General features: G+C 43.0%; 1 protein-coding gene across 2 annotated transcripts; it reads left to right on the top strand.

The window, feature by feature from the left end:
• The first annotated feature begins 59,725 nt into the window (after window positions 1-59,725).
• On the top strand, window positions 59,726-123,902 carry BLNK (B cell linker). Of its 2 annotated transcripts, XM_066601009.1 has the most exons (22): window positions 59,726-59,945; window positions 75,040-75,105; window positions 79,239-79,295; window positions 90,266-90,318; window positions 90,416-90,456; window positions 92,461-92,605; window positions 93,423-93,640; window positions 95,354-95,417; window positions 98,282-98,368; window positions 100,263-100,288; window positions 100,399-100,421; window positions 103,669-103,705; window positions 104,981-105,011; window positions 107,101-107,158; window positions 107,279-107,315; window positions 109,933-109,978; window positions 112,308-112,377; window positions 113,208-113,251; window positions 117,977-118,041; window positions 119,128-119,211; window positions 119,292-119,447; window positions 123,567-123,902. In XM_066601009.1, exons 1-22 carry the CDS (start codon window positions 59,899-59,901, stop codon window positions 123,684-123,686), a joined length of 1,575 nt encoding a protein of 524 aa, XP_066457106.1. In that variant the 5' UTR covers window positions 59,726-59,898; the 3' UTR covers window positions 123,687-123,902. The 2 variants fall into 2 exon arrangements, with proteins under 2 accessions (XP_066457106.1, XP_066457107.1); XM_066601010.1 differs by lacking the exon at window positions 79,239-79,295 and having other exon boundaries at window positions 59,727-59,945.
• The last annotated feature ends 20,277 nt before the right edge of the window (window positions 123,903-144,179 follow it).

Raw genomic sequence — 144,179 nt, 5'->3', positions numbered from 1 at the left:
AGATAGTCCCGGTAATATGGCCGCCGATGCTGCACTAGGCCAAGGAGACATATCTGAAGGTCTGAACTGGACATAGTAGAAAGACAGGCTTGAGTTAGGGCTGAAAGCACATGTGCATAAACAAGGTCCAGGCTGTAGGTCAGGGCAGGCAATAGCAAAGTCCAGACTATAGAGCCAAGGTCAAGGAACCCAGAAGTCAGAATGGTCAATAATCAGGCAAGAGTCAGAACCAGGAATACACACAAACTGAGGCTTTGCCACAATGGCTAATGAGACCAATTGCTTAAAGGGGTTGTCCCGCGGCAGCAAGTGGGTCTATACACTTCTGTATGGCCATATTAATGCACTTTGTAATGTACATTGTGCATTAATTATGAGCCATACAGAAGTTATCAGAAGTTTTTCACTTACCTGCTCCGTTGCTAGCGTCCTCGTTTCCATGGAGCCGTCTAATTTTCAGCGTCTAATCGCCAAATTAGACGCGCTTGCGCAGTCCGGTCTTCTTGTTTTCTGAATGGGGCCGCTCGTGCCTGAGACCTTCTCCTGGTAGCTCCGCCCCGTGCCGATTCCAGCCAATCAGGAGGCTGGAATCGGCAATGGACCGCACAGAAGCCCTGCGGTCCACCGAGGGAGAAGATCCCGGTGGCCATCTTCAGCGGGTAAGTAAGAAGTCACCGGAGCGCGGGGATACAGGTAAGCGCTGTGCGGTGTTCTTTTTTAACCCCTGCATCGGGGTTGTCTCGCGCCGAACGGGGGGGGGGTTGAAAAAAAAAACCCGTCTCGGCGCGGGACAACCCCTTTAAGGACCTACCCTTGGGTGTGGCTGTCTAATGTAGGCCATGCATGAACAGGATTAGAGGGGGACAGGTTTAGGGAGAGCACTCTTGCCTTATGGGCAGAGCCCTAGGAGTGAGCAGAGGTATGAGTGGTGTGCAAAACGTCAATGATAGCGATGCAGACTGTAGCCCCAGCAGCAGGTGAGTGGGGTGGGCAGTGGCAGTGTGCTATGACAAAAACAGTAACAAATGACCAAACATGTTAAAAAAATTTGATATACTGTATTTAACCTTTTAAATCAGGCATGAATCCTACATCACAGATCTGCATGTTGCCTTATTGATTATTATTGTCCGGCCCCCCATGAGCATAGTATCTCTTGGCTGACAGCTGCATTTCACCACTATGGCCAACAGTTTGCTGCAGCAGTCACATTGCTGGACCACTTAAAAGAGTACCATATACTACAGACAACATCTTTCCCATTAACAGATCATTTCGCCAGGAAAAGCCGCGGCCAGCCAGACATTACCGCTGCAGCGATAACCTAGTCCGTAAGAATAATCTGACCCACAGAGGGGGCTTCAAGTGGGGCAGTCCTCTCTCTAATGTCCATATGTCCTAATATATATGACCAGAAATTGCTCAATAAGAAGGGTCAGTGCTTGCAGTACAAGAGGTTTCTGGTTCAAGTCCTGACACCATGCTCTTGTTCACTTCAAGGGGAACTTGGCCTGCAATACCAAACCTGGCCACTGCAGTGAAAACTGAGCTGTCTGCTTCCTTCAAAATCAGCTCAGTGCACAAGTGCATTGGGCCAGAGAACAGCTGATCAGTGGGGATCTCTGGCAACGGACTCCCATCAATCTACTATTGATGACCTGTCCAAAGGATAGGCCATCAATAGGTTACAACTGGACAAGTTCTTTAAGTGTCCCTTTACATATGGAGATAGATTTCTAAAAACCAGCACCGATGGAAGAAATAGTGAGTTTTAACATTTAAAGACATGCAAGGCTGGATTCACATGGGCGTATATCGGCTGAGTTTTCACGCTCGGCCGATATACGCTGCCCCTCTGATGCACTGGTTTATAATGCATCAGTGCACATGGGCATATTTCTGCAACGTAAAAGCGCCCAGGTGGCCAAGATAGACCAATTTGGCTGGGCACTTTTACAGCGGCGGCGGCTGCATAGACTTCTATGGGAGCCTATGACAGCTGCCGGAGAAGGGAGGTGGGAGGGAGTTTAGCAGCGTGACTGCTAAACTCCCCCCCCCCTCCCCTGCTCCTCTCCACCCCTTGCCGGTTGTTTGCAATGAGAGGGGGTGGGGCTAACCTCTGCCCCTGCCCCGCCTCCTCCCATTGCTGGCTGTGACAAGGGGGAGAGAGGGAGGAGCTTAGCACACTAGTTCCCGCCCCATCCCACCGCCTCCCCTTGCAGAGAGCCGGCGAAGGGAAGGAAAGGGGGAGAACAGTATATGTGGTCGGCGTATATGTGCCCGGCTCGGGCCGTCTGAATGGGTACAGACGTTACCTTTTTACGGCGCTGGCGGACACACGTAAAAACGCCAATGGCCGTGTGAATAAGCCCTAACAATAATTTTTTTTTCTGACTTTCCATCATTTTTGCGATTACTTGTCTTTCCTCCTTTCCTCTTCTCAGATGCCTTTTTGCATGAAAAGCTTTAACACTAACAAATTATAATTTTTAGCTCAACCTAAAAGATTTGATCAATGACAAAAAATGCGAATTCTCACTGAGCAACAACTGGGGGACATTCACTCAATATAACATTTTTTTACCTAACAATCACTGTATAAAAGGCCGTTAGAGACGGTTGAGCAGAGACACGTTTATGATTACAAAGTAGCTTTGTTTGATTAATCATTAACAGACCAATATGAGGAAGTATAGAGCAAAGCTGACTGTTTCTGGTTATAAATTGATCAGAAGGATCAGGTAAGTCGTCACTTGTTTGTGACAGCGGAGAGGATCATAGTGCAGCCGCTCGACAACAGCGAATATTATTCATGAATGCCGAGGAACATAGAGATAATGTATAGAAGTGACGCCAAAGACAAGGCTTCGTGGTAAGTCTCACAGATCTTCTTGAAGTTGATGTATTTTTCAAAATACCCTTTTTATCGCTGACATAGTACATAAATGTTACATTAACAATGAGCGACATATGGAGGGTCGTCCTCATTTCACGTACATTTATTCTAGAGCAACTTATACCAGGGAAAGGAGGCGGAACCATTGTAACAGGCAAAGTTGCATGATGGTACATACTTCAAAAAGAGGTAGTAGTATGTACAACTCACAGAAAAAAACGGTATAATAGGAAGCTATGTCTGATGAAAGACTCTCATTGCTCGGTGTTTCTAGCTTGTGGCTCTCCGGTGTTGCAAAACTACAACTCTCAGCATGCTCAGAGCTGGAGCGCCTCAGTTTGGACACCAGAACTTATGTTGGATGCAGTCATGTTGTTTTGATGCAGCTTTTGGTGCCGTTTTAGGACTTAGTCTTATGAGCGTATCTGTGAGAAATGGACCAGTTTTACCATCTGTATATGTCCGTGTTGTATTGTGTGCTTCCATTTTTTACATCCTTAGGGCTTAGTCACACGGGCGCATCAGCTCCCGTGTTACTGCAGGTAGAAGGCAGCCGCACTTCAGGACGGACGTCTCTCTGCAGCGCCGGAAGAAAGAACGTGTGACCAGCTTCATTGCCGCTCATGTGTTCTTTCTTCGGCGCTGCGGGGAGTCATCTGTCCTGAAGTGCGGCCGTCTTCTTCCTGCAGTAAGGGCTCAGTCACACGGGCGCCGATGCCCTTATGCCATCCTTTATTTTTGCTGCAAGCAAAAAAAAAATGGAAGATGGCTCAATTTTTTTTTTTAACACTACTTAGTAATGATCAGTAAAAAAGAGATTGCACAGGGATGTCCTCCATGCGTGCTCCATATTTGGGGGGGGGGGGGGGTTCTGCACTCATTGACTTGAATGGGTGGCTGTCATTCAAGATGCCGGACCAGAAGAGACAATGCTGTGATTTTTTTTACAGTTTATGTCGAAAAAAAACATGTCTGCATAGCTCCATTGACTACTATGGGTCAGTATGCTGTTCATGTGCAGTCAGCTGCAAATATTGACAGCACACAGACATGAGAATCATTTGTGTGAATAAGGCCTTACATGCAGTTTTTAATGTTTTTTGTCATAAAAGATGGTAACAGTCTGCTGCATAGTTCCCACACGGGGTTTAAAACAAGTTTACCTGTCAACCGAGTCCATATTTGGCTTGTCCTGAAGTGTGTGACAGCAGTGGCCATACCTTGCACACCACTACTCCATTTACTTCCGTGGGACTGCTGGAGATAGTCAACTGTGGCTACACCCTTCAGCACGGGCCATGGCTGAACTCACTGGATGGCAAGTAACACTTGTTGTGACGCAACCCCTATATTGAAAAGCTTGGTGGTCCAACAGTTCTTCATTATGATGTTGATCTGCTGAGAAATATAACTCATCTTTTGTTGTATGACCTTAGTACATGGAATGACGGGACTAGAATACCCAGAGAGGCATCAAAATTGGGACTATTTACTCTAGAAAAAAGAAGGTTAAGGGGCGACCAAATAACCATGTATAAGTACATGAGGGGACAACACAAGGATCTCTCCCAGGATCTGTTTATACCCAGGACTACGACGGTAACAAGAGGACATCCTCTACGCTTAGAAGAATGCAGGTTTCATCACCAACATAGAAAAGGGTTCTTTACTGTTAGAGCAGTTAGACTGTGGAACTCTCTGCCTGAGGACGTAGTGATGGCAAAATCCATAGAGGAGTTTAAAAGGGGACTTGATGTCTTTCTGGAGCGGAAGGATATTATAGGTTATAAATCTTAGGTTAATAGTTAATCCGGGTACACAGGCAGGTAGGAACTATTAGGGGTTGATCCAGGGAACAGTCTGATTGCCATTAGGGAGTCGGGAAGGAATTTTTTCCCCAAAAGGGCTAATTGGCTTCTGCTCTTGTTTTTTTTTGCCTTCCTCTGGATCAACAACACAGGAGGATAAACAGGCTGGACTAGATGGACATGGCTTTCATTCAGCCTTACGAACTATGTTACTATGTTACATTATCAAAAACTTTGGAGAGAACAAGTTTTCAAATTTGATGAACTTCTCAAAAACATTTGGAAAAGAAGGGCTGATTACATGTAGACCCAAAGAGGTTATCAAAACAGGCAGGATGACTTGTGGCTCCATTGCTTCTGGCCTGTCTGAGGCTACTCATGCAGTCTTATTGAGCAAATTACAGTATTTTAAGTGTTGTACGGCCATAAATTGCTTTGTGCTGGGTCTTAAATGGGATGTCTCATAATGAAGTGCCCTGTCTATTTGCCCTTTGAGGACATAAAAATGCCATACAGAGCAGACCACCGCTCCATGAGCCAGAAGGCTCTGTCAAATCCAGCACATCTATGCGTTACATGGACGGCCATTCATTTCTATGGTTCGCTTGTCATATTACATGACTCCGCATGGAAAATATATAGCTAGATGAGTTGCTGCCATCAGGGCTGTACACCATTCATGTTATATAATAAGATGTAAATGTATGGAATGAATGTTGATCCAGTCTGATCATCACATGGGGTCGAAAATCATTTATTTTGAATTATTGAATTATGCATTATGCTTTTTTCCCTCCGTTTCAATAAGATCTGGGCAGAAAAATTGTAAATAAGTTTTAAAGGCTATGTACAGCTTTACATTTTTTTTCTTTTAATCAATGTATTTTTAGAATTGAGGCCTTTTTTTTTTATACTTATATTGTTTTCCAAGACTCTGCAGACTGGAAGACTGAGATTTTAGCAAAATTTATCAGTCAGAGTAAACTGATAAATTTTCGTGCAAAAGCCAAAACTGCAACTTCTCAGGCATATATGCTGCTTCCAGACATTTTTTCAAAAAGCGGGCAGTGTCTGGTTTGGGTTATGAGATTATAGTAAAAATCTCCTCCAGTTCCTATCTGGAGTAGATGTTCATCTGGTGCATGGAAGTGCCACAAGATGACACACAATTAATAAGAGGCACACCAAATGTGTGTCTCTTAACACATTTGGTGCTCATAGCCGGGCTCCAGTGTTATTCTGCTTTACAAATCACTAGTCCCATTACACATGGAGAATAGTGACACACTTACTAATGCTATCTAATAGACTCTTAAAATGCCCTAGATTTATCCCAGTACTTCTGCTGGATGATAACTCTGGTGTATCTTTAGACTGTCTAGTCTACGTTTATACCAGTACTAGCTCATATACTCGGCTTCGCTGGAGTTAATTTGATACAAATGTTTGCCTGTTGTCCGCACAGAAAATTTTATGAAGTCGTGGTTACTTGAGAAGAGCCAAGGAATAAAATGTGTATACATATAAAGGAGCGTTAGATTCTCCTCAGGCTGCATGTACCGATGTCCCTCTGCAGAATGTGCCACCCCTCCCACTCTCACTTTTTACCATTAAAAGGTAATACCCCTTTTATTCAAATTTACCCCCAGACTGGGGGTTGCAGCCTCTTTTTATACTTAAAGGCATGCTCCATCCCTGGAGTCCATAGTCACTTCCTTATGTATTTTACAGCCTTTCACTATAAGCACACAGGGGTCAGTTAGGTTCTCCTCAGTATATACATAGAGAGGTGAGGTAAATTCTCCTCAGTATTTACACATAAAGGTGATGTGGATTCTCTCAGTATATACACATAGAGTTAAAGTTGATTGTCCTCAGTATATACACATAGAGGTGAGGTAGATTCTCCTCAGTATATACATATAGAGGTAAAGTAGATTGTCCTTAGTATATACACATAGAGGTGAGGTGGATTCTCCTCAGTATATACACATAGAGGTGAGGTAGATTCTCATCACAAATCTTCCATACAAATAATTTCTCTAGACTTTATGGTTTCTGAGAAAAGAACCATGTCACGTAGTTAGAATTTTCGCACCGTTTTTCATGCTTAAAATGGAATATTAAAGTTGCAACCCCTTTACATTTCCTATTTATAATCTAAAAAATGGTTGTGGCAAATTTCAAGTTCGTGTGGTACAGATGTGTGTTATTAGTTACGTTACATAGGGGGTCACTTACTTTTGTGCTTAGAATTGAATTATGAAGTTGCAGCCCCTTTACCTTTCCTATTTATGACCTAAAGAATGGTCATGCCAAATTTCAGGTTTATATGACACCATGAAGATACAGAATTAGATTAAGTACATTATATAAGGTTGCATTTACTTTTGCACTTAGAATTGAATAATCAAGTTGTGACCCCTTTGCATTTCCTATTAAAGACCTATAGAATGGTTGTGCCAAATTTCAAGTTTGTACGACACTGGGATGTTATAGAATTAGATTAGGTACATTACATAAGGGGTCACTTACTTTTGCACTTAGCATTGAATAGTAAGGTTGTGATCCCTTTACTTTACTATTTAGGGCCTAAAGACTGTTCCTGCCAAATTTCACATTTGTACGATGCTGGGAAGTTAGAGAATTAGTGGCGTGTCAGTGAGTCAGTGAGTCAGTCAGTTAGTGAGGGTTTTTGCCTTTATATATATATAGATTAGTTAGCTTGGTTTTTCAACAGATTTTGTGCCAAAATTTTAGCACATTCTGGTGGTAAAATGCACCTTTAGGCCATGTCCCCTTTCCCACAAAGCAATACTATTTTGGATTTGTCAAAACAAGTGTCTAGAAGAGTCTAAAAACATGATAAATGTGGTGCAGAGTATGTAAGATAGATTTCTAGTGCAATTTGCACAAGAAAACTAATGCATTTTCAATAGCAAATCTGTCAGATTATATACAGCTTTGGGCACCAATGTTCAAGAAAATCCTATTAGAGCTTGAGACGGGCAAACTAAAGTAATAAATGGAATTGGTGGACTACAATACCCAGAGAGGTTACTAAAATTAGGGTTAGGGTTGACCTAATAACCATGTATAAATATATCAGGAGACAGTACAGAGATCTCTCCCATCATCTACTTATACCCAGGACTGTAACAAGGGGGCGTCCTCTATATCTAGAGGAAAGAAGGTTTCTACACCAACATAGAAGTAGGTTCTTTACTGTTAGAGCAGTGAGACTATAGAGCTCTCTGCCTGAGGACGGGGTGATGGCGAATTCACTAAAAGAGTACAAGAGGGGCCTGGACACCTTTCTTGAGCGTCACAATATTACATGTTATAACTATAACATGAAATATTGTTATACTCTAGAAAGGCGTCCAGGGGGGAGTTATTCTGATTGCCAGATTCAAAGTTCAGAAGGAATTTATTTCCTAAAATGAGGAAAATTGACTTCTACCTCATGGTCCTTGTTGCTTTGCTCTGGATAAACTTTGCTGGATAACATTCTGAACTGCATGGACATACAGTATGCCCTTTATAGAACCTTACAAAACTATGTTACTAATAGGAGACAATTGAGTTGTAAGATTTATTTTCCCCTCTTTCCTTCCATCCATTCATGTCCTCTCACCTCTCCCATTTAAGGCTAATGGGCATATGTCTTTCCTCAGACTATAGACTACTACTCAACTACTCTTACTATGGAAGATATGATGCCATTCAGTTAGGTCCAGTCTATATTCACAACTCAGTACAGTGGAGGACACTCATACCCATTTATGTTTTAGGGCTCTTTCACACGAGCGTATATCGGCCACCGTTTTCACGGCCGACTGATATATATGCTATCTGAGGAGTGAAACTCACGTTTGTGCGCCTGTTCAGATGGCATGGGCCCCGGCGCATATACGCTGAGGCCATCATGCCGTTGCCCCTTCCTTCCCCCTCTCCGGAGCACCTCCTCTCTCATCCTTCCCTCTGGCTGTTTGCAATGGGAGGTGGCGGGATGGGGGCAGAGCTAAGCCTGCCCCCTTTCCGCAGCCAGGAATGGGAGGAGGCAGAATGGGGCGGTGCTTAGTCCCGCCTGTCCCACCTCCTCCCATTGCAATCAGCCAGAGGGGAGGAGAGAAGGGGGTGGGCGTTTAGCAGTCATGCTGCTAAACTCCCTCCCACCTCCCGTCACCGGCCACTATCATTAGCTTCTATAGGAGCCCATGCAGTGGCCGACATATTCTGGCCCGAAAGATAGTTGCAGGACTATCTTTTGGGCCCGACGTAAAAGCGCCCGGCACTATATTGGCCGTCCGAGCGCTTTTACGCCATGATGCCTATATACGTTCGTCTGAATCCAGCCTTAGTTATATCCATTGGCAGAAATAATTCAGGTGCAACCTGTTCCCAATAGTAGATTAACTTGATTACAAGTGGGTTAATATAGAAAAGACCAATTTGAAATCCCTGTTTGATATGCAATTGCGCTCTTATTTCCCATTAATTTTATTTATTTGGGAACTATTATGTTGTCATCCTGCCATCAAACAGCTTTTGCTCATAAAAGCAAGCGAAAGGGTAGAAATACATTTACGGAATTAAACATAAAATGATTGCTCCTGCAAGCTGTAATTTAAACCAATTACTCTGCCCCTTCATCTTCTCCTGAGATGTAGATGAGGTCATGGGAATAAATTCAGAGCCATCATTTCATTTAACAGGTTTTTTTTTTATTAAACAGTTTTCATGTGGTCTCTGGTCATGTTTTAGCTGAAGCAGCTGAGCGCATACACCGCTTTTCTGTTATCAACAAATCAGAGAAAATCCGTGGCTGCAATTAAAGTGCCGCCGCTCTGTACTTAAGTCTTCATCTGACAGATTCCAACGGCAAAGTCCACACTTGCGTTGGAGGTAAGAATAGCGCTGTCAAAGCAGCGGAACTCCAACAGAACCCTACTAGACGTCGACAGGGGCTGTCAGCCGCCACTAGGATCCACCATGTGATGGATAAGCAATGGGAACAGAGCCTCGTTGCTATACAAAGTTCCTCACTTTACGTCTTGAAAAGACATGATAAATCCTGCCTTTCCCAACACAGAGATCTTCTTGGAAGGAGAAATGTATTGTTAGAACTTAAAGGGGTTTTCTGTGCAAAAAGTATTGATTAGCTATCCTCCCAATAGGGCATCTATAGTTAACCGCCAGAGATCCGCTGCTTGGGATCCTTGGCTATGAGCTGATTGACCAGCATCATAGAGGTCAAGACGGGAAGTGACCTAGCTGGTTTCACTTCCATTGAAACCATTAAGACCTGAAGCCAGCTATTACACCAGGGTCAGATACAGATGTCTAATAGCCACTTCAACTCCCATTGATTTCCATGGGAGTGAATCCAGCTAGGACACTTCCCATCCTGACCCCTATGATGCATGTCCAGCCTGCTGCATCTAGAATGGGCCAGGTGATCAAGACATCCCCAGTGATTACCTATCCTGAGAATAGGTCATCATTTTTAGCCCAGAAAATCCCTTTAAATTGTCTTAAAAAATAAGACTCTTGATGTAAAGGGATGGTGTAGTTTAGAAAAACCATTTTCATTCACCCTGTTATAGAATTATGAGTTAATAGGGGGAAGTTTCCTATGCAGGTAACAAGGAAACCCAGCTGGGGGCATTTCAGACAGGATTGGTTGTCGAACTGTCACTTTCAGAGAGACTGTGGTTCTAGCTATCAAGGCATGGCAAGGACCCACGTCCACCATGTGTTGTCGAGGAAATGCTCAGCCGCATGCTCGGCCAAAGCTATGGTCTCGGTTCATCGGATCATTACTGGCAGACAACCTTAGTGTAGCAAATGGAACAAAATTTTTATTGAGGAACACTATGGCTTTGGTTCAGTTTTCTCCCAGGTGCCTTCCTTGGCCTTCAGAAGATGCAGTCGGGGTGAGCAGATACCATCGGTACTCCACCAAACCTCTCTCTGCCTCTGCGACCACTTTCAGACCTGTGGCCTATGAGCATTGCCAGGTCTCAACAGCTCCAACCCATGGAGTAATCTTACTCCTATCCATGCAAGCTCAACTCTTGATTGTGTAAACCACACCCTGGAACACTGTTCCACCTTTTTTTACCACTTTCTGTCGACAAGCAACACCTAGGCCTTCCTCTGCCCCACGCGGATTCCGCAATTCTATTATGCCCGTGGACATGAGGCCTCATATTATTCTACGGTGCAACACACACTACCAAGTTTTTTCATATAGACACAGACTTTGTGAAAAAAAAGCATATCATATTCTGATCCTTTTTGTGGACGATACTCACCCATTCAGGTCAATGGGGAAAGAAAAAAGCAGCTAGCACACGGATGCCATCTGTGTGCTGCCTTGTTGGTTTTTTCTTTTTAAAGATGCAGAAAAAAAATGGGCTCGTGTAAAGGATTTTTTTGGACGTGGCATACAAGAGAAAAAACCTGACAAACAGATCAAATACGGAGGCCACGCGGCGCCGTAGACATTTTTCTGTTTTCCATTTGCTTCCATCTCAGGTTTCGGTTCTTTAAGCGGAATAAACAGTGCTGCAGGCTGCGTCATTTATTCCCTTCCAAAAATGGAGACCTAATGGAATAAAAGCAAACTAAAAGCTTTCCGCTCGCCTTCCGTTTTTAAGAACCCCATTGAAATAAATAGTCTCACTTCCAAGAGTTGAATAGGGAGACTAAAAGCCAAAACAGAGATGTTCAATCCACCCTTACTGGGAACAATATATAGATTGATGCCAATGACAAGGAGAGAAAAGCATATACTCACTTCGTAAGGGAGAAGCCAACGGATGGAATAAAGATGGCTAACCCCCTCCGATCCACAGAGGCACTGAATAAATCAATTGGCAATCCACAGACCCACTGGAGGAATCGGAAACTGGCAGGTCTGTGATATCCAGAAGGCTTATTAGTAGATAGACACATATACAGGAATATTATTATCTTTACCTTTGGCTCTTCATGGATTACAGTGTAGCATCATCTGATGCCACCCACATAGTGAGTTCCTACTTGATTTACTTTTCTCTCCTATTTAGTGGGAACTTTTGACATTGGTTTGGTGCCATGGAGAAGTTTTCTAATTTCCTGTTTCTTTATTGGGAACAATAATATTTTGTTCTACTGGCTTTAACTCTGCCAAACTTTTTGTTTTCTTGAAACTACCCTAAAATATATATCCACTTATGTCATCATTTCCAGTTACATAGGAAGTTAAAGGGGCATTCTGGGACTTTTAAATTTTTTTCTATTGATGACCAGTGGGATCCCCACCGATTCACTGCGGTCAGCACAAGAAGTAGCATGCGCTGACCAAAGAGCAGTGGCCCAGGTTGGTATTGCAGCGCAGCTCTCATTGCATTCAGGAATCATTCATGGAAACATTTTTAAAAGTCCCAAAATACCCCTTTGCACTCTTTTGTCGGCCTGTGGCATCGGGGTATGTATGGAGGGGGATTGCACGGTGATCTACCTCCATACAACGCGAGTGCCGGCTGTTTCTTACAGCCGACATCCAGTGACAACAGCTCTGATAAGCCGGGCAGCTCATCGGAAATGTTAACCCTTTAAATGCCGCTGTCAATTCTGACAGCGGCATTTAAATCCCAGGGAGATTGCAGGGAGCCATGTGGGGTGTCGTGGCAGCTATGGGCCTTCTGAAAGGCCCCAGGGCTATCTTGGCAGAATGCCTATCAAGCCATGACTCTGGGGTGGCTTGATAGAATGACTGCCCAATCGCAAGATAATGTAATGCTATGGCATTACATCATACTGTAGGAGCGATCAAAACATCGCATGTTGTGGTCCCCTCTGGGGACCACAACACAAGATCAATAAAGTTTTACTAATTATTAAAAAAAAGTAATAAAACTTGAAACAACCCCTCTTTTGCCATATTTATAATAAAATAATATAAATTATATTATATAAGCAAAAATACATGTTTGGTATTGCTGGGTCTGTAAAAGTCTGATCTATAGAATTAACGCATTATTTACCCCGCATGATGAACGTCGTCAGAAAAAAAAGTAAAGAATGTCAATGGAAAAATAAAAAATCTATTGCGCACAGAAGATGGCGGCAGAAAATTATTTTTTAAAAATTAAATATCTTTGAAAAAAATACAAGTAGTACAGCAAAAAAAAAAAAACTATATAAGTTTGGTAGTAATCGTACTAACCCATAGAATAAAGTTATCATGTCATTTTTGTTGCAGTTTGTGTGCCGTAGAAACAAGACGCACCGAAACATGGTGGAATGTCATTTTTTTTCCATTTCTCTCCACTTACAATTTTTGAAAAGTTTTTCAGTACATTATATGGTACATTAAATAGCACCATTGAAAAATACAACTCGTCCCGCAAAAAACAAGCCCTCATACAGCGACATCGATGGATAAATAAAGAAGTTAAGATTTTTTTTTTAAAGGGGGGAGGAAAAAACAAAAATGGAAAAAGTAAAAAAAAATTTGTTCATTAAAGGGTTAAAGGGGTTGTCCCGCGAAACAAAGTGGGTCTATACACTTCTGTATGGCCATATTAATGCACTTTGTAATGTACATTGTGCATTAATTATGAGCCATACAGAAGTTATAAGAAATTTTTCACTTACCTGTTCCGTTGCTGGCGTCCTCGTTTCCATGGAGCCCGTCTAATTTTCAGCGTCTAATCGCCAAATTAGACGCGCTTGCGCAGTCCGGGTCTTCTTCTTTTCTCAATGGGGCTCCGTGTAGCTCCGCCCCGTCACGTGCCGATTCCAGCCAATCAGGAGGCTGGAATCGGTAATGGACCGCACAGAAGCCCTGCGGTCCACCGAGGGAGAAGATCCCGGCGGCCATCTTCAGCAGGTAAGTAAGAAGTCACCGGAGCGCGGGGATTCAGGTAAGCGCTGTCCGGTGTTCTTGTTTAACCCCTGCATCGGGGTTGTCTCGCGCCGAACGGGGGGGCTGTTGAAAAAAAAAACCTGTTTCGGCGCGGGACAACCCCTTTAAGTCTCTTTGTAACTATATAAGGGGGTACTCACTTCCTCTGGTAGTCAGGGTATTACAAGTACAGGCTTCTGTTGCCAGGTGAATGTCTGCTGACCCTTCTGAAGTGGTATCCCAGCTGATATTGTTGAGAAAGGTTGTGTTCGACTCCAGGGATTTGTTTTCTACATGTTATTCGGTTTTTCACTTATTTTGTGATAGCTGAGTTATACGAACAACATGCGAATGATGCTGATTTGTGATGTGAGGGGATCGTGTGCTCACAATTTATAACACAGGGGGGCAAATAGTCAACTAAAGTTTTTATTTGAAAGTTTTGAAAAGGTTGAGTCACAATGTCCGGAGAAAATATCCCGATTTTGTGGTGAACAGGTGACTGGTTCTTCCATCATGACAACATACCGGCCCACACAGCGCTGAGTGTTAAGCTATTTTTGATGAAAAACAGCATGAGACCCTTTCCTCACCCCCCCCCCCCCCCCCGTATTCACCCGATCTCGCGCTGTGCGACTTCTTAAAACTTTCCTCAAGTTAGAAGAAACCTCAAAGGAAAACATTTTTCTGATGTTGAAGAGGTGAAACAAAACCGGCACAAATACTAAAAGACATCAATAATGACGAGCTTTAAAAAATGCCTTGAGCGGTGGAAAAAGGTTCGGACAATGTATTGCTGCAAATGGAAATGAATGAAGGAGGACGAAGCTTCAAAATACAGATAAAGAGATTATTTTTAATACATGAATTCCGGTTTCTTTAGGGTTCCCCTTGTATTGCATTACGTATCTTTTTTTGGACCCGAGTTACAACCTGTATTATATTTTACAGGCTTCAGAGCTGAACTCAAACCAGTATTCTTTACTGGATTAGACTCCGTGCAGAGCGTGCTCTACTAATCTGCACCAGGCGCTATACAGTAATGTTATGTTGTAAATGCTGGCATGCTTTATTACAGCTCAGCTAAACTGGTAGACTATGTTCCATATCAACAAGCAGAATTTTAAATGCAGCTCTAGGCTACAATACAGGGTGTAACTTGGAAGTTCCAGTGCAAGATAAATAATCAGTACATAATAACTCAGGCGATGTTTACTTAAAAAGTTACTTTCTATGTAGATTATTATTATCTTTAGCCTTTGGCTGCCTCCCAATTTAATTGGAAACTACCATATAAAAGTGTTTGACTAGTGACAATGGTCATATTATATCTAGACAAAGCCAATGACTTCCCTGACCTCCTCCTGCCTGCGGTCACAGTCCCGCATGCACCAAACCCTGCATCTCTTTTCATCCTGGTTCTCCTGCTGCTGGTATTCTAATGGTGCATATGTGCTGTATATTACTTAAAGGGCCAGCGCACCCAGCTTTTCAACGTTCTGGTTGTTATTTCTGTTCTTTGACTGGTTATCATTGCTCAGGCACCCTGCCCAACTAGCAGGTGCCGGAGCAATTAGTCTCCTATTGTGAAAAGGTGTTAGGGTGCTTTCATAGAATCATAGAATGGTAGAGTTGGAAGGGACCTCCAGGGTCATCGGGTCAACCCCCTGCTCAGTGCAAGATTTACTAAATCATCCCAGACAGATATTTGTCCAGCCTTTGTTTGAACACTTCCATTGAAGGAGAACTCACCACCTCCCATGGTAACCTGTTCCACTCATTGATCACCCTCACTGTCAGAAAGTTTTTTCTAATATCTAATTTGTGTCTCCTCCCTTTTAGTTTCATCCCATTGCTTCTAGTCTTTCCTTGTGCAAATAAGAATAGGGCTGATCCCTCTGCACTGTAATGGCCCTTTAGATATTTGTAGACAGCTATTAAGTCTCCTCTCAGCCTTTTTTTTTTGCAAACTAAACATTCCCAGATCCTTTAACCGTTCCTCATAGGACATGATCTGCAGACCGCTCACCATCTTGGTAACTCTTGTCTGAACTTGCTCCAGTTTGTCTATGTCTTTTTTAAAGTGGGGTGCCCAGAACTGGACACAGTATTCCAGATGAGGCCTGACTAAGGCCTTAGTCAGACGGGCGTTTTTTCGCGCGATTTGCGGATCGCATGACGGATGCGCATCCGCAAATCGCGTGACCGGTGCGCGCAAGTCGCCCGCAAATCGCCCGAAAATCTGCTCCTAGCCGCGTTTCATTAGAAACGGGCCGGAGCTGTCCAGCGCATTGCATTCAATGGAGACGGCAATACAGCCGTCTCCATTGAAAGCAATGCGCTGCGGGCGAGCCCGGGATGAATTGTCGGTAAGGGCTTAAATATATAAGCCCTTACCTGCAATGCATCCTAAAATGTGTAAAAATAAAAAATATATATGTACTTACCTTCTCCCGGCAGCTGGAGCTCCGAGCGGCCGTCCTGCAGTGGGTGTGAAGGGGGTGTGAGTCAGACCTGCCCCCTGATTGGCTCAGCGCTGAGCCAATCAGAGGCATGCCTCACTCACACCCATTCATGAATTCATGAATGGATGTGAGTCAGACCTGCCCCTGATTGGCTCAGCGCTGAGAGGCAGCAGTCACTCACCCATTCATGAATTCATGAATGGGTGTGTGAGTGAAACTGGCCTCTGATTGGTCAGGCTGTGACCAATCAGAGGCAGATCATTCAGCAGGCGGGGATTTTAAAGCCCCGCCGGCTGAATAGTGCCGAGAAGCAGTTCAGGAGAACTGACAGCGGCCGCGGCTGGACTCTGGCTGCAGCGGAAAGGTGAGTATACAATTTTTTTTTTATTTTAACACATTTTAGGATGAATTGCAGGGAAGGGTTTATATATTTAACCCCTTCCCGACAATTCACCCCGCGCACGCCGGCAGCCCATTGCTTTCAATGGAGCGGCTGTATTGCCGCTCCATTGAATTCAATGGGCAAACATCGTTCTTCTCTGCCACAGCTGTTACAGCTGTGGCAGAGAAGAATGATTTGTCTTCTATATGTTCTCAATGGGGTCGGCGCTGCTGCCGCCGGCCTCATTGAGCGCATATACAGAAGAGAACAGGAATCGCAGATCGCAGATAGGTGCGATCTGCGATTTTTTGTTCTATAATTTATCGGACGAGCGCATAAAACGCGCTCATGTGTCCGATACCATTGCAAAGCAATGGTTTTAAAAAATCGCCGGACGCATGCGCATGCGCAAATCGCGCGAAAAAACGCCCGTCTGACTGAGCCCTAAGGAAGAGTAGAGGGGGATAATGACCTCACGTGATCTAGACTCTATGCTTCTCTTAATATATCCCAGAATTGTGTTTGCCTTTTTGGCTGCTGCATCACATTGTTGACTCATGTTCAGTCTATGATCTATTAGTATACCCAAGTCTTTTTCACATGTGCTGCTGCTTAGCTGAATTCTACCCTTTCTGTATGTGCTTTTTTCATTTTTCTTGCCCAGATGTAGGACTTTGCATTTCTCCTTGTTAAATACCATTATGCTAGTCGCTGCCCCTTGTGCAAGCTTTTCTAGATCTTTTGAATACTCTCTCCGCTAGCATTAGCTATCTCTCCTAGCTTTGTGTCGTCAGCAAATTTGATCAGTTTCCCATCAATTCCCTCCTCCAGATCATTTATAAAAATGTTGAACAACACTGGGCCTAGGACAGAGCCTTGTATAACCTCACTTGATACATTCTTTCACTTGGATGTGCAGCCATTTATGACCACTCTTTGAGTACGATCACTCAGCCAGTTGTGAATCCACCTAACAGTTGCCTTGTCAATCCCATATTTGGTCATTTTTTTCAATAAGTATGGTATGAGATACTTTGTCAAATGCTTTACTAAAGTCAAGATAAACTATATCCACCGCATTTCCCTGATAAACCAAGTCAGTGATTCTGTCATAGAAGGAAATTAGATTAGTCTGGCATGACTTGTTTGTGACAAACCCATGCTGGCTCTGGTTAATTACTTAATTTTCATCCAAGTAATTGCATACATGCTATTTAATAATTAGTTCAAAGATCTTTCCCGGTATAGAAGTCAGGCTCACAGGCCTGTAGTTTCCTGGATCCACCTTCTTCCTTTTTTTAAAGATAGGGACAACATTTGTCCTTTTCCAATCTTCTGGGACTTCTCCTGTTCTCCAGGAATTTTCAAAGATTATGGCGAGTGGTTCAGCAATTACCTTCGCGGCTTCCTTTAGTATCCCAGAATGTAATTCATCTGCACCTTGAGACTTAAAATCATTTAAGTTAGCTAAGTGTTCCCTCACCATCTCTCTGCTTACATATAGCGTGAATTATTTTATTCCCCAAATACACAGGGAAGATCAGTTGATGTTCCATCTACTTTCTGAGAGAAAACAGATGCAAAATAGGAATTTAAAAGTTCGGCCTTCTCAACATCATTCTTAACCAATTCACCATTTTCATCTTGTAAGCATCCAATAGCATCTTTAACTTATTTTTAGCTTTTGACATATCCCCAAAATCCTTTTTTTATTGCTTTTGGCCTCTCTTGCAAGCCTCAATTCATTATTAGCTTTAGCTTTTCTGACACTTGCCTTACAGTTTCTGCAGACCGCATTATATTCTTCTTTAGATATCCCCCCCTCTTTTCATTTGATAAAGATATGGAACTCAATTATTCGGCATTCCACACCCAAATCCACAGCTTATTCTGTCACTGCAAATTCCTCATCAAAACCTGCAAGTTTTATTGCCGATTTTGATTCGGAATTGCAGGCTGACTTAGACTATTTCAATAACAGTGACCCCTGAAATAAGAGTTACCCCCATTGTGGCTCCAATAGTGATAGGGTCTCCCATAGTGGTCCCAGTAGATAAAATGAGGTGGCAGGCCAGATTTGACTCGCGGGCCTTGTGTCTACGACCTCCATCCTTGTGCCAGCTCTTTTCTTTGACCGTGTCACTCTCTACACCCTCCAGTTACTCATTACGGTAGTGTCAGCAGCTACATAACCAAAAATATTTTTGGGGTAACAGTCTGGGGTTCACCAAAACGGAGACCAGATCCAGATTGCTGGGTTAAAGAGTGAAAACCGGGGAACCCCAGTTGCAATCCTCAACTCTATCCCTAAGCCAAAATGATTTTATAGCATAGCAGATCCACATCCGCCACCATGACAAATTGTTGTGTAATTTTCTTCTATGGCGGTGGTTTCATAATTAGTGTATAACACTGCATTTTTTAAGATTATTTTTGTCGTTTTTTTATTTGGCAAAAAAACATGCTATGGCCAAATGTAGCTGAAGGTCAATAGGGAGTTATGAACCACACTGCAAACAGTACTGCTTTTTCCGATGTCTTTTCTCCCTTTTGGGTGAAAGACATTTTTTTCAAAATGCAGCACGCTCTAGATTTGGCGTTTTTTCTTGTGGAGGCAAAAAAAAGCACAAATGTGTGACCAAAAAACTGCCATCAAAAAATGCTTGTAAAAACAACATTGATTTCATGACATTTTTTATAAACCAAAAGAAAGTGTGTGAAGGAAGCGTTAAATTGGTTCTAGGAACTGGCCAGCAACCGTCTGAACTGATAACATCTGCTTCAAACAACCATATGTCAAAATGACTTTCTAACATATTGGAGAATCATAGTGACAGACTTCTGCTACTTTGGTAGTTTTCTATCATGAAATAGTACATTACAGTCAGTGATCACTGACAGCCCCAGCTGATCTTCAAGCCAAAAATAAGAAATTAAACAAATAGGAAAGTCTAAGGTTTAATACTTATCAGCATAGACTTTGCTTTCAAAATGATTACACGTCAACTAGGAAATATAACTGTAAATTCCCAGTTATTAATTATAGAGAAGGTCCAACAATGCATCTAAAAAAAGAAATAAGTCCTGATTAAATATTTCCTGCTTTTTTTTAAGTATACACCTCCTATGTAGAGATCTGTGTCTCCATGGTAATAGACTGCAAACAAACTCGGTGTAGTCTGCAGTCACACTCCCTTTTCATGAGTCCCCTGCTTCTTTTTTACTTACTAAACATATGTGTACATGCTGTTTAATAATTATTTCAAAGATCTTTCCCGTTATAGAAGTCAGGCTCACAGGCCTGTAGTTTCCTGGATCCACCTTCTTCCCTTTTTGAAGATAGGGACAACATTTGCCCTTTTCCAATCTTCTGGGACTTCCCCTGTTCTCCGGGAATTTTCAAAGATTATGGCGAGTGGTTCAGCAATTACCTTTGCTACTTCCTTTAGTATCCTAGAATGTAATTCATCTGGACCTTGAGACTTGAATTCATTTAAGTTAGCTAAGTGTTCCCTCACCATCTCTCTGCTTACAGATAGCATGAACTCTTTTATTCCCCCAATACACAGGGAAGATCAATTGCTGTTCCATCTACTTTCTGAGAGAAAACAGATGCAAAATAGGAATTTAAAAGTTCGGCCTTCTCAACATCATTCTTAACCAATTCACCATTTTCATCTTGTAAGCATCCAATAGCATCTTTGACTTTTTTTTAGCTTTCGATATACCCCCCAAATCCTTATTGCTTTTGGCCTCTGTTGCAAGCCTCAATTCATTATTACCGTATTTTTCGCTCTATAAGACGCACCTGCTGATAAGACGCACCTAGATTTTAGAGGAGGAAAATAGAAAAAAAAATATTTTGAGCCAAAAAGTGGGCTAAAATATTTATTACAATAACAGAACTATTGTGGGGGCTGGCTACTGTATGGGACACTAATATAGGGGCTGGTTACTATATGAGACACTTGTGGGGGGCTGGCTACTGTATGAGACACTAATATGGGGGCTGGCTACTGTATAGGACACTATTGGGGGGGGGCTGGTTACTGTATAGGACACTATTGGGGGACTGGATACTGTATGGGACACGAATATGGGGGGGGGGGGGCTGGTTGCTGTATGGGACACTACATGTACATGTATGTGGGGTTGCCCTAAAGTTGCACAGCCCCACATACATGTACATGAATGTGTTAAACTGTCACTGAGTGATTCTGTGTAGTGACAGTTCAGACAATTCATGTTGTGTTTTACCTTTTTTTTCTTTTTTTTACACTTTACTGTTCACTCTCTTCTCTCTTCATCCACATGTACCGGTATACAAGGTGCAAAACTACAATTCCCGTCATGCCTGCACAGAAAAAAGCTGGTCAGGCATGATGGGAAGTGTAGTTGGACTACAAGCGCCGTACTGCGCATGCGCCGGCGCCATACGTGACACGGCGCTTGCGTCACATCCCCCCGTCCTCTCCATCCAGTCCGCCCTCCGCCGCCGCAACGGACCAGAGAAGAGGAGAGGCGGCGACAGAGGCGGCTGTCTCCAGATGAAGACCTCCCCTGGACGGCGAAGCGAGACAGAGGCTGTCCGGGACACTTTTGGTGAGTATATCGCCGCCCCCCCTCTGCTCCAGCGTCTCCCCCCCCCCTCCCTGCCTGCATCTTCGCTCCATAAGACGCGGCTGATTTTTCATCCTACTTTGGGAGGAAAAAAACTGCGTCTTATGGAGCGAAAAATACGGTAGCTTGTCTGACACTTGCCCTATAGTTTCTGCAGACCGCATTATATTCTTTTTTAGATATTCGCCCCTCTTTCCGTATGTGGTTACTTTTTTTTAATAATGTTTGGATCCATAAAAGACCAATTTCTTCAAGTATTTCAATACGCTAACAATCTTTCAGTTAAAATTCCAACAATATAATATAATAATGCAGGAACCTCAAATAACACCATAAAAAGCAAGATATCATTTAGACAGATATATATGGTTTGTCAAAAAAAAACAATCATCTAGAAGGGGCTGTCATTTTGCTGCAAAACTTAGCATGCAGTTACATCTCAGACAGATATGGAAATGATCAGAGTTGTGGTGTGGTTAGATGAACGGTCTTGTCACCTGAGGCCCTAAAAGTGGTTCCGCTCTTGCCCTATAAAAAGGCTCTCTGAGGCTCCTTATGTGCAGTGACCTCTTTTTCCCCTTGTGTAGAGCTTGTTGTTCACGAGACACCTCTACGACATAGAGAAGAGATTTCACCCCATTACCAGAGTCTGAGAGGAGCGCATTATTGGGATGTGAGAACTGGATGGTCGTATCGACAAATTACCCACTATCTGGGCCATTCTGACTAGACTGTTAGGTGTTGGGACTAATGGATGCATATGGGCACACACAAAAGGTGGCCAGGCTCAGGACGCCCTCAACAGACCACCAGTAGAGAGGATCATATGATCCTCTAACAAGCAAGCACAAGTGGCTCCAACTGTTTTGTTGTCCGCCATCCATAGACAGATGGCACCACCATTACACCCATCTATCTGTCGAAACCATTTCCAGGCACTTTGCTGAAGGACATTTGGTCTCATGGCACCTATTACATGTATTGGCTTTGACACCCAACATCACCTCCAATTGCAGTGGTGTGGTGAACGACGAAACTAGACTGCTAGGAGTGGAACCAGGTATTCTTCAGCAACAAATTTAGGTTTAGTTTGGGCACTAAGAACAGCTGTGTTCTTGTCTACAGACCTTGGGGTAAGCACCTCAATCCTGTCTTTGCTGTCGAATGGCACACTGCCTCCTGCTGGTGTGATGGTCTGGGGGAGCCATCGCCTATGACAGTCACTCACCCCTAGTAGTGCTACGAGGGATAACGATAGCTCAGCGATATGTTCAGGACATCCTGCAGCCACATGTGTTCCTCTCAAGAGGCATTTTCCAGCAGGATAATGCCTGGCTGCACACACAGGGGGGTCACAGGAATGTCTCCACAACATTGTCACACTTCCGTAGTCTGCCCGGTCACCAGATTTAATGGCAATAGAACATGTGTGCCTCCATGCCCGTATCACATCTTATACCCAAGCTAGGGGCAGTACAATAGTGTACTTGAGCCTCCATGCCTGCCCATGTAACATCTTGTATCCAAGCTAGAGGTGGTACAACAGGGTACTAGAGCCTCCATGCCTACTAATATCACATCTTGTATCCAAGCTAGAGGCAGTACAACAGGGTACTAGAGCCTCCATGCCTGCCAATATCACATCTTGTAACCAAGCTAGAGGCAGTACAACAGGGTACTAGAGCCTCCATGCCTGCCAATATCACATCTTGTAACCAAGCTAGAGGACGTACAACAGGGTACTAGAGCCTCCCTTCAGTTTTCCGCAATAAATTATCCTTATGCTCTGATATTGTAATTACTAACTTATATCAATCTCACAATCACAGAGAGAAAGTGTCATTTGATTCTGACAACTCCTTCTAGGTGCTGGATTTTATTTGACAATGAGTGTAATATAGTAAAATTAAAGCAATACTAAAGACAGAAAATTCACAAAAAATATTTTAAAACAATATCCCAGGACTTTTTACGTCAAACTACAATTACAACTTATAAATATATAAAGAACTCTTCTCTATAAGTCCCAGGAGATGAGCCATGCCCCCTTCTTAGGCCCCCTATCCACGACCGAGAATTCACCGGCGGTAAATCGCCGGCAAATCACGCAGGCTGAAGCTTTCCATAGCGTCCCCTGTCCATGAGTGGAGAATCATTGCGATTCTCCGCTCGCGGACGGCAATTCGCAGCATGCTGCGAATTGCACCGATTCTTCGCGGTCGGCCTATCTGTCAGATAGGCTGACCTGTGGAGAACCATGTGCCAGCTCCTGTTTCTGGATACCACAACGCCCGTGGACAGGGGGCCTTAGTAGCCTGTGTCTGGCTGTAAGAGAACTGACTGCAGCTGGAGCCTCTCCCCTCTACCTTTTCCGCAGTGGAACACAGAGATGGTTAAGCTTTGCCCAGGCAAAAATTGAGAAATGCATCAGGAAGAAATGAACCCCTGTGTTCTCTGCAGGATTTCTACAAGACTTCTTTCAGAGCACAGTGGAACAGGTTTATGTGAGGTTTACTTTTTTCATTCTTTTTTTGGTTTAGTGTTCCTTTAAATAGGTTTTCCAAGAATGAAAATAAGAAAATCAGATCACTATTCCTTACTATCCCCTTGTGTTCCCCGTTTCATCTGTGTTTACATACAGTCACAATAGTGTCTTGTCCATAGAGATAACACTTCATGTAAGTGGGCCGGCCAGTCACAGTCTGCTGTAGTGACGTCGCTATGGTCAATGCAATCACAGCAGTGACCAAAGACTGCCTGATGATCATCATAGAAGAATGTGATCACATGCAACAGATCTAATCAGTGGCAGTGAAGGAACCATGAAGAAAGGGTCAGTAAATTTGCAAGTTTATATATTTATTTTAAAATTTTTAACAAACTTATTTTTTTTAATCCTCTTAAAGAGAACCTGTCATGTCCTGGGGTCAGTGTGGCCAGCTGCATAAATTTGCAAATTTTGCCCCGGTTACTCCAATATTGACTTACTTCTGTTTATAGTTACCACTGTACCCCCCTACAGACTCTTCTAAGTTTCAGCACTTGATGCTGTAAATGTGTCAAGTGGGTGGTCCCCATCACTCATTGTCAATGAAGTCTGACATCATCCACAGAAAATAAGCAGTGGGGACCGCCCAATTGACACATTTGTAATGTCAGGAGCCAAATCTAAGAACACCCCATACAGGGGAATAGGGAAGATTTTAAACAAAAGAAAGGTTGCAATAGAGACTGCGGGGTCATAGCTGGAAAGCTATGTATAGAAATGAGAACATAACAGGTCTTCTTTACATGGGTTGTCTGGGAAATGGTCACTGTCAGTGTAGCCTGTAGAAACCTGTTCTAGGATGGGAGAATTCATATGCAGACCATAGGGGTGGAGCCATGGACAGGGGTGGAGCTTAACAGTACACTGACAGAAGAATTCATGTGCAGCTCTGAGGGGTAGGGGAAGGGGTGGAGCCTAATGTTATACTGGTCAATAAAGGGTAGCATTAGGCTCTGCCCCTCATCTGTGGCTCCATCCCCTTCCCCCTCTGGGATGCACATGAATTCATTAAATGTCTGATCGGATGAAAGTGCTGTTCCAATGTGTCATCCAAATAAAGGATTCTTTCAACCCCTTTTTTTTTTTAATAATTGTATTTTTATTAGCAATATTTTTATACAGAAAAGAAGAATACAAAAATAAATTAAGAGAAAAATAAAGAAATAAAGTAATATTTTAACAAACAAACTAACTGAGGTACATTTCCACTATTAGGTTTATCACTATTTTGTACAAGTTGCTTACATATCGGATCTTACAGTAGAGAACAGAAGAAGATAATTGTGTCATGTCAGAAATTGTGGACCTGGGGGAAAGGAGGAGGGGGCAGTGGGCAACTTTCTCGCTGGGTTGTTTGGAAGTGGGGAGGGCTTCGCTGGGCCCGGACTGGCTCCTCCATCTGCCTTTCCTCCACCACATATCCTCAACCTCCACTCGTCCCAATCACAAGGGGTTCATTGCCGTGTAATCCAACCAAGCCGCCCAAAAAGACATTTGTGTGGACTTGGTGGCAAATCTGCGAGCGTAAGCTTCCTCTAAGTGAAAAGTGTGATTCACTGAGTTTTTCACTTCAAGAATAGAGGGAGTCTCTTTTGATCTCCAGTGCCTAGCGATTGTCAAACGTGACGCGAGGATGATGTGTGAGGTGGTGCTCAAAAAACAGAGGGCCAGCGCTGAATCCGGGGATACATACTGGTGTGTCACAGTATAAATAAAATCACATACTATGTTCCAGAAGGGTTGTACAACCGGGCACGACCACCATGAAAGTAAGTGCCCTTCGCACCGCATTCTCTCCAGCATGTCTCCGAGATTTTTTCATTCATCTTAGATAGCTTTGCTGGGGTCAGGTACCAGCGGAGGAATAACTTCTGGGAGGATTCCCAGTGGGTGATACCATGTGATATCTTTTTAGTCCATGCGAGGGCCCGATTCCATTCTTTCAGGCTGAAATGTTGTTAGAGATCGAGCTCCCAAAGCATCATGTTAGCTGACTTAGATTGTGCTATCTGAGAGAATGAATTCTCATAGAAGGTTGATATACCCCCAGGAGTACCTGCTGGGAGTGAGAAGAAAATGAGGGCTGTCTTAAGAAACAAAGGTTTATGAATGTCAAAGGATTGTAATGCGTATCTTAGTCAGAGGTGTGAAAAGCCCATTTTACTATGGAGATTGAATATCCTGTTTAATGTGGGGAAATCCATTATAGCCTCCTCCTTGCAAAGGTCTCCTATTTTTCTAATGCTGAGTGCCTCCCATTTTCCAAACTCGAAATTTGGGAGAATAGAGGAGAGAAATCTTAGGGGAAGGGCCGTAGCTGCAACCTTTTCTGAAGCTGAAGAGGCCAGTTGGTTCCATATCTGGACCGATACCTGGAGACTTGGTAGCGCGTGTGTCGGTTCTTTTAACCCCTTTTGGCAGCGCCATGGGCCTCCTCTTTTCCCTCTTCTTCTCTCTGCCTATTAGAAGGTAGCATTGATACAAGTTAATGTCTAACCTTTTAGCAGGCCATATAGCATGACTGGGAATATAAATGAAATCTAGAGTCTTCTCAAAAAGGTAAAGAAAACCATCTAGAGATAGACTGTTATGGGGTTTAAAATGTAAAAAAATGTAAAAGGACTGTCCAAACTACAGGCCAAATGTTATAGAGCCGGAGGAGCTGAGCAGATGGATATATAGCTTTATGGGGAAAGATTAAGCAGAACTTGCATTTCATTCACTTAGATCTCTAGTCCCTCTGCTCTTAGAAGTCTAGTGGGCGGTCCTACCAGTGATTGACAGCTACTTCTTTATGCACAGTCATACCCAGATAGCTGTCAATCACTGATAGGACCGCCCACCGGACCTCTAAGCGCAGAGTGACCAGAAATTTAAACATATCACATCTATATATCAATCCTTAACTATATGTACTTGCAAGCTCACCCAACCATAGCATGGCCGTATCAAAAGGAATGAGGAAAAAGGACTAATCTGTATACTGCGAAGCAAAAATACAAATTAATGAACAAAATCCCCAACTCTTAACAGCCTGGTAAAGTCACATTTCAGAACACAGTCGTGGATTTTGTACAACGCATATAGCTCTATCTTGTGGTAGAAAAAGGAAGTTCATCTTGTAGTCTAAAAAAATGCATATAGTATATTTTTTGCCACTTTTTGAAGTACAAGAGTGGTGGAAAATGTTGATAAAAACTTGAATAACATTCAAATGTGTCAAAGCAAATGGCGTAGTTGCTACATAAATATGGCGTAAAACCCGGATGTCATATTATCCAATGTATTTACAGTTTAAAATGACTCTGATGTGTCTGTTAGCGTAGCGGTCGACTACAACAAGGCAAAAAAATAGTTCAAAGATCCTTGGTATAGGATAGACTCAACTTTTAGCACGAACCATTTAAAGGGACATGAGCCTAATTATACTTCTTACATCAACATTTTGTCCTTGGTTACATCTCAGCCACTTCAGCCGTGATTCTCAAAGCATTTCTAGGTCATAGGAAGACACACTTTCATCTAACGGCCTCAGCAGTTTCACAATGGGCAAGTCAGATCCTGCATCTTCAACAAATGTTCTTTCACTTCAAGTCTGTCTTCAATTATCATCTAAGAAAGCCTATTTGAAGAGAAGGAAGTTGTTCAAGTCATTGGACTTTCAACAGTTTCTCTTGACTTTAAAGTAAAGATGAAACATCAAATTCCCAAATCTGTTCTGCTTTGAACAATGGCCCCAGTATATTGAGCCTCAGTGCAGGAAGATCTAGACGGAGACTTCAGTAATAGAAAGCATCAGATTATTGCTAGACTTTGTTTTATTATTATAGTTTATAATGATAATTGTGCCTTCTAAGCAACAAAGTCTCGGATAAATGAGAGTCAGAGATTCTGCTTGGCTGTCAGCTTCAGTAGTGAGCAGATCCCAGCAACTAAAGGGAGAACTGTTACAATGATGCATACAGTGGTATTATACTGACTCTATGTATGCCGTATTTTATAGATGCTATATGGAAGTATTATTTAGGCCCTATACAAGGGGCATTGAAGAGTATACCCTAAGGGTAATTTATGGAAGTATTTTAAAGGGACTACATCGTATTGGGAACTCTGTCAGGTATTATTTAAATAGGCACTATCATTTTGACTAACTTTGGATAAATTAATAGTACAAGCAGAGATAAGAAATGGTGGAATGTATCCTATTACAGAAAAATGTCTCTTCTCCCCTTATCCACCACATCTCTCCCCCTCTTGCACTGATTATTCACTTTCAATTTGCTGCTAATATCTATCTTGATAGACTAGATGGATCAGCTTGCTGAGAAATCAGGTTACCGATCTTGCTATAGGAGTCTATGGAAAGGAGAGGGGAGGAAGAGCTGCAAAAGAGGTAGAAAGAGACACAAAGGGCTGCAGCTTAAAGCAAGTGTTCCATAGACTGCTTGCTATAGGAGTCTATGTAAAGGAGAGGGAAGGAGGAGCTGCAAAAGAGGCAGAAAGAGGCACAAAGGGCTGCAGCTTCAAGCAAGTGTTTTATCTCACCTCAGCGTTGGATTTACATCTACATTGCTCAGTACCGCTGTATAATGTCCTCCATGCTGCTGTTTATGAGGTTGTAAGAGCTGGAGGAGCAATATCTTCTCATCTTCTCCTCTTCTCTAAGATGTGTGGGCATTATATGGGAGACCACATAGAAGCTAGTCACCACCCAATAGCGTAGGAAAGCAATCAGAAATAGAGCCTGTAGAGGGAAAGCTGGTAATAAATATCATATAATGTCCAGACATAGTGTTGTTCCTCGTGCATATTTTTCAGCATATTCTGAAAAATCATCTGAAACAACAGGAATGACTTCAGGTTAGAGATGAGCGAACGTACTCAGTAAGGGCGATTTTGCAATCGAGCACCGCAATTTTTGAGTACTTCACTACTCGGGTGAAAAGTACTCGGGTGCGCTGTGGGGCGGGGGGTTGCAGAGGGGAGGTACTCTTCAGGTACTTTTGGTGGTATTATTTTGTCTATACAGCTGTTTAACTTACAAGAAAAATTATCTACAATAGTAAAGTGGGGTGGGGGTTTACCATTTTCTATAAAATCAGCCCTGCAAGTTTTCCATACATCACTTGGAGTTCAAAAGAGGTGTCTCAGTGCGCCATTCTAAACTGTGCACTCTGTACAAGAGAGAGTTAAATTGGTATTCCCATCCCAGTCAGTCATGGATGAGATGAGAATACTTTTCTGTATGTCGTGTGATAGGTGGACGAGATTATGGAAACAACCGAGCTGGTTGTGCTACTCCTTTTCCTTAACTCCTATTCCCTTCTATGGAAGTTACGGAAACAGCACAGCTAACTCTGGCTGTGGTATACGGATGGGTATTCTCACCTCAGTAATGATTACTTGAGGTGGGAATACCCCTTTAAAGTGTACTCTGATAATAACAACCTTTCAGAAATTAGCAGTACAGGTGAATATAAAAAAAAGTTTAATTAGAGAGAAAAATGCCTCTTTCTCCACCTACCACCATCCCCTCCCAGTCCCATCCCCACCTGCCTCCTTAACGCTTCTCTCACTCTGAATTCATTGATGAACTCTGTCTCCAAATAGAAAACAGATTTTCACTTTCACTGAAGATCAGATTACACCTGCTGCCAATAGAAGTCTATGTAGAAAGGAGTGGACGTAAGAGCAGAAGACCAGCTGCTATGTCCTCTCCTGTACACAGCACACAGAATAAAAAAAATCCTGCTCCTCTGCAGCACTCCCTCAAAATTAGCAACAGCATAGAGGGCATTATACAGCAGTACTGAGCAGTGTAGCTGTGAATCCAGCACCGGGGTGAAACAGAAAATATACCACGGTCAGCAGTAAAAACTCTGTGTCTCTACTTTTTTTAAATTCTGCAGCTGCTACCAAATCCCTGTTTTGTCTCCACAGATTTCTATGAGCAGCTTGTAACCTGATCTCTCAGTGAAGTTGACCCATCTCCTCTCTGCTGTATGAATATCAGATAAATCAGAGTAGGAGATCAGTGCAGAGGGGGAGGAAAGGAGCCTGAAAGTGGAGAAAGAGGCATTTGTCTCTAATAAGATATGTGACAAAGTTTCTTATCTTTGCTTGCATTGTTGATTTATTGTAAGTTTTTTTTTTTAAATCAGAGATCGACTATTAAGCAACATACTAAGGAGCTCAACAAGTCCAATAACAGCTATACCTGTTTGCAGGCATGGAATTATTAACTGTATCATTTCCAGAGCACACAGCTTAGAGGAAACACTGACATGTCTGGAATTGTAATCTTCAAGGTAAGGACAAAAGTATGCAGATCATATAAACCACCTATGCATCTGCTAAAGGGTCAGAGAGAGGAGTGGCCTCAGCTCAGGTATCCACTTTCCCCTACCCCATGAGCAGTATGCACTTGTACAGAGTCCCCTATATTCCAGACTTTTAGGCATCAAACCTGGACAAGCTCTTCTGCTGATCATAGCATTGTCTTGGCTCCTGATCTAGTTCCTGCCTCCCTGTCCTGACACTGCCCTGCTTTTAATTAGCACTTCCTATATAAGCCTGGCCTTTCCACCCACTCCTTGCGTGATTATTATGCTCCACAGCCTTGATCTACATCCTCTCCTCCTTCTCCACGTGACTTGAAGACTTCCTGATAACGACTCCTGGCTTCCCTCCTGACAATGCTACCTGTCTCCTCCTTCTGTACTACATACTGAAACCATGCATTGCTGACTTCTGGCTTTCCATCGAACTACGTTACCTGGCTCATCCTTCTATACTGCATGCCAAGCCACCACCCCCCCCCCCCCCCCTTTGCTGACTTCTGGCTTTCCATCAAACTACATTAGCTGCTTCATCCTTCTGTACTGCATACCGGGACCACCTGTTGCTGACTCCTTGCTGATTTCCAATTACCTCCCCAGATCTGCAGGGCTACTACATCCGTGGCTCCTACCCAGCACTGGTAAGACGCTACACAGACTCTTTGAAGATTGACATTAGAAGATTGCCTCACTTCTTTGTGGCGCCTACAAGAGAAGAAATTTTCATGTAGATTGTCCAGCATAACCAGAGGTGAACAAATAATAGCAATAGGATGATGAAACACCATAGACAGATAAAAAGCATCGGAGGAAGCCAAACACACTACATCTAAACTAAAGAATCAGCATGAACAAAATGGATCGGGAAGGAGTGAATTTATCAAAGATCTCAGTGAGCATTGGGTCCTGTACTAATATTTCACTATGGGGCCCTATGCGCACACCCTTGAAACAAAACCTTTAAAACTGGTACAAATATTTCTTCCACCTTAGCCACATTTAGGGTTAAAGTACGAGTGGATCTTATAGAAGTGAAAATTGGTTACTGCTCTTAAAAGCTGAATTAAGGATGAGGGACAGAAGTAAATATGGAATGAATATGCATTGATCTGCTGATGCCTCATTAGCATTTCATTTGCATCTGATTATCTCCTTCATCTGCACCATCAATCTTACTGAAATGTTAGAATTTCTAATGGTTTTTAAATGTCATAAAGTGGCAAAACTTTATATGAAAGCCCAGAAATTCTGACAGCTTCTTCACCTCTCCCCATTACTTCACTACTAATAAAGTCCTAGAGTTCCTTCACACAGGACATACTGCGGAATCAGCTGTGGAGAATTCGCAGCTCTTAGTGTCTGTTTAAACAGCGGAATTAATCACAGAATTTTGCGCATGAATTCCATCTCTAAAAACCACGTCAAATCTGCAGCAATCTGCTACGGTTGGCGGCACAGATCCACGCATGGGTTTAGTCCTGTCAACGGGCAAAATCCACATGCAGAATTCCAAGGTGGAAAAACGTGTTTCTGCGAGTTTCTGTGTCATTGTGGTGCCATGCAGGAAAACATCGCTCATGTGTATGACCCGATTCAAAAGAATGGGGTTCATATTTGCATATCTCCCAATGTGCAAATGTTTTCATGCGGCGGTGTGCGGGGACCCGTGGTTGGGGCGCGTTCCCCCAGCTTGTTGTCCTGCTGCCAGGGACGCGGGTGCCTGGCCGGCGTGGTGCTGGGGGTGCGCCGTGCCTAGCGTGCGCACCTGTGAGTGCAGCTGCCGTGCGCAAGCTCCTTTTTGTCGTGTTCTGTTGGGAGTTGTCTGTCTCTCTCTCTCCGCCCCTGGGTGGAGGCTTTTGCTTAACCCCTTCATGACATGGCCTATTTTGGCGTTGAGGACCAAGCGATTTTTTGGTATTTTTCCATCTCCATTTTTCAAAAGCCATAACTTTTTTATTTTTCCGTGGACGCGGCCGTATAAGGGCTTGTTTTTTGCGTGGCGAACTGTAGTTTTTATCGATGCCAATTTTGGGTACATAGACTATATTGTAAAATTTTTATTTTTTTTTTAATGATAGCAGAGAGAGAAAACGCATCAATTCTGCCATAGATTTTTTTTTTTTTTTTTTACACCGTATATCATGCAGCATAAATGAGACTTTCCATTTTTTCTGCAGACCGGTACGGTTACAACGATACCAAAATTCTAACATTTTTTTTAGGTTTTCCCACTTTTCTGCAATAAAAACCCTTTTTTTTGGAAATCTTTTTTCTATTCTAAATTGCTGCATTCAAAGTCACGTAACTTTTTTATTTTTTGATGTACAGAGCTCTATGATGGCTTATTTTTTGCGAGACGAGTTGTAGATTTTATTGGTACCATTTTGGCGAACATACGACTTTTTTGATCACTTTTATTGCGTTTTTAGTGAGGCAAAATGCTAAAAATGAGCATTTTGCCTCAGTTTTTTAGCTTTTTTTTTAGCGTTTTTTTCGGTGCACAGTCAAAAGCATGTGCAACTTATTGTACGTATCGTTACGGACGCGACAATACCAAATATGTGGGGTTTTATTTTTTTTTTACCTTTTTTTATGCTAATCTGAGAAAAAGCATAAAAAATGGTTTTTTTACTTTTTTTTTTTACATTTTTTTTAATTCATTTTTAAATCTTTCTTTTTTTTACACTGTTTGTGTCCCTCTGAGGGACTTTAATCACTGCCCTGATGATCGCTGTCATAAGGCATGGCAGAGTTACTGCTCTCCCATGCCTTATCGCTCATACAGCGATCTCAGGCATAGGCAATACAGGACGCCAGTGTCTGGCGTCCTGTTGCCATGGTGACAGGCCGGGCTCTCGCGATGACATCGTGAGTTCCGGCCGGAGACACAGAGGGAGCCGCGCTCCCGCTGTGAACTCTTTCCCTGCCGCGATCTACTTAGATCGCGGCAGGGAAGGGGTTAACAGTGGCGGGCGCATCTCTGATGTCCCCCCGCTGCTGCAGCGAGACGCCGGCTGTGACTGACAGCCGGCTCCCGCTGCGGGATAGCACTGGATCACATATGATCCAGCGCTATCTCCAGGACGTAAGTTTACGCCCTGTTGCGGGAAGTACCCCGCTCCCAGGACGTAAACTTACGCCCTGCAGCGGGAATGGGTTAAAGGTCGGGCAGAGACTTGTAATCACTGCCAGTTATTGGTTTCCCTCAGTGTGCTAGCTAGTCTGCATCGCTTGGTCTCCTGCTTCTGTCATCTTGTCTGCCATACCTTGCTATTATCCACCAGGTTTTTCCATCTGCCTCAGTTCTGCTTAGTATTGTTTGTGTTGGTTATTTACATCTGCCTTTTCTGTCAGTATTCTACCCTTTCCTTCCAGGTACGCCAGCGTCTCTTTTTCGGTCCCTAGTGAAAGTAGGGACCACTGCCCAGTTGCCCGCCTAGGGTTAGCCAGGAGTGGAGGCAAGTAGGCAGGGACAGGAGTTGTGGGTGAGATCTAGGGCACCCGGGCTGGCGTACCAAGGGTAGTATACCGTTACAGCAAATGTCACAGGATTTTCTCGCCCGTGTGAAGGCAGCCATAGGCCACTCTCACACAGGCCGTTTTTTAGAGCGTTTAGCACAGTGTTTTAAATGCCGCACTAAACGCTGTAAAACGCCTCCATTGATTTTAATGGGGCTTTTCAGACGAGAGTTGGAACACAGCGCTTCTAACGTTGCGCTTTTCGAACTCTATCTGCTCTATTTTACTGTGCTTGAGCAATTTTAACGCACCACATCACCCACTGAAATGATGGGGTGTATTAAAATAACGCTAGGGAACGCGTTTGAAAACTGCGCTCAAAAACACTGTAAATGCTGCGTTTTTACAGACGCCAGTGGAGAAGCGGCCTTAGGCTGGGTTCACACAGAGCAGATTTCTGTGCAGACCCTCCGCTTGGAAAATCTGCGGCATTTACAGTAGCTTATAGCTTAAAGGCGGCTTCCCACAGGCGTATGCGCAAAAACGCTCGCAATAGCATGCCTTTTTGCGCTGCGAAGGCTGCGCTGTCACTCGCCTTTTAGCGCATGTCATTGTATTTTTTGCGCTGCCTGGACCGTTCACAATGGCGCATTTTTGAATCCCCCACAAACTGCACACTCTAATGGTGCCTTGGGTGCACAAATGCACATAATAATAGAGCAGGTCACATTTTCTTTTTTGCGCACTATTTTTTCCCCTAGTGCGAGGTTCACACGAAAGTGTTCGCGCACGTCTTGCATGCACAAAATCTGCATGCGTATTGCGCAGAAAATAAAACCCATTGTTTTCACTGTTCTTTTTGTGTGCGCAAAACTCTTAATGTGGCTAAGGTGGAAGAAATATTTTAAGCACCTTTAAAGGGTTTGTTCCAAGGGCGTACACATAGGGTCGCATAGTGAAATATTAGTACAGCACCCAACCTTCACGGCCAAAAAATGTGACAAAGCGTAACAAATGATTTCAATGGTTTTGTTTCAACTAGCGTGATTTTTGCACATTAACCCTTTCCGATCCACTGTCTGACGTCTGAAGACATTCTGATTGAAGGCTGTACAGCTCCTATGTCGGAAGACGTCCAGCAGGGTATTCTTACTGTAGATTACTGGCCACTCTGTTGCTGGGGGCCTCTCCAGCATGTCCCATACCGCAGTAATGGCTCTAGACAGCAGATGGCGCCATTGTATAATGGCAGAAAGAAAAAGCCCCCTAGGAAACCCTGAATCCAAAATTGGATTGCAAAGGGTTAATACTACGTGCAAACATTTTGCTACTTTTTTATGCCAGAAATGACTAGGAAACCCCTTTAGTAAATTACAATATCAAAGAGCAAGGCTCTGACTTTGGCCCAGGAACCTGCTGACATACCAGCTCATAGCCAGTGTTTGCAAGTGGTTTGTCCAGGACTACAAAAAAGGTCTGCTGTGTTTTCCTGAAGCAGCGCCATATATGTCCATGGACTATGTCTGGTATTCCATATCATCCCCACCCCGCCCTCCAACCAATGATTGGCAGTGCTCTATGCACAGTAATAAGCAGAGAGCTGTCAATCACTGGCTGCAGGGCGGGGTAGGTGAAGCTAGCCTGCAGCTTATGAATATCCAGGACTACTTTAAGTAATCCTCTATACATTTGCTAGCATTGATAAAAGGCAAATTTCTACAAAATTACTGCACAGATCCACACAGCAGACATATCACTGTAATCAGTTTGATAGAGAGAGGTGCAAAAAAAATGGTGACAGAATCTCTTTAAGCATAGTTACAAGTAGAATTAGCAATACATAGCTTGGATGAAATGTTATCTTGTGTCTTAAAGGGGCACTAACTTTTCAAACAACTTCTGCTCACTTCTAGCTTGTGTTAGTCTCATCTTTTCTGTAATACATTTGCATTAACAATGTTGTTGTTTTACCACTGTAAATTACGTCTTCCTTCGTAACAAGGACACAGGGACATCTCCATAGCAAATGTGGGCGGGGTTAATTTCACAGGCAGCTCTCATGCACTCAGAGGCTGCAGGCCAACTGATATGCAGACACTGGGATAACGTTCTCCACAGTCTTTGCCTCTCCTGCTGAAACAGCACATTGGTGTGTGTCTGTGCACATATTATACACACACACATAGTGGTTCTACTAACCTTTTGACCTGAATGTCTCTAAATGCCTGAATCCTCCTATGAAAGCAGAGGGATGGGCATTCAGATACTGCCTCCCTACTGATTGGACCAGAGACAATGCAATGCAGCATGGGAAGGAAGGGCAAAGAAGTGCAGGACAGTGAACTACTTTAGAATGCTACGCTTGTTACACACCACCTGCATGAAAGGGGATTGTAAACAGCAGAGCAACAGAAAAATAGTGAAGACCGCCTGAAAATCAGAACTTACAGACATGAAACAGAGTGCAAACAGCAGCAAATTAGTGAGCAAGGAGAATCTGGTGGTTTTTAGAAAACTTATTGAAAACCCAGGTACACTTTAAGATTTATAATAAAAAAAAAAAATCTGCGAGATGTCCCCCTTTCTGTGTAATCCCAGTTTCCCAATAATAGCGGCATTAATACTAGAAATGGAGGTCCATAGCAAAAACCTAGATGGGTCCATTATGGTGTTTGGTTTTGTCAGGACAAGGGAACCTGGTGTTTGTTTCACATTCCATGACCTTTAACATGACCCTTTGGCCAATTCTCTACCCATTTTCAAACACTGCAATTCCTCCTGGGTAGAAACTCCTCCGTACGTTCTCACTGCTCACGGATGGTGCAATCAGAGCTTGGGCCCCCTCTCTCCCAATCACATGTTCTGCCTCTGTGTTATGTACGCCCTTGTCTAGTAGTCATTTCTACAACTGTTAGTCAGCAAAGTCAAAGAGCAGAGAACTAATGTAATTAACCCTTTCCCATCACACATATGTCTATATACATTCTAACTGCATATGTCCCATGCAGTCAGGATGTCTATAACCATCTATAGCATATGCTGTGTGTGCAGCGGGCTCGGAAGTCACCCTGTGTTATACAGGGCAGGTATTTGCTATATATGACAGTTGATTCCAGCCTTCAACAACCAAAATTGGAGGGTACTCTAATTGCAGCTGTTAACCCTTTAAATGCATATAAATGTCCCAATCAATTAGGATGCAAATGTCCCCAGCAACCCTGCCACAATAATATTGCGGCAGTGCGCCGCCTGGTATCATGGCATCTTTGGGCCTTCTAAAGGCCCCAAGGGCTGCTATGGTCATTTGCCTATTAAGATGCTCCTGTGGCACATCTTTAATAGGAAACATTTTGAAACATGCTATAATGTAATGCAATAGTATTGTATTATACTGTGTAAGCGATCAAATGACTGCAAGTTCAAATCCATTATGGGGTTAATTAAAAAAGAGTTAAATAGAGAGTTTAAAATTATTATATAAATAAAAACTATTAAATGTTTAACCATTCCCCCCTTTTCCCAGTCATGGGGCAAAAAAAAAACTAAAAATTGGTGTTACTGCTTTCGCAAAGGTCCAGTTTATTAAAATATCACATCATTAAACTCACTTTGGTAACTCTGTCAGAAAAATAAATACTTAATGTCAGAACTGCGCTTTTTTTGTCACTTCATCTTCAAAAAATATTGAATAAAAAGCCATAAAAGATCGTATGTTCCCCAAAATGGTCCCAAGGCAAATTACAGGTTACCCCGCACAAATGTGCCCTCACACAGCCCCATAGAATGCAAAACAAAAAGATTAAAAAGTTTTCCAGTACATTATACGATACATTAAACGGTACCATGGAAAAATACAACAAAAAAAAAGACCTCCTGTGTCACTGAAGAATTTTAAAAAGTTATGATTTTTAAAAGGGAGTATACCAGAAGTGCAGAATATAATCCAGAACAGGCGCATCAATGGCCCTTGGTTATAAAAGGGTTAAGAATAACTTGCCAGTTGCCTCTTTGCCCATGCTTACATATACACCATGGATTATTTCTACTCAATTCCAATTTACGTTCTTAACTAAAGTACATTACGCAATTGTCCTTCAGAGACCCGCGTCAGGGTCGAATCACATTTCAGTGAAAGCTGCAAGGAGATGGCGTTTCTGCCTATGTGCCTGTCCTTGCTTCTGGTAGAGCAATGCAAACATATGCCAGACAATGCAGAGGGAAATTCCAGAAGGCGGCACTGTGCAAGCAGGAGCAGAGAAATCTAACAATGGAAGGGACGCTCCGGGACGTGCAGAACCAAAAACAGTTGTGAGGGGTGCATGGGCAATCTTAGTGGGGGAAAAAACAAAAGTTGGCACAATATAAACTTTCCTTTCACCATGGGCCCCACAGCAAAGGTAGGTACATGCATGCTGGGGGCCCTCATTTGCAGAGGAGAAAACTAATTTTATGCATGCATGATGACAGCTTGATTGATTCATAGGGCCGGGTTCACACGAGAGCTGATTTGCGAAGGAATGTCCGCAGCGGGCATTCTTCTCATTGAGTAGAGGTGAATTCCACAATGGCAGCGGTGATAAAATTGACGTGCTGCGGAATCGTATTCCGCACCGCACGGCAATTTCCGCACAGGTTTTTTGCAGGTTATTTCCACAGCTTGTGGACAAGATATTCAAAATCTCATCCACTTCGCTGCTACTGTAAATGCCACAAAAATTCCAAAGCAAATCCGCCCTGTCTGGACCCTTCACCCCACCCCCACCCTATATGTGCCCGCTGGGACTCATTGATAAAAAAAACAATGTGGGCAAAGTATGGCGTAGGTGGTAGTGCACTAAGGAATGGACATTCTGGATGCCATTATTTCAGAGGGGATCTTGTCTATCACTGTTAGTGCCCATTCACACAGTTGTATATTCAGGCCATGTGCTGTGTGCCCTAAAGACTGAACTCTTCAAAGAGGCATGCCAACTCTCCCAATTTAGTCCCCTGCCCTTAAATTATGCCCATCATGTACATTTCCTGCCCTCAAACCTACTGTACCACACCACCCCATCCTGACTGAGCTCCCTCATGCATTGAAAGCGCTGCGGAATAAGTTGGCGTTATACAAATAAAGATTACTATTCCACAGATAGCTCACAGCCATATTATAGTTTATAAGGCTATTCAGATCAACAGTTTTTCACATGGACTGCTGTCTTCTGGGGGCGCTATATAGAGCTAGTCTGGTTATTGTTAAAGGGCCACTCAAGTGAAGTTTTTAATTTATTCATTATGCAGCTATCCCCCCAGTATGTATAAGTCACTAGTGTTACATTGGTTAGTTATTTTCTTTGCCCGAAACTCCTGGCCTCTCTTTCTTCAGATAGTCATGTGATCACAATTTTGACCAACCCCGATCTGCGTGGGGTTATGATGTCTGAAACTAGTCCGTTTCTCAGTCTGTGTGATGCTATTACATGAATCCTACAACAGAAACTGCCTAGAGGGGATACAGGCACTCCTATCACAGATACTGATAATGATCACACAGCTCCTGTCACACAGTTATAATAGAGGAGATCACAGCTCATCCCTCCAACTGTATACTTATGGTCTGTACAGGGGAAATATGTTTTTAACAACATTTCCCTTTGTGTTTTTTGTCTTGCTTTTTAGAAAACACTGCAGTCAGATATTATTTGGAGGTCAATATGGAAATATTAAACATACTACAAACTGCGGTTTTTGTGGCATTTTTTTTGTTTTACTTGTCATACGTTCTTTGAGTCGGTTGCATTTTTTTTGCAATCGCAGCAGGCTATCAATTGGCATTGTTGAGGGGGCATTTTTTCATAGGCTTCTCAATTTGACATGAAAAATGCTAGAAAAACAGCATGTTAAAAATGTGCAAATAAAACCAATATCACCAAAAAAAGAAAAAAATGCATGTACCTTTTTTTAAAAAATGCTGGCTTTTTATTGTGGGGGGGGGTGAAGACCACTAAAATAGTGCGTGTGAAGGAAGCCTGAAACGCAGATTCCATGTGCCACTTGGAACTGCTGACTTCAGCATTCATGTGCCAGATGATCCCTGGCTGCTTCCTTACACCCTGTTCTGCTTTTTCTCTCTTCTGCCATCAGCTGGTTCAGATGGGAGTTCATGTATTCTCTTTATATTTGAAAAAGTTTTGCACTTTTAAAAAACTTTTGGCATGTCAAAACTTTTGATCAGTGCAGATCTGAGTGCTGAGACTCCCGCTGATCGCTGATATGAACGGGCTCCAACACTCACCCAAGCACTGTGCCCCTTTGGCTGCCACAGTTGCCTGTCATTTCCTCTTGGCTGCTAAAGTGGATATATAGATGTCTGTAGAAGTCTATGTGTCTGTCTTCAGCCGCCGAGAATAGCTGACAGGGAATGATGACAGTCGAAGGGACACAGCACTCGCATTAGCACTGCAGCCCCTTCAGTTTAGCGATCAGTAGGGGTTTCAGCACCCCTCTCCCCACTGATCAAAACTTTTGACATGTTGTTCTGCAAAGTTAAAAGTTTTTAAAAGTGCAGTAACTCTTTAAGAACAGTAGCAAGATTTCCTGTCAGTGATGTCACGTTCACCTATGACTATATATTCTGGCTCAACTCACCATGCAGTTGCCTGAGGAATATGGTCCCTAATAGAGATAAGCGAGCATACTCGCTAAGGGAAATTGCTCGATCGAGCATTGTCCTTAGCGAGTACCTGCCCGCTCAAGAGAAAAGGTTCGGCTGCCGACGCGGGTGACAGGTGAGTTGCGGCAGTGAGCAGGGAGAGCGGAGGGGGGGGAGGAGGGAGAGAGAGATATCCCCTCCGTTCCTCCCCACTCTCCCCCGCCGCTCCCTGCCCGCCGCCAGCAGCCGAACCTTTTGTCTCGAGTGGGCAGGTACTCGCTAAGAGCAATGCTCGCTCGAGCAATCGTCCTTAGCGAGTATGCTCGCTCATCTCTAGTCCCTAACTTTCTGTTATCAGCTTTGGTGTATGAATCCTCCATTGCTGTTCTCCGCTCCTGATCTGTTATCTTGCTTGTGAATGCTTGAGAGTTCACGATAAAAGTTCAGGTTAATAGAATCAATGGTATAGTAAGTTCTAGAATAGGTCATCAATAGCTGATCAGCTGGGGTCTGCTATTTCAAGACCCGGACTGGTCAGCTGTTTGGACACCGCTATCACCACACAGGGTGTGGAGCAGAATCAGATAGATCCGCCCCCTGCGTAGTGGCTGGTGCTGGTCATTGCAGGCGCAGTTCTTGTTGATTTTAATGAGACCCCAGCCTGCAATGACCAACGCCGCCACTACACAGACTGAGCTATCTGCTTTCACACTGCACCCTGTGTGTTTTATCAATGACAGCAGCTAATCAGTTGGGGTCACAAGCGAAGGACCCCAGGCGATCAGCCATTGATGTATTGATGAACTATCCTGAGGATAGGACAGCAATAAAAATTTCCTGGAAAAACCTTGTAAGGTTGAATTTTCCCCCAAAAGCTAAACTGGAATTTTAAAAGGGTTTTCTAAGACTTAAATACTGGTGACCTACTTGTTAATATATCAACGGGGGTCTGACTCCCTAAAACCCCTGTCAATAACTTTTTGAAAGGACAGGTGAGTGCTTTGTCCTGTAACATCATGTCCATCGGTCACACAGCCTTTCTGTAGCTCAGTTCCTTTCCAGTGAATGGGATTGAGCTGCAGTACCAGACACCACCAATATGCGATGTACAGCGCTGTGCCTGGTATACAATGGAGGGCTGCAGTTCTTGGCCAAGCACGGCAACCCTTCCAAATCAGCAGGGGTGCTGAATATCGGACCCCTACGAATCTATCCTAATATCTCAGTTCTGGATAACCTGTTTAACAATAATGGAACTTGAGGTTTCCATAAATATATCATATATATTTTCCCCTGACAGAACACATGTCATACATGTATGAAACACAAGACAGTTACCTGAAATTTCCATCATATCACATAGTGACTCTTGCACCCACTCTCAAGCCATCTCATGCGGTATGAAGGCAAGCAGCGCAGTCCCAGGGATTATTTCTGTTCTTACAATGCGGTTATGGTTTCACTTTTTTTTCCCCATGTAAGGAAAGTAGTTTGCACTTATGTTAATGAAACAGGGCCATGTAGATAAGATGAACTAGTGGGTGCAATTACACAAATCCCCTAAAGGGCTAATTATATTCATGCGTAGGGGGGTGGAAAAAATAGCATGCCTTATATTAGCACATGCAAGTACTCAGACGGCACGCCTCGCTGCCTCCGAGATACTTTCTAGAGTAACTCCAGTCATAGAGGCGATAGATGTCAGGATAGAAATGTGACATGTGATCTCCCTCCAAGCGGGTGCCAAGAGGTCTAAATCCCATTAGGCTGCATTCACACTAGGTGACAGGAAGGCTGGGCTCACAGATTCCGCGGACGGATATCCGCAGTGGAAGAGCTGCGAATGATTGCGGAATGAATTGCGTATTCTCTCTCTCTCCCTCTCAGTCTCCTCTGGTTTCCTTGCAACGTGCGTACAAATCCATGCCCATAATGTTAATTGTGTAAGCGCTGTGGGCTCAAACGCACCCATAGAGATCAATGGAGCTAATACGCATGGAATCTGCTGTAACATAGAGCATGCTCGCTGCTACGGAGCAAATCCAAAGTTGTCTTCTTTTTTTAGTTCAAACTCCGCACTTTTGCGCACGCGGGAAGCACACTTGTGAGTACGAAACCATCGAAAGCAATGGCATTGCTTCGTCACATTTTGCAGGTGTGATTTTCATGCCCGCAAAACGCTCAGCAAACGTCTGTTTAAGCCCTACACTGATCTCCATTGCGGAATTTAAATCCACAGTATACCGATTCACGCTATCGATTTTCACCACAAATTTCACGTCTTTGTTCCTGCGATTTTTGAGCAGCTTTTTATTGAGAATAATCTCGCATCGCTGCCGCCTGCGGTAAAATCGTGCGACTTTCTTTTCGCGAAAGTCTATAGGACTTTTTAATGTTATAAACGCATCGCACGAAAATCGCTAATCCGTGCATGGCGATGCGATAAAAAGGAGCCTCCATAGGGAAACATGGGAGATAAAGTATTGCAAATCGCAGAGAGATAGAGCAAGCCGCCATTTTTTTTCACTCCACATCGCATCAGTGAAAACATCGCTAATGGGAAGGAAACCATTGAAAATCATTGGTTCAATAGTAATAATAATAATCTTTATTTGCATAACACAAGCTTTATCCGCAGCGCTTTGAAAACCATTGGTTTCATAATTCTGCTTTTTTACTCATTCTCGCATCGCGCTAAAATCGCTTAATTTTATTGCCCGTGTGAAGGAAGCCTAGGGCCAACTGCCCCGGGATTTAACCCTTGTAGAGTATTATAAAAATTGAATTTGCGTAATCCAGGGCTGCCGGCTGCCCCCAGATTCCGCAGCAAATACTGGCTATAGCCTCCCATGGAGAACCGCTGCTTCCTGCACACGAGCAGAAATCAACTGCGATTTCAGCTCGTGGCAGAAAAATCGCAGCATGCTCCATTTCCGTGCAGTTTCAGCCTGGATGGCTGTCATTGAAGTCAATGGAAGCCGTCCGTTCTGCAGCCCTTCCACAATCATCATTGCGGAAAGGTTGCGGGATCCGTGTCAACGCCAAGCGACGGCACGGCATAATCTGTACTGTTCATGCGTGATGGCCGACGCTTCCGCTGTACAAATAAAGAAGAATACGGACAGGTAAGCCGGGTCACCGGCCGGGCGAAGGGTCGGATCCCACCCGGTCGTGTGCTGGAGGCCTTATGGGTCTTTCACACGGAACAGAATTGTCCGCAGGATGCAGCACAGTTGTGGATTTTGTCAATGAGTGCAGATTTCGTTGTGTTTTTACCTGCAGAACTTCTTGCATTTTATTCCACAGGCTTTAATCACAATATTACATCTCTTGTATGTTAGAAATCCGCAACAACAATTTTGTACGCAAAGCTTTTCCGCTGCGGAACTTAATATTACACTTTTGGAATAAAGACGTGCGGATTTTAAGAGGTGCGGAATTCAAGCTTCATAGGGATAACATTGGGATGCAGAAATGTCCATCCTATGTAAAAGGTCCCTAAAGCCAGTTTCACAAGAGTGTACTGTAACGCGTCCATAATACAGATTCATACAAGCATGGAACAGATGAGAGCTCGGTCAGACGAGCGGAGATTCACGCGGTTTTCTGCGCTGAAAAAAACGCAATGCATGTGCGGGAAAAAATCTGCATGACCACGTCTATTGCCACCCATATGGCCCCCTGCACAGGATTGCCTGCAGAATTTCTGCCCCTGCCCACCTGCATAGGATTACATTACAATACGCAATCCTATGCAGACGGACGCGATCTGTCCCCATGAAAATACACGCAGAAAACAAACCGCGGCATGCTCTATTTCTGTGCAGGTCTCACAGAGGCCCGCACAGGAATGTCACTCCGGGCCGCCGGCTCCGCTCTGCGCATGCTCAAAGAGTGAGAGCCGCAGGAGAGGTGAGCGCCGCGCTGGTTCCTGCAGTCCAAAAAGAGATTATACCAGCGGCACGATCGATATACACCCAGTTCAGGGGAGGCAAATACTGCACAGCCAATTCTGGAAAATGAACTCCACTGTTCCAATTTCTATCAACCTCCAAATCAAATACGAATGGCAGCAGGATGGCTTCAGTGCACAAAACAGGCATTTATTCCATCATTTAGGGTGCCCACCCACTGGCGATTTGCGTTTCTCTGCGTTTTGCGTTTTTTCTGCAGAGCAATTAGAATGGAATGTACTCCTGTCCACTGGCGTTTTTTTTGCGTTGCGTTGCGTTTTTTAACATAGGAACTGTCAGTTGCATATGTGTCCCTATTTTTCTCCTAATGCACCCATGAAAGTCAATGGAAATTAATGGAAAAGCCGCGAAAACGCCGCGAAAAACGCAAACGCCAGTGGGTGGGCGCCCTCAAAATGGTACAGGAAACGTTTCGACCATTCAATGGTCTTTATCAAGCATGTACAACCACCAAGACAACCCCCTTAAATAATAAAACATATGTGCTCTTGGCTAATCATTTGCTCTGATGTTACTCCTCCCCCTTAATAATTATGCTTACAGCTGTGCCACGTATCTACCCGCCAATACCTTTACATAGTAGGGGTGGTTCGCCTCGTCCGGTTCCCAGGTATCAGAAGCGTCATTCATGACATCCATTCATATCCTCGGCGTCCATATTCCTCAATGTGCGTGTGCCCGCAGACTCACCGTGCGTCATCACGCCATCACGCTGACTCACAGCCCAATGTACAGGAAGACTATACTGTGCATGCTCATTCCGTACGCGCCATTGTGCATGCGCCAGCTACCGCTTCTACGTCAGGACTTCTACGCGCAACCTCCCATATTAAACCTGCGCTCTTTTAATGTCAAATCTCCAGAGTTAATGCGCATGCGCCCGCGACCCTAACAACCTATGCAACACTATTAAGTGTATGCATCCATCGTAACCTATGAACAAAACTGCACTGGTCCCTGCGAGGATCCGACCCGGGCCGTCTGCAGGCGGCCTATGTTCTGTCTTTTGTAGGTGCAGATTTTTTCCCGCACATTCATTGCATTTTTTTCCATGCGGAAAAAGGCGCTAATCTCCGCTCGTCTGACCGAGCCCTGACATTACAACCCTATGTAATCAGTATTTAATTGCCCCCTAGAAAATAAGACCAACGTATGCAGTGTTAGCCGACATTCACAGGGGCGGGCACCATGATACTCAGCCCAATAATCGCTAGTGTGAATGAATCCATTCAAGTGAATGGATTTCATATTCTTGCGAGTTTCGTGTGTATCACATCACACAAAACCTCAGTGAGAATATCGTCCATGTGAATGCGCCCTCGGTCTGTGATCCAAGCCGTAAACCAGCAGGGGTGATTAATTACCAGACTGACTGATACATGAATTAGTTTGAAAACTATTATTGCTGCAGTGAAACTGTTCTACTCCTCTGCTTTCTTCAGGTAACGCTCGTGAGACACGGTTCTGGACAAGTTTTGCATCAACTGTTTCCCTTCCGCTATAGAAGAACTCAGCTTTGCACCTGGGAGTAGACAGGATGAGCAAAATAGTGTTCAGTTTTTGTGATCACTGAGCCATGAAGTTAGAAAGAACTGCAAAAATATCAGATCAGGCTTCAGACCAGCTATAATTGGGCATCACTGATAAGAAAGCGTAAGCCTGGGAGTCGTTATTGCAAGACATTCCCAAGAAAAGGGATTTACAAAAATGACTAAACATTTGAATATACGGTAATACCCTGTTTCCCTGAAAATAAGACATACCCTGAAAATAAGACATAGCATCATTTTCCAGAATTTTTGAGGATGCAAAATGACTTTTCAGGCTTTTTGAGGATGCTTGAAATATAAGCCCTACTCCAAAATTAAGCCCTGCTAACAGTTAATTTAAAAAGTCAATTTAAATAGTGTCCAGACAGCTATACATGTAAAAAAAAGTTAAACCTTTTTGAACAAAAATTAATATGACACTGTCTTATTTTCGGGGAAACACGGTAAGTTACCACTGACATGCAATAATGAAGATGATGGTCCTAAAGGGGACTGTTATGGGATAAAATCAGGGGGTCTATAGCCGCGGCCCCTCTGACTCAATTTTTGGGGGGGGTTTCATCCTGATCTGTTTGCCCAGAGGGCTCTTCTTAGTTCCAGTTCCCTGCGCTGTCATTGTGTCATTTGGGCAGACTAAGCTGAAACTAAAAGCCCATCTGGGAGGTATGAAAAAAATTGCGGATAAAGTTATTGGGTCTGCAGAGCCGTACTACCAGCCCACTGACTTTATCCAATGACAAGTCCTTTTTAAAGAGTTTTCTGGATCACATGCATGATGGCGATTCTGTTGAATATGCCATAAATGTATATAGCTTATGGGGGTCCAACTATCAGCATCCTCAGCTATCCTGACACCTCATATGTCTAGTTCTTGGTTTACCGAGGACTGGCGGACGCAAATCGAGGTACAGTCATTGTCTTGATAAGGGAATGTTAGGGAATGCTTCTGCACTCCCATGAAGGAACCTCTTATTTCTATGCAATAAAAAGTTTGCAAAACTAGAAAGAGAGAATATTTTGAGTCCTTCAAGGCTTTTTTAGCTTCCCCGAGGGATCAGACTCCCTAATAGAGGGTATTAGTAATACAATTAAAGACGTTTTTTGAGTGCATAAAATCCTCTAAAAATAACGTTAGCCATACACGTTACATAGCTGTGGGTCGACAGCCGCTCCCCCAACTGCCCCCCATACAATTGGAATGGGTGAGTGTACATGTTGATGAGTGTATGGCCGTGTATAAGGATCTGTCTAGTGCCAGATACGCTTTAACATGGGTTGTTGTCATAGTAGTTCTAGTTGTGCAGTAAAATGTGTCCTAATGTGCAGTTTTAGTGAACTAATGAGGCATCGCATTAGTGACAACATTGTTTTAGGACAGTTTTAGAGTAGGTCTAGGGTAATAAATGAACATGGTGTCACTACAATATAAAATGACCCAAAAGTATTAATCTTTCCTCCAACATTACTAGTGTTCAAATAATACTAGAGTAAGGTGTTAAGACAAAAAGTATAACGCCTAAAGGACAGTACCATACAATCCTCAAATTGTATCATTGTACAGTAATACAAAAGCAGTGCCATACAGTGCCCAAATTATGCCAGAGTACAGGACTTAAATTATTAGTTCCTTATTGTACCCAGATAATACCGCTCTGCAAGCTCCAAATGCCATTACCATACATTGCTCCAATAATACCAAGGTACAGTGCCCAAAATAATGGTGCCAAGCAGTGGTCAAGTGACAACTTTCGATGTGGTTCGTCTGACAGGTCTAAAGGCCTAAAGGGAATAAAGTCGTGTGCAGTCTTTACACAAAGTGATTTTTTAGCCCCAGCACTGTTAAGAAAATTGTATCAATGTATCAGTTAATTGCTTTTGCTATTAGATTGTAGACTAGAAAGATATGGCATGCTGCTAGTATAAGTAGTGAAGGGGTTAAATGAAACCATTTCTATATACCAGTGAGTGGTACTGGGTAAGACAGAGATAAGATAGTCCTCCAAACCCCCTTCCCTTGCATTCCTTACCACTGAAATCATAACGGTTTCATTGTATATTATAGTTACACCTTAACAGCTGTGAACTTATGTTAATTATTTTAGTTGTAGCCTATCATGTATTCTAATTAATTTTGGAGGTATGTACTTTTCCTGTGATGTCATTTATGATATATAAACCACATGCAACTTTGAATAAATTAGAAATCACTCGATACCGCAACAGGCTGGTGTGATTTGTATTTCTCCTAAGGGCCCATACTTCTACACGAGATCTGATTGTCTTCTCCTTGGTAAACAAATCAAGTTCTCCTTACAATCACCCCATGAACCACAAATAGAAACGCGTCCATCTGAAAGCAGTTCTGTCACGAAGACAACCTTTTGAAAATGAAGCCAAAGTAACACGAATCCGATTGCTGTGAATCCGGCTTCTCTCTATATATTTGCCAATTTCAAATTGATGGCTGTCCATACAATGCATGGACGCGTTAAGCCCATCAGAGCGAAGCTGCTTTAAAAGGGGTTATCCCACTATAGCAACTTATCCCCTATCCACAGTATAGTAAAGGAAAATAAAAAGGCTTATGCTCAATTGGCAAATGAAGACAGCTCAGACAGAGGAAACATACATATATATGTATGTTACATATACTGTATATGTGTATAGAATTTAAAAGTAACACTTACTGATTTAGGGGGATCTCTCCATGAGTGCCCCTGCAGCATGATTGTGGCTGAAAGAAGTTGTCCTTTGGACCCAAGCGTACTTCAGTATTTAGCTTTATTCAGTAAGAACGAGGAAAATAAAAGGCAACGCGTTTTGGCTCTACATGGTCCTTTTTTTTCAAGATCCAAAACGCGTTGCCTTTTATTTTTCTTGTTTTTATTGAATTAATCTAAATACCGAAGTACCCTTGGGTCCAAAGCACAACTTTTTCAGCAACAATCATGCTGCAGGGGGCATTCCTGGAGAGATCCCCCTTACATCAGTAAGTGCTACTTTTTAAATTATATACACATATATATGTAAAATACATATATATGTATGTTTCCTCTGTCTGAGCTGTCTCCATTCTCCAATTGAGCATAAGCCTTTTTTCTTTTCCTTTACTCTGCACTTGCTACCCCTGAATTGCTGTACATGCCTTCCAGTGTCCAGGCTGTTTGCTCTCCATCTTGTTGTGAATAAAGGACTTTTGGATCAGCTCACCACCTACAACCAACTGTTGGAGCGCCGTCCCCCATATATTTGTTTGACTATCCACAGTATAGGTGATGGGTGTTTGATCGCTCATACTCCCATCAATCATAAGAATGACGTCTCCGTCAGCCCCATAGATGGTAAACGACGTGTTAGTGTGACCATGCTCCATTCACACGAGGGACTCGGGATCCTTGCTCCGGTGATCACTGAGGGTCCCAAATGTGAAATCCTCAGCGATGAAACACTTGTCACCTAATCGGTGGATAGGTGATAAGTTGCTATGATGCGTTATTTCAAAGGAGTTGTCCTGGACTCTTACTATTGATGGCCTATGCTGAGGATAGCTCATCAATAGTTGATCAACTGCTTTCACTACTCAGGATCCACACTGACCTAGGCCCTCTGTCAGTATGGAGATCACTAGAAGCTGATAGCACCGTCTGTATTGCAGGCACAGTTCCCATTGAATTCAGTGGGAACTGTGCCTGTAGTACCAAACCAGGCCACTTCAATGTTGACAGTGCTATTTGCCTCCAGCACTGTCTATACTCACAACATGCCCTGGGATCAGTTGATTGGTGGGAATCATGAGCAGCGGAGCCAGCCAATCAGCTAATGATGGTTTATCAAAAGGATAGGTCATCAATAATAAAAATTTGTAAAAGTTTCAGACAACCCCTTTAAGATAGGGAACCTCCACTCTATGATGTCCATCCTGAGTAACAAGGAATGGGGAGTCCGGCGTATAGTGTTGCATACTCACCGAACGCCCTAAGTTCCAGCACTCTGTCCCAGTGAAGTTGGTGCATCCACATCTTTTTGCATGTGCTCTCCCATATGGATGAATGGGATAGCACGCACACAGAGTGGCCTGAAAAGAGACGTGCTTTGTGCAAGTGCCAACTTTACGGGGACACAGCGCTGGAACGGATCACCCGGTGAGTATGAAACACCAATCCCCAGAATCTCCGTCCCCTAACCCTTGAGCCCCAGTTTATGGAGCTCATGACAGTTTCCCTTTAAGGTTTGCACCAGTGCTGCGAACCTTGAGCAGACAAGGCATAAGACTGCCTTACATGTACAGTAGCTTAGCCTTTATATGGTAAAACTATTTGTTTCATTGATGTGGGCTAAAGAATATGAGTGCAATCGTTATATTAAGACCTTACATTAAGTCATTGTATTAAGACCTTACATTAAGTCATTGTATTAAGACCTTCCATTAAGTCATTGTATTAAGACCTTCCATTAACAATTCCCATTTCTAAGCATATATACGCTTTAATACAGCCACTATTGAGGTTATGAAACAGAGCAAATGCATAAAGAGTATTACAGTTGTACTGTATCGTTTATAATTCCAAAAGATAGAAGAAATGATAGTGTCGGAAGAGTATTCCTCGGTGTAAGATCCGAAAATAAAGTCATGTTTAATACAACAAGAGGGATTTTAATAGACGGAAGAGCTCCATGTTTATACTGGCTATGAAAACAGCATTGCTCATAGGGACGGACAATAAAGCTCTGTGTGGGACATGCAAAGTGGAATACAGTACTGTAACTTTCCTAATACAGCTAATTCCCTGAAATCCAGCCAGGACATGGTTACTGCAACTTTTAGGATCCAATGCAAAACCAATCTAACAATGAAGCATTATTATTGCCTGTCACTTCTGAAAGTCATCAGCATTACAAATAAGATGAATTTTATAGGTCTTTCTTAAAGAAATTTACATCAGAAACCAATATTTTTGTTTTGACGGTTTCAGGACATTTCGTCCAATGTCGTCTAATCCATAGATTTTGTCCATTGCTTCCCCGGTCCACTAGGACATTCCGTTCAATTTCTTTCACCCAATCACATTTCATCCAATTACTTTCCATGTCCAGTAAGACGTTTGACATTTCGCCATTGATAGTTTCCCTTTAAATGTTTCTTAAAGAGAATAATGCCACCAATTTCCGTATCTTATCATATGTTGTTCTATGTTATAGCTATATAACATGTAGGGAATATTACAATTAATATTGCTCTTTACAGTTGACCTAAAGTTGAAGTCATGATTAGAGTTGAGCGAACGTTCTCTGCCGAGCTTGATGCTCGTTTGAGTATTAGCGTACTCGATGGTGCTCGTTACTCGAATGAACATCGCGCCGTGTTCAACCCCGCCCCAGTTTTTGGCCCGTCCCTGCTGTGACGTGCCTGTTTTGGCCCCTCCCCGCCGCGACTCAGCGTGCGTGTCAATGGCAAATTTTTTGGCTGGCAGGCAGGGGGAGAGACAGAGAGAGAGAGAGAGAGAACATGAACCAAGAAAAAAAAAAAGCTCAGGACCCAGCGTCCCACATACAAAAATGCTCGAGTCTCCCATTGTAGTCAATTGTGTTTGTTACTCGAGTAGAGCTCTCGAATTTTCCAAAAAGCTCGGCTCGAATAACGCGGACCCGAGCATTTGGGTGCTCGCTCATCTCTAGTCATGATGTGATAATGGGCAAATGATATTTTGCTAACATATCTGGATGTAATACTGCTTCAGAGTTGGGAAATATTCTAGAATTCCGTACAACTTTAGAGGAACACTTTCGAAAATGGCTCCTTACCATTTTCATCATGTCTTGTGTTCTTACTGAAAAATAAGTCCTATATTTGACCATAAGGCCAGTCTCACACAAACGTAGTACGGCTGCATTTATGCGTCCGTAATGCGGACAAGTGTCCTGGTGTGACGATGCGTTTTCTACAGTAGAACAGGATGGATAGCACACAATTGGAGGAATGTTCTTACAATAAAGAAGGTGATTTATTTATGGGAAAGGACTTGGGGATTTTAGTTAACTGTAAACTTAACTGGAGCAACCAATGTCAGGCAGCTGCTGCCAAGGAAATAGGATTATGTGGTGCATCAGAAGAGGGGGCAAATGACCAGAACATTGTTCTTCCTCTTTACAAGTCACTAGTCAGACCGCACACGGAATATTGTGGAGAGTTTTGGCATCAGTACTCAGGAAGGACATATCAGAGCTTGAGTGGTTCAAATGGGGGCAACTAAAGTAATAAATGGAATGGGCGGACTACAATACCCAGAGAGGTCATCAAAATTGGGATTATTTAATTTAGGAAGAATACGTTTGATGGGTGACCTAATAACTATGTATAAGTATATCTGGGGACAATACAGAGATCTCTCCCATCATCTATTTATACCCAGGACTGTGACTGTAACAAGGGGGCGCCCTCTACACCTAGAGGAAAGAAGGTTTCTACACCGACACAGAAGGGGCTCTTTACTGTAAGAGCAGTGAGACTATGGAACTCTCTGCCTGAGAACGTGATGATAGCAAACTCACTAATAGGATTCAAGAGGGGCCTGGGTGTTACAATATTACATCCCTGATTACTTCAGAAGGGATTATTATTACAATTGCTAGATTGGAGTTGAGAAGGAATTTTTACCCTTAAGTGGGGAAAATTGGTTTCTACCTCATTGGGTTTTTTTTGCCTTAGGCCGCCTGCACACGAGCGGTAATTCTGCGGCGGGATTTCCCGCGGAATTTCCGCTGCTTGAAGCCTGCATAGGATTGCGTTAACAAACGCAATCCTATGCAGACGGCCGCGATTTGGCCGCACGAAATATCGCGCGGCAAACAAATCGCGGCATGCTCTATTTCTGTGCGGGGCTCTGCGAGCCCCGCACAGAAATGTCACTCACCCGCCGCCGGCTCCGGTCTGAGCATGCGCCAGCTGCCCGGCAAGACGGCACATCAAACAGCCGGAGCCGGCGGGCACGGGTGAATACATGCTGGTCCCTGCAGGCGCTCGGGTCGGGTCTCGCGGCGAGAAGTCTCGCCGCTGGATCCGACCCGTCCATCTGCAGGCGGCCTTACTTTGGATCAGTATTGGATGGATGGGAGGGGGGGTAATAAGCTGAACTGGATGGACATATGTCTTTTTCGGCCTTACGTACTGTGTTACTAAGCTACTAGAACAAACTCATGAAGCCAACAAAGTAGCAACATTTCAGGCAAGAGAGGCGACTCCAGTCCCCATTCATTACATGCATTTTTGGTTTCACAATTGCGGTTGATCGACCAAGAACTCCTGCCTTTTTGACCACCTGAATATGTTAATTGCGTATACTTGTTCATATATATTTTGATAAAGGGCTTTGCCTACAGCTTTGCTAATTTACTGGCTTCAGGACTTTGAGCTAATAAAGCACCTTTCTTATTGCAAGAAAATTCCTTGCATGAACGTTGCCCATACTGCTCTAGGTATCCGGCTCGACCAAGTTTTATATGCAGTCTAGGACAGATGTGACATGTGTTCTCTCCATTCTGTTCTACTGTTGGATTACTTATGCCACTGATGGTGGGGCTTTGGAATCAGCACCGTGCAAATTGAACACGTGGAAATGGTACCGCTGGATCTTTGATCCTGATTTGAACTCAGGGCATCACAGGAATGCCAACACATTCAGCTGAGTCTGAGCAATGGGGGCCATAACAAGAGATATGTGAAGGCCCCAGAGGTGTGACTCGCATCTTTTTTTTTTTTAATTATAATTTTATTGCAAAACATATTACAACTCTTGAACAGCAAGATATCATTTTACCAGTAAAGCATACAAAACTATATTAGGAGTTGACTATGCATAAAATAATTTGAAACACAATCTGATCCTGAAGGACAAAGAAGAGCACATGTGAGACATGGAGAGTCCAGAAACTGCTATACCACAAAAAAAAGATGAACACCCTTAGTCCACAACATGGTGAGATGACAAGGTATTATAATGATCAACAACTTGTAGATCTGTTACCTGATAAGGTTGAGATATAGAGAAAGAAGACGTACAGAAAGAGTAGGAAGAAGAAAGGGGAAAAAAAGGGACGGAGGTGGAACCAAGAAGGGGTGGAAAAGTAGACAAACCGAAATGGAGAAATCACCAATTAGTGGCCAAGAAGCCAAAACACAGGACAAAGCATGCCATGGTATGAGGGGCAGATAGTCCAGAGAGTCTTCAAAGCACAGCCAATAGTGGCAAGAGTTTAGGGATTTGTCATGACATCTCTGAAAAGAAGCCATCAAGTCCTCCATTAGTTTCATCTCTTGGATTTTCATAAACCAGAGGTGTATGAAGAGTGGAGTCACTTGTCCCCATAGTACAGGTTTGTACAAACAAGCACATTGACCAGATGGCAAATGTTCAATCTTATAAGTGGCCACAGGCATGTTGCTCAGATGGAAAAGGCAAAAAACAGAAGCTTCTAGAATCCTGCTAGATATTGAGGATTGATGAGACATTGCTTATAGTCGCTTACATTGGTCTTGAGAGAATTGGGATGTGCATCTATCAAACTTTGGATATATCATGAAAGCCTCAAGTGGGAATAACCCTTTAAGCTGTAGCCTACTTACTGGGTGGAGACCAAGGCGTCAGTTGTACATGGTGCGGAGACTGAATCGAGTAGGCATGAGATGCATTGACTCCTGCCCACTATAATTAGACTTTTGTCTTGCTCTTTAGTATTGCCTATGGGTTAATTTTCTTGCATCCTATCTCCATGCTAGCATGTCTGTTTTGGTTCAGGAGGACTTTGGTTTTAAGACCGTGACAAAGGTTATTGATAAGAATTGACAGAAGTTATACAATTGTAGTCAAACCTCATCTTCCTTAACTTCATCATAACTCATACTGTATGAGTCCTCAGTATAGGGACAGAATGTTAGTGGTATAAGGTGACATGATGCTGTAGACGGACCTTCTGACAAACTGTACCTACAGAGTTCATCCTCTTTGTACAAGCTCCGTCATGTCAACAGTGCCTAATAGACTGGAAGTAGGAAGGGCAAAGATCCACAAAAGATGATATAAGACTTTGCATTAAGCTATTCTCTGTGGATCTTTCAATGTGGCAATGCTAATTCTATTATTACCTGTATTCATGAGCAAATGAGACCTGAATCAACATGTAATCCTGTCTCTGGTTGGGCTCCAGAAATTGGTGAATGACATTTGAATCGAGATGTCAATATTGTTAGTCCCTTATCTTTGAACAAACAATGATGTCCTTGAACTGTTTAAGTTATAGGGACAATAAACAAATACCTCAGGGTCGAAATAGTGTTAAAATAGAGACACATAAATATACACATAAGAGTAGGAGAGCGCCAAAAATTCTCCGTAAATGGGTACACCGTTCCAGGAGTCATGGGCAATGCAATTTATAGACCTGTAGACATTGCGTCTCAGTATATATACAGTATGGCTAAGACTAGAGATGAGCGGGTATACTCGCTAAGGCACATTACTCGAGCCAGTAGTGCCTTAGCCGAGTATCTCCCCGCTCATCTCTAAAGATTCGGGGGCCGACGCGGGTGACAGGTGAGTTGCAGCGGGGAGCGGGGGGGGGGGGGGAGAGGGAGAGAGAGATCTACCTCCGTTCCTCCCCGCTCTCCCCCTCTGCTTCCCGGCCCCCGAATCTTTAGAGACGAGCGGGGAGATATTCGGCTAAGGCACTACTCGCTCGAGTAATGTGCCTTAGCGAGTATACTCGCTCATCTCTAGCTAAGACCTTTCTAAGTGGGGATCATGGCCAAACTTTTTAAATATATTATTGCAGTTATTATGATCATTTATATGTAATAATTAAAGCAGTTCTCTAGTAGACAACCCCTGTCCACATGCCCTTTTTTGAGCATATGAACATCATAGAAGTGGGTCCCTGCTACTGACCTCCTCTATGAGCCACAATGAAGACCTGCTATGTATGAGTGCCTCCTGTTCTGATGGACCTGAGCTGCTCTTTAATTACATGGGCATTCATCTAAATGTACACCATATAATATTACATTTGGTAGTTTGCCCGGATTGGGCTTACTCAAGCACAATCGACTATATACAAAGGTTGCCAGGAGTGGAACCTAGGGTGATCAGCTCATTATCCTGAGGGACGTATTTTGAAAGGGATTGTCTAGTTGCAAACCTAATTATGGCCCATCCACAAGATAGGTCATCAATAGTAGATTGTCAGGGATCTGCCACAAATACCCTAACCATTCAGCTGCTTTCCTGGTCATTGTGCATGTGCATTTAGCTGATTTCTGCAGGAAGCAGGCAGAAATCAGCTACAGTGGCCAGACATGGTATTACAAGCAAAGTTTCCATCAAAGCGAATGGGAACTTTGCCTATAATACCAAGGTGGGCCATTGCAGTGAGAATGGAGTTAAGATCAGCGCATGGGCACACTGGCCCAGCAGACAGCTGATCAGCAGGGGTATCGGCCATCAGTTGTTACAACTCGATGACCCCTAATTCACACGGAAATATTGATGATCTACAGAAGTCATATGCGGAATATATTGTAATGGAAATTATTTGATTGTAAGGTATTATAATAATTATATGAATTTAAAAATGCGCAATGAGAGACGCCATTGAAATATACCAGGAGAAGTTACTTCACAAACTAGGGACATATGTCTGGATGAGATAAGAATATCAAGAAGCTTCCACATGTTAGCTGAAGGGGCCCTAGGAATATCAAGATACTAAGGGAGGGGTTGACGCCTCACACTAGACTAGAGAATAAAGTAGTTCATGAGCTGGATATATGTGAGTATATATATATATATATATATATATATATATATATATATACTGTATATATATATATGTATATATGTATATGTATATGTAGGTGTACATGTATGTGTGTATGCCTGTATATATACGTAAATGTGGGTATATAAGTAATATTTAATATTACGCCACAGAGTCATATGAAAAGGACTACACAAAATGGCCGACCACATGCTTAGCTAAAGTACGAGCTAACACATATGGTGAGATAAGATAAGGACTTCGAGTTACTTGGGCCTCTCAGCACTCCGTCAAGAGTTATTCACTGCTGACTTGGAAGTTTCTGGAAGGTATGCAAATAAAGAATCAGAATGTATCCAGTGAATGCCATGTAATGTCTGAGAAGTAACCAATCAGAGGTCAGATTGAGAACTGTGCAAAGAACTATGATATTTCTTGGAGTAATGAGGTGTAACCAATGGACACGAAGAAGGGTTGAGTTGACCTATGAGAAATGTTGGATTGGAAACTAACCAATAAACTGCAAAGTTAATTGTCCAATGATGTTGCGACACCCCATTGTAAGGGGACTATAAATAAAGAAGCCCGACATCGATTTGTTGGGAATTCTTTGATGAATCCATAACTGTGTGGGCTCTGTCATTTAATTCCTCCGTCATATGACGTACTGAACTCTAGGTGTGAGCAGCCCTACTGCACGGGTCACCTGGACTTCGGTCGCAGGGTACACTCTGCTATCCCTCATAGCATGGGTCATATGACGTACTGAACTCTAGGTGTGAGCAGCCCTACTGCACGGGTCACCTGGACTTCGGTCGCAGGGTACACTCTGCTGTCCCTCATCAGGCTATCGCCGTAGCATGGGTCATATGACGTCATTCACAAGGTACACTCTGCTTTCCCTAGACGGCCATATATTTTTGCCGCGACAATATGTAGTACCCATAAAAGTCTGTGGGTCTATACTGTACCTCTGTATACCTCCAATATTAAATATGAATCAGACAGAACAATATGACATGCTCCACTAGATGCCTTATTACAAAATTGTTTCTAGCTGTGAATATTCTTATAATACGTTGTACCGAAGCAACATATGGCGGCATGTAGAGGGCCAACGGCTCCATACTATGGTGCCACAGAGACTCCTTGTCCCACTATACATGTTTCATGCACACATCTCCTCTATATGCAAGATGGCTTACACAAGAATCTGCGTGCGTTGCTCTGGGTGATAACTCAACCCTAGTTCTGAAATATAGAGAAATTGAGAATTTACTTCATTGGGAGAGAATAAGATCATGCTTTTTAAGGACTTCCACAGATGAGTGTGTGCAAATATGTTCACTGCATTGGAGCGTATTTGTGCATGAAGAAGGTTTGGAGATGGTCCTAAACAGGCTGATATGTACGGTGCAGCGCATAATAATAATGCGCTCGAAACGCCAGTTCACACGCGTACGTCATACTCCCTTTCCGTGGAATAAAATGGCTATTTAAAGCCCAATAAGGGCTAGCTGTCTTCTCTTCCTTGCGTTGTCCACTGGGTCACACTCTTCCTCTTGCTTTTTTTTTTCTTGCCAGAGGCTACTTTCTGCATAAAACTCAGGAAGATAAGGCAAGTCATATCTTTCTCATACGTAGGATTGGCGCATAAGAAACACGCTTGTGAGAACGAACCTATTGAAATCAACACCTTCATCATGTTTTAGGGGCGTGAGTTTCACATGCGCAAAAACCTGCGCGAACAAGCTTGTCTGTTTAAGCCCTAAGGGCGCATTCAGATGACCGTATATCGGCTAGGTTTTCAGCCTGGCCGATATACGGCATCCCTCTCTGCAGAGGGAGGAGGCTGGAAGAGCCGGGAACAGTGCACTGGGCACCCGCCTCCTGTCCGCCCCTCACCACTATTTGCAATGGGAGAGGCGGGGCGGGGCTGGGCTAAGTTCCGGGGGGGAGCGTAGCTCTGCCTCCGCCCCTCTCATTGCAAATAGTGCAGAGGGGGCGGGAGCTCAGTGCACTGCTTCGGGCTCTAACAGCCTCCTCCCTCTGCAGAGAGAGACGCCCTATATCGGCTGGGCGTGAATACCCAGCCAATATACAGTAGTCTGAATGCGCCCTAAAGATAATGAATTATATCAGCATTAGAGATGAGCGAGCGTACTCGGTTCGTGTGTTTTTGCACTCGAGGACCGTTTTTTCCGAGTAACTGACTACTCGGACGAAAAGATTCGGGGGGCACTGGGGGTGAGCGGGGGGTTGCAGAGGGGATTGGGGGGGGAGAGAGAGCTCCCCCCTGTTCCCCCCTGCTACCCCCGCTCCACCACGCCGCCCCCCGAATCTTTTCATCCGAGTAGTCAGTTACTCGGAAAAAGTGGTGCTCGAGTGCAAAAACACCCGAACCGAGTACGCTCGCTCATCTCTAATCAGCATCTAAGTGTTTTCAATGTCACCCCTCAGGTCGTGTTCACATAGCCAGTTTGGTGCAGTTTTTGCATGAATTTTACAGCTGATGCTTGATATAATAGAAGGCTTATTCTTCTCTTAAAGATCAGGTTCCACGTAAAAGTTACAACAACCCAGTCCTCACTTATGTAACACCCAAATTGTTCTATAAATCCATTCATTGACTGCAGAGCAAGAATAACAAGTAAAATCAGTAACAATTCGCCCGGAATAACCTCAAGGTCAGCTTCAGATGATATTTTCCACATACATAGCACGGACGTGTTACAGATGACATCACAAGCGGATGACATCAGTATGTGATTTGTATGTTTTCTGTCATTGATTTTATTCTCTACTCAGCAATTTTGTTATTCTGTATTTCCTTTCTGACGACCATGTGAGATAAATAATCTGTTACTTGGTTTTAGTCCAAATTTTTTTGTCCAATCCATAGATTTTGTCCATTTCTGTGATGACGTCAATTATGTAGAGATCAACAGACAAAAACAAGACCCCACTGCCAAAGTGTGTCGTCCCCGCAATCGAAATACACATGCCAAATTATAGAACTGTGAATGAACCTTTTGACATCAATGGGTTCTATCCTCTTAGTATTGCGCAAGCAAACACGTCCGTGTTAAGCCGGCCTTATATAGAATATGTCCGCGTGTTTCTTACACTTTTTTTTTACTGTTGCACTGCCCAATAAATTCACTATTCGGATTGAATTATGTTAAGGCGATTGCAAACACTGGAAACTGTAAGGAGAAACCGTAATCATGTACCAGCAGGAAAAGGGTTACACACCCACATAGGTAAAAGCTTAAATGTTTGTCTAGGATTATTCATGAGCTCGATGGGCTGGGAAAAAAGTCATGTTACAAAATAGAAACTTATTGCCTTGACTATGTGAACGAGCAAGTTTTACTTCTCCTATGAAATGTGTCTACTAAACGCCGCGGAGTGGAGAGCACACAGTCGCACATGGGAAGTCCAACAGGGCACAAGAGCTTGCAGTCCATTGTAGGATTCTAGCTGACGTATGCTTCCTACAGCTCACTGGTAATAAATATGGAGAAACTGAACAGGATCACTGCTCCAGCTGGGGATAAGCTCAGGTGAGGGGACTTGGATTTTATTAGGAGATCACTATGCTGCATAGGAGCAAACAGAATTGCTACATTGTAACAACTCTAAATGTATCAACTGGGACATCTGCAGGATAAATTGATTCCATGGTTAGAAACAAGTTGATATTATATAAATAAGTTGGTATAAGCAAAATATGTGATGTTTTGTGATTAAAAAAAGAACCTCTGTGTAGTGTCAGGAGGGTTGGTGAAAGGCCATGTTAGTTTGTAATAGTTTTTTTAGATGAATTTGGGGGATATGGTTTTTTTTTAATCTTCCTTGTACTTGAAATGTTGCAGTTTTCAAGTTCAGCTGTCATGATCTGCTGACAAATGCTGTTTTATAGAGGTCACTCTTTCAGCGGCATGCCTTGCACTAGACAGCGGTGTGGATGTGACTAATATAATATATATATATATATATATATATATATATATATATATATATATATATATATATATAATTTGTTTTTCTTAGCTTTCTAGTATGTTACATGATGACTCTGCCCAATACAAGGCATGTCATTATGTTCTATAAGGCTCTGGGCGCTGTACATACAAAATTGGGATTAAATACATAACATATATAAAATGACAGGAACAGTAACCATCTAGTGAATGAAGAAGAAATTGATACGGAAGGAGAGAGGACGCTTTGCGGCGATGGCCTAGGGCTCATTAACATGAATGTATTTGCACTGCATATTAAACATGCAAGATTTGCATATGCAGTAAATACTGACCATTAATTTCAAAGGGTTCGCTCACATGAGCGTATTTCATTAGCGCAAAAAAATAAATGTAGCATGTTCGTGTTGTGCATGAAAATAGCTCATATTAAACTTAATTGGCCATTGATGTCAATAGGAGCATGTCTGCGTGTTTTTTTGGGGGTTTTTTTTGGCGCGTGCAAATACACAGAGCATGAGCGCGCAAAAAATACAGTAAAATATGCACGCAACAACACAACGCCCATTGCGCAAATACGCAGTGCAAATGCGCTTATGCACGTGTGAAGCCAGCCTTATGGCGCCTTCACACAAGTGGTATTGTTGCACGGGTTTTGTGCGATGTGTACAAAACCCACACGAATATCAAATCAGTTCTTTTTGAATGGACTCCTTCACACGAGCGTTGCTGCGAGAAAAAAAATCTCAGCACGTTCTATCTTTGATTGTTCCCTCGGAACGCCTCACCCAATGGGACCTTGAAAGACATTGCATGGCACTTGGATGCTATGCGATCTGCAGTACGTTGTTATCCATAGAGATCAATGGAAACACTTGGGATCATCACACGCTTGTGAGGATCGCAATTTCACGGAAGAATTACGATTTTTAATCAAAAACACATCGCACGTTGGCGATCGCGATATCAGGATGAGTTTCTCGGCCTGATATGGAACTCGCCCGTGTGAAGGTGGTCAGAGGAAGTGTTAAAAGCTTTGATCAGTGGGGGTCCGGGTGCTGAAATAAAGGAGCTGCAGCACTCATCTGAGCGCCATGCCACTTCGGCTGGCATTGTTACTCGTTGGCTCTTCTCGGCAGCTGAAGACGGACACAAACTGTTAGGCTGCTTTCAGACAGGCACTTTTGCTCTGTTTTAGCTCCATGTTGAGGGGTTCATAATGCAGAACTAATGTAAATCTATAAGGATAGTCACATCTTTTACAGGCATTTTTCCAAAAAAACGCAGCACGCTCTATATTTTACGTATTTGCCTTCATATTTGTATTCCTTTCTATTGGGCAAATACAGATCAGTAATTTGCCCAATAGAAATGAATAAAAATCAACAGGCAAACATGGATGAAACTGATGACCTATGGATGTAACGTCTTATGAAACATAGCGGTAATACAGATCTGGACCTGGTTTTATATGCTCATCTGAAACTAGCCTTATAGGCTTTTATGCACTGATCTTCAAAGACTGGTAACAAGGACAGCTAAAGGGGCCCTCCGTTTCAGCAATCAACGGAGGTCTCAGCAGTGGGACCCTTAGTGATCAAATTTTTGAACATGTTGCTCTGACCTGTCAAAAGTTTTCAAAAAATGCAGTTACTCTTTCAAGTCTGCAAGAGAGAGGGAAGTAGATCCTAGGTGGGGGTATTAGGTGCTCATGTTATGGTGGCAACAAGCTTCCTGTAGGCCGTAGGCTTGTCTAAAGAGGTGGGTTTTGAGAGTACTTTTGAAGCTTTCCAAGATGGCGGAGAGTCTGATGCATTGGGGTAGCGCGTTCCAGAGTATAGGTGAGACACGGGAGAAACAGTGAAGATGATTGTGTGAGGAGAAGAAAAGGAGGTCTTGGGAGGACCAGAGATGAAGTGTGAGGAAGTATTGGGAAAGTAAGTCAGAGATGTGAGGGGCGGCCTTGTATTTCACTGATAATATCTTGAATTGGACTCTCTGGCAATGGGCAGCCGGTGAAGGGATTGGCAAAGAGGAGCGCCAGGGGAGTAAATGGCGGTGAGGTGGATTAGCTGGGCAGCAGAGTAAAGGATGGGTTGGAAGGGTGCAAGAGCATAAAATAGGAGGCTGCAGAGAAGGCTGTTGCAGTAGTCTAGACAGGAGATGATGAGGGCATGCACTAGCATTTTTGTTGACTCTGGGTTGAGGAAAGATCTTATAAAAGAGATTTTACAGCTCGAATCGCAGTGGGATGTCACTATTACTACAGGGGCTGCTGTGGGATGTCACTATTACTACAGGGGCTGCTGTGGGATGTCACTATTACTACTAGGGGCCATCGTGGAATGTCACTATTACCACTGGGACTACCGTGGGATGTCACTATTATCGCTAGGGCCGCCATGGGATGTCACTATTACCACTGGGGCCACCATGGGATGTCACTATTATCACTAGGGCCGGAATGGGATGGAGGCAGCAGAAAACGCTGAGGACTTGTATATACGGTTTGAAGGACAGGGCTGAATCAAATGTTAGACTTAGGTTGGCTTCACACAAGCATAAGCATTTGTGGGAACCTCAGCGCAACGTATCTACACACTGAACAAGGCTTATTTGGGCACATAGTGAAATTTAGTGTGCTTTCTCTGCATTTGATTAGCTGGCAAAGAAACGCACTACTTGAAATTGCTCATTAGTTCCAGGTATGTTCTTTTTCCGGTGGAATTATGCATTGTGTCACGCATCTCCTCGTATATTGCGTGTGCATTTATGCACCCTCCATTGACTTGTATGGGGACCTTTTGCAATTACGCTGAAAAATAGAACTTTTTTTTTTCTTTGGACAACCGAAATGCATTAGGAATGGGCATGGCTTTGCAAAAATTGCAGCTTTTCGATGCAGTTTTGTAGAAATCTCAGCATAAGGGCTCTTTCACACCGGCGCAACAATTTTCGGCCAGCTGTGTCACGGCCACAGCATGGCCGCAAATCGCGTGAACGAGAGGCAGCCGTGACAGTCACGCAGTAGGCATCGTGCATTCAGTGGAGCTTTGCACAGGGGACTGTACAGGGCCACAAGCATGTGTGTGCCATAAGTATTGCGCTTAATGCACCACCGTGTTATGGAGTTTTTTCCCTTAAAAATTGGAGAATACATTACACTGCATCTGATGAAGCACTTTCACATAATGCAAAAAGAGAAAGAAGAAAAGGAAACCGCAAGTCAGATGTTACAAAAACGCTGAATTTTGATTCACTCATTGCGTTATTTTTTTTAAAAACCATGCCCCCAAAAAATATGCATAAAAAGGTTGATTTTCCTTTTTAAGGCATGTTTTTTAATATATATACTGTATATACTCGAGTATAAGCCTAGTTTTTCAGTACACTTTTTTTGTGCTGCAAAAGCCCACCTCGGCTTATACTCGAGTCAAGGAAGGCTAAAAAAAAACCCTCCATACTCCCCTCCCAGCCGGCGTCTGTGTCTCCGGCGGCGATGCGGTAGGCTGCTTGAATTCTCTCCGCTGTCATCCCCCGCCATTCTCTTTGCTCAGCTCTGTCATCCGCCTCCATTAGCGCTGTGTAAGTAACACCTGTGATTGGATCAAGCGTCAGCCAATCACAGCCAGTGATTGATCATTCACAGCCAATCAAGCTGCTTTATAATTCTCTCCGCTGTCCTCTCCCTGCTCGGCTTTCAAATCCCCTGCCGTCAGTGCTGTGTAAGTAAGCGCTGTGATTGGATTGAACGCCAGCTGTGATTGGCTGGCGCTCAATCCAATCACAGCGCTTACTTACACAGCACTGACAGAGCCAAGCAGAGAGGACAGCGGGGGATGACAGCGGGGAGAATTAAAGCTCGTCACACAGATGCCGGCTGGGAGGTGAGTATGGAGGTTTTTTTAACCTAGTATATACTGGAGTATAGCTCAGCTTATACTCGGGTCAATAAGTTCTCCCAGTTTTTAGTGGTGAAACTTATTGTCTCGGCTTATACTCGGGTCGGCTAATACTCGAGTATATATGGTGTGTGTGTGTGTATATATATATATATATAATTATGCCATATAAATTAAGCAGGGAGAAGAAAGGAAACCCCACAACACACAAATATGCCAAAGAGAACAAGTATTACATTCTACAAAGTATATTTGAACTTAAAAACCTGCCACCACTTTCCAGGAACATGGCTGCCATGACCGATCCCAATTAATCCTGACAAATCCCATTGACATATAATTATGTACCAAGTAGGGTTTCTATTTTGAGTTTTTAAGTCTTAGTTCTTAGGCCTCTTTCACATGATCGATGTCTTTTCACGCAGGTCGCATCACGTCAAAAAACCACGGCAATGCTGCTTTGCCGCGATCTAATTCCAAAAGGAATTAGCGTTTATGGTCTATTCACATGGCCGCATCGCGTGAGAGGGACGCTGCAGTGGCAGTTGGCAGAGTAGCTCTATTTAGCTGTCTTCTGTATGAGCACCAGAGCAGGTAAACTTCCTCCTCCCTGTTTTTTTTTTTTTTTAGCTCCAATAGGAATCTATAGGATCCTCTTGCGATGTTCGTCAAGAGATAGGCCATAACCTATCTTTTGACGCTGCAGGGAAAAATTGCGGCTGAAAATTGCTGGCGATTTGGCGATCTTTCAATCGCAATTTTTTTTCTCACTGCTAAAAATCATTCATGTAAATGAATGTATTGGAATCCAATGCTTTATATGGTCGCTATTTTCCGGCGATGTTTTCTCGCGTCTGATAGCTGCGAGAAAACGCTTACCTAAATGAAGCGTAATGGAAAGACTAAAGCGGCAGATCACATTTTTACAGCCTGTTTAGATGTCAATTTTTTTCTAAAAAACCCATTAAATGGAACATCTGTTTAATCTCTAGTTGAGACCTCCAACCAATCCCCTCCTGTGTACTGATAAAGGACAAGAGCCCCGAAACAGTTTGTCTACAGGTGGTCGTACCTCCTTTAGGAGAAGTCTATGGTTTGAATGGTGTGAGCTAATTTGCAAACTTTTTCTGACATTGCTTAAAAGTAAGTCTCCATACACCCCCTGAGTCTCTTCAGAGAACCAGTGTTCCCCTGTGAGATACTTGGCAGTCAGACTAAGGCCACCTAAACTCGGGCCGATATCACTCTCAGCAACATTGCGGTGCGTGGAAACATCGCTCATGTATATGACTCCAAAAGAATGGGGCTCATATTCGAGCAAGATTTGTACATCTGGCAACGTACAAAACTAGCGTGAGTTTTTCGGCCGTGTGAAAGCGGCTTTAGGGAGCGTTCCCATAGTGTTTTCTTTACGCTGTGGAATTCCATCAGAGGGGTTCCATCACAGCTGCCAAAAACGGCATTGTGACGGAAACGCCAAACGTAAACTAATGCAACCATTCACTTGGCATTTGTCAAATGGACACCACTTTGGTGTCTATTTTATAAGGATTCTGTTAGTTGCTATTATATTTGGGGTATACAATAGCGTTACTCAATACTCCAAATATAATGGCGATGAATGGAACCCCTGAAAAGGGACACCAGAATGCTAACTGCTTTATGAATAACAGTGAATGGTTCCATTCATTTCCATTTTGGGGTTCCGTCACAGTGTGGTTTTCAGTAGCTGAGATGTAACGCCCAGATGGAATCCCCCAGTCTAGTAGTAACAATCATTGGGGTTATGATCCCTAAGCTACAACACTAGACACTGCGGGGGGATGAGTGGGGCTGTTTCTGGATGGGAAGTGGACGTTTTACTTCCTCTCATACAACACTTATAAACCCATGAGTTGGTCGCAGAGTATAGCATATACAAGATTCTATAGAATAGGGGTATATGTCAGTAAGGTTTTGTCAACATCTATGCTTGTCATTAGAGCCTTGTGTGGCCCAGAGTGTTAAGGTAGCAGAATGCAGTCCTACGCTCTTGCTCACAACTTGAAGGTTGCGGGTTCAATCCTCGCAGGCTCAAGGTTGACTCAACCTTCCATCCTTCCGAGGTCGGTAAATGAGTACCCAGCTTGCTGGGGAGGTAATAAAAACAAATTACCGTAAAGCAATACCAGACACAGCCTGTGGACAAGAGTGGCACTGTTTCTGGAGGACAAAAAACAGATTTATTTTTTTTTATCCCAAGAAACCATTTTTATTTAGTTCTGTATGTAGTTTGGGTCCCATCTTCAGACTATAAGCTGCAGAAAATGGTGTCATTGATCTTAAGACTAGAATGAGGAAATCCTATTTTAGCTGGATAGTACTGCTTAAAGCAAGCCTATTGTCTTGGGGCATAATTCTTTCCCAAGACCGGAGCGGTTGAGGCTATAACACGTACAGTTGGTCTTCTATGCTTTCCCACCAATCCATTGGTTTCTGGCCCAGTTTTTGGCATCAAACACGGCTGCTGCAATTTTTTAACTACCTAATACATACTGTGCACTACTCTGTGATTGGATAATGCTGATCACATGAGCAGCTCTGGCCAATCAGAGCAGGCATAATATATTGGTAGTCAAATACTACCAATGCACTGTGGGGAGAAGGTCGTCTGAAGACTGTGTTGGCCGTCTGGCAGAGCTGAAAAGGAGATCCAGAACTGTTTCCTTAAGGCCTCATGTCCACGGGCAAAATCATAATTAAAATCCGCAGCGGATCACCCGAACGCGGATCCGCATCCCATAGGGATGCATTGACCACCCGCGGGTAGATAAATACCCGCGGATGGTCAATAAAAGTGAATTTAAAAAATCTGGAGAATGAAAAAAAATGGACCATGCTCCATTTAGGTGCGGGTCTCCCGCGGGGACGGCTCCCGCAGGCTTCTATTGAAGCCTATGGAAGCCGTCCGTATCCGCAGGAGATCTAAAATCAGAATATACTCACCTGCTCCGGATCTTCCCTTCTTCGCGACTTGATCTTCTCTCCGTCGCGGCCGAATCTTCTTTCTTCGGGCCGGTGGATGTGCCCGCTGCATGCGCGCAGCACGCAACCGACGTGCCGAGCACATCCGCCGGGCCGAAGAAAGAAGATCCGGCCGCGACGGAAAGAAGATCAAGCCGCGAAGAAGGGAAGACTCGGAGCGTGCGGAGAGGTGAGTAATTGTTATTTTCAGCCCGCTGCGGATTGTCCATGGAGAATCCGTAGCGGGCCTAATTTTCCCCGTGGACATGAGGCCTAAAAGCCCAGCAAAGAAGAACAACTGCATGTACTATACCCCAGAATTTTGTCCTGAAACTGGAGGATTACTTTAAAGGTGTCATATGACATAAGAAAAAAGGTCTTTGACCAGAAACAGCACCACTCTTGACCATAGACTGGGTTTGGTATTGCAGCCAAACCAACTGAAGTGAGTTGGACTGAGCTATACTAGACACAGACCATGGCCAAAAGTGGCTTCGTTTTTTGAAAAAAAAAAAAAGAGGGGGTTACTTCTTTTCTTAAACCTCGCACAACTTTGTTTTCACTGTAGTAACAAAAAAATAAAGTTTCCAATATTCTCATTTATGAACCTAAACCAGCTGCATTGTGTTATTTTGGTGATATTAGTAATAAGTGTAAGAATTTCACAGCTGTGTTTCTCAATAAAGAGTGGCGGGGGAATTCTATACTAATTAAGGCTACACTTTTTTTTTTTCTTTTTTTTTTTCCCTGTGTAGCAGCCAGACTTTCTTCTATATAATTACAAATCCGCTGGCATGGAGTAAAAAAAAAAAAAATCTGAAAAATTACAAAGTAGCAATCTCTGCATTGTCCGGGGAGCGGGGGATTATGTAATAATAACACTGAAGTTCATTTTAAACAATTTAAGCCGGAAAAATTACAACGACAAATGTGATTATTTTTAATGAGCACCTGCGAATTAGCGAAATGTCAGCAAAACGGGTGTCTGGATCTAAGCTCCAGACTCCTATAAATAGAAGCAGTTCTTGCATACGTACAGAATCCAAAGCTTGCTTTCATTTTACATTGTACATGATGATGATTTGCTTCTCAGAGTTTAGACCTGGTGAGATTACCAGGAAACATTGAAGCAATGGTGGAACAAGGTGCACATTAAGTAGATAGCCAACTGATGGGGGGTCTAGGTCAAGATTTGTGGCTAAGATATAAAATACATATATACATGGTGCTATCCTTGCAAAGGTGCTGCAGTATACCTATGTGGTAGGGTAACCACTTGGCCCAAAATTGAGAACTGTGTTATACAGCTATGCTATCCTATATGAAGACAAGCCGCTGTATCTAAGCCTGTTGTGTTATAAAAGTTCTTTTACTGATATAATGTCTTGGAGAATTAACCCTTTGCAATCCAATTTTGGATTCAGGGTTTCCTAAGGGGCTTTCTCTTTCTGCCATTATACAATGGCGACATCTGCTGGCTAAAGCCAGTACTGCGGTATGGGACATGCTGGAGAGGCCCCAGACAACAGAGCGGCCAGTAATATACAGTAAGAATACCCTGCTGGACGTCTTTTGACATCGGAGCTGTACAGCCTTCAATCAGAATGTCTTCAGACGTCAGACAGTGGATTGGAAAGGGTTAATGTGTATACATCCATACACACACACAGAAAAAGTCTCGGGCCTTGTGCTCCTCATCTTTTTTAGAACCCTAGAAGTGTTTCTAACTGTTAGTGTTACATCGATGTATCTCTTAAGTGGCAAAAGGTGAACTTTTGCAGAGGTCATGAATTTTTATCTTCCTCCCCCCCCCCCCCTACCCCCCAAGGGTGCCTACCCACTAGCGATATGTTTTCTTGTGATGCGAGAGCGAGTGAGAGCTCATGATTATGAAAACAATGATTTTCGATGGTTTCACGCCCCATATTTCGATTTTTCACTCAAGCTAAGAAAAATCTGCGATATCGCTCGTTGTTTTCAATGGGGCCGGCGGCAGCAGCACCAGCCCTATTGAAAACATAGGGCGTACATTGCAGACTTCTGACAATGCTGTCACAGCTGTGGCAGGGGATTCCTTCATCCCTGTGGAGATGATGGAATTCTCTGCCTCAGCTGTCACAGCTGTGGCAGAAGTCCACAATGCTTTCCCATTGCTGCTGCGGCCCCATTGACAGCAATGGGTTGCAGGCAACCTCTGCAGCAATCCCTTTCGGGGAAGGGTTTGAAATATAAGCCCTTCCCTGAAAATCAGCCCTAGCTGCAAAAAACAAATTAAAAATTTACTCACCTAGAAGAGCAGTCCGGCTCTTCTGTCCAGCCCCAGCAGTCGTCTTCTGTCGGCCGGGGATCGAAAAATCCCCACCTCCAGAAAGCTCTGCTGTGATTGGCTGAGCGATGTAACCAATCGCAGGCAACGCTCAGCTGTCATTCAATGATGGAAACGTAAACCTGAATATAGATGTGAGCCCAGCCATAAAATTATCGCTCTTACTGATACTGTATTATAATAACATTTAAACCGTAATGTGATCTAATTCTGCGAAGGAAGTAGTTCCGACGCAGATGTGAAAGCAGCCTAAGTTCATCTTCCCAGTCTGTGTTGTACAGAAGGATGACCAATCTCTATCAGTCAATGAAACAGGAGAAAATACAGTACATGAGAACTGCCGGCCGTGAGTATGCAAGGAGTTCAGGACATTGCAACCTGCTTTACTGGTGCAAAATAGGCAGCTTGTTTTGCTACTGACTATGGTATATTCGCTTGGCAATATACAATAAGGGTGATATCACATCTGCGCTCGGTGGTTCCAGTTTCCTGCTCCATTTGGGAATTTCCTAGCTGAATGACTCCTTTAATACATAAATATGGGATTTAAAGGGATCGTCTAGCATTAGAAAGAAAAAAGGTGGTCTGCATTTTTACAGAATTGGCGCAATTTATGTCCAGGGATTCTCTCTGGTATGTAAGTAGCGCTGTTTCTGGAAAATCGCTGAACTTTTTTTTTTTTTTCTAAACCTGGACTATCCATTAATAGGTTATAGCAAAAACATGTTGGTATAGTAAATAATGCCGCTATGTCTGTGGTTTCCTAAAGTAGCTTTGAATTGTTTTAGCTTGGTAGAACACATGTGATTGTTACGGTATTGGAAGAACACGTTGGTATAACGAGTACATTTCTGTTGGGCATGTACACAGTCCGGCGTTGTCTGCATGGTTTATGTAATCCCCACAAGCTTCTTATGTTCTTGCCTATTTGCTGTTGTCCGCGGAATATTTTTTTTAGAATAGATCAAACATGACTCGTTGAGCAGGGATAATGGAAGATCGGCCTGCGAAAGAGCCGCTGTGTCTTCTGAAAATATACCTGTGTTTACAAACAAGAACGCTGCCATGAATCACATTACCGGACATTGTACATGAGGCGCCTGGAAACAAGGACATCAGGGCATGCTTCATGGGGTCTGTATGTAGTGGCAACAGTCTGCAAAATCTCTCCATTGTGTCTTCATGTTTGCCATGTAAATATGGGTGGATATAAATAGAGAAATACAAATATTTTACACACATTCCCCAATGCAACGGATCTCATGAGATAACATTAGTCAAAGCTATAGCTTTTTGTATTATCCCTTTTATATTTGCTTTTGAGAAAGATATATAATATATACGGCCGATTGTAACACATTTGTAATATGGATCTGTATTACAGGCTTCTTAAAGGTAACATTACAACCCTGTGTCACCAGTTTTTTTTTTTCTGTTTTTTCTCTGTATTTGCTATCATTGGTTTGGAAATGGGGAAGATGGAACAATACCTCTACAGCGCCACCTATTGGAAGGCAGCTTTCCTGCAAGTCAATGTCAGGCCTTGTAGACAAGCCTTAAAACAATGACTGGGCATTGCTAGCCAAGCTAAAATACCATACACAGACAGCTGTTTCATGGTTTTTGGCCCTCGTCAGTATGCAGAAGGTTTCTGGCTTGGCTAGTGAGAAGCCTATTGACCTGGGTTAGGAAGGATATCGTTTAAGGTGAGCATCTAGAAGGTAAGTGAGGAGACTTCTGAGGCTATCCATGCTCCTCTGGGAAATTTGTAAATAAGGAATATGGAACAATACCTCTACAGCGCTAGGTATTGGAAGGTGCTCTCATTTAAGGCTTGTCTAAAAGGTCTCATGTTGACTTGCAGGACTGCTGCCTTGCAATAAGTGGCACTGTAGAGGTATTGTTCTATCTTCCCTTTTTGCATATTTCCCAGAGGAGCATGGATGGCCTTATAAGTCTCCATACACCTTCTAGGTGCTCTCCGTAAGGAGAAAGGATGCCCTTCCTGATGCACATTTTTGGTTTATGTCCGTGTCTACATTTGGTTGAAAGTTTTTTTTCGAGACTTAAATATTGATGACTTAGATCAGTGATTCCCAACTCCAGTTCTCGTGAAGCCCCAACAGGTCATGTTTTCAGGATTTCCTCAGTATTGCAACAGGTGTTCTTACTATAGGATATCCCAAAAACATGGCCTGTTGGGGCTCCATGAGGACTGGAGTTGGGAAACACTGACTTAGATTATCAATACCAGATTGGTGGCGGTCCACCATTCACTTCAATGCATACCAGGCACAGCACCATACATTGTATAGTGGCAGTACCAAGTATAACGACTCAATCCCATTCATTTCAATGAGACTAAGCTGCTCTCAGGCCATTTGACTGATAAACATGATGTTACATGACTGAGAAGAGGCACAGCACTCAAGTGAGGAGCATGTCCTCTACAAACAGCTGATCGGTGGTGGGCATGACAGGAACTTCCCATCAATCTGATGTTGATGACCTATTCTGAGGATTGCTCCTCAATATCTGAGTATGAGTAAGCCCCTTTAAACTTGTATATTGTGCTGAACACCTAGTTTACTAAAGGCTGAGAGAAAAGTAAATCCACGGCAGCAAAGAGGATGCAGTAAAAGACCAACGTTCTATTCCTCAACATCACCCATGCAACGTTTCGATCTGTTTCCAGATCTTTGTCAAGCATCAAAACTATTTGTCAAAAATAGTTGTTAGTTCGTTCGCATGTCATTAGGTTTAAACAGCATTCCTTCAGTCATTCAGTCTTTCAAGGACTTAAAGGAAAGGGTAATCGTTTGCCAGCTAATCACAATGTCTCATGCCACAGTAGACAATGGCTTTTTTTTTGCACTAATTAAAAACCTCCTGCAGAGAGGTTCTTTGCATAAACACACGCCAACCTGAGCAAACAACATATACAGTGTTTACACAGCTAATGAGGGAAATGGCAAGGATTTCAAATGATAAATGCTCAACATTTGAAAGCAAAAAAAGTTAAGTTGTTCGTTCAAAAGGCTATCGTTGCGTGTAAATTGGCCTTAAGGGTGGCTCTATCTGGAACAACTACGGTATCATTTGAAAAGTTGCTCAAAATAGTCACTAAAGCCTAAAACCATTGTTGTTTGTGTGCTTTTACACGGAGCATAGTTTATTGTTCAATTTTGCAATTGCTGAAAGAATTGTTGGGAGCACTTACATGGGTTGAAATGTCATTCATTGACTAGTTAGGGGATGTAAGGTTCTTTGGCAGGCATGTATTTGAAATTTCAACTCCTCCCCAAAGCACACTCATTGGTTGCTGAGTCCACTGAACAACGTGCTCTTTCGAAGGCCAAACCAGCAAGAGACCACAACACCGACTGTCCTTTCAAAGCCAGCAGGGAGTGCTAAGTCAAGGATCACTCTCATGTATTTGTGTTTTCAGGAACCAGAGTATTAAGATGAAGGGTAAAATGTTAGGGAAAAAAAGGTGGGAACCAATCGGCATTCAGTGGAAGGTGCACACCGAATGGGCACACACCTCCCCGGAAAGTTGTTGGCTAGCCCTATCACAGAGGGCTCTATAAACATAAATTTATTAAACAGTGCTCCAGGTGACAGTGTAACGCGTTTCGGAGCTTAGACGCTCCTTTCTAAAGCACAAGATAACTTATATGGATAAAACATCGCGATAAAAATAGATAAGACACAGTGTATGATAAGAGTAGATGAATTGATAGGCAGTAGGAATAGCTCCGAAATGCGTTGCGCTGTCACCTGGAGATCTGTTTAATAAATTTATGTTTATCTTATCACAGAGGGCTCTGTTACTTTCAATCGCGTCCCACGAACTACACCAGTAACACTTGGTACTTCACGGGTCACCTTGAGCGCAGGAGTCATTCCTTTTCTTCCTTTACATTGCCACTGCTTCTAGGGGCTTCACCCCCCCCCCCCCCAGCTTTTCTCCATGCATGCTCTTGTCTGCTGTCCCTTCATTGGGACAGGGTTTTCCCTTACCTGCGACTACTGCAATTTCTCAGCAACTTTCCATGTGCTCTCTGCTGTAAACTATCCCAAGTTTACTGTTCACCTACTACCTATAAGTGGCGCTCTCCAGATCTTCCATTCCTGCATGTTTACATGGAACAACTGTTGCTTTTATTTCTATGGAGCAATTAATTGAACAACAATGGTGCCGTGTTAATCACCTGTAATGTCTATAAAGCCTGTAATGTAAGGAAAAAAATCTCCACATTGGCCAAACTTCTTCATAATTCTTCATTGGCTAAGCATACATAGTAACATAGTTGCCTTCCTCTGGATTAACATTGGGGGGGGGAATAAGGATTGTTCTGTAGAGGATCACTTGCATATACCTGTGTTTTTGGGAATCAATAAGCATTAAGTGGGAGGGCAAAATGTTCAGAAAAATGCGAGAGCCAATCAGTGAACCAATTCTTGCTAGTCACCCAATTGGTGGTCGTGTTTATAAGGAATAACTGCTACATTCGCTTTAGAGATTGTCCTGTTTAAAGCCACCCTAAGCTAACTTTTACGGAGAGTTTTCAACGCAGGTCATTCTATACATGTCTGATAACAATACGTCTTGCTAACTTGACCTGCTTAAGATTTTCTTTCATTTCCTCAAATACATTTCCTGCATACCACCAGGTGTTTGTCATGAAGGCTACATAGATCGTTGATTTTATTAGGGTATCTGCTGTTTTTGTCAGGAGCGGATCATAAAGAGAGGTAAAGTATATAGAAAAGATTCTATTTTTGTTGAACTCGCTCCTGGTTTTGACTTCGATGACGGCCTTAAAATGGCACATATAAAAGTACCCTAAAATGCAGATGACCGGTTTTGTTTTTTCAAGTTTGATCTAATGCCAGGTATTGGGTAAAACTGTAATGTAAACACAAAAATTACAGATTTAAGAAGGTTTTCCAGGGCTAAATTATTCATAAGCTATCCTTAGATAGATCATCGATAGTTGGGAGTTGGCTGCTCAAGATCCATGCTGACTGAAGAGGCCATGGCTCTTGGGAGAACACCATGACCTATTTTAAATTATGCGGCGTCACTTGGCCTGAACATAGCTCAGTCCCATTCAGGTGAATGGAATTGAGCTGCTATACCAAGCACAGTCAGTATACAATGTATGGCCCTGTGCGTGATATGAACTAAAGTGCCTGCAGCATACTTCCATCAGCTGATCTGTGGGGATCCCAAGTGGCCTGCCTCTGATGATCAACTATTAATGACCCATTTGGTCAATAGGTCATCAGTAGTTTAGTTCAGGGAACCCCTTTTTAAGATATTGTGGTAGGCTTTGTACAATAACACACTGAAATCTGTCTACATCTGATAAACCAGCCTTAGAAATAACAATAATGACTGACCATGCTTTTACTTTTTTTTTCCTTCTTCATGTAGGCAGCTCCAGAAAATTGTCAGTGATATAAAGAAAAATGAAACTGGGCTATTGAAAAAAATCAAAAAGTAAGTAACTTTACCAAGTAATGTCCAAATGGCGGCACATTGCTGTTCTCTTGCTGTGGTTACATGTTAGGGCCTATAATAGAGCAGATAAACCAATATACATTCAACATAGGATAAAATAATAATAATGGGAATCCTAAGGTGACCAAAAACAATAAAAGCAGAACAACTTTTTCTCTAAATAACGTCAATCAGTGGTGATCGATGGACTGCTCCTCGTTTCTCCTGCAGTGGTGTCTACTACAGGAGAAATGTGGTATTGCGTTGTACCAACTTATTTGAATGGGCAAGCATGTAATACATAATGGCATTGACCTCTTCAAAGCAGGAGCTGCTTTTTGCACTAGCTTTCCACTCAGATTAGTGGAGGTCTTCGGACTGCAACCGCACTTTATGATGCCCATATGCCAGAATAAGGCATGTGGGCATGGGCAATCTTAATGGGACAACACCCTTGGAGTAAATTCAAGTTAAGGATCGCTCCTCATGAATGAATAGTTTATTTTGGATGTGGCTTGGATAACAATGAAGACCGTGTAGTGTATATATGTCTTGCTAATAGACTATCCCAAGTTTTTTCATGAGCTACAGAATTATATCATAGAGTGAGTAATAAGATGGCAGTGCCGTCATTTTGACCGCATTTCCTGTTTTATCTGCTTCATCTTTTATTTAAAACAGATTTATGTTGCAATCCTTTGGGTTTTTTAAAAGCGGAAGTGTCACATTTGACAAAACACAGAACTCACTAGTGCAGAAAAATCAAAATGTTACGAATTCACCACACAACCTTTGATTGTGGTCTTCTAGTCTGCATGGCTCCGAAGGGTAGTGATGAGGGGAATTATACAAAGAAAATGGGATAACATCAAATTAATAAAGCAGTTCTCAGAATCTTTCATTACTAGAATTCACATAACCCCATCGGAAAGTAAAGGTTGGGCTCCCATCGCCTACTGGCCAAAGACGTAACCAATCTAATGCAAACAGTACAGGGTGATCCAAAGAGAAATGGTGAGAAGTAAAGCTGATGAAGTGACATGCAACAGCCAGAATGACATGAAAAGGTAGAAGAACTGTTCAAGTTTTTAATACACCATACAGATGCTTGTTGTGACCCTATTGGCGACACTAGACAACCTGAAAAATGCATCATTACAGTGGGATCAATGAAGGCTAGGCCAGGATGCGTCTGAGCAGAATTGGACTACCAACTTGACATCTGTCATGTTGCTGTACATCAAGACTGACAGGGGAATGTTCAGTGAGGCCTGGAGTTCGGCACTCCAGAGCCAGAGGAACATCACGCTGAACAGTCTCAATTGCCAGTTCCAGAGTAGGACTGGCCTTGCTAGTTATCATGGGCCTTGGATTTACCAAGACCGTGTACTGCTGTGCAAACGTGCACCCACAGGGTTCCCCAGGCTGCATCCTTGCTGTTTAGAGTCCAGTAGAGAAAACCACCCCATTTTTTTGGGGGGGGGGGTGTAAACAATGATGAACTTTGACGGAAACACAGTCTTCTTCTCTCAGGAGTGGGAGCGGTACCGGACAGTGTTCCAGTGCTGCAGTTAGATCAGGCGTTATCAGAACTCCTTGTACTCCAAGGTGTGGAGATGTAATTCCATATTTCACATATGCAGCACCCGTCCCTCAGAAAAAGGCATAGCCACACAAACGGAGCTGGGGTGGGCAGAACCCGCCACACTTTGACTTTCTTTTAGCAACTGCACCAACTTAGAACTACTCCTACTTTTCACACTTTGGGGGGTGCTGCTTAGCAACGTTGGTTCTGCCTTTTTCATCCGTGGCTCCGCTCAACAAACCTGGCTCCCGAAGGCACAAAACATGAATAACATAACTGTTAAACATGTGGTCATCCCTCTTACCTCAACAATAGCACCCCCATTGAACATCTGTAAGGTGCAATAAAAACTTGAAGAGATCTTCTATCTTTTCATGTCATTCTGTCACTACATGTATGAAGAAATTAGCTTTGGTTTTGCACCCTTCTTTTAGAATCGCCCTGTTTAACAGATTTTACCTTTTTTTTAGTTGCTCCATCTTCTTATTGTATTGCTCCAATGCATCTAATATTTAAAAAACAACTTTTGTGACCATCTTGATTTAGATGGTTTTGCGTCTACAGCTCCTATGCAGACCTATGTGTCTCTACGGTACACATTTACCAGCAATACCACTCTGCTTTTACCTTTTGTAATAATGTTTTCAATCTCGGTCTTACAAAAATGTTAAGTAAAGAAAAAAAAAAACCTGTATGGTTCATAAGATGACGTCCACATTACGACCGCTCCCACAGAGAAATGCCCTACCCCAAGATTGCGCATTCAAAGAGGCAATGTTTTTAGGAAGCTTGTGGTAAAGCAGTTATATATCATAAAGGCCATACATAGAAAAAGGAAGCATTTTACTAAATCGTGAGAGAAAAAGATTGTACATTAGATTAAAGTATAAACCATCCTGAAATCCAAAATGATAAGTTGCTGAGGATGCATTTTGGCATTGAAAAAACTAAGAAAAACTTGCATAAAATTACTCATTCTTCTTTTTCGGTCTGTTTTTAGATTATATCTCTTTGTATCAATATTATCTTTGCATTGTGTGATTTTATTTCATCAGTGGTTGTTAATCCACGTGTGTCATTCTTTATATTGAAGGGAGTCATCCGGTTAGTTGATAAATTTACAAGTCTTCACCCATCTAAAACTGATAGCTCGGTGGTAGTCCAAGGGTTGGGACTCCCACCTATCCTGAAAATGGTGGACCCATGTCTCCCTAATTCCCAATGTAGGATGGATTCTGCCTATTATCTCTAATGTTGAAGTGAATAAACCACTGGTCACACATGCGTGGCCGTGCTTTCATTCATTTCAATGGGAGTGACAGGGATAGATGAGCACTGCCTAATGTTAGCTTTACTGATTACATCTAAGTGTGAGCTACATGAAAAAGTTGATCTTTCACCTACAAATCTGGTGGTTGCCATTGCCACCTGCATACATTTTTTTTTTTTTGTAAGAAGCCAAAAACAGCTTAGCTGAGCTACAATACACTAGGTTCTTCTAAAACACACAGGACAGATCTACTATGCCCCTGTACATGTCTAATGATATACAACTGTTGCCGTTTTTCATGCACACACAAAAATCACAACTTTTCAGGCATTTTCGCCAGGTCCCCCAACTTTTTCAAAAAGGGGATGGGACCTAGTATTAGGGGATGAGGCCACACTTGTCCATCACATTTAGTATAATGTACATTAAACTAGAAACCTACTCCAGCTCCTAGCCGGTGTAGGTTCCCACATGACACACAGAAGTGCCGCCGGATGAAACAAATGTATTAAGAGGCTTGTGCCTCTTAATGCATTTGACGCTCGTAGCTGGGCGTACATTCTACTTAGACCAATGCATGAAATGCTGGTCTAACTATATATGCCCCATTCTGTTTTGCCTTAAATTAGAGATATATATATGAGGTTTTCCCGATGTGTACCTCCGATGAGAGTCTGCAATATATGCTACTATATAACCATGTAGAGCCTACATTGCTGAAAAGTGCAGCATTTTTAAGAACAAAGGGGGGCAAATGGAATCAATTTTTTTTTTAACTGTGTGGCTTTATATTGAAAGTGCAGCAGACTACCGGCCCAGTTTACGCCAAAAATGAAGTGCAAATAGAGCCTTACAACGTAAGAATAGAATATGTTCACATGGTGGATTTCTCTCACACCATGTATTTGGAGTAGAATCCAAGCCTGAAAACCAAGGTTAATCCTTGGAATTGTGCTGTGGATCTACAACTGGATTAGCTCCATTCAATGGGGATAATCTGTGTTTGCCAACTCAACATGGTTTCCACATGGAAACTAGTTTAATAAGTGAAATACTTGTGACCCAGACTTTATTTCCAAAAGTGAAACCATCTGCACCTTCTGGACTATAGTGCCTGTTCCCAATAAAATCAATGTAGGGTAATAGATGAGGGGAAAAAACACAAAAGAGGTTGACAAACCGTCTCCTTATTGTTTTCTATTTCTAACTTTATTATAATGTGATCCATCCTTCTGCAGTCTCTGGGTGTAAGCTCTGTCTCTGTCCCTCAATGTTTAGGTTCCAAAATGATCAGGTGGCGTTAATTTGTAAAACTGGGAAAGATACATGGGATCGGTATGGAAATCAATCATTGCATGCTTTAATCTGCACCTTTTATTAGTTTTTCTTCTTTGCTTTTTTGTGTTGTCTTGCTTGTGTCGGAACATAACCTGTGGACTAAAATGTTCTCCGCTTAACAACAGTATATATATAGTACCTATATGTATAGGCAGCTGCTATGAGGACTATTGAATGATGGGCTTCCGCTAAGTTTTTAGCTTCCTCAGGGCTCATCATCTCCAGGGGCCTTTGGCAAAAGGACTGACTGATCTGCCCTTCTCTACATTAAAGAATGAGAAGGAAGTTTTAAGCATGGCCTCAGGCTGATGGAATCAGCATAAACTATGAAGGGGATGTTTTTAGAGTTTCTATGGGACCTCCTTAAGGTGCATTTACACTCAGATGATCGCTCAAAAGATGGCTTTTGAGCGATCATTTTGCATAAACTACTAATTGGTACTAATGTCTATTAGTACCAATTAGTAGCATGTGAGCCACTGGGAGCTGGATTCAGAGAACAGACCACCCGCTGTTCTCTGAATAAATTCCCTTTGTTCTGCCGCGGGGCTGACAGCTGAGACAGTGTAATCAGCACTCCCTGGGCAGAACACAGCATGTGGTCCTTCTTACCAGCTGTTCTTCTGAAGGATGGATTTCATGCCGAACTGAAATTTATCGTTCAGCAGAAAAGTGAAAGATGGTCACATTTACACCCAATGATTGTTGCTCAAAAGATGGTTTTTGAGCGACAATCATTGCGTCTAAATGGGCCTTTACTCTTATTTTGGTCTCTGATCTTATTGTTAATATCTAAGCACAAACTTGTAAGTCATAGTGACCTTGCACCACACAAACATAAGCTGTCCAGTCTTACAGATATGAGCATCTTTCATTGGACCGAGACTCAGACTCAATGCCCATATAACGCTAACATTAGAACTATTCACTTGCCACTAGGGGCTATTTTTTATGAGTTGATTCATAAAGAACCAATTAGACCTTATTGTTGATTTGCCAAGTCAATACAATGATAACCATAAAGGCTATGATGCAAGTCGAATTAAACATGTACAGCGTATATACTGTTTTGTATAGAGCGTACATCCTCACAGTCCTTTCTTTTGGTGGAGTCAAGGACACCAAGGAGGACTATGCTTTGGTCTCATGAAGACTGAAAATAAAATCTGCAAGAAAATACTTACCAAGCTACTTTCACACTTTGTTTTTCTCTCCAGCATTGCCTCCATCTTGGGTTTCCGTCTTCTATGCAGAAAGATATATAGGGATGGAAACCATGACAAAACCATAGGGTTCACAATGTGAGATGGAGACCTCTTTGGTCTACGATTAGACGTAGTTTTGTCCCTGTCAGTCTTTTTAGCTGGATAGAAAAGTGCAGAGTTCCACGCTTGTCAATCCAGCTAAAAACACTGACAGAGAGCGGAACCATGTGAAGCAGAGTCTAAGGAGCTCTCATATATTACATGCTGAGATGTTGGCGATGCTGGAGAGAAAAACGAGGTGTAAAAGAAGCTTTAGACTTTAGTGTAATTCCCTTGCTAGAAAGCCCTAAAAGTCCTCAGTAACTTTGTAAATTATGTCTGGTTCCCTATGAAAATTGAACTGAACAAAGTTAGGAAAACGGTCTGTATAAAAAAAAAAAAAAAAGAAATGGTTACCCATAGTAACCAATCACAAAGCAGCTTTCATTTTTTTCAGAGCACTATGAGGTATGTTCATCATTGTACTTCAAGCATACTCGGAGTGCAGAACACATGCTCTCTTTGTTCAGCATTGCCGGGAGCATATCTGAGGCGCATGCTCTGTCTGTTCATCATTACTGGAGCACACTCCACAGAGCATACTTGGAGTGTGCTAGCTGTACTCCATCCAAAAGTAGGGTTGAAAGTACAGCATCAAAATGATGGCACCCCGTGCAATAGCTCTGATCCAGTTTATCCTGCACAGACAGTTGTGCAATACTGAAATGGATGTGGAGGCAGCACAGATGTACCAGTTGAAGGCCATTCCTCTGATCATTTAGAAGCATATATAGACTGATGTTAGAGACATGTAGAAGTTACATTACATTAATGTTCAGCTTGGTGCTCTTAATAGACATCTAAAGGCTGGTTTACACAGGCCGATGATCGCTCAAAGATAGCTCAAATGACAGTTTGAGTGACAGCTTTGAGCGATCATTTTGCATAAAAATTAATTGGTATTTAAGTAGCTACTCAGCTACTTAAATACCAATTAGGTATGCAAATGAAGCCTTCCCTGATCACAGCTAATGCAGCTAATAGCCCAAGGCTATTATCTGGCCTCAGATCCTTTGTTCCTTTGTTCTCCAAGGGGAAACAATGCTATCAACACTCCCCTTGGAGAACTACTGATAAAAGTGAGAGACGATTTTTAGGTTGGACTGAATTTAACGATCAGCCAGCAGTGCCCAAAAAACAGACGATGGACGCACATTTACATGCACTGATTGTCGCTAAAATGATCGCCGATTAGCGTTTTTTTTTTTCCTTTTGCGATAATCGGCTGGTGTAAATGGGCCTTAATTCACAATAGCTGGGTTACATCTGCTTCGTGTTTCTGGTCACATGATGTGTGCTCAATTTGTTAATTATTGCATCTGCTGGAGTCTGAGCAATCTGCACTCCAGCGGGTCACATGACTCACCCTATGATGTTACGGAGTACTCTGGGAGTAATCAGAGAGTGTAAGGATAAATAAACCTGTTTGCATAAAAAAAAATAAAACAATTTTAAAATTCCACATATTTGGTATCATCATATTTGTAATGACCTATACAATAAATTGAACACACTATTAATCCTACACCGCAAAAATTGAAAACAAAATTCTAAAAAACAGGCCAAATACTCATTTGGTTTTGGTTTTTAATTTCGCCTTCCAAATAACACAATATAAGTGATCAAAAAAGGTGTATGTACCCCCAAATGGGACCTAAAAAACTGGTCATGCAAAAAAATAAGCCTTCATAGATCTCTGTCCAAGGAAAAATAAAAAAGTTATGGCACTTTGAATGCAACTATGTAAAAATTATATATAATGTGTTTTTATTGTGAAGATGTGGAAAAACCTAAAAATAATAAATTCGGTATTGTTGTACTCATACCGACCCGCTGAAAAAATGTATTGTGTCATTTATGCTGTATGATTAACGCTGCAGAAAAAAAAGAACAAAAAATGGCAAAATTCTGTGTTCTCTCCCTGTCCCCCAAAGAACATTTAATATGTTATACAATGCATTATATATACCCAAAAACGGTCCCATTAAAATCACAGCTCGCCACGCAAAAAAATAGCCTCATATTTCCATGTCGACGTAAAAAGAAAAAAAAGAGATGGAGATCCCCGTTGCATACTTAGGACCAAAATAGGCTATGACCTAAAGGGGTTAACAAGGTGGTGCAACGAGGCGCATGTCTAGTGCAAGCGGGAGGAAAACTGAAAGTTATTTCTTTAACCAATTCAATTTAAAAAAAACTCTGACTGCCAAGATGATCAAACTCGATGGCACTTGATTTCTTCTTGTGGAGTTTACCGAAAGGCCGTGTATACAGCAATAAGTCTAGAACAATTGACACTCTCAAAGACTTGATACGGTGGGAGGTTGCTACCATAATCTATGTCGCATTAGCAGATGTCTTCGCCAACATGCAGACTCGTCTACAAAAGTGCTTGGATGCTGGAGGGGCCATTTTCGGCATATGCTCTAGGCAGACCTTACGAAGTAATTCCACAAGTTATCATAAGGAACCAGACAGAAACCAAAAAGTTATTGAGGAATGGTTAGGCTTCCCAGCAAATGTATGAAGCCGTGATCTTGGAACGTATATAAGAAATAGAGGAGGAAATTCTTAGGGCCATGTGATTTATCATCAGACACAAATCTAGATACTTGAAGTGCTCTTTATAACAGTATATCACTTTACTAGATAGTGTCCATGTGGTCATGACTAAAAATTAAAAAAAGCAGAAGTCTAAGGGAACCTTAAGAGAGACGTTCTATATTGTCTAAGCAATTCTACAATGTGCAAGTTGAATAGAACAGATTTCCGTGAGGGTCCGACTAGCTTTTCTGCGCCATTTTAGAAATGTATCTAGTTGGTTGCATGTACAAATGTTAGCTAACTGCACTGGAGCTGTGGACAACCTACCTCAAGACAATTAAAATAATGAGGAAAAGGCGCTCACTAGAAGGATACTGGGAATATAGTTGATCCCAATTTCTGAAGGGAGGTGGGAGTTCGTAGGTGCTGTGCGCAATCTCATCTGAATATGAGAGAGCGGCTAGAGGAATACTCCGATCATAACATGAAGGAGGAGAAAATGGATAAAAAAGGGAAAAAAGACCACAGTCAAACATTTATTTACAAATTATCAATTATAAGGTATTTTTTACTATAAATGTTTGACTGTATGTCTGTATTGTATACACTTGAAAAAGGCCGTGCGGCCGAAACGCGTTGTGTATTGCATAGCATTTTATTTATACATTAAACCGTGGAACCTGCTCATCACTGTTGGCTTGTGCCATCCCTGATACGTCCACTTGGATCAGGAGGCGCCTATGCCAGAGGCGCCTCCTCGAAGTAAGTGACATAACCTAAATTTTCAAATGTACACTTTCCATATTCTATGGTGTGAGCGCTGAGGTCTTTTTTCCCTTTTTTATCTACCTCAAGACAATGAGAGAATTGAACTGAACTTCTAAAGTGACAAGCCACGTTAGTTGTTCTATTTAGAACCCTAATGATAAACTGCAGTAGGAGTATTGCTGCACTTCAAAAGACATCAACTTCCTTTCACCTATAATTTAGACAACTCTCTTGAGATTAGGACACCTCAAGAATATTGATCTCTTCTTAATTTGCTGCTATCAATGAAAAGGCTTAGCAGCTAAAAAATAACCCGCTTCCCTCACCTGACCTGTGCTATTGAGGGTAAGACTTATGCTAAACCTTGTAATTTAGCACTATTTCTTTCGTGTTGCCTATATAGAGCAAATTTATTCCACGGCACCATTGAGAGAATGTCACCCCTCACATCAGTCCCTGGGACTTGTTTTCCACAGTTTAATTTCTGTCTCCCACACACTGAGGCTATTTATACAGATAAGTTAGCTTTCTATGGGGCGAATGCACAAACTCTGTAGATGTTGACCTCGGTTGACTTTGAAATTGGGACCTATGTGCTGTAAGGCAACACTGCTAACCACTGAGCTACCGTGCAAGACATCATATGTGCTGCGAGCCCTGGTGTTCTCACGATGTATGACAGGGGTATGACCACAAGGGTTGACGTACTTCCGCTTCCTCAATCCAGCAGTTGCTGCAAGATGGAGTATAAATCATACTCTGATGAGTTCCTGCACGTTACTGTGAGGAGGTCAGCCACCTTGGTTCTAATACTGTATCATCCTGGGTCTGGGTCCTGCAGGCTCTTCAGCAGTCAAAATTACCCCAATTATCAGGAACTATGGGTTGCTTATAAAGGGCAAAGACTGACATGGTAAAGGTTGAAACTTTATCACAAAAAAGCTATACGTGTAAAAAGTATTTAAAGAGATAATAAATAGAGATGAGCGAGCACGCTCGGTAAGGGCAGTTACTCAAGTGAGCCTCACTCATCTCGAGTAACTGCCTTCTCCTCTGAGCATGCTCTGAAAGGAAGGGGGGGCAGCGGGGGGGGGGGGGAAAGCGGAGGGGAGGAGGCAGTTACTCGAGATGAGTGAGGCTCACTCGAGTAACTGCCCTTACTGAGCGTGCTCGCTCATCTCTAATAATAAGCAAATGAAGAGGAACATACAGTATATAGAAGGTGGTAACGAAAATAAGAGTGATGATAAAATGAGATGCTGGTACTTCCCGATGTAGGTCATTGAATTTGGGCAATTGGAAACAAGCTAGGGCAGGGACAGATCCTGTATCCAGTACAATCTCCTGGAATTGTGACCAAGGAACCAACGAATATTAACCCCTTAAGAACGCGGCCCCTCTTTGTTTTTTTTGGCTTTTTTTCAACTTTCGTTTTTTTCCTCCCCACTTTAAAAAAAAATGATAGTGTTTATTTATCCATCAGGGTAACCATCTGAGGGCTCATGTTTTGCAGAACGAGTGGGGAAAAGATTCTGCCATCTTTTGGGGGGGGGGGTTGTTTCTACTGTGTACACACTGCGGCAATAATGACATAACTTTATTCTATGGGTCAATATGATTACTACAATACTCATTTATAGTTTTATTTTTTTTTCTATATACTTCGAAAAAATAAAATATCTTTGGGAAAAAAATCTAATTATTTTTGGCCTCCATCTTCTGACAGCCCTAACTTATTTTATCTTATCGTTGACCTAGTTTGATGGCTCACTTTTTGCGGGACGTGTCTGTAGTGTCTATTGGTACCATTTTGAAGTTCGTATGACTTTCTGATCGCTTCTTATTACAATTTTTTTTCTTGGAGACAGGGTGAACAAAAAAGTGCATTTCTGATATTTAGTTTTTTCTGACTTTCACCATGTGGAGTAAATAATGCGCTGCTTTGATCAGACTTTTATGGGTGCAGTAATACTACATATAGATTTTGGGGGGGGGGGGTTATTGGGATTTTTTTTAACTTGTATTATTTTTTTATCTGTTTTTAATAATAAAACTTATTAAAACTGATTGTTTTGGGTTTTTTTTAATTCTGTAGTATCATAGTATTACATTATACCGCAATCTGGCAGGAAGTCTATCAGGCATGGATTGATAGGCAATCTGCAATGGCAGCCTCGGGGCTTTCAGAAGGCCCCCGGCAACCGAACACCAATGGGAACATTTTGGTTTCTCAATTAGGGGATACTCCGAGCCACAAATGGATTAACTCACAATTTGTAATATATTCTACAGTTCAGTCTCCTGCATGGTGCTCAGTGTTTATCATTGTTGTCCTGCAGCACAGGGGTCCTGGGTTCAAATCTGAGCAAAGCTCTGTGTGTTACTATTGACTTCCTCTACTACATGGGTTTCCCTTTACTCTCCAAAAACCTGCTGATAGGTTAATTGTCTTCCTTTAGAATTGGCCTCAGTGTGTGTATCTATGAGATGGAATATAGGTTATTACTCAGTGTCCCAATACGCTTACAATGTTTGTAGCATATGTTGGCTCTAAATATGCAGCCTATATATGAGGAATGTATTCTGTACCCTTCACAAATTCAGCATAGTCTCTACCAATTTTTTTTCCATAGTTCCCCAAAGATAAATGCAGTACATCATCTGGCGGTCTAGCACTATGGAACATTTCAGCTTCACTCAACTATTCCATTTACTGTCTATGAACCATCAGCCTAGTAGTATTTGCTCTGCGAAGTCCTAGTCCTGTGCACACATGTAATCAATGGTTGGCGAGTTATTAATAAAAATGTGTTTGTACATCAGCTGATGACAAGGGGATCTCCATGGGTGCAATAATCTCCTCCATGCATTGAGACATGTTGTCGCTCGTCCTGTTGAGCAGGTTCTTCTAACGTAGCACACAAGGAACAAGAGGAAACTGCACACATCCTGCCATAGAAAGGAGAGACTGTAGTGAAACACTACAACAAATGTATTAATGTCATTACACCTAGACCACGTTCTAAAAAGCAGCAAAATTTGACATATAATGTTGCCTAAAGTTTTAGACCTATTAACCCTTTCCAATCCAATTTGTATCCTGGTTTTCCTAGGGGGATTACTCTTTTTCTGCCCTTATAAAATGATGCTATCTGCTGGCTAAAGACAGTACTGCATGAGGTAACACATTGGAGAGGCTGGCAGTATACAGTAAGAGAACCTCCGACGGATGTCTTCCAACATTGGAGCTGTACAGCCTTAAATCATAATGTCTTTAGACATCAGACAGTGGATTTGAAAAACAAAGAGATTTTTCATTCAATAAAAATACTTCCTGCGCTCACAGAACTTTAAAATCACATTTAAAAGAAAAACTTTTTTTCCCTTCAAAAGAAGGAGACTTACTTTGAAGGAGGGGGTTATGGTGTCCAATATTCCCCCTCCTATTTCCCACAGGTCTTAATCATTCCCAAAGGATAAGGTATCCAATCAAAGATTTTCTCCTTTAGAGTTTATTGAAGTACAGCCAAACAATGGTGCAACAAGTCAGCTCATACACAATGTGACAGGTTCACCAGACGATCATAACAACGCGTTTCGGTACAAACGGTACCCTTATCAAGTTATGCAATTATAAAAATACAAGCCGTTTATATAGAAAAGTTTACCTTTAATGGTACTGATTCTGATTCCCTTCAGAGGAGTGGGGATTCATCAGCGCATTCACAGCGTCATGTACTGCGACTCTGATGAGTCCGACGTGTGACGTCAACGCGCTTGAACACATGTCATTACGCTGTGCGTTCCTGGGTAGCGTGAGTCCGCTAAGTGGGCGGTGCTACTGCGTTCCACCTGGACACGTCATTTGGGGCGTCCCTATGTGGCGCTTCTATGTGGATCTCGTCGGACTGCACAGCGTGACAGCGTCATCACGTTCCGTGTGATATATTTCACGGATGCGTTTCACTCTGAACCGCAACGTCCAACTATTATGTCCTATGGACCTATCGTACCCTAATTTTATCTTTCAAACAATTGAGCAACTTTGTATATATTGCTCAATATGTATTGAGGCAAATATCTTAATATTGCCAAATATGTTATTTCAAATGATAACTTCCTAATCATTTTAAAAAAAGAAAGTGGATACAGGGGAAGGGAATAAACACCATATCCTACACAGGGCAACCAAATAAGAAATGTCTAATCCATATGCTCTGATAAACACATTATAACTATAAATAAACATAAAAATTTTTTTTTAAATGTTATTAGATTTTTTCTAAAACTTCATTTAATCCCCCCGGTTTGAGGGTTCCCAATCTAAAAATCCAATACATTTCACGATTTTTTAAAAAGGTAAATAATCCTGATTTAATACTCTCTAACGGTGTAATTTTTAATAACGAATAATCTTTGTTGTGAAAATTTAAAAAGTGTTTCGATACACTATGTTTTGTGAATCCATTTTTTATATTTGTTCTATGTTTGTTGACCCTAGTCCTCAATGCATTAGTGGTACGACCTACATACCTAAGTCCGCATGGACATTCTATAAGGTAAATTACATAGGTCGTACTACAGTTCATATATTTTTTCAATGGATATGGAGTCTTGCCCTTTCCCATTTCTATTTCTTTTCTCCCATGGGTTATGTTATGACAACATTTGCAATTACCCACCCCACATCTGTAGGAACCTAAGATTTGTTTTTTTATCAAAAAATTCCCTTTTCTATTATCACCCACGGATCTGGCATCTTTTGAGTGTGGGCGAGAGGGGGCCACAAAGTCTTTAATATTTTTATTTCTCCTAAAGGTGATTACAGGGTTACTCGCAAGAGAGGACTTCAAAAATGGATCCTCCTTAATGATATCCCAGTGTTTCTTCATAATGTTTTTAATTTCTTTATGTTGAGAGTTGTATTTGGTTATAAATCTGGATTCTATCTCCTTTTTGTCTTTTCTCTCCCCTGGTTTGACTAGTTCTGTATTCTGGAGAGCTTTTTTATAAGCTGCTTCCACCAGGTTGGAGGGATACTGTTTTTCTTTAAACCGTTTTTTTAGGATTTTTGATTGTTTATGGTATATCTCCACATCCGTACAATTACGTTTAATCCTTGCAAATTGTCCATACGGGATGTTGGTTTTCCAACATCTAGCATGACAACTTTTAAAATTAACATAACTATTAGTATCAGTCTTTTTAAAAAAAGTTTGGGTCTTAATTTTACCTTCCCTAATATTCACTTCTACATCCAAAAAGATGGCCTTGTTCGAACTGTGCTCCCCTGAAAACTCTAAACCCCAATCATTATTGTTCAATTCTGTTATAAAATTCAACAATCCTTCCTGGATTTGAAAGGGTTAATGAAGGAAATGCAACCAAAAAGGAGGAGAGTGGCTTTTAATTTCTACAATCAAGATGGCCGACAAACTGGATTTTTTTTTTTCCAAAACGGAAGTCTCCTCCCCCCCTCCACCCCATGATCTACATATGCCCTACTAGAGCATATGGACAAAGGCTATCTCTGTAAGACCAGCCCCTCAAGGTTAGGGCTCCATAGTGATGAATATGCTGGGGGCTATCGCCCCAATTCAATCACAATAGATCATAGTGTGATATCAGCACTGCATTACTTTGGGGTCATTTGCAAAATAAATGTTGCAACCCATCCAATGATACCTATCGGTAACGAAAAACTGAAATTGTTTAATACCGTCCTGCCATAGAGGTGTGACTGATTAAAGAATACATATATGTTGCAGTAAACATTTATCATGATTAGAGATGAGCGAGTATACTCGCTAAAGACAATTGCTCGAGCGTGCATTGCCTTTAGCGAGTATCTCCCCCGCTCGAGACGGAAGGTTCGGGTGCTGGCGCGGGGGAGCGGTGAGTAGCGGCTGTCAGCAGGAGGGAGCTGGGGGGAGACAGGGAGAGAGGGATCTCCCCTCCGTTCCGCCCCGCTCTCCCCCGCAGCTCCGTGCCCGCTGCCGGCACCCGAACCTTCCGTCTCGAGCGGGGGAGATACTCGCTAAAGGCAATGCTCGCTCGAGCAATTGCCTTTAGCGAGTATACTCGCTCATCTATAATCATGATCCAATAGTGCCAACTGTTAATACATCTGCCCCGTTGTCTGCAGTTCGGTAACCATACCCTCTTTCCATGCTGGCCTTATCTATTCAATACTAACCATATACTCAATGTGCTTTGCCTTATATGTATCATGTGTCTGTCCGGCACTTGGCCTAAACCATATAACGTAGCTTTTCTATGTTCTTGTGCTCCTTTGACAGTTCTTTTTCTTTACTATAAGCGCTGGTTTTAATTCATTATGTCTCTTTGTAGCATAAAAAGCAAGTCAACTCCTCCAACTGTCCCAAGAAGAGACTACCAGACAGGTAAAAGGGATTGTATTAGGTTTTATAGTCTTATAATGATCTCTCTATTCCATCCTTGGTACAACAATTTGATATGATGTGTTTTTTTTATCTCCAGGACCACCCGGTGGGGAGGATGACGACTGGTTTGATGAGTTTGTAAGAATTATTTTTTTAGATTTATAAAATAAAACTCTACAAATACCCTTTCCCCAAAAATAAGACCTACCATGGATTTTCGAGGAGGCTTGAAATATAAGCCTTACCCTGAAAATAAGCCCTACCTGCATTACATAAAAAAAGGAATAGGTCACCTAGCCGGTACGGTCCTGGTCCCTTCCGCTGGTCTCCGGATCTCCGACACACTTTTTGTAGTCCTTGGCTGCCCACAGAAGATTACTTCCTGGTTACGGGATTCATAAATGCAACCTTTAGGAAACGATGGCTCTGATTGTTTCTCAAACGCTGCTCAGCTAATCAATACAGTTCTCGATGAACCAATACGATGTCTGTAATTGGTTCTTCGACCACTGCTCAGCCAATCAATGCAGCGCTTAATGAACCAATCACAGCCATTGCATTGTTGAGGCGGGATTTATGAATTGGCCAGTCAATGCCATAGCTCAGCATGTCAGATCTCTGGAGAGCAGCGGGAGGGACCTGGACCAAGCCTGCTAACTATAATAAGACATCTCCTGAAAATAAGACCTAGCGCCTCTTTTGGGGCAAAAATTAATATAAGACAGGGAATTCTTTTTGGGGAAACATGGTATGTATTAACAATTTTCTTGTATTAGTTGCAAATATCTACAAAACTAGCACCCCACCTACAATGAAAGCTCCGACCCTCTTCAATAAATATATCTGCTGGCACATAATATTAGAAGTAGCGGATTACATTTCCAACCCCTACAAATTGCTTTTCTGCTGTTTCAAAATGTTAAAAACGTCCTCTCTGCGCTGTCCCTGGCTCTTCCATGCAGTTCTTTCTGCAGGTGGGGATTTAAAATCTCTGCCTGTTGAAAGTGCTGCTTCTGATTGGCTGAGGTGCTCAGCCAATCACAGATAGCGGCTTCTGATTGGCTGAGCACCTCAGCCAATCACAGACAGCTCTTGCTGAATAAATGACAGGCGAGAGCTGCCTGTGATTGGCTGAGCACTTCAGCCAATCAGAAGCAGCACTTTCAGTAGGCGGGGATTTTAAATCCCCACCTGCTGAAAGAACTGCTTTGAAGAGCCAGGGACAGCGCAGAGAGGACGTGGCTGAGCCCCGGCAGCTGAAGGAAGAGGAGTATGATTTTTTTTTTTCTTTATTTTTATCACCACTTTTCCTTGTTTTTCAGGGAAGGGCTTATATTTAAAGCCATTTCCTGAAAAACTATTACAGGATGCCGGCAGCTGGATCCCCTACCACAGCTGTCATCTGTGACAGCTGTGGTCGGGAATTCTTTATTCCCCACAGGGATGAAGAATTCCTTTGCTGCATCCATCACAGATGTGGCAGGTACAGCAGGGAATTCTTTTTACTCGCGGGAATGAAGGAAATATCTGCCGCATGTGGCAGATGTGTTCTTCGTCCCCGCGGGGACATGGCAGCGGCGGACAGGTAGGTTTTTTTTTTGTTTTTTTTTCGTTTTGTTTTTTTTTTAACACTAAAATTCTTGTATTTCAGGAAAGAACTTATATGTAAAGCCCTTCCCTTAAAAACAATTCAAGGGTGCCGGCAGACCACTGCCTCCAATGGAGCCGCCGGCGGCAGCCGCGGCTCCATTGAAGAAAATGCACAGACCTTCATACACGAGTTTTTTTACACGTACATGGGTACCCACCTATGTCCGCACAAAAACACGCTCGTGTGAAGCCACCCTCAGTCTTTTAGTATATTATATTATAGTCTTGCCAAGCTATGCTGGGCTGCAGGTTTTTGTTTTTTTTCATTTCACACTTTTGGAAAAACATTCAGACTATTTTTTTAACATGCAATTTTCTAGTTTAACTGAGGCATCCATAGATGCCCCATTTTTAGATGAAAACAGCTGCCTATGGTGACATCCGTCATAGGCAGACCTAATGGGGGTCTGCTAGGCTACATGGTTACGTGTTGTGTGATTTGAGTCTTTTGAATGTGAAAAGCCATTTTTTTCTTTTATTTCTTTAACAAAGGGAAGTGATTATGACAGCCCAGATGAGCACTCTGACTCAGAACCTTATGTGGTGCCTATAGAAGATGACAACTATGAACCTCCACCGAATGACAATCATATGCCGCCATCATTTAAGATCATGGTGGGAAACAATGGATATGCAGGTATCTTTAGTGAGGAGGATGTAAAGTTGTTTTTTTAAACATTATATAATGAGTTTTATTTGGTGTTTATGGGAAAGTTCCTACAATATTATCTTTGTCCCATTTCTTATGAATTCCTTCTGCGTTTATTAGTGTTCTCATTAGTAAGTGCTTTTTTTAATCAGGTTTTCCTGCTTAATACCCTCTTTGTTAGATAAAACCAGGGACTATGCCCATGATAATTTCTGCATGTATAAACTCCTAAAGTTATCCATTGCAAACAATGTGCACCACAGTCATCTTTTCTCAACTGTCCCAACTGTCGGTCGCGGAAAATATAGTGTTTGACAAAAAACACTGGAAGCTCCCATAGACTCTTATGGGAGCTGAAACAAAGGGAAGGGAGTTTGCCTTTGTCCGGCGCTTGGAAAAGAAGACAGATGGCTCTATTTAATAATTAGGAGTCATTCCGAGGATTTCTGCCGACCGATGGAATTCCGCGTTACAATGTATTTTTCACGTGATATGCCAGTGTCAATGGACAAGAAACTGCTAATTGATCTCAGGACTCGATCATGGCTATTCTTCATTGATGCGTGTTTCAGCTGCGATGTGGCCGGCATAAAAACGCATCGCCCATGTGAATGAGGCCTTAACCACAAATCACTGTGATCTTCGTCTAGTCCGTATCTAGGGCATAAAATTGTTTTTACTGGATTTTCCTCATCTGGACTTTTTAGTGGTCATAGTTATATTGTTTTTTTTATTAGAAGTTCATCAGCCATGCAATCCTATTTAATTGATACTAATAACCCTATTTTACCTCTTTCATCAACAGATAAAAAAAACGAACCAATGAATATGCATATGAGGCAACCGCCCAAACCACATGAGCCATTTCCAAAGCAACCTTTACCCCCAGTTACCAGTCGATTTCCTGCAGCAAACAAACCATTGCCTAAGCCAATGCCCTCTCCCAGACATCAGCCCACATCATTGCCACCACCAGTCTTCAGAAAGCCAGCAAGCCTACCACAACAGGGCTGTGAGGATGAGGTATGAGGCTATGAACTTTGTAAGATGATTATGGTTTTACGCATCGCCCTGTATCCTAGTTGTGCGGGGGTTAAAAGGGCTTTAATCATTGACATTGACGTTACTCTCCTTGAAGACAGGAAGTCTTCATCTCTCACACTCCGCCAAACTACATTCTCAATTAAGTCATTCATTGTTGGTTTAACCGGTTTTAATAGCATTTATAAATATGCAACTGATTCCCAGGGATTGTCCGCTAATGAATTACTCTACTTGGCGTTCTAATAATGTGTTGGGTTTTTGGTTTTTTTTTACCATTCCAAATGCATATGTAATGATCGGAAATTTGCAGACAAAACGTAACCACTTCACCAGTGACGATTAGTAAATTTATGTCGTGCAGTCATGAAGAGTATATGGGGCGGGCTTGGGAGCTGGCAGCCGTCAGAAACTGCCATGATCCCAGCTAGCTCCATTTGCGGCAGTTAACTATTTAGATGCCGCTGTCGAAGTTGACAGCACTTCAAAACAGTTAGCCCTTTCTGGTGTTCCATGGACCCCTCTCCATGGCACAATTGCAGGGTGCCGATGAGCTAACATGGCAGTCCAAATACTAGTGAAGGCTCCCCGGGTTCCCTTGCTTGGAAAACCTATCAAGTCCTGCCTAAGGCACAGCTTAAAAGGTATCATTGAAAATCATGATATACTGCACTACTGAAGTATTGCAGTACATAGAGTAAGCGATCAAATGATCACAAGTCCCCTAGGGGGACTAAATAAGAATGGAGAAAAAGGTTTAACATTTTTTTTTTTTTTTTTTAGGGCTCAGTCACACGGGCGTTTGTATGCGCGTATGACAGCTGCATTTGCGATCCGCATCTATATAGACCCAATGCTTTGCAAAGGGAGCGATCACATGTGCGAATTTTTCATGCGGACAAACACATGCGGAGAAAATTATAAGACACAACAATTCGCAGAATGCATGTAACTGTGTTCTGTGGCAAATCGGTGTTCTGTGTATGTGCGCTCAATGGGGCCGGCAGCAACAGCGCCGACCCCATTGAGAACATATACTAAAGATCGTTCTTCTCTTCCACAGCTGTCACAGCTGTGCAGAGGAGAATGATGTTCTCCCATTGATTTCAATGGAGCTGGTAATATAGCTGGCTCCATTGAAATCAGTGGGCTGCTGGCAAGCACTGTATTAATTTTCGGGGAAGGGCTTCAAATATAAGCCCTTCCCTGAAAACCATCCTAAAAAAGTGTAAAAAAATAAGAAAAATCTATACTCGCCTCTCTGCAGCTGCCGGGGCTCAGCCTGAACTGCTTTCAGTAGTATTCAGCAGCTTAATGGGCTTAGTGGGCTTCCTCTGATTAGCTGAGCACTGTGACCAATCAGAGACAGCTCTCAGTCTAACCCACCCCGCAAACAAAAAAGTTTGATTTTGAAACGGGCACTACAAAAAGTCTGTGTTGCCCTTTTACTCTAGTGGAGGTTTCTGTCCTCTCAAAGCTTACTTTGTACCCCTGCTGCACCGCCTTAAAATGTGTGTGTGTGTATATGTATATATATGTATATATATATATATATGTGTGTATATATATATATATATATATATATATATATATATATATATATATATATATATATATATAATTTATATATATATAATATAAATTTTATTTTTTTAATCCATTCCTTCCCTTATTTTTATATTGATGTTCTTTCAGGAAAACTATATTGTACCAGAACCTGAAAACTATATTGAACCCGCCAAGGAGCCACTAAAAAAACGTAAGAGCTTTTTCCATCCAGACAAGTAAGATGCATAATTATATACTAAGGTTCTGCTGTAGGAAACAGTAGTATAAGGTCTCATGCACTGGTGTGATGTCCATGTCCATGTGCTCTCCATATTTGCATGGAGTGCACACAAGCTGCATACTGACCCGTTTCAGTCAATGGGGCTATACAGACGTGGTTCTTTACACCATGTAAAGGAGGCCATCTGTGTACATTCTGTTGTTCACTGATCATTGCTAACTAATTCTAGAAAAAAATGAGCACAAGTAAAAAATCAGGTGACACAGATCATACAGAGACATAGAAACCTGACAAACGCGATGACTATGGATGTCACCCGGACATACACATGCAGTGAAATTAGGTCATTTCTCAAGCCCTAAAATCGGACACAATCGTATAAATATATGGCCTCGCACTGCACACATTCAAATGAATGGGTGGTCCGTCAAGAGTGAGGGTGCGGCGTGCGTCAGAAACATGTAGGCGCTAGAGTCTTGTGCAGCTTGTGATTTGGGTTGAATCATTGACTCCATTTGCTGGACATTTTGTTTTTGTGGTCATGCATTTTTGGGTTGCTGATCCATGGAAAATATACTAAATCAAGTAATACAAGTATATCTCCATATAACAGTACCACGCTGCTCCTACAAGATTAACAATGCCTAAATAATACTGTTATACAGTGTCTGCATAATGTCACCCTACAGTGCCTCATAATGCCACTTATGTGCCCCTAACAGTGCCAAAATACTGCCACCAAGAGTGCCCTAGAGATTGCCAAAATACCACCATCTTAATAGGGCTGCCACTATTGTCACCGCAAAAGACCAGCCCAAGTCAAAGGGGGTGTGGTTAGGGGCTGGCTTATCATGACTTATTATTTTACTTCCATTATTCCAGTGGCCCCAGTGGTAATAGTGCCCCTCCCTCAGTGGCCCCAGTAGTAAAAGTGCCCCCTTTCAGTGATTGCAGTAGTAATAGTGCCCCACCACCTCAGTGATGGCAGTAGTAATAGTGCCACACCCCCTCAGTGGCCGCAGTAGTAATAGTGCCCCACCCTCTCAGTGGCAGCAGTAGTAATAGTGCCCCTCCCTCAGTGGCCCCAGTAGTAAAAGTGCTCCCTTTCAGTGACCGCAGTAGAAATGGTGCCCCACCCCCTCAGTGGCCTCAGTAGTAATGGTGCCCCACCCCCTCAGTGGCCTCAGTAGTAATGGTGCCCCACCCCCTCAGTGGCCTCAGTAGTAATGGTGCCCACCCCCTCAGTGGCCTCAGTAGTAATGGTGCCCACCCCCTCAGTGATGGCAGTAGTAATAGTGCCCCCCACCCCCTCAGTGATGGCAGTAGTAATAGTGCCCCCCACCCCCTCAGTGATGGCAGTAGTAATAGTGCCCCCCACCCCCTCAGTGATGGCAGTAGTAATAGTGCCCCCCACCCTCTCAGTGATGGCAGTAGTAATAGTGCCCCCCACCCCCTCAGTGATGGCAGTAGTAATAGTGCCCCCCACCCCCTCAGTGATGGCAGTAGTAATAGTGCCCCCCACCCCCTCAGTGATGGCAGTAGTAATAATGCCCCCCACCCCCTCAGTGATGGCAGTAGTAATAATGCCCCCCACCCCCTCAGTGATGGCAGTAGTAATAGTGCCCCCCACCCCCTCAGTGATGGCAGTAGTAATAGTGCCCCCCACCCCCTCAGTGATGGCAGTAGTAATAGTGCCCCCCACCCCCTCAGTGATGGCAGTAGTAATAGTGCCCCCCACCCCCTCAGTGATGGCAGTAGTAATAGTGCCCCCCACCCTCTCAGTGATGGCAGTAGTAATAGTGCCCCCCACCCCCTCAGTGATGGCAGTAGTAATAGTGCCCCCCACCCCCTCAGTGATGGCAGTAGTAATAGTGCCCCCCACCCCCTCAGTGATGGCAGTAGTAATAGTGCCCCCCACCCCCTCAGTGATGGCAGTAGTAATAGTGCCCCACCTTCTCAGTGGCCAATGAAGTAAACATGGCCTCTATAGTAATAGTGCCCACAGTAGTAACACAACCCCCCACCTCGCCATTAGTGGCTCCCAGTAATAATAGTGACCCTTGTGCCTCTGGCTTGGTAGCAAGTACTTTACCTCACTCTATAGTTCCAGTCTGGTCACCACTGATTATCAGAGACTCTGATTTCTCCCTCCCAGTGCCTGCATTACTGTATGTCCTGTACACAGCGCATATGCTGGGTGGGTTGGGAGTTCAGAGATCAGAGTCTCTGGTAATCAGCAGCAGCTGAACTGAAGCTACAGAGTTAGGTAAACTACTTTGTGGTGGTGTTGCTTCTCGGCTCCCAACTAACAATTTTTTCTAACTAGCCGTTAATATAGCTGGTAAAAAATAAATATGGACACTAGCCTTTGGGTTTAATCACTGCCAGGTCAGTGGTCTACCGGGCGGGTGGCAAACCTACGCCTTAAGTTGCCAAAAATACCACCAAAAGAGTACCAAACTGTGCGGGCTGGGAAAGCTGTACTGGACAAGTGTAATAAAGGGAAGGTGGAATACACAGCTGAATACAGGATGTAAGGCCATACTCACACGGGGCATTGGGGGGCAGTAAAAACTGCACCAAAAACCGCATCAGCAAAACCACCCAAGCTTTTGCCACTATTTTAATGCAGTTGCAGTAAAAGCCACAACCACATTAATCACTGCTGTCTGTAATGAATGTACTTGATTTTACCAATGTAGTTTTTGGTTTCATTGCACCCCAACTGCCCCAAAGTAGGCTTATAATGGGATGAGGTGTTCGGGCCCTGAAGCATTTGCCCCTTTTTTTGACCATTCTATAATTCAGCCCCGATTACTTTCTATGTGTTACAGCTCCAGCAGTGAACCGACAGAACAAACCCGTCCCCCCGCTCCCTGGGAAGTGTCCCGCCGTGCAGCTTCCTGAAACGGAAGATCAAGGTAGGAGCGTGTATTTTTTTCATTTGACTGCGAGTTGATACATTTAGAGCAGGGGTCCCCAACTCCAGTCCTCAGGGCCCACCAACAGGTCATGTTTTCAGGATATCCTATAGTAAGAACACCTGTGGTAATGTCTGAGGCGCTGACAATAATGACATCACCTGTGCAACACTGAGGAAATCCAGAAAACATGACCTGTTGGTGGTCCCTGAGGACTGGAGTTGGGGAACCCTGATTTAGAGCATAAGATATACAATGGGGATTAGCAGAAGAATTAAAATACACTGGATAGTTTAAATGTTCCAGGTTGTAGATTATTGAGCAAGCTTACATCTCTGATCTTGGTTTACTCATTGTAATCGGTTTCCTTCCGTAAACACCGTTTATGATGACCATTCAGTCCATAGTCGTTGCTTTCGATATGTGAGTCAAGAGCTCCCTCCAGTGGGGTCTGAATAAACTATTTTACGAAGTCTCCGCATTCAGTATGTCCATAGTGTTATGGTTACAGTGAGGCATTTAGAAACGTTTCAGTCTTTAGATTTTCTCCCATCGGTGACACATTGTCCTTTGGAGACTAGAATACATTCACAAATGTCTACAAGTAAGGCCATAGTCACACTAGCGAATGCAATAACAGTCCGAGAAAAACCGAGCGATATCGCACTCGTATACCTGCAATTTTTTCTGTGATTATGATGTGTTTTGCGAGAAGTACACATCACGTCTCTGTACATGCGTGAAAAAATCACAAGTTGCTGCAATAGTTAAAATGTATCACATTTGCATGGAAAGCGAGTGCGATGTGATTTACTCATTTCATTTTTCATGCGCCCATAAGAAATGATAAACAGAATCGCCCAAAAATAGGAGATGCAATGATTTTTGTTTTTTCAATGACTGCGAGTGAAAAGTTACCCATATAAATTAACCCATTGAAATCAATGGGTTCTTTTCCCCTGCGAGTTCTGTCCATATTGCATTTGGATGAAAATCATTCATGTAAATGCACCCTGCGAGATGGAAATGGGAGAGACCAATATACCATATTTTAGGCCTCGTTCACACAAGCATGTTTATGTGCGCACATAGGTGCACACAAAACCGAACGACCATGTACGTGCAAAAACACGCATGAGCACAGGTCCGTGCCCATTGCCTTCAATGGGGCTGCCGCTGCTGCCAGGGTCCCCATTAAAAGCAATGTGCTGCCGGCAACTCCTGCAGTGATTTTCGTGGAAGAGCTTTAAATATAAGCCCTTCCCTGAAAATCATCCTTGGGTTGTGTAAAAAATAAAAAAAACATATACTCGCCTTTCCGCCACTATCGGGGCTCAGGCACATCTAGTCGCTTGGCAGTGTAGAGAATTTCTTTCAGTAGGCAGGGATTTTAAATCTCCGCCTGCTAAAAGGGCTGTATCTGATTGGTGAGCGCACAGCCAATCACAAGCAGCCCTCAGCCATTCATTGAATGACAGCTGAGCACTGCCTGTGATTGGTCATAGCGCTCAGCCAATCACAGGCAGCGTTCAGCCATTCATTGAATGACAGCTGAGTACTGCCTGTGACTGGTCATAGTGCTCAGCCAATCACAGGCAGCGTTCGGCCATTCATTGAATTCAATGAATGGCTGAGCGCTGCCTGTGATTGGCAGTTTTAGACAGTATTAATAATTAAGCCCCAACAGATCTGGTAATAGAAGTGTATTGGGAATTGCCGCGGAAGCAGTTTTCTAACCAGATCGGTTGCTTATAATGTGTATAAACCAGGAGTTGCACAGGGAAGTGATAACTAATATTTGCAGTTAGTTTTCTATCACACAGATTCTATTGGAATACAAGATTTTTATATTATTTGCTTTTATTCACAATTTTTAATATATTTTTTCTTTCAGAGCTCTATGTTGTCCCTGAAGATGAGGTAATAAACTTAAGAGTAATTGAATGTATCCTCCAGTGCTGCATGTCGGCTGTATAGCTGTGAACGTAATTGAAGCATTCTATAATTAAAACCTTTTTCTTCTTTTTCAGTCGACTCCCTCTCCGCCTCAAAGGTACAGAAGTCTATTCAATATGTTTTTGCTGCACCTAATCTTATATGATTCTGACAATTGGAGAGATTTATAGTATGCCATAAAGCAGCTTTCTTTGCACTCACAAATAGACTTTAGTTGTTGTCATACTAGTGATGGAAGGAACGGTAAAGCGGGCAACTGATTGGTCATCATTGGTCAATTTATGGTCAAAATTATTAACAATAACCTACCAACATAATTTGATCCTGGAGGTAAAATTGTAAACTAGTACAGTCAGCCCCGTGTGGCGCAGAGTGCTAAGGCAGCAGAAATGCAGTCCTAAGCTCTCGCTCACGACCTGAAGGTTGCAAATTCAGTCCCTGCATGGTTTAGGTAGCCGGCTCAAGGTTGACTCAGCCTTTCATCCATCTGAGGTCGGTAAGAGGAGTACCCAGCTTGGTGGTGGGGGGGGGGGGGAGTAAAAAATAAATTACCTGAAAGTGCTGCGAAATAAGTTGGCGCTGTACAAATAAGATTTATTTTTGTTTTATTTATTTAGCCTCTCCAGGGTCTTAAAGCACCATAAATACTATTGATGACCTATCCTCACCATGTGTCATCAATAGCTGATTGACCGGGGTCCGCCACTTGGGAACCCAGCCAATCAACTGAGCGGATGTATGCTGTCAGCACCGCTATACACAGGGGCCAGAGTGGAAGTGGAAAGCTGCACTGACAGCATATGCCCACTCAGCTGATCAGCCAGGCCCCCAAACAGTGGACTCCAGCCGATCAACTATTAATGATGTTATACACTCACCCGGCTCCCCGTTCCCACGCTAGCGGAAGTCAACACTCAGTCAGTCAGTTTGACTCCTTTTCTTCAGGCTATGTATGTGCACTCCTATAGAAACCAGTGTGAAGTGTACGGCCTGAAGACTGAGTGACTGAGCGCCAAGTTTCACTGGTAATAGTGTGGGATTGGGGAGCTGGGTAAGTATAAAAAGTACAGCCCCAGTCGTCCTCTGTCTTATAAGCACTATAACTTGCTTTATGGTACTTACAGGATATGACAGGTTCCCTTTAAACAGTTGATAACTGAGAAAATCGAACATATGCAACTACTCAGCAAAAAGAGATAAGAAAGGGTCACAATCTCTTAAAATCTCTGGTTTTAAAGAGGTTAATTTTTTATCTTAGATTTGTGCCAGGTGGGTCGCGCATAAAAAACTTATTTGATCTATCAGAAATGAATTGTGGTAGTTTATCAAGTTGGGAAGGCTTACGCCTCCTTGTTTTTTATATTTAGTCATAGTGGGGAAAGCAACTCTGAGTTTGTTTTTGAATCTTCATATTTTGAGACACATAACTTTTTTCTATTTTCTTTTTCCTCAGTTGGGCTGTGTGAAGGCTCATTTTTTCGGACGAAGCTGTAGTTTTTAGTAGCACCTTTTGGAGTAAATACATTTTTATAAATCACATTTTATTCAATTCTTTTGGGAATCTGCGTAACAAAAAAAAAAACTTATTTTGTCTTTCTGTACAGAGTGTGGGGCAAATGGTGTGATATATTGATAGTTCAGACTGTTATAAACATGGCGGTGAGAAATTTATGGATTTTTTTTTTAATTGCTTAGCTCTTTATAGGAAAGCTGGAAAAGTGGAGGGTTAACTTTAAAAAAAAAAAAAAGTAAAAATAAATAAACGTTAAGTGCATCTTTTAGTCTTGCAGGGGACTTGAACTTGCAATAATTTCATCGCTTATACTGTATATTGCAATACTAAGTGCTAAGCCATCGGAACCTTGTATTGCATCCCAAGAGAGCCAATGGGCCCCCCTCCGACTAGCTATTTACACATGCAGTCAGTTTTGACTGCAGCATCTGAATAGCTAACTGCTATGGTCAGTGTAACTCCAATCTTGGCAGTTGCCAACATCTGTCAGAAACGGCTGATAGGCACCGAGCATGTCCAACACTGAACCCGCGCTATATCCTCCTTGCAATTGTATAATGTATATTTACGCAATGTCGTTGGGAAGAGTTTACTAAAATGCTAACGATTAGGTAGAGCCGGATGGTGATTTATCAGGAAAACCATACTGCTCCATTAATTTCTCAATGCCATGTAACAACAATGATGGGACAATTCACAGTACTGGTGTATGAATACTGCTATTAAAGTGGTTGTCCAGCTGTAAATTACTGATGGCCTAGCCTTTGGCAAGGCCATTTATAGAAGATTGGCTAGTGTCTACCACCTGGGATTGCCACAGATCAGCTGCTTTCTGTGCTGGTGCGCTCATGCACAGAGCTGATTTCTGCAGAAAGCAGACGGCTCTGTTTGCACTGCAGTGGTCAGGTTTGGTATTACACCCATCTACTTTAATTGGAACTCTGCCTATAATACTAAGCCTGGCCACTGCAGTGAGAAGAGAGCAGTCTGCACAAGCATAGGTCTGGTAAACAGGAGATTGGTGGGAGTCCCAGGAGGTGGTGGACTTCCACCAATCTGCTTTTGTTTACAACTGAACAACCCCTCTAATCATACTGAAGGGCTCAACAGTTACCTTCCACACAGTCTAGAATGCTGCTAACAGAGCCTAATATATTATGATGAACTGCCCTGCAAATGGTTCTTTTACTCTTAAGACTGATTTACACGCAACGATTATCGCTCAAAATTCGTTCAAACGGCAGCTTTCGAGCGATAGCCGTTGCATGTAAATGTGTTCTCATCGTGCACTTACCATGCACTCTTCGTCCATCGCTGACTTCAGGTCAACATGAAATCTATTGTCCCTGATAAGAGGGACGGCATGCTGTGTTCTCTAAAGGCAGCACTGATAAGATTGTATGCATCCTGCTGCCCACGTCAGAACAAAAGCAATGTATTTAGAGAACAGACTATCCGCTGTTCTCTAAATACATGCAAATGAAGCTAGTTAGCTGCTAATGGACTAATTAGCCCATTAGTACCTAATCCAAAATGATTGCTAAATACTTTCAGTTTCTGACAATTTTTCAGCAATTATCTTTGCGTGTGAATGGGGCTTTAGTGTCCCTATAACTCTATTACACTCTTACTCAATATTATGCTGCTTTGAAACCATTGTATCTATCTGCTTGTGTTACTATATTACTGTTCTTACCTGTAAGTCTATGTTCCCATCTGCAGTGTGGCATTCATTCCTGACACAGATGGAAACATAGCCTAATGTAAATTAATAAGTCTTAAAAATGAACAAAAAAATCATATGCTCTATTTCTATTTTTTCTTTTTTTAGAGGATCCCAACCTAAAATAACTCTTCCATCAAATTTGGTATGTATACAAGCCACTGGCTACATTAAGTAAATGAGAACAGAGACAATGGTTTCACATTGCCTGGAAATCCCCTTTAAATAAATCAAATTCTATTGATGACCTATCCTCAAACATAGGTCATCAATAGTTAATCTCCAGTGACTCACCACTTGGGATACCTAGGATTTCAATGTCTGACCCTACTGTGATCAGCTGATCATCCTGCCTGCCATAGGGTCAGACATTATCATCGTTGTTGGAGGTGAAAGTGTCATAGAAGACTTCGCTTCCATTGAAATTAATTAATTTAATTAGTAGTGAAGTCTTCTATGATGCTTCCGCCTTCGACACTGATGTCGACATTCGGCCCCAATGCACTGTCAGTGGGCCAGACAGTTATCTGATCACCGGGGATTCGGAGTGGCCGGTCCCTAGCAATGAACTATTCGTGCATCAATAGAATTTGCTCAGAAAACCCTTTTTTAATCCCATTTGATCATACCGAGCATCTAATTCCAATTACGATTTGCTAAAATATATTCTAAAAAAAGGGCTCTATCCTGTATGGTCGCCTCATTCCCTTGCAGACGCATAGTCTATTACTGCAGCCTCCCTGCTGAGGGATAGATAAGTTTATAATAACATTAATATATTACCCCCCCCAAAACAACTGAAAACTGTATGTGTGTCCTGTAGAGGGAACTCGTTAGCTAATAATGTCCTGTAATTATAGCAGCATCAGCACTGAGTCAAGCAGTGTGTAGGAATATATTATTGTGAGCTAGCAGGCTTGTGGCAACGGTGACCGTGATGCATCTAGATCTATTACATGACTACAATGATTGCAGCGATCTGTCGAGCTCCATTCACGTGTCAGTATTAGTAAGCAAAACCCAGGTGGGTCTAAAATACGGAGCAGGTGCAAATCTGTCAAGTGCACTTTGTAGGCTCCACTCCTGGTAGCGGCTTGCAAACACTGATGCGAAATACTGACCAAATATTGTCAAGTAAAGGGGGTCTTGGAAGGCGGGAAAGGTCTGAAGCCCAAATAACTGAGCTTTGAAGGGAAAGGCCTCTGTGTACGGCACATATGGCATTTTTAGTTTTCACTGGAGGTGCATTAAAAAAAATTCCCTTACGAAGGTTAACCATCTGCAAGGGACTGACAATTATGGGCCTGTGCAAACAGCCTTGAAAGTTAATGAAAAAGTTTGTCTTTACGTTGCCTGAAAGTCCCCAAAGTAAACTCAGGAACTTGATCCATAAAATACTCTTGATCTGTTTATTCTTTAGGATCAGGATGAATATGAAGTATGTGAGGAATGTAAGTATTGTACTTATTTCATTTTTCTGAATGCTAAGACATTAAAGGGAATTAGCCGCCACAAAACTACATATTGTTTAAATCAAATTATGTTAAATATGTATTTTTTTTTTATTTTTGGTGAATTTTTCAATTCTCAATTTTATATATATTTTTTAAAATCCTACTATCTTGCAGTTCCCACTTTGGCAATTAAGTTTAATAATAGTGTTCTGTACAGCAGCCACATGGAATACAAAAGCAATAGATTGGAGGGGACTCATTGACCACTATAGGAGAGTATAATGAACATGGTGTGTGATTTGTGCAAGATGGGGAGGAGGTGAGCTGTGATATCACCTATTGCGAATGGTCGATGCTGTGTTATCTATATAAAGGTATTCCTTTCCATTATACTCCTCCCTCGAATGATAATGAGATGACTGCTGAGAAGTTTTCTCTACAGAATAGGACATTGTAGGCCACTATTAGACCGCTTTCACAGGGGTGACAAAATTGTGTGATTTTTGCCATAATGCGAAGAAAATGCGAGAAAATGCATGTATGTGAAGCCAATGCTTTACAGTGGGTTCCTTTTACATTAGCAATATTTTCTCTGATGCTATCTTGCCAGAAAAAAAATCGCGGCATGCTCTATCTTGCCACAATTTTCTTTTTTTTTTTTTATAGCCCATGTTTTCCTATGGAGCCTCCTTGTTAATCGCATCGCACAAACTTGTGATTTTCGTGCAATGTGTTTTTAACATTAGAAGGTCATATTGACTTTTTTGATAAATAAACGCGCAATTTTAACGCTGCAATGCGAGATTGTTCTCACAAAAAAGCAGCAATATTGTTGAAAAATCGGAGAAACAAAGACGTGAGTTTCTCGTGGCAAAATCGCCATTGCCCGTCTGAAAGAGGCCTTGGGCTCAGTGGCCAAAGTGAAACCTGCAAGATATCATCAATTTAAAAAAATATACATAGTTACATAGAGAATAAAAAAATCTGCAAAAATGTAAAAGAAAATCCAACAAAAACTTGTATAAAACAATAGGTTATTTTGTGATGAGGACACGTTCCTTTTAATACATGGGGTACTTGTGCTAAAGAGTATGAAAAATACTATGAAAGCTGGGTTACAACTAATATGGCTACCATCCCAGGATCTACATTGTATTCATTGACAACTATGCAATAACAAATAACATCTGGACGGGGGAAATGTTTTTTTCTCCAAGTCAATTACTAATAAATGTCTGTCTTTCGGGAGGACCCAGCATGTCCCACTATTACACAGGAAACTCACTGACTTCAAATGGCACCATGTAATTCTTAATTTTCCCTCCGGAGATGCTGCAACATAACTGAACACTCGCTAACAAGTCTCCGTGATCGCTGGGGTCTCATAGCAGTACACTCTGTGATCAGCTTATTTTAGTGGGACTGTTCCTGTAAAAAAAAAGGGTTATTCAGAGGGGACAACTACTTTTTTAGAGATGAGCGAGCCTACCCGGTAAGACAGTTACTCGAGCGAGCATCGCTCTTCTCAAGTAACTGCTTAGTGATCCGAGCAGGCTTGGGTGGGCGGCAAGGGGGAGCAAAGCGGGGGGAAGAGAGAGAGATCTCTCACTCTCCCTCCCCCCCCCCCCCCCCCCGCAGCCCACCCGAGCCTGCTCGGATCACTAAGCAATTACTCGGGAAGAGCAATGCTCACTGTCTTACCGAGTAGGCTCGCTCATCTCTAATCTTTTCCCTTTTTATTGGCTGATTTTCACTTTCCAGCTGTCATAGCAGTACTCATGGCCTACAATAACCCATACTAAGACTACACTTTTCCTAAATACACAGAATGTTTTTATTGTGTACATTTTTTTCAACCCTTTGGCATCAATAGACAAACTCTAGTTTTGTCCCAAGAGAGAATAGACAACAGTTTCTAGATTGTGTTGTTTTCAGTTTTTCTTTTTGTTTTTGACTCATGTGCAGCCAAATCTAATAATGCAGTTCCTATGATTCCATGCCACAGAGTATATGGGTATATGCAGGTGTTTTGTTTTATCATATATTGTTTTCTTTTCACCTAATTTTATTTATGTTTTTGAAACAGTCATCAGTCCACCAGAACCGCCCATAAAGCCCAAGCCATCGCCTTCTCCCCGAAATGTGTACGTATGGCATGAATGAGAAGATGAAAAATGAATTGTACACATTTATTAAATACTCTACATTTGCAGTTGTTACATAATTGTAAATCTTTGCCACTTTTTTTTTTCCTTTTTCTCTAGGAAACCTAAACCTCCGCCAAACATTGCACAGAAACCGGTAAGAGCATTGTTTATGGCCTGTAAATATTTTATAGTAATTTGGTCCACACATCAATGCCATCTAAAAGGGCTAATATAAGAAGCACAGAGCATCTTGCCTTGATAATGCTTTAGATTCAGTCTCTGGCGGCCAAGCACAAGTTATTATGGCAGATACAATTTTTTTTTTATACATAAAACTAGACTAAAACTAAAATGTACAAATAACCTGTACATCAAAAAATGTTTTGGTGCCCCAAAGTACCCTACAAAACACTCAACACGTAACATATCCACATGTGTTTACTTTAACTCATTTATATAGCCCATACAGGGCTGTACACAGATTGCCATCACTTGCATCAGGCCTGGTCATCTTGGGGGCTCACAATATATACTTGCCTATTTTATACTTTGCTTTAGTTTTGTTTTGTTTTTTTTGAGTATGAGAGGAAACCAAAGTACCCTGGAAGGGCCCACGCAAACTCAAGGGAAATATACAAACTCTGTGCAAATGCTGCCCTTGGTCAGATTTGAACCCAGGGACCAGGACTGCAAGGCAACAGTGCAAACCACTGAGTCAATGTACAGACTCTAATGCTAAGGAGCATTAATATGGTGTTGAGTCTTTGCTACTTTATCATACTCTACTGAGAAGGCTTTTTGGAGCATGGAGGGGACATTCACATGTCTTCAGTGAAGCTGAACCTGATTCCATAAGGCTGTATTAACATTTACATGCCCTACGCTCGTCCAAGAATCACACCAGAATAGGACATGCAGTGATTTTTGTAACTGAGACAAAAGGCGCGCATGTGAATTAACCCTTTCCAATCCACTGTCTGACGTCTAAAGACATTATGATTTAAGGCTGTACAGCTCCAATCTTGGAAGACGTCCGTTGGGGTTCTCTTACTGTATATTGCCAGCCTCTCTGCTGTCAGAGCCTATCCAACGTGTCACCTCATGCAGTACTGGCTTTAGCCAGCAGATAGCGCCATTGTATAACAGCAGAAAAAGAGTAAGCTCCCTAGGAAAACCAAGATACAAATTGGATTGGAAAGAGTTAACCCATCTTGGAATCGGACCGAACTCGCGCAGGAATATCACCTGTGTGAATGCAGCCTAAGAAGGGGGTTGTTTTTCTCAAACAACCACTTTCAAACTGGCCATACAGAAAATGTAACTTATGAGGTGTGAACTAATGAAGCAGGAGGAAAAAACTAAAACCTGGCCACTTAATTAGCCCCATCAGAGTGGACACATCAGATGGTTATGTTTCACTGTAAGTCAAACCATACACAAAGAGTGCTTTTCACACATTTTCATTTTGCAGTGTCTGTCGGAGATAGGAGTCCGTAGGTTGTCATCCGCGTTTAAATAAAAAGATGGTATTCCATATGGTATATGTTATTTTTTAGTGGATGCCTTTATATTGACTGCGCTATTCCAGTCAGTAGAGCAAAAGGTATACCAACATAGACCGTCACGAAGGAGCCAAAAAGGACACTCCTTTTGGCCTCTGTAGGGGACAATGGATATGTTTGGCTAAATGCAATGTGAAAGCAGCTTAATGTGATCATTTAGATCTTTTTTCTAATCTGGAGATGGAATCTGTTTGTTACATTGCAAATCCTAATTGCTACTTTAGGATAACTTGCTCAGAAAAATCCAAAAACAAAACACTGAATTGCAGAACATTCTAAATATGTATCCAGTGAAGACCTCTGCAGTTCTGATTGGCTGACAGTCACCCCTCCCTGCTTTTTTGGATGAGGTTGCCATGGTGATTTTGTAACCAAGCAATGTACTGAAAGGATGTGTGCCTCGATTTTAACAAGCTGCCATTATGAACACGGCTACAATTATAGCACTGAAATGCTCACTGTTCGATATTCATTGATGGCAAAACAGCAGATGACGGTTGTAACATTCTTAAAGGGAATGGATCCCCTATATTTTTTACCTAACTATAATTGAATGGTGAAATATATTTTGTTTTTATAATCTATTTTTATTTTCAGATTTGTATATATTTTTTATCCTATTTTCTGTACATCTTGTCTTTGCTGTAGAGATTTGATTTACAGCAGTCTCGTGGGCCATTCACACAGGAGTTAGACCCATTGATGTCTATGAGGGACTGTTCTAGGCATGCTCTGTGACCTGTGCAGAGGTCACTATGCAGGGAGGGGGGAGGAGGTGAGCTGTGATGATCATTTATTGTGAATGGTGAATCCTGTGTTATCTATACATAGGTATCACCTTTCATTGTAATCCTGCCTGTGATGATAATGAGATGACCGTTGTCAAGTTTTCTCTACAGAAAAGGAAATATTAGCCTCTTATTAGGCTTAGTAGTTAGTGTGAAGATATGAAGAATTTTTTAGGATTTTTTTAAAATATAGATCCTGACGTCGAAAATAAAAATCTCCAGAAATTCTTTAAGGTGTAAGTTGGTGATCTTCAACCTGTTCTAAAAATATGACTCCCCTTTATGATTTGCTGATTGGCAGAACATTCTGAGAGTAGAAGGGAGATACAGGTTGCACAATATTATTAACGATGTGTCTGCACGTACGAAGACTACCATGAATTACATTTTACCAACTAAATGCTTGTTTCTTTATTTAAAGAAATTGATCCCGACTTTACCCCAAAGGGACCTTAATAGTAACATCGGTAAGTTGGTTTTTAATACATAGAAATGCATTTTACTGCCTGCTTCTGAGGCACGTTCTATTGTCCTAATTGGCAATTAAAATAATGCAATGGTTTAAGACAGTGTTCACATATATTTCACTTTTCGATTGCCTATTTGCCATATTTCACTTCAATGCCACCCTAATTTTAGAAAAGTAGGACTCCATAAAAGAGCAGACCTGGTAACGTGCACTGTTTTTAAAGAAGTTGGGCAAATTGGACAATCCTTTCTTTTTTTGCTAGAAGGGTCTTCCAAGCATAGACTGATTGCATGATGTTTTGCTGCCGCAAGCAGATGGAATCTGCTGGGGGAATTGGCAGCAGTTGTCCGATTTTCCAGCAGCACCATCATAGTGGATATGAAGAATTACTTGGTTCATATTTAAATCAATAGCCTGCCTGTGTAGAAGTTTTTTTTACATTAGATGTGAACTGTACAGAGAGATTGGCGCTAGTTTACCTGGTGTTCACACAGGCCAATTCAGAATGTATAGATACAGATGATTGTTCGCCTTTTATACAGTTTCAGCACTGTCAGCAGCACACTCCCTCTTCACATAGAAAGATGTACAGCTGACAATAATGAATTTCTTTCGGCTGCACAAAAATGTGAACAGTCAACAATTAAGCTCTTTGGGTCTAGCTCCAAATGGCCTGGTGACCGGGCAAATAAACGTTCTTGCCCACCCATCTAACAAACTAACAAAACTTGTTATTTGTATAGCGCCAACTTATTTTGCAGCACTTTCAGGTAATTTATTTTTACACCCCCCCCCCCCCCCCCCACCAAGCTGGGTACTCATTTTACCGGCCTCGGAAGGATGGAGGGCTAAGTCAGCCTTGAGCCAGCTATCTGAACTATGCAGGGATTGAATCTGCAACCTTGAGGTCGTGAGCGAAAGCTTAGGACTGCATTTCTGCTGCCTTAATACTCTGTGCCCTTAATGCTCAAACCTGTAGGGTGCCCTAGAGTAGTGTTTCTCAATCCAGTACTCAAGTCTCCCCAACAGGTCATGTTTTTGGAATTTCCTTAGTATTCCACAGTAATTATTGTCAGTGCTGAAAAGTTTGCCAAAGCTGTTCTCCCTAAAGAATATCCTTAATACATGGTCTGTTGGGGGACTTGTAGACCATAGTTAAGAAACACTCTTAGCAGCTGCACGTCACACCTAAAATGGGTATCCTTTTTACTTATTAACTCAGGATTCCCCAACAGGGTATTTAACATTGGGTTTTCTATAAGCAGAAAACAACTTTAAAATATGTCCTGTAGAGCCAATGATTGGGGGATGGTGGACAGAGTTGCTAGGAAGTGGGGAGGAGGTTAATTCACACAAGCGGCACATTCTACAATATCAATCAATAATTCTCTTTTTCTATACATATCCTTCTGTATAGACCACCTGTATAGAAAAGTAGCATATAAATATAATCCACCTATGACCCAACTTTAAGAATGCAGTCCCTAAGATAAGCATGTGTGAACAAACTTTTAGTGCTCACAAAAAAGATGGCTAACAGCAAAAACACGCAGCTCAGTACTCCTATGCATATAATTTGTGAATAAAATTGCATAATTGTTACTATCCATGCAAAAATGTAAAATTCTTTTAGGTCAAAACATGGGCACATCTGCCATGTCTAGTTGATTTTTATTCTGATGAGGACTTGCTCTGACGGATTCACCTCCCTTTGAGCCTACATCTCCAAATCTCTTCAGGAAAAGTGAGTCCTGGGCCATTTACTCTGATTAAACGGCTTCGGACAGATTGGAAACATAGGGTGTATAACAGATATGGAGGTGGCCACTCTTTCTGTCCCAAGCCTAGATCTTGGTTTCCCTGAATATATTGAAGGCTTAGGCCCAAAGAGAGGTGAGTATGTCCCCATCTGAATAAAGGTCATCTGTACGTGGCAGATGGGCTCTCATGTTTTGATCAAAATGTGCCCTAAGAACTTTGCATTTTTATGTGGCTAGTATACATAACCTTTTTATGCAATTTTATTCCGATACTAAATGTGTATGAGTGCTGAGGTGTGTGTTTTTGCTACTGCAATTGTCCCAGCCATGCTTGCTTGTACCTGGACATCTAATTTCTTTGTAGGAAGGTGGTTAGTTGATGCTGTCTAGATGATACAAGACACTAGTTTACCCCCAGGTGACCTGCCTTTACAATAAAAAACATTACTGTAAAGCCAACCCTTTTGGGGAATTAAACGGATGTTTTTACAGTAAAATTAATATATTTTTCAATAACCTGATCTACTGCATATAATAAGAAAAGTTCATCTGCATTTTCTATTACAGACAGGCCCCAGGTTATGCAACGGCAAAGAATACAAAGTGCCGGAAATGAACTTCCACCAGTACCACATAAGTAAGCCACCATAGTAAAATGAATACTTGGAACTTATTTTGATGCTTATTTATGCCTTGCATGAATTCTTGATAGCCCAACCAATCATGTAGCCTATCAGAAACATGTCCACCAAGTTCAACCGGGTCTTAAAGAGGTCATGTTATGTTTCCCTGAACTATGAAATAAACATAGGAGAGAGGACAGGTCTTCTTGAGAATGAAAGCACTCAATTTCTTTTAATGTCTTAGCCTCTTAATTTGGATACATGGCGCATCTCCTCCATAAAATCATGCCTGATACCCATGCTGCATAGGTAGGCTGAGATTAATGGTTTTTTGTCATGTGTCAAGTTTTAGACAATTCCAAGGCATGTACAGTAGTGGTGGCAACAAATTAGGTTGACATCTGCCCCGCTAATGAACTTATGACATAAAAATGGGAACGTCCTAATTTTCTGTTCTCTCCCCTGAGATAGGGACATTAGTTATTAACCCTTTCCAATCCACTGTCTGCCGTCTAAAGACATTATGATTTAAGGCTGTACAACTCCAATGTTGGAAGACGTCCGTCAGGGTTCTCTTACTGTATATTGCCAGCCTCTCTCATTGTATAACAGCAGAAAAAGAATAAGCCTCCTAGGAAAATCAGGATACAAATTGGATTGGAAAGGGTTAAGTAAAGTTCCATTGAGCTGGTTTTAATAAATCCTAACAGGTCTCTACTTTTACTCTCTCTCCATGTAACTTGTTTACTGTTAGATGTATTACAGATGTTGAAGACTTTGTTGTTTGATCACTTGGAAAAATACTTTTGTTCTCAAGTTTAACAAATGGATCATTTTTCTCTAGGTTACCGTTTCAGCTTCCTAAACCTCACGTAATACCCCTACCAAGTAAGTACCTATATTGTGACTATGACGATAAAACATGCGTTATACTGAAAATAGGGCAATCATACCATGAGCAAGACCCTAAATACTCCTATACGTATGGTAACATATATATATATATACATATATATATACTGTGTGTATATATATATATATATATATATATATATATATTACTGTAGGTCCTTGCTATATTGATGTGTAAGGAACTAATCTGGTGACTGCTAACCGTAATATCACTTTTCTGGCTCTACGCATTTCAGTAGTATACTCTAATCTGCCTCATCGGGAGCCTCATGCCAGGTCAATATTAATACTAAGTGTAAAGATAAAATAGAAACTAAAGGACGCCCCACCTTGATGGTAGACTGGGCGCTATGTTGATAATGGCCATTAGTTAGATTAGTATCTTTTGATTTGATTACAAAATAAAATTAGGTTTTTTGGTTTTTTTTTCATTTTTCTGTTCTCCTACAGTAAATAGGGTATTTGAATATAGGGGATAATCCCCTTTCAGTGAACAAATATACAAAGTGGTTTATGAACTTTTATGTCAGTATCATTTAGTGCCAGCCTTAGGTTAGATGGCACCCTTATTCCCTAATAAAAAAAAAAAAATATATATATATATATATATATATATATATATTTTGCACTGATATGCAGTCTGCCCATATTCTGCTTGTGCATAAAGCAGCAAAATAGCAGAATAACCACACCGGAATGGCTCAGTGAACAAATACTGTACCAGAAACAAGCTCAAAACATAAATACAGCACCCGAACTTAGCTCAAAACATAAATACAGCATCCAAACCAAGCTCATAACATAAATATAAAGCATCAGAACTAAGCTCAGCACATAAACGCAGCACCCAAACTAGGCTGAGTACATAGCATGACTATAACAGGGTTGTGCTATTATAATACTATTTTCAGAGCTCCTTACTTACCAATGTTGCTTTAACATGTCTGATACACGCCTGTCTTCACTAAGATTCATCTGGTTGGAGACGTGTCGGTGCTTACTTCAGTAACTGCACACTTGCCTACTACTGCTATGACCATTCTTGTGGTCTCATTGACAAATTTTATGAAACTGCCACATAGTAAATCTCCACATTAATGTAATCCCGATGGGACAACTCGCTTCCTCCTACTAAATCAGGACCCTCCTATCCTCTCCAGCCTGCAGTGTGAGAAGCTACATATAGTCCTTTATAATGTAATATTTCTGTTATTGTTTTCTTTACAAGTTAAGAGTCTTGAGTAACTTTTTTTATTGGGTAACCTTTGTTCACATAAGCACTATAGCTTCTGTTCTTAGAGCGAACCCGCTATCAATCTTGAAATGTCTAGTTTAGTAATGTATTTTCCATAAAAATAACAATGCTGGAGCATGTTTTTTTTTTCCAATTCTGTGTCATCGTCCCTCTGTTATTCCTCCTGGAATTATATAAATACATTCACAACTGGGTGTTACCTTTCCTCAAGTCAATAAGGAGTGTCTTTATGGTATCCTCATTGACAAGGGGACTTTATTTCCAGGTAGGAATAACAAAGGAACCACACAATGCAGCGTTCTAAGAAAAGAATGCATCTCATTGAATGATGATGGTTCCAAGTGCATAACTTGAAGCTCCTGGGTCCAAATGCAAAACCTGTAACAGGGCCCCCAACTATAATGCTTTATTCATAGCACTGGGCTCCCTATATAGAGAAGAGAGGCCTTATGGGCCCACCTAAGGCTCCTGGGGCCAAGTGCAACCGCATCCCTTATAGTTACGCCCTTGGATGGTTCTCTCAGGTTTCAGGGTTTTTTTTTACAGGAAGAGTATCACTGCAGTCTATGTACTTAATCACAAGCCAATGGATGCTCAACATAATGGAAAAAGGCACTAATGTGAACAAAGCGTGTGTGACGCTATTCCATTCATGTGGGGACCATTAGAACCCTTGCTCTTGGGATCAGTTGGGGTCCCTACGGTCACACCCCACCGATCGTAAAGTTATTTCCTATCCTGTGGATAGGGACCAGCTTCAAAACTTGGCAAAACCATTTTTAATACAGGTCAAAGACATCATGTAAAATATGCTCAATATCAATTATTCCCTGATTAGTTAATACTTGTGTCTTCCAAGAGGTCCATGAAAAGCTGAGATGGTAAAACCCGGCCCTCTATTTCTGGCCACCTGTCAAAAATAGTCAAGTGCTTCAGTGCAGTGCTGTCTGCATAGCTCTTATTGAATTGATTGAGATCTATGGAAACAGTGTAGCACGGCGCTCTACGCTGTTACCGTAACTCCTCGAGTTATGGGAATGGTGCAGTGTGTGCGCTACGCTGTTTCCGTAACTCCCATTTCCTTCTATGGGAACAGTGCTGCGCTGAAGCTGAGATAGGAAGACCCCTTTAAAGCAAAGCTTTAGGGTGGTGGTCCACAAATATTGGGCTGAAGTTGTAAGCTCAGGTGCAGCCTGGCAATAAAGAGCAAATAGCGAGCATTAGCGGCATTCGTATAATGGCACACAGTCCAACTGTCAAGACCACAAATGCTAAAAAGCAAGTCTGTGTAAATTACGATACGAAGCCTCAGCTGTCTGACGTTACACTAATTAATTTTGCAAACATTCAGTAGTCCTGACATCTCCAGAATATATTCAGGCACAGCTGTTGCCATGGTGAACCAAACTTCCAAAGCTTCAATAATCCATCACAAATGGAAGTACATCATCTCCAATTTTTTGAAGAAAAAAATATTCCAAAAAACGTCTTTGAGCTTGAACGGGAGAGGATCCTACTAGACGGATCCAGCCTGCAGCGCACATAACTAGTAGCACAGAAAGAGATATAAAGCTTCCATAAATATTAGACATCACAACTTAAGGCCCATTTACACGCAACGGTTATCGCTCAAAGTCCGTTCAAACTATCGCAAGTGAGCGATAAATGTTTCATGTAAACGCTGGCATCGTGCACTTTGCGTCTGAATGATGATTTTAAGGTGAGCTTAAAATACATTGTTCAGCCGCAGAGAGATAAAGTATCTCTCAACAGACCGCACGCTATTATCTCCATGGAACCTGGCGATTACATTGTATTCTGCCAGCAGCCCGTGTAAGAACAATGCAGCTGTGTGCTGAGCTCAGACCAAATGCTGGGCTCTGCAAAGAGCTCATGGAGGCCCTTTTACATGCAAATGAAGATGATCAAGTGTTAATGGAGATTAATGTCCATTAACAATTTATGCAAAACGATTGCTAAAACTTTCAATCTTTCAATCGTTTGAAAGATTAGCTTTGCGTGTAAATGGGCCTTTAAGATCTTTTCACATAGCATTGTTATCCCCGATGCGTTTTATCCCAGGTTTACATCTTTGTTCCTTTTTTGTTTTTTTTTAGCTGGATTGAAAAGCGCTGAGGATGCTTTGAAGGAAACCTATCACTTCCCAACAGCACCATAAAGTTAAAGTTATGGTGCTGTTAGGGGAGGTGACTGGGAGCCGGTTGATGTATTTTTTATACTTGCCTACTCTCCTGATCCCGCACTGTCGCCCGCTGAAGTCCATGCACAGCAGGAAAATCTGACTCTCTTCAGATTGCCGTGCAGATGCTCTCCCGTAGATTTGTATAGCCAATTACTTTAATCCATTTCTTATATGTTGGTGATCAGTCCTATGTGTACAATGATATCAGGGTCATGCACATGTTCTGTATAGGTGAAGGGGGTGGTTCCTGAGAATCACGACTGACCAGGACTTCTGGTCAGTCCACGAAACCTCAGCCAGCACTTATGCAATCCAATTTGTATCCTGGCTTTCCTAGGGGGCTTACTCTTTTTCTGCCGTTATACAACGGTGCTATCTGCTGGCTAAAGCCAGTACTGCATGAGGTGACACGTTGGATAGGCTCCAACAGCAGAGGCTGGCAATATACAGTAAGAGAACCCCGATGGACGTCTTCCAACATCGGAGCTGTACAGCCTTAAATCATAATGTCTTCAGACGTCAGACAGTGGATTGGAAAGGGTTAATGATAGTGTATTGAGTGGGTATTTTATCAATATTTTTGGTGAAAAACCCCAAACCACTTAACATGACAAATGACAAGATAATTGTAATTGTTGTATCATTTAAAACTCATTCTATACACATTTCACACAATTAGACCTTGAGTCTTAAAAATCCTGTTAACTTTTTTTTCACTGCCGTATGGCGATCATTACAGCTTCCAAAGAAATTGTAAGCTAGCTTTTCCAAACTTAGACAAGGCAGACGTGGCACGGGCGGTTGCGGAAAGCTGAGTGACCGCCTCTATGTGAGTTGTAACTGTTCGGAAAATAGTTGTCCCTTACAGTTCACCTTTTTTGTTTCGGGTCAAACTTTGCTAAAAGTTTGGTTCAGCGCAAACCCAACCCTCGGGCAGTTTGTGTTGGTGAACCCACTAAAACTTCTGCTCCTTCATCTTCTTCTTCCTCCTCCGTTTTTTTTTTTTTTTTTGAAGTTCCGTTCAAACAAATTCGGACCAAACTCAACTTTTTGCCCAAATCCTGCAAGCCGGTTCAAACCGAACTTTTTGTCACTAGAATTAGCAACACACTGATAGAGGAGGCCAATTCAACAGCTCCTATCTACTTGGACGTATTTAAGGAGGAAATGCACTTAAAGAAAGACAGAACTTTGTAAATAATTTATTAAAACGCTAACATACAGCATTTATATTTTCATGTAGAGCCTCCTGAGCCTGGAACGCGTTATATGTGTAGCCCAAATCGTCAATGCAGTCCAGTGGAACAGGTAAGAACAGAAAATATAGGGAGTAGATTTTTAGCCTGTTTGAATTATTTTAATAGATCTGCTCCATGGAGTTCCCCGTTCTTGGAATCAGTAAGGGTCCCAGCGATGAGAGGCCCACTGATCAGACTTCTATCACCTATTCTCTGGATAGGTGATAAACGTTGTTTTTGCCACAACCGCTTCAATTGCCTCAATATGCACTGCTTGGCAATCACACCTCGGGAAAACGATAAAACTTCCCAGGAGAGGCTCTTTAAGCTACATCAAAGAACCTGATAAACTTGTGTCCTGAATACTTATATCATAGAATGGTAGAGTTGGAAGGGACCTCCAGGGTCATCGGGTCCGACCCCCTGCTCAGTGCAGGATTCACTAAATCATCCCAGACAGATGTCTGTCCAGCCTTTGTTTGAACACTTCCATTGAAGGAGAACTCACCACCTCCCGTGGTAACCCGTTCCACTCATTGATCACCCTCACTGTCAGAAAGTTTTTTCTAATATCTAATTTGTGTCTCCTTCCTTTTAGTTTCATCCCACAGATCATACACATTTTTTTGAGGGGGGCGATCAATATTTGATAGCTAACGGTCCAACCTACTGGACTCTACAATGGGATTTTCTCTATTTCAAACAATCTGGCTTTATATTGAACGGTGAATTTCCATTAATTCTGCATCTGATAATCCAGAAGGTCTAAAATTCCAGCACATGTTTCCAACATGTATCTACAATATAGTGTGGAATCTCACAAGGCGAGAAGCAGAAGAATGAGTAGAGATAAACATCTAGGACATTTCTCAGATTCCACCAGAGTAGTTATTTGCTGCTCTCCCTTTGAGGGACCTTCCTTATCCATACATTACACAGGCAGCTCATCCATATTAAATAGTCAACACAAAATGATTAATTTCATTTTTCAGTATATTTGATAATTAGTCACTGATGTCCATAAGACCCCTTCATAATGCTAGATTTAATGTTAACTTTTTTAGCAACCAACGAGTATATTCACGGACAGTGTTTGTATATCAGTCACGTTGTGCCCATTTAGTAATTTAATATTGTATGCTCTTTTGTGTTGTAGGATGCCGATGTCCTTAATAAAGAGTGGTATGTTTCCTCATGTGACCGACGCAGAGCAGAAGAAGCTCTGACTGCTACTTGTAAGGTATCGCTTCCCCTTGTGCTTAAAGTTCTAAGTAGCGAAAAGAACTAAATAGATTATAACGATACTTTAATTTCCAACAGGACGGATCCTTCCTAGTAAGAAGGAGCAGCGGACAAGACTCCAAGCAGCCATTCACCCTTGTAGTATTTTACAACAGGCGAGTGTATAATATCCCGGTGCGATACATTGAGGCTACACGACAGTATGCTCTGGGGAGAGAGAAAAGCGGAGAAGAGGTATATAACTTTCTATAACCTATTATAATACTTTTGTCTTTCATGCTGAACGATTCTCGCGGGAATCTAAACGATAATCGTTCAGTGTCAATGTCGGTAGCAACTGAATGATGAATGATAATTCATTTGTCATTCAGTTTCTGCAGGCATAAAAATCAAATGCTGATCGGCTGGTATAAACAGGTAGTTGCTCATCTATGAACGACTGCCTGTTTACTGTGAATGGAGGCGGGCGGGCCGTAGCGAGCTCCGCCTCCATTCACTGAGCAATCCTCTCTCTTGTGTGAAAGCACGGCGGCGATTATCACTGGGACCATTGTAAGGCGCTTCTATGCCCAACAGTCATCCTGTTTGAAGGGCCCTAATATGCAGATGTGCAAAAAAACTTTTTTTTAAATAATAATTTCAACAAAACCTTGGCACGGGATATGATTATTGTGCGTAATTCTTCTAACAAAAATTGATAAAATAACAAAAACAACCCCTTTAGGTTTTGTAGAAACTTCTCAGTGTTTCATGTTGTTGGGGCCCTCGGCAATTTGTTTTTACCTGTGAAGAACCTGGCAGTTTTCAAACAACTTGTGCTTATTAGAGATGAGCGAGCATACTCGCTAAGGCAAATTACTCGAGCGAGTATTGCCATTTTTGAGTACATGCCCGCTCATCTCAAAAGATTCGGGGGCCGCCGGGGGACGGCGAGCGGTGGGGGAGAGCGGGGAGGAGATCCTTCTCTCTCCCCCCAGCTCCCCCATGCTCACTCCCGCAACTCACCGCTCACCCCCGCCAGCCCCCAAATCTTTTGAGACGAGCGGGCATGTACTCAAAAATGGCAGTACTCGCTCGAGTAATTTGCCTTAGCGAGTACGCTCGCTCATCTCTAGTACTTAGCAAAACTTCTAAATATTTACCTAAAATGATGTGTTGTTTTTTTTTGTTAAAAAATCACTAGCCACCAGGGCCTCCGTTCCTCCTAGCTTCCCGCCCTCTGTCTGCTCTCAAGTGATTGACAGGAGTGTCTAGGATAAGCTGAGCAGAGGAGGCGGGAGATGAGTCATTATGCTGACTGATCTGTATGATGGCAGAGAGGAGGCTGGAGGAGGAAGACCTTAACGCACAGAAATGATGCAAGAGTTAATGGTGATTTATCTGCTGCTAGTTATTCGCATGTACACTGTTCAGTCTTGCTGTACACCTCTATATGACGATCTGCCTGTGTGTTACAGAAAACAATGGGTAGTTTTTAGAGATGAGCGAGTATACACGCTAAGGCACATTACTCGAGCGAGAAGTGCCTTAGCCGAGTATCTCCCCGCTCGTCTCTAAAGATTCGGGGGCCGGCGCGGGTGACAGGTGAGTTGCGGGGGGGAGAGAGGGAGAGAGAGATCTCCCCTCCGTTCCTCCCCACCCCCGCCGGCTCCCAAATCTTTAGAGACGAGCGGGGAGATACTCGGCTAAGGCACTACTCGCTCGAGTAATGTGCCTTAGCGAGTATACTCGCTCATCTCTAGTAGTTTTCTGTGCCCCGGTCTATACAACACAGCATAGCAGCCAGGCTCCTCCCAGCAGTCCTGAGAGAATTGAGATGCATATGTACACCCTGCAAATAGGGAAAAATACAGAATACAATGGCCATAAATGGTGTTGCTCGTATTGTACACAGGGCAGCTTGTTTATTTTATTTTACACATTTATATAGTGAATACTTATTCCGCAGTGCTGTACATCATAAGGTCCACATTTTTCTGAAAAGTTATTGGACAAGTTAGGTACTTTTTAATATTGACACACACAGGAATTAAATTATTACATGTGTCCCATTGAAATCCATTGGCTGCTGTCTAGTAACTAGATATGCTGGGTCTTTCAGAGTGACAGATGCTGTTTGTAGTCATACTCCACTCTGGATAATAGATGAGACTCCTGAACAAGGGGCATAACTCACCTAAGAAGGAGAATGGCCTAACCCCTTCTCAACCGCATGACCGATATTTAAGTCGTGTTGTGAAGGGTGCATGCAGCTGGTACGGAAAACAAGTCTGCTCCATACCCAATGAGACAGCTGATGGCTACCGGCAACTGCTACGACTGGCATTGGCTCCTAGAAAGCCAGTCAACCATTTCAATGCTGTGGTTAAAACTTACCATGCGTCTAAACAGCCAGGAGGAGGAGTGCCCTCCAAGATGCAGTTGCAGGGTGCAGATGGGTCCACATGGCAGCCTGTAGCTAGTGAATGCTCCCAGGGCTGCCATGCATGGATGTCTATGAAGCCCTGCATTCAGCAGGGCTTAATAGACAAGACCAGCATTGCAGTATATAGCAATTTTTAAAGTATTACAATGTATAGTACAAGTGATTGCAACTTCAAGTCCCCTATGGGAACTAAAGAAAATATTTTAATACCATTATTTAAATATTTAAAAAATGTGAAAAAAGAAAATTCAAAGTTTTCCTATTTTCCTATGAAATATCTAAACCATAAAATTAAACCACATATTTGGTATTGCCATGCTTGTAAAAGTCTGAACTATTACAATATGGCCCAATGTCCAGGGGCAGATTTTATTTATAAAATCCACGTGTGCCCCCTGCACGGAAGATCAGTGCGTCTTGCTGCCCATATAGATGCATTAGCATTAGAGATGAGCGAGCATACTCGCTAAGGACAATTACTCGATCGAGCATTGCCCTTAGCGAGTACCTGGCCGCTCGGAAGAAAAGATTTGGCTGCCAGCGGCGGGCAGGGAGCGTCGGGGGAGAGCGGGGAGGAACGGAGGGGAGATCTCTCTCTCCCTCTCTCCCCCCCCCCCCCCGCTCCCTCCTGCTCACTGCCGCAACTCGCCTCTCACCCGCGCCGGCAGCCAAACCTTTTCTTCCGAGCGGGCAGTTACTCACTAAGGACAATGCTCGATCGAGCAATTGTCCTTAGCGAGTATGCTCCCTCATCTCTAATTAGCATTCGTAGTGCAGCTAAAGGCATGCGGATGTGATTTTCTTCCCGGCATGCAGGTCGCACGCAGCATGCTCCATTTTCCTGTGGGTCTGCTGCACGGACGGCTCCCGCGGCTTCCATTGGGGCTTATGAAAGCCGTCCGTATCCGCAGCACACCCACACATGAATATCTGCTCTGCCACAGAACCGCAGGAATTTGGGAAAAAAGTATGTGCACGGCGCATGCGCATGGCACGCTACAGGCGTGCCGAGCACATCCGCCGGGCCGAAGAAAGAAGATCCAGCCGCGACGTAGGGGAGATCCGCAACATCTGGACGGTTAAGTAATAAGGATTTTCTGGCCTCATGTCTGCGGGAAAGGAGGGATCTGCGGCGGGATCCTGCATGGAGAATCCGCGCAGGCCCAAATTTTCCCGTGGACATTAGGTCTATCTCATTATTTTTCCTGCACAGTCAACAGGGTAAAAAAAAAAGTACAAAATTCGTGGGGTAGGGGGTGTTACCATGGCGCAAATAAAATTAAATAAAAAGTGATCAAAAAAATATATATCTATGCCAAATTGTATTAATAAAAACTGCAGCTCACCCGAAACAAATGGGCCCTCTCACGGCCCAATCTGTGAAAAATGTAAAGTTCTGGGTTTCAGAACATGATGACTGAAAACAATTTCTGTTGTAAAAAGTTTCCTTTCTTTTTAATAGTAGTAAAACATAAAAAAAACAAGTATTTACTAATGGGCAGAGTAGGTCGTCTAACCTAGTAATGGAAAAAAAAGACCATTTACATTTTGGGTGAAAATAACGGATCATATGATGAGATTTAAACAGTAATATAAGATCGGACTTTACTTTGTATTCATGACCATGGACTAGAGATGAGCGAGCACGCTCGGTTAAGGCAGTTACTCGAGTGAGCATCGCTCTTCTCGAGTAACTGCATACTCATCCGAGCAAATGCGGGGGGGGGGGAGCGAGCGTTAGCGGGGGGGATCTCTCTCACTCTCCCCCCCTCTCCTCCCCGCCGCCCCCCCCGCATTTGTACAGATGAGTATGCAGTTACTCGAGAACAGCGATGCTCACTCGAGTAACTGCCATAACTGAGCGTGCTCGCTCATCTCTACTATGGACGCCCGTTTTAATGTTGGCTACTTTTTCTTCCTCTATACAGAAATTCAGCAGTGTGGCAGAAATCATTGAAAATCACCGTCAATTTCCTCTTGTGCTAATTGACAGCCACAACAACACAAAAGACTCAACAAAGTTAAAACAGGCTGTTCGAATCCCTTAAACTATTTGCTGAACACTCATGTCACAGTGGAAATTTTACAAATTGAGACGAGGCAACAAAGGATTTTTTTTTGTGAAACTGGAAATAACTCGAATGGGCTCCTTGATTTGTACAGTATATAGATTTCTCCATGGACGGCTCTCACCACCTTGATTCCTGTATATACTTTTTATAACCTATTCATTTTGTGTGCACAATAAATCCAATTTAAAGCAAGCTGTGTGCGTTTCATTGCGGTATAGTTAAAAGAAGCCATTTGCTATAATTACATGAGGTTTGCTTCTCCTTCACATCCAGAGTCAAATCTAAAGTTATGCTTACGATCCAGAGTTCAGTGCGGATAAATGCTTTTAGGTTACAGTTATGACTGCACTGTAGCGGTTGCACCCGTCTATCCAGCCTTGGGATTGTGTGCGAGATCAGATCCTCATTGCCTTCGGATTTCCATAAAATAGAATTCAGTAAGGGCGTATTTACATGCAACCGTTATTGCTCAAAATTCACTCAAATGACCGAAAACAAGCAATAATCATTACAGTGCCATTGAGCACTTTTCGTCGGAACAATCATTTTAAGGTGTACTTAAAATCCATTGTTCAGCCGCAGAGAGATAAAGTGTCTGTCAACAGACCGCATTCTGTGTTCTCCACAAGAGTTGGGGGTTACATTGTATCCCAACGAGAACCATGCAGCTGTGTGCAGAGCCCAGCATGTGTTTAATCACACACTGGGCTCTGCAAACAGCTCCCAGAGGCCCTTTTACACGCAAATTAAGATGATAAAGTGTTAATGGATATTAGTGCCCATTAACACTTTATGCAAAAAGATTGCTAAAACTTTCAATCTTTCAATCGTTTGAAAGACTAGCTTTGCGTGTAAATGGGCTTAAGAGCAGAAAACTGCACCATTGCCTTTTTTTTATGCAAATATAATTTATAAATCTATATTAGTTTTCTTTATCACTAATTCTGATCATTTTTTTTCATCCCCATAAAATACTTCTCTTAGATAAGAAAGAGTATAGAATTATTATAATAATAATATAATATAAAATGTAATAATAAATAAGCTGAAATATATTTAATACAACCCTCTGGGGTGCTTTTCTTTTTCCAGGGCCAGCTGTCACCTTTTTTTTTTTTCTTCCCTGTTGAAGGGGATTGCCAGTGATGTGATTGTTGGCAGTGTTGAGGGAACGAATTTACTACCATACTGCTCAGTGCTGTTTCAATGATCCAGGCATGGGTCAGGAAGGGTATTCCCTTTCCTTAAGGGGTTTTCCAGGGAAAGAACTATTCATGACCTATCCTCATTGAAATTAACGCGAGCCGCGCCTGCAGTTACAAACACCGGCCACTTCACAGAGGTCGGAGCAGAGACTTCCTCTCCAACCTCTGTGTAATTGCGGCATTGTCAGCAGGCACACATTCAGCTGATTAGTTGAGGTCCCGAGCGATGAACCCCAGCCCATCAACTATTGATGACTTATCCTGAGGATGGGTCATCAAGAGTATTTTCCCTGGAAAAACCCCTTTTTAAGATACCACCTAGAAAATGTGTGAGAAAATGCCTAGGAGGTGAGTGTGGAGATTAAGGTCCAATGTCCACGCACAGATGATCCGCAATTCAAGCCACCCATAGACAATCATGGGTGCCCACAGCTGAATTTAAGCATGCGGATTTGATTTGCGGACCAGAAAACAAATTGCAGCATGCTCCATTTTGCTGCGGGTCCCGCACGCATTTATCTATATTACACTCATGTTCGGCACTATGGAGTAATTCCAGCAACCTCAGTGGTTCTGATTCACAATTCCAGCAAGTTTATTGGTTGTTTGGGTTTTCTGATTCAACCTCAATGGTTGTTTGGGTTGCCTGATTTAACCTGATTGGTTGTTAGTGCAGAACTTGAGTGTAATATAGATATACGCGTCCTGCACGGACGGCTTCCATTGAAGTTAATGGAAGCCATCTGATTCACAGCCTGCCATAGCTGACAATACAGACGGGTCGCAAATCCTGCAAGAAAGCATGAGATTTAAAAAAAGAAATAAACAAAAAAAACTCCACGCGCATGTGCAGTGGTACGCCCATCCGCATGCCCGCCAACATCCGCAGTGGAGAAGATGGAGCACCCGCACATCTAGGCAGAGGATCTGAACGGGTAAGTAATGTCCTCTTGCCGTAGGCAGGGTGAGACTACACTGCGGACTCCCGTGCATGGAATCTGACCTGCCCGTAGGCATGAGGCCGAATAAGGCCATCTTTGCTCCTCTGGGAGATATGCAAATAAGAAAAATGGAAAAATACCCCTGCAGCGCCACCTAATGGAAATCTGCATTCCTACAAGTCAATGTCAGACCCTTTATACAAGTCTTTATGACAATGATTGGCAATTGAAAAACAATACAAGATGCTGCAGAAGTACTATTCCATCTTCCTTATTTACAATGATCCAGGCACACACTGTGGCCCTCCTCTCTGTTGCATCGCATTGCATGAAAACGTGTGTTTTGTGCGGTGCGATGCAACTTTGACAATAGGAAATCCTACTGTCAAAGCAATAACCTAAGCCCTAGCTGCTGAGAGAGAAAAAAAAGGATACATCACTAGAGATGAGCGAACGTACTCGTCCGAGCTTGACACTCGTTCGAGTATTAGCGTGTTCGAGATTCTCGTTACTCGCAACGAGTACCACGCGATGTTCGGGTTACTTTCACTTTCATCTCTGAGACGTTAGCGCGCTTTTCTGGCCAATAGAAAGACAGGGAAGGCATTACAACTTCCCCCTGCGACGTTCAAGCCCTATACTACCCCCCTGCAGTGAGTGGCTGGCGAGATCAGGTGTCACCCGAGTATATAAATCGGCCCCTCCGCGGCTCGCCACAGATGCGTTCTGACAGAGATCAGGGACAGTGCTGTCTTGCTGGAGTTGCTATAGGGAGAGTGTTAGGAGTTATTTTAGGCTTCAAGAACCCCAACGGTCCTTCTTAGGGCCACATCTGACCGTGTGCAGTACTGTGGAGGCTGCTTTTTGCAGTGTTGCACTTTTTTTTTTTTTGTATATCGGCCGTGCAGAGCATTGCATCCGCAGTCTGCAGTCATTGTACAGAGTATAGGGCCAGTACTGGTGAGGCAGGGAAAGAGATATTCAGGCTATATAGGCAGTGGGCTTTTTCCAAAAAATTGATCGCCGTCATCCCGCCAGAGGGAAACAGTATACATAATATTATACGCTGCCTACAGTATCTATCTGCTGGGGGTAGTAGTCGTAATTAATACGCAGCTAAGCGTTACAGCAGGCTTGCGCAAAATTGTTTCCTGGATCTGCTGTCTCTGTTACATGATCGCCATCATTCCGCCAGAGGGAAACAGTATACATAATATTATACGCTGCCTACAGTATCTATCTGCTGGGGGTAGTAGTCGTAATTAATACGCAGCTAAGCGTTACAGCAGGCTTGCGCAAAATTGTTTCCTGGATCTGCTGTCTCTGTTACATGATCGCCGTCATCCCGCCAGAGGGAAACAGTATACATAATATTATACGCTGCCTACAGTATCTATCTGCTGGGGGTAGTAGTCGTAATTAATACGCAGCTAAGCGTTACAGCAGGCTTCCGCAAAATTGTTTCCTGGATCTGCTGTCTCTGTTACATGATCGCCGTCATTCCGCCAGAGGGAAACAGTATACATAATATTATACGCTGCCTACAGTATCTATCTGCTGGGGGTAGTAGTCGTAATTAATACGCAGCTAAGTGTTACAGCAGGCTTGCGCAAAATTGTTTCCTGGATCTGCTGTCTCTGTTACATGATCGCCGTCATCCCGCCAGAGGGAAACCGTATACATAATATTATACGCTGCCTACAGTATCTGTCCGCTGTATCAGCTCAGCATTTAAAAAAAATAGAAGCAAAATACTTAAGGCCTACTACTGGCCTTTCGCCACTTGACTGCTTCTGCGCTGTGAATTCCACTAGCTCAGTCATATGCACCTACGTCTCACTACAGACGTGCGCAAAATTGTTTCCTGGCTCTGCTGTGCGTTCCGTATGGAAAGTCAGCCTCCAACCACAGGCCAATAAGCGGTACATTTAATTACAGCGTTCTGTTTCTGCACTACTGGTAATACAGCATGCTGAGGGGTAGGGGTAGGCCTAGAGGACGTGGACGTGGGCGAGGACGCGGAGGCCCAAGTCAGGGTGTGGGCACAGGCCGAGCTCCTGATCCAGGTGTATCGCAGCCGACTGCTGCGGGACTAGGAGAGAGGCACGTTTCTGGCGTCCCCACATTCATCTCACAATTAATGGGTCCACGCGGTAGACCTTTATTAGAAAATGAGCAGTGTGAGCAGGTCCTGTCGTGGATGGCAGAAAGTGCATCCAGCAATCTATCGACCACCCAGAGTTCTGCGCCGTCCACTGCTCCAACTCTGAATCCTCTGGCTGCTGCTCCTCCTTCCTCCCAGCCTCCTCACTCCATTACAATGACACATTCTGAGGAGCAGGCAGACTCCCAGGAACTGTTCCCGGGCCCCTGCCCAGAATGGCCAGAAATGGTTCCTCTCCCACCGGAGGAGTTTGTCGTGACCGATGCCCAACCTTTGGAAAGTTCTCGGGGTCCGGGGATGAGGCTGGGGACTTCTGGCAACTGTCTCAAGAGCTTTCAGTGGGTGAGGAGGACGATGACGATGAGACACAGTTGTCTATCACTCAGGTAGTAGTAATTGGAGTAAGTCCGAGGGAGGAGCGCACAGAGGATTCGGAGGAAGAGCAGCAGGACGATGAGGTGACTGACCCCACCTGGTTTGCTACGCCTACTGAGGACAGGTCTTCAGAGGGGGAGGCAAGTGCAGCAGCAGGGCAGGTTGGAAGAGGCAGTGCGGTGGCCAGGGGTAGAGGCAGGACCAGACCGAATAATCCACCAACTGTTTCCCAAAGCGCCCCCTCGCGCCATGCCACCCTGCAGAGGCCGAGGTGCTCAAAGGTCTGGCAGTTTTTCACTGAGAGTACAGATGACCGACGAACAGTGGTGTGCAACCTTTGTCGTGCCAAGATCAGCCGGGGAGCCACCACCACCAGCCTCACCAACACCAGCATGCGCAGACATATGATGACCAAGCACCCCACAAGGTGGGACGAAGGCCGTTCACCGCCTCCGGTTTGCACCGCTGCCTCTCCCCCTGTGCCCCAACCTGCCACTGAGATCCAACCCCCCTCTCAGGACACAGGCACTACCGTCTCCTGGCCTGCACCCACACCCTCACCTCCGCTGTGCACGGCCCCATCCACCAATGTCTCTCACCGCACCGTCCAGCCGTCGCTAGCGCAAGTGTTGGAGTGCAAGCGCAAGTACGCCGCCACGCACCCGCACGCTCAAGCGTTAAACGTGCACATAGCCAAATTTATCAGCCTGGAGATGCTGCCATATAGGGTTGTGGAAACGGAGGCTTTCAAAGGTATGATGGCGGCGGCGGCCCCGCGCTACTCAGTTCCCAGTCGCCACTACTTTTCCCGATGTGCCGTCCCAGCCCTGCACGACCACGTCTCCCGCAACATTGTACGCGCCCTCACCAACGCGGTTACTGCCAAGGTCCACTTAACAACGGACACGTGGACAAGCACAGGCGGCCAGGGCCACTATATCTCCCTGACGGCACATTGGGTGAATTTAGTGGAGGCTGGGACAGAGTCACAGCCTGGGACCGCTCACGTCCTACCCACCCCAAGAATTGCGGGCCCCAGCTCGGTGGTGGTATCTGCGGCGGTGTATGCTTTCTCCACTAAACCACCCTCCTCCTCCTACGCAACCTCTGCCTCGCAATCAAGATGTGTCAGCAGCAGCACGTCGCCAGCAGTCGGTGTCGCGCGGCGTGGCAGCACAGCGGTGGGCAAGCGTCAGCAGGCCGTGCTGAAACTACTCAGCTTAGGAGAGGAGAGGCACACGGCCCACGAACTGCTGCAGGGTCTGACAGAGCAGACCGACCGCTGGCTTGCGCCGCTGAGCCTCCAACCGGGCATGGTCGTGTGTGACAACGGCCGTAATCTGGTGGCGGCTCTGCAGCTCGGCAGCCTCACGCACGTGCCATGCCTGGCCCACGTCTTTAATTTGGTGGTTCAGCGCTTTCTGAAAAGCTACCCACGCTTGTCAGACCTGCTCGGAAAGGTGCGCCGCCTCTGCGCACATTTCCGCAAGTCCCACACGGACGCTGCAACCCTGCGCACCCTGCAACATCGGTTTCATCTGCCAGTGCACCGACTGCTGTGCGACGTGCCCACACGATGGAACTCTACGCTCCACATGTTGGCCAGGCTCTATGAGCAGCGTAGAGCTATAGTGGAATACCAACTCCAACATGGGCGGCGCAGTGGGAGTCAGCCTCCTCAATTCTTTACAGAAGAGTGGGCCTGGTTGGCAGACATCTGCCAGGTCCTTGGAAACTTTGAGGAGTCTACCCAGATGGTGAGCGGCGATGCTGCAATCATTAGCGTCACCATTCCTCTGCTATGCCTCTTGAGAAGTTCCCTGCAAAGCATAAAGGCAGACGCTTTGCGCTCGGAAACAGAGGCGGGGGAAGACAGTATGTCGCTGGATAGTCAGAGCACCCTCCTGTCTATATCTCAGCGCGTTGAGGAGGAGGAGGAGCATGAGGAGGATGAGGAGGAGGGGGAAGAGACAGCTTGGCCCAATGCTGAGGGTACCCATGCTGCTTGCCTGTCATCCTTTCAGCGTGTATGGCCTGAGGAGGAGGAGGAGGAGGATCCTGAAAGTGATCTTCCTAGTGCGGACAGCCATGTGTTGCGTACAGGTACCCTGGCACACATGGCTGACTTCATGTTAGGATGCCTTTCTCGTCACCCTCGCGTTACACGCATTCTGGCCACTATGGATTACTGGGTGTACACACTGCTCGACCCACGGTATAAGGAGAACCTTTCCACTCTCATACCCGAAGAGGAAAGGGGTTCGAGAGTGATGCTATACCACAGGACCCTGGCGGACAAACTGATGGTAAAATTCCCAACCGACAGCGCTAGTGGCCGAAGGCGCAGTTCCAAGGGCCAGGTAGCAGGGGAGGCGCAGAGATCAGGCAGCATGTACAGCGCAGGCAGGGGAACATTCTCCAAGGCCTTTGCCAGCTTTATGGCTCCCCAGCAAGACTGTGTCACCGCTCCCCAGTCAAGGCTGAGTCGGCGGGAGCACTGTAAAAGGATGGTGAGGGAGTAAGTAGCCGATCGCACGACCGTCCTCCGTGACGCCTCTGCCCCCTACAACTACTGGGTGTCGAAGCTGGACACGTGGCCTGAACTCGCGCTGTATGCCCTGGAGGTGCTTGCTTGTCCTGCGGCTAGCGTCTTGTCAGAGAGGGTGTTTAGTGCGGCTGGGGGAATCATCACAGATAAGCGTACCCGCCTGTCAACCGACAGTGCCGACAGGCTTACACTCATCAAGATGAACAAAGCCTGGATTTCCCCAGACTTCTCTTCTCCACCAGCGGACAGCAGCGATACCTAAACAATACGTAGGCTGCACCCGCGGATGGAAGCATTGTTCTCTATCACCATCAAAAACGTGGACCTTTTAGCTTCATCAATCTGTGTATAATATTCATCCTCCTCCTCCTCCTGAAACCTGACGTAATCACGCCGAACGGGCAATTTTTCTTAGGCCCACAAGGCTCAGTCATATACTTTTTGTAAACAATTTTTATACGTTTCAATGCTCATTAAAGCGTGGAAACTTGCACCTGAACCAATTTTTATTTTAACTGGGCTGCCCCCAGGCATAGTTACAAATTAAGCCACATTAACCAAAGCGATTAATGGGTTTCACCTGCCCTCTTGGTTGGGCATGGGCAATTTTTCTGACGTACATTAGTACTGTTGGTACACCAATTTTTTGGGGCCCTCGCCTACAGTGTAATCCAATTAATTTTTTGCCCACCTGCATTAAAGCTGATGTTACATCAGCTGTGCTGGGCACTGCAATGGGATATATTTATGTACCACCGGTGGGTTCCAGGGAGCCACCCAAGCTGTGGGTCCACAGGGAGTTGTAACTGCATGTGTCCACTTCTAAAGAACCCCAGTCTGAGTGGGGCATGCAGTGTGGGCCGAAGCCCACCTGCATTAAACATGACATTACCTCAGCTGTGATGGGCAATGCAATGGGATATATTTATGTACCGCCGGTGGCTTCCTGGCACCCACCCATGCTGTGGGTCCACACGGACTTCACAATAGGGAGTTGTACCTGCCTGTGTCTATGAATTAAAAACCCCGGTCAGGTTGGGGCATGCAGTGTGGGCCGAAGCCCACCTGCATTTAATCGGACGTTACCTCAGCTGTCATGGGCACTGCAATGGGATACATTAATGTACAGCCGGTGGGTTCCAGGGAGCCACCCATGCTGTGGGTGCACACGGAATTCCCATTGCGGAGTTGCACCTGCCTGTGACTATTTATAAAAAAAACGCGGTCTGACTGGGGCATGCAGACACCTTGACAGAATGAATAGTGTGTGGCACATAGGTTCCCCATTGCTATGCCCACGTGTGCAGCTCCTGATGGCGGTGGCACAGGATTATATTTCTCATTGCTTCTGTACAGCATTGTGGGCTATCGCCCCACCCCTTTTAAAGAGGGTCGCTGCCTAGCCGTGCCAACCCTCTGCAGTGTGTGCCTGCGGTTCCTCCTCATGGCAGACGCACTTATAAATATACGTGAGGGTGGTGTGGCATGAGTGCAGCTGAAGACTGCGCAGGGACACTTTGGTGTGCGCTGTGGACACTGCGTCGTGCGGGGGGGGGGGGCAGCATGTAACCCAGGAGAATTGGCAGCGGAGTGTCATGCAGGCAGTGATTGTGCTTTGCTGGAGGTAGTGTGGTGCTTAGCTAAGGTATGCATTGCTAATGAGGGCTTTTCAGAAGTAAAGGTTGTTGGGGGGGGCACTCTTGCCGCTATTGTGGCTTAATAGTGGGACCTGGGAACTTGAGATGCAGCCCAACATGTAGCCCCTCGCCTGCCCTATCCGTTTCTGTGTCGTTCCCATCACTTTCTTGAATTGCCCAGATTTTCACAAATGGAAACCTTAGCGAGCATCGGCGATATACAAAAATGCTCGGGTCGCCCATTGACTTCAATGGGGTTCGTTACTCGAAACGAACCCTCGAGCATCGCGATAATTTCGTCCCGAGTAACGAGCACCCGAGCATTTTGGTGCTCGCTCAACTCTATACATCACCTTAGAAGTGCTGTCCGGCACCACTGCAGCTTCCCCATGGTACCCGACACCGTTCTCCATCTCTTCTAGCCAGGGATTGAAAAATCCCAGCCTCTTAGAAGCGCTGCCTCTGATTGGTTGATGCTTAGCCAATCAGAGCCAGCACTTGATGAATGGCTGTGTTTAGTTCATCGAGTGCTGGCTCTGATTGGCTAAGTGTCAGCCTATTTTACCTGACAGCCAGACAAATGATTGCAAGAAAGAGAAAGGGGGGTAATTTCTCATAGGACGGACCAGAAAAGAAATCCCCTTTATTTCAGTTTTTGTTGTAAGAAACAGAACAGGATCAGCGGAGAGGATTTTTTTTTGTAGTTTTGAATGCTTTTTAAAAATATTTATTTTATTTTATATTTTATTTAACAAGACTTTATGCAATTGGAAAATCTAATTTTTCTGTTAAATTAAAGAATCTTGAGGTTTTTTTTGTGTTTTTTTAATGTTCAATGTCACAATCTATATTTAAAAAAAAACAAAACTTTAAATCCTCTGGTTTTCACACTGACTGCTAAGCCTTAAAGTAATTTGACACTTTTACAGTATGTTCTGTACAGAAAAGTACTCATTAGTTATCTCATTACCATCACAGTCAGGATAACAATGACACAAGATCATACCATTCACAATAGGCTACAGTCACAGCTTATCTTCTCCCCCTCCTTGCACAATGACCTAGGCACATGTCACAGATCATGTCCACAAGACTCTGCCACAGAGGTCAATGGTTAGCCCTTGGCCATTGTGTGAATGGCTTATGGGTTTTGCATTAATGCATATCTGTAAGTGTTAACTGCACCTCACAACTGAACACCCCCCCCCCCCCCCACACACACACACACACACCCACACAGCAAAAACAGGAAAAAAATCTGCAATCGGGTGGGGGGGGGGGGGGGGGAACAGATCAGAATATCTTTCACTATCTGGTTTTAATTAGTAAAACAATATTGGTGATACATTCCTTTTGAGATGTAATCTTTATGCCAATCAGATCACATGAATTGTAAAGTAACAACTCCTCACAGCACTGGCAGCCATTAAAACAAGGCAAGTCTTACAATCACCAGAAATATTTTGGGAGATTTGTAAAAGTGTCTAAAAGAAAAAAAAAATCTTGGTTGCCCTTAGAAGCCAATAATAGGGCAAACAAGTCCTGCCAGACAAATCTAATTTCCTTCTGTGATAGTATCACTGACTGGGTTGATCAGGGAAATGCAGTGATATAGTTTATCTTGACCTTGGTAAGGCATTTGACAAAGTATCTCATATCATACTTATTGAAAAAATGACCAAATATGGGATTGACAAGGCAACTGTTAGATGTACAGTTAGTCCCCGACTTGCGAACAGGTTCCGTTCCGGGAGCCCGTTCGCAAGTCCGTTTTGTTCGCAAGTCGAACAAATGGTTGTATGGAGGGGATCGCGGGTGGATCCCACTCCATACAACGTCGGGTGCAAGCTGTTTCTTACAGCGGGCACCCGGCGGCAGCAGTTCCGACGAGCCGTGGCGCTTGTCGGAACTGTTAACACTTTAAATACCGCTCTGACAGCGGTATTTAAAGTGTTAACAGTTCTTACGAGCAGCGTGGCTCGTCGGAACTGCTGCCGCCGGCTGCCCGCTGTAAGAAACAGCCGGCATCTGACGTTCAGGGGGCCCGTACAGCGTCCCATGATGAGATCGCGGGACGCTGTGTGGTTGCTAGGCAGCCGGGGACCTCCTGAAAGGCCCCAGGGCTGCCTATGCAGAGTGCCTATCAAGCGCACGGCTTGATAGGTGCTCTGCATAGACAGCCCTCGGGCCTTTCAGAAGGCCCCCGGCTGCCCAGCAACCGCAATCTGACCGGACAGGCTTCTATCAGGCTTGATAGAAGCTTGTCCGGTCCCTGCACAGCATGATGTAATGCCATAGGATTACATCATACTGTGCTATACAGATAGTTCGTATCTAGCGAAATTCGTAAGTCGAATGTTCGCAAGTCGGGGACTATCTGTATTCACAACTGGCTGAGTGATTGTACTCAAAGAGTGGTCATAAATGGCTGCACATCCAAGTGGAAGAATGTATCAAGTGAAGTACCACAAGGTTCTGTGCTAGGCCCAGTGTTGTTCAACATTTTTATAAATCATCTGGAGGACGGCATTGATGGAAACTGGTCAAATTTGCTGATGACACAAAGCTGGGAGGGATAGCTAACACTAGGGAAGAGAGCAAGAGTATTCCAGAAGATCTAAAAAAAAGCTTGTACAGTGGGCGGCGACTAACAGAATGGTATTTAACCCTTTCCAATCCATTTATTTTTTCTCACCCATTCTCCCCAGCTGCAAATAAATTGGAGCTGGGAGAATGGGTGAGAAAAAATACATTTTCCCTGCACCCTCCTGATCTGACAGAGTTCAGGAGGGTGCAGGGAGGGACCTGCTTACCTGACCGGCGTCTTGTGCATTCTCCTTCTGCCTCCCGGCTCGGCGATCATGTGACCGCTGGGGTCAGGTGACACCTGGCGGTCACATGATCGCCGGGTCGGGAGACAGAAGGAGAATGCACAAGACGTCGGTCAGGTAAGCAGGTCCTTGCACGGTGCAGGCTCCCGGCTCGGCGTTCATGTGACCGCCGGGGTCAGGTAACACCGGCGGTCACATGATCGCCGGCCGGAATCTATGCATTGCATAGCGCTAATTGAGCGCTATGTAATGTGTAAAGGAGTGGGCAGAAAGGGTTAAAAACCCTTTCTGCCTTCTCCTCGGGGGTCCTCGATGACGACCAGTAAAGGAGTGCATCTGCACCCGATGTGCCTGACGATCGGGTGCAGATCCACTCCTGCACTGCAGTGTCGGGCCTGCCCCGACATCGGAGCTGTGGAGGAAAATGATGATGTCGGGGCAGGCCCGACATTGGACTGGAAAGGGTTAACAAGGAGAAATGCAGAGGCGTACATCTGGGCAAGAAAAAGGAAGAAAGCACATACAGAATGGGAGGAATTGGGCTAAGCAGCACATGTGAAAAAGACTTGGGTATACTAATACCGTGTTTCCCCGAAAATAGAGCACCCCCTCCCCCCCCCCGATAGTAAGGCATAGTAAAGTGTGCTTGTATGGAAGCATGCCTGCCGAACAGAACACCAGAGCATGCAGCTGTGATTCTTTTTAGCCCGCCGCCGCTGTCCCCTACCTTCACCGTCCGTGGCAGAGCAGCTGCATGCAGGACATGAAGACAGTCACCTGCCGCCGATCCCGATGTTCCCTTCCGCAGCCATCGCTTGTAAATGTGCAGGCAAGTCATCAAGAGGCCAGTCCCCTGCTGCCATCCCCGTTGTCTTCTACCGCCAGATGTATCGGTAGATCTGCAGACAGTCTGCCGTTACCCCGTCTCCTGCTGCCGTTATCCTGTCCCTGCTGTGCTGTACGAGTGTGCTGTTGTGTGCTCTCCCTGCTGGCCGGAAAATGCCATACTGTACGTTCTGTTCCTGCTGTACACGTCTGCTGTGATGAGCTCCCCCTGGTGGCCGGAAGCTGCAATACCATCCCTGATTACAAGTGGTACAGGAACTTCTGTTGGTGATACGGTAATTAAAGTCTGCAGACAGGTATGTTATTTTACAGCCCTTATTTTTTATGGCTCAGTGTGTGAGTCAGGCAACCTGTGTGTGATTCTTAAGGCTGGGCTCTCACAGAGCGTATTTCCAGCGGAAATCTCGTGGTTTGGTGACAGCGATAAACAGCGAGATTTCCACCGGGAAAGCGCTGCTTCAAAACCCACGGCACATAGCCGCGGGTTTTAAAATGACCTGGCCGCACGCTTTTCCATTGCTGTGGCCGGCGAATCCGCACCACAACACTGGCTTCTCCCAGCTTTGCCGTGACAGATTCGCTGTCCCATGTGGACGAGATTTCTGAGAAATTTCGTCCACAAAGCTGGCCAATTGAGGGATTAGAAGTGCTCGTTTAAAGACACTGCTGTTGCTAGGCACGAGAGATTTGGCCTAGAAGATTTTACAAGAAATGGAGTGTCAAGAAATTCAGCAGGAAATTCCGGGTTCAGATGTTTATGATGATGTGCCAGAAGATGATGACATGACTTGCTTTGTTTTCACAGTTTGTCTACTATACTGGTTTGTGGTGACAACTACGGTACTGTGCAGTATATAATAAATGTTCATTTTTTTTGCTTAACAATAAATGTGAATTCTTCTTCATTGAGAAATAAGACACCCCCTGAAAATAAGATGTAGCGCATATTTGGGAACAAAAATTAATATAAGACACTCTCTTATTTTCAGGGAAACAGGGTAGATCATTGACTGAACATGATTCAATAATGTGATGCAGCAGCCAAAAAGGCAAACACAATTCTGGGATGTATTATGAGAAGCATAGAGTCTAGATCACGTGAGGTAATTATCCCCTCTACTCTTCCTTACTCAGACCTCATCTGGAATACCGTGTCCAGTTCTGGGCACGCCACTTTAAAAAAGACATAGACAAACTGGAGCAGGTTCAGAGAAGAGTTACCAAGTGGTCTGCAAATCATGTCCTATGTGGAATGGTTAAAGGATCTGGGAATGTTTAGCTTGCAAAAAGGAAGGCTGAGAGGAGACTTAATAGCGGTCTACAAATATCTGAAGGGCTGTCACAGTGCAGAGGGATCAGACCTATTCTCATTTGCACAAGGAAAGACCAGAAGCAATGGGATGAAACTGAAGGGAGGAGACACAAATTAGATATTAGAAAAAACTTTGTGACAGTGAGGGTGATCAATGAGTGGAACAGGTTACCACGGGAGGTGGTGAGCTCTCCTTCAATGGAAGTGTTCAAACAAAGGCTGGACAAATATCTCTCTGGGATGATTTAGTGATCCTGCACTGAGCAGGGGGTTGGACCCGATGACCCTGGAGGTCCCTTCCAACTCTACATTTCTATGATTCTGTTTCTTAGGCTTCCTCCAAACATAGCGGCTTATTTACTATTAAAAAATTCAATAGTTTACTGGTAGAAATTGCACCAAAAAGCTGTCCTACATACTTTATGCCACATTTACTGTGTGTGTTAGACACTTGTTTTTTGTGGTTTTCGACAAAGGGTCTTTTGTAGAAAAAGGACGCATGGCCAAAAATCTGCACTAAAATTTCACTGTGTACAAAAAATTGGTACAATTTTTGTCATTGACTAAAAGATGGTCTAAACGTAGACTAGATTATCTTAAAATCAAACAGACTTATTATTCAATGGAACAACTAATAAATCTTGTGCAGTTTACAACTGTCTTGTCTAATTTTGAACTGTCTAACTTTTAGACAGCATTTGTAAATAAGCCCCAGTGTCTTTTCCTCTGGTGTTTTTTGATGATGCCCATGTTATTTAACAGCATTTTTTAGGCTGGTAATTTTTGGCTTTTTTTTTCTTATACAGAACCCCAAGGTAAAACGCCTAAAAAGGCCAGACTCACAACATGCTGTGCTTTTGAAAAAAAACTAGACTAGAGTTCATTTAGTAAAGTCTCCAATTCCTAAACTCATAAAAACTGTAAGGAAAATACTATGTAGGTTACTCCCTGCTTCAGAAAACAAATACCTTAAAAGTGATTCATTAGTCCTGATAACTAACATTTGTTCAATTGCCAGTCGCTCCTCCAGGCTCAGACTCTTTACTGTTTTCAATGTCAACTACATCAAATATCTGGTGAAAAGTGTTATATACACACCAAAAATTATTCAAAAATGTTCTATAAATACACGGCGCATTTTACAGAACTGCACATTACAGATGCCTTTGCATTAGAGATGAGCGAGCATACTAGGGTAGGCGATATACTCGAGAGGCCATCGCCTTTTTCGACTACCTGCTGGCTTGTCCCTGAAGATTTGGGGGGGGGGGGGGGTGCGGGGTTGGGGGCGGCGCGGGGCAGCGAGGGGGAGTGGGGAGGAGAGTGAGAGAGATCCTTTTCTCTCTCCCTCCCGATCCTCTCTGTAACCCCCCTGCTCACCTCCGCGGCCACCCGAATCTTCAGGGATGAGCCAGCAAGTACTCGAAAAAGGCGATGCTCTCTCGAGTATATCGCCTTACCGAGTATGCTCGCTCATCTTTACTTTGCATACATGACTGCTTCATCGTGCCTGGACCTCCACACTTCATATCCTTACAGAAGGGGCGGGTCCCACAGATTCTCTGGAGTCACGCTTGACATTTCCAGCATGTGACTCATCGCCTACTTGGGAGAGAGGAGGCCATTTCTCCAGACCAGGTTGCCACCTGGCGAGGTACATGGCGTGACGTTTTGTGGGCCACATGATGTGATGGTAGGTGAATTGGCTCTTGGTTCAAAGGTGAACTTTGTACTAAATATTGGAACTTTAAAAAAAATGAACAAGTAAATAAAAACTAGGAGGGAACTTGCAAAGAATCCAGAAATATGTCAATTCCTTACAAATTAAGATGCAGCAGAGCATTTCCTTGTTTTTCTTCGTCAATTAGATGAAGATAGATCTGTTCCTTTACCTGCAGTCCTATTAAAACACAGATGACACTCTTTGAGGCCACCAAAGTGAAAGAAACTTAACTACATCTATATGACAAAGAGAATTAGTCTCCAGCATGGCCGCTTCATTAACGATAACACAATACTCTTCACAACTCCATTGTTGGGAGTTATTTCAAGCAGGGCAGGAGGTGGGTGAGGTCTTCATGGTACCAGCCGCCCACCAGGCTATACACTTAACTGCAGCTGGCTTCATTCATTTGTCAGTGGCAAAGGAGGATAGTTAAGGTAATGAAAACGTATGTAGAGGCCTCAAGGGTCTGGAAAACAAAAAAGTCACTTAGTCTACATGAAGGCATGGTAACCTACTAAAATATATGTATATAATACATGTAAAGGACCTGTAGACGTCTTTAGATTATGTCTTACATTGAAAAAAAAAACTTAATAATCATTCTCACCTGTTTGGTATAATTGGTTAATCATGCACCTAACTACAATATTACAAAATCCCTGAGGTTGTGCAAGAGTACCTAGAAGAATTGATGCCGCTTTGAAGCCAAAGGGAAGTCACACCCAATGTTACTTTGATTTAGATTTTTCTTTTGTTCATTCAGTTTGCAGTTTGTTAAATGACAAAAATAAACTATTAAAACTTCTATTTTTGAAAGCCTTCTTAAATTTGAAGATTTTTTTTCCATACCTGCCTATGACTTTTGCACAGTACTGTATAAAATCTATATAACCTGATATCACATATGGCAGAACTACTGAGAAACCCATCACTCATATGGATAGTAAGTAGAGATGAGCGAGCACTAAAATGCTCGGGTGCTCGTTATTCGAGTCGAGCTTTTCGTTATATTCGAGAGCTCTATTCGAGTAAAGAACCCCATTGAAGTCAATGGGAGACCCGAGCATTTTTGTATTTGACCCGCCCGGTGCTGAGCTTTTTTTAAAAAAATATATATTTTTTTCTCTCTCTCTCTCTCTCTCTAATTCTATCTCTCTCTATATATCTTTCTCTCTATGTCTATCTCTCTCTCTCTAATTCTATCTCTATCTATCTCTATCTCTCTATCTCTCTCTCCCCCAGCAAGGCACATACTGCTGTGGACGTGCGAATGCCGGCACATCACAGCAGGAAGTGGTAATACGGGGAGGGGTCGAACCCGGCGTGATACTAGCTCAAGTAACGAGCACCATCGAGTATGCTAATACTCGGACGAGCATGTTCGCTCAACTCTAATAGTAAGTATATGGGTGGTTGGGGCCCTTAGTTGTGGGTGATACAGAGTTCCCATAGTAAGTGTATGAAGGTGGTAGTGGGTTTCTATGTACTGCTTGGGGGTCTACAATTTGAGCAGCCGTTTGTCAACAGTGAGATATATTACAAGCCTAGTAAAATCTGAGGCATAGTATTACTACGTCATTAAATGGTTTAATACTGTTCTGTTTTCTTAATAACTACCATATTGCACAATTAAATGGAAATGAACATTCTGATTTACTGCTGTGAGGAAGAAAAGGCAAATATTTGAACAGCATTTTGCGCTGCTGCTGTTCTCGAGTACGATGGAATTCGTCATTGTAGCCTAGAATGTTGCTGTTAAAAACCTATTAAATAATAAACTACAAAGTGAAAGACGTCTCCATAGCAAGCATGCCGCTTCCACAATGTGTCATTATTAACTGTGCTTCCGGAATGTGTGATATTTGTGTACTGCATATTTTGCACATATTACTGGTGTAATTAACTTCTTAAAGACACGGCCATTTTTATTTTTTTGTGTGTTTTTAGTTTCTCCTCCCCATTAAAAAAAAAATAAAAATTTTTACTTTCCGTCAACATAGCTTTTTGCGGGATGAGTTGTATTTTGCATTGGTACTAGAGATGAGCGAGCATACTCGCTAAGGCAAACTACTCGAGCGAGTAGTGCCTTATGCGAGTACCTGCCCGCTCGTCTCTAAAGATTCAGCTGCCGGCGGGGGGCGGGGAGTGGCGGGGGAGAGCGGGGAGGAAAGGGGGGGGGGGGGATCTCTTTCTTACTCTCTCCGCCGGCTCCCCCCTGCTCACTCCTGCAACTCACCGGTCTCCCCCGCCGGCACCCGAATCTTTAGAGACGAGCGGGCAGGTACTCGCATAAGGCACTACTCGCTCGAGTTGTTTGCCTTAGCGAGTATGCTCGCTCATCTCTAATTGGTACCATAATATGGACTGAAAAACTTTAAAAAATTTCTAAGTGAAGTGGAATTGAAAAAAAAGCTTAATCCTGACATCTTTGGCGCGTCTTGTTTTTACGGCGTACACACAGGAACTAAAATGACAGGATAACGTTTCTGTGGGTCAGTATAATTACAACAGTACCAAATTTATATAGTTTTTTTTTTTTTTTTGCTGTACTACTTTTAAAAAATGAAATATCTTTAAAAATATATATATTTTCTGCCACCACCTTCTGGCCAACATAACTTTTAGAGTAGTCTGTCCATATAGCTGTGCAAGGGCTCGTTTTTTAGGGGACGTCATGTAGTTTCTATTCATATTCTATTTGGTTTCTGGTCTATCATTTTGGAGAACATATGCCTTTTTGATCGCTTCTCATTACATTTTTTCTTTGCGATGAGAAAAAGCACAATTCTGATGACGTTCACTGTGCTGGATAAATAATGTGTTATTTTGATAGATCAGGCTTTTACGTATGCAGTGATGCCAAATATGTTTTTGAGCTTTTTTGTTCCAATTTTTTTTATTCTAAACACAGGAAAAGAGTTTCTTTTTTAAATTTCATTATCCTTTTTTTCATATAATAATAAAAAAATTACCTTATTCTTACTTTTTTTTGTCCTGAGGGAACTTAAACTTGCAATCATTTCATTGCTTATAACATATACTGCAGTATTTCAGTATTGCAGTATATGGTATTTCTGCCAGCATTGTATTAACCCCTTAAGGACATGGCTTAAAGGGGTTGTCTGAGTTGTAACATACGAGGACAACCCCTTCCCTATGCAGTAAAATAACAAATAGTTACCTCGATCACTGAGATCTGTTACTGGCTGCAGTTCTTGTGATGTCCCGTAAACCAGGAGGGGGATAGAGCACAGTTGCAGGATACAGCAGGAATGGGGAGAGGCGAGTGTATCACTATTTGTTATTTTACTGCATCGCGGCGGGCCAATGACATCACAGAGGGTGCGGGCTCAACATTTATAGTAAAGGGTTAAGAGCAGGGGTCAATGTTTTCACTGATCCTTGCTGGGACAGCAGGAGGCCGGCTGTCAGTCACAGCCGGCTCCCGCTACAGATGGCACAGGCTCAGCTTCTGAGTCCATGCCATGCAAAGTACTTAAGTTTACATCCTGTTGCCTTACGTACCAGGCAGCCAGGATAAAAATGTACGTCCTACAGTGTTAAGGGGTTAAGGACATACATATACTGCATGTCCTGGAACATACTTTAGGGGACAATACAAAGATCTCTCCCATGATCGGTTTATACCCAGGACTGCAACGGTAACCAGAGGGCATCCACTACGTTCAGAGGAAAGACGGTTTTATAACCAACATAGAAAGGGGTTCTTTACTGTAAGAGCAGTGAGACTGTGGAACTCTCTACCTGAGGACATCATGATGGCAAAATTGATAGAGGAGGGGACTGGGCGTGTTTTTTAGAGTGCTATGATATTACAGGGTGTAGACATTAGGTGACCAGCAGGGTTGTTGATTCGGATCTTGGAGTCAGGTAGGAACTTTCAAAACATTCTTGGCACTAAATTGCCCCTTCCTGGCACAAAAGATACAGCTCCAATAGGGAGCCTTATAATAGCTGTGTGAAAAAAGCCCAAGAACCCATGCAAACACCCATATTACAGTTTCATACAAGCTCCAGCTTTAGAGCACAATAATACAGCACTCTCTTGTACTGTACCTTCCAGGACCTCAATTTCATACATAGGTTTTTCCCATCTGATTAACCCTTTCCAATCCAATTTATATCCTGGTTTTCCTAGGGGGCTTACTCTTTTTCTGCCGCTATACAACAGCACTATATGCTGGCTAAAGCCAGTACTGCATGAGGTAACACATTGGATAGGCTCCGACAGCAGAGAGGCTGGCAATATACAGTAAGAGAACCCCAACGGATGTCTTCCAACATCAGAACTGTACAGCCTTAAATCCTAATGTCTTTAGATGTCAGACAGTGGATTGGAAAGGGTTAACATGAAATGTCGCAGATAAAAAGGGAATGCTCAATCAGATCCCATATTGCAGAGACATTCCCACCCTATAAGCATACAGGCCCCATATACAGCACTTAATGTCACAAAGGTACAGGATATGGGCCCATATGGATCTCAAATCCGGCTGTGTGCACAGCTTCCAAGAAAAAAAAACTAATTTTTAAGGTTTAAACGAGCCACTTTCCAGGACATTAAGAGCAAAAAAAATATAACTTCCTCTAAGCAATGCAATTAAGTAAATGCACCATTATACGATATGCATAAAATATTCTTTTTGCATCCATCTATTCACACAATTATTATAAAGCTCTAATGTATGAGCAGCTTTCCTGTCCGTTCATTTTCCTTACATATGTATTACGAATTCTAGCTTTCCATTAAACAGCGCAGGAATGTTATTGATGTTATACTTAAAAGCTTGCAATATATTATATATTGGATTCACTTTCAGTCCTGCAGTAAATTATAGAATGTCAAACTGAAGCCAAGAGCAG

This window comes from Eleutherodactylus coqui, chromosome 4, assembly GCF_035609145.1.
Source record: "Eleutherodactylus coqui strain aEleCoq1 chromosome 4, aEleCoq1.hap1, whole genome shotgun sequence".
NCBI lineage: Eukaryota > Metazoa > Chordata > Amphibia > Anura > Eleutherodactylidae > Eleutherodactylus > Eleutherodactylus coqui.
Note: the sequence above shows the minus strand (reverse complement) of the source record. Positions and strands in the feature narration are given on the sequence as shown.

What these genes read in the sequence shown, in the direction of transcription:
- BLNK (XM_066601009.1), top strand. Translation starts at nt 59,899, where the DNA reads ATGGAGAAACTGAACAGGATCACTGCTCCAGCTGGGGATAAGCTCAG. An exon ending in AATGCAGTCCAGTGGAACAG is followed by an intron (nt 118,042 to 119,127) that starts GTAAGAACAGAA and finishes TTTGTGTTGTAG; the next exon opens with GATGCCGATGTCCTTAATAA. An exon ending in CTCTGACTGCTACTTGTAAG is followed by an intron (nt 119,212 to 119,291) that starts GTATCGCTTCCC and finishes AATTTCCAACAG; the next exon opens with GACGGATCCTTCCTAGTAAG.